General features: G+C 35.7%; 1 protein-coding gene across 1 annotated transcript; it reads right to left on the reverse strand.

The window, feature by feature from the left end:
* Nucleotides 1–10,774: 10,774 nt before the first annotated feature.
* Nucleotides 10,775–91,956, reverse strand: LOC140149592 (gamma-aminobutyric acid type B receptor subunit 1-like). The gene is made up of 18 exons (XM_072171669.1): nucleotides 91,732–91,956; nucleotides 73,686–73,826; nucleotides 48,587–48,757; nucleotides 36,632–36,733; nucleotides 29,567–29,681; nucleotides 26,269–26,417; nucleotides 25,327–25,492; nucleotides 23,502–23,599; nucleotides 22,644–22,707; nucleotides 21,278–21,370; nucleotides 20,699–20,849; nucleotides 19,475–19,610; nucleotides 18,688–18,795; nucleotides 18,042–18,164; nucleotides 16,393–16,576; nucleotides 13,957–14,105; nucleotides 13,290–13,424; nucleotides 10,775–12,324 (listed from the first exon to the last, which is right to left on the reverse strand). Exons 1-18 carry the CDS (start codon nucleotides 91,954–91,956, stop codon nucleotides 12,244–12,246), a joined length of 2,391 nt encoding a protein of 796 aa, XP_072027770.1. The 3' UTR covers nucleotides 10,775–12,243.
* Nucleotides 91,957–112,433: the final 20,477 nt, after the last annotated feature.

Consider the following 112,433-nt stretch of genomic DNA (forward strand, 5'->3'; position numbering starts at 1 on the left):
GATTAAGAATTATACAATGTGTCTCGAGAAAGACGCTTTAAAGGAGAATGATGTCGTATTTATGTTTCAAGTAAATTCAAGTCTTAAAAAAGATTTCAAAACAGGTGTTTTGTCAAAATGGTTTTAGGTACATTTTTCCTGAGTTCTTAAACCAATGACTTACTTTAATACAGGGTGTCCCAATAAAAACAGAACCCTCATTGTGCCCTCTTTTTCTCCTACTTCTGAAAAGTTATCAAAATTTATTTTGCTATGTAAAGAAACCTTTCTTTATTAGCTTTAATAAACCAAAATAAATATTTCAATCGGCTAATACCTTTGAAGATTATGCTCTTGTAAAGAAATGTACCCGTTTTTCGCTCTGTCCACGGAAGAGGTTTGGCTACTTCAAAGATTGGAAAGGAGTACACGTACCATGCATGAATATCAAGAATTCCTCAATGATAATTTTATAAAATAACGAACTTTGTTTTGGGAATGTGCTTTACCGGTGGTCCTATGGGCTATGGATTGTGTTAAGTGTCATTAACTTGTCGGCAAAATGAATGTGGGATGGGACTTCTCTTGCTATACTTGCAATTAAACATATTTTTTCTTGGTTATTTTTTTGGCCTTTTTATTTTATTATGTTTGTTACTTTCTTTGTTTTCTTGATTTCTTTTTATTTACAACATGTCATTTTCTCTTTTTGAGATAAAAGGTAGCCTGAAAGGGGCTGTTTGGTATGTCCTTGGTTCTTCTGAAGTGATTTTACTGTGCTGCTCTGCCCTCTTATGATCACCCTTGGGCAGGAAAAATTCTTAATATAGATTGTTGGATTGTTGCGAAACTCGGTGGATGGGATTTCCATTGATCCCTTTGTTACAAGTATGAATTAAATGTAGCCTTATTTAGCACGTAATTTTTTCAATTTAGCTTTTGACATGAAAAATCTTGAGAATTACCTAGTATGTGATTAGTGTGCATGTGCCACGCACCAAAAATTACTAGTATTCCAATTCAATGTAAAATTATGAAACATGAATTTCTGTCTGTCAACAGACAAAAAGGAATGAAACAGATATAGACAATTAGGGTGGGAGACACCTAGTTACGTAAAGTAAAGAGAGTGGCAGAGAATTTAACATAGTCCTATATGCTTTTAGATATCACCAAGTGAAGCGTCTCTTGAGGGATTATATACAGTGGCAAGTCTCGTAAGCGGGGAGAGAATGAAGTATATCTTGCTTTATATTTATCTCAAATGAATTCCAGCTCAGAGCATATCTCACAACAACGCTAAGAAAGCAAATATAATGTACTATTGCTACATTACAGATCATAGTTACTTTATATTATTGGAAATTAAGTCCAGTTCAGAGAACATTTTGTCCGACGCAATGTAATTAACTTATGGTATTTTTACACTACAGATAAAAGCTTTTCGAATTTTGACTCCTTCGATAATGAAAAGCAAGTAATTTGGCCTTATATTGTCTGAAATAATTAAGTCCAGTTTAGAGCAAATCTTTACCCAGCAAACACAAAATGTTTTCAAAATCATTCATGTCCGGTTTATAAAAGGTATACAACGTTATCATAACATTCAAAAACATTTTGTTTGATAACTTACTGCAAATATTCTAATATAATATCGACAAAATATTTAGCAAAAAAATGTTTACAGAAAATATTTTACAATAACATTTTGAAAACATTTAGAAGATTAGTGGTATACAATCAAAATGTTTTAAAACGTTTTCATGACCTTTATATAACCCGACATTCCAACCACAGTAATACTTGATATTTTTCCAGATTGATTTATACCTGGCTCTTAAAGCACTTATAGTGTAAAAATGGTGCACCAAGTGGTTTTAATTGGGCCTTCATTTTCAAATCTTTTACCAACATTTTTTTAATTATTTACACATTAGGTTACCCTTATGTAGTCCCCTATGACTGTATAGTTTTGCTAACAACATCGACAAATAGGTCCGGAAACTTTCTCTCCTTAAAATATCCCTTGATGGCCATCATGTTTGCTTTTGCAGTGTGGTCTTTGATGTCTTGAATGTCTTGACCATAGGTCTAGACCATATATTTGCCATGAAGCGTGTGTCCCGTACGGACCAATCCAGGTAAACAAACAAATAAATGAATATATGAATACAAAACCCACCCAAGTCCATACGTTGGTCAAATTGAGTTAAGCATGGGAAATTGTTGCTATACATAGGGCGGTCATATGTATGAAAGAACAACTCAAATTCATCATCTGTGTCTATTGAGCATGTGAGAAATAGCATGTATGAAAGAACCACCCAATTCCGTGATTTGAGTCTTGTATTACATTAATTGAAATCCAGTATGTATAAAAGTCCACTTGTAACACATTCATTGCTGTTTGAAAAAAAAATGGGTTTAATAAAGGAACGTGTGTGGTTTATATTACATGGCAGAATGCTTATCAACATTATACATACCTGTGTGCTTTATTTTGTATTATCTTACTAGTGGTAATCTCATTCCAACGTTGTTGTCTTTGTATATGATTCAAAAACCACCCAAGTCCAAAATTTAAAATGAACCCTACTAAGTCCCTGAAATGCTAATCGTCATACTTTATACAGTTTAATCCACTCATTTGCACGTAAAACTTACCATATTGACCAAGTAAATCTAACTTAAGGAATTAAAATAATACACAGGTTTTTCTCTCAAAATCACTTCCCATGGACTTGGGTGGGTTTTGTATTCATGTGTTCAAATAATACAATATAGAGGCACACATTGCATGAATGACGTTGAATAGTGTTTTTTAGTCACATCAACGTCACATTAGAAAAAGTTGGAGGCCATCTCCCATTCACCTGTGTGTGGTGAATTGACTACGTAATAATCACACACTCAAGGGCATAGGCCAACTGCACGTATCCACTCCTTTTGAAAGCCGTATCTTGTTAAACCAATGTATTTAGGCCAAAATATCACAATTAATATTGATTTGAAACGCAAAATGTTTTTTAAAAACTTGCAAAAATATCAAACTCACTCGATAGTATCGACCATAAGGTATATTCGAGCCAAATTTGGACACCATCCGGGTATTTTGCCTATATCAAGTACCATGCAATATTTATAAATATACCACTATATGCCCATATTTGGCAAACCACACAAATATTATATACAAGTGCGCTAGAAATTTGGTGTAATTTTTTACACGGGAAACAGCTAGCTTCTCTTTGATGTTTACTGAGGTATGGAGAGTGTTGCCTTCAACACGTAAAATTGGGAATGTTATTTAGCATAACTAAGGTTAGTTCCCGATACATTGTTGAGAAAGGAAAGTGGTTATTTGTATAGTAAATAAACTACTATGGTGTGAGAGGTTGCGGGTTGGAACCCTGGCGGTGCCTAGTATGCTCTCGTGGAAAATTTGCGAAAAGTTAGCTTGAAATTCCCCTGGACAAGGAACTTACTGCTAATTGACTCATTGTAAAAAGGAACTTACTGCTAATTGACTCATTGTATTAAACCCGTACGAAACTCGGGGAGCTGATTCTGCTTGCGATGGTTATTTGTAGAATGTCTAGGGTGTGCGCTCTTGCAGCAGCAAAGTCCCTGATTTGTTGTTTAATGGTTTATGGAATGATGTGGGCCGTAGTGGTCAGCGACAACCTGTAAAGTGTGCTGAGGCCTGTGGATCAACGTCTAGGCGTTGTGCCTGTGCGTAGCTTACTATAAATCACTGCGCTTTAAAAAAAAATTATTATTGGGTGATGATGTCTTAGCTCATTAGAGTTTGTCACTCGGTCTGTTGCAACTTGTTGTAATAATATTATGGCGCCGTAATGGATTTAGATGTTATTGAGATTTTCATATTTTCCAGACATTTGGGATATACTTTGAAACTGTATCTGTCACTTCTAGAGATATTATGCATTTCATGACTATATAAATTATTTGTATTTATTTACACATGTTGAGCTATTATGCACATTTGATATGATTTTTTTTTGCGTACAACAAACAACGTAGTAAATGTAGTATAAAAGTTGTAAGTGAACCCACAATGGTCTAAATAATTATAGTACGCACCAATTTGGGATGGGATGAATGGGATGTTTAACCCTGATCATCAAAATAAAACTCTTCTTTGTCGAGTGTGATCATTTGACATTAAATTTATGGAATATAAGGTTTTTAAATGATTGAATATCAGATGGAATAAAGTGACACATGAAGTGCTATTAACGTCATACCGTCCGTGATCCAAACACCCGCAATTCTAATTACATGCGTCAATCATATTACTACAAATTGGCTCAAACATGGATTGGACACCATGCACCATTGCATAATTATTTTACTACTCATACATAAATTCTAATCTAGACGGTTAATTACCATCAATAGTTTTGCCATCAGGTTCCGAACATTTTTCTTAAGCGTTCGACATTTTGACCATCACACTTTACAGGTTGTCGCTGTCCACTTCGTCCCCACATCATGCCGTAAACCATTTAACAACAAATCAGGGACTTTGCTGCTTCAAGACAATCCAGAAATACCCATCGCAACCAGGATCAGCTCCCCGAGTTTCGTACGGGTTACAACGAGAAAATCAGCAGTAAGTTCCTTGTCCAAGGGAATTTAAGCTAACTCAATTTTCCACGAGAGCATACTAGGTACCGCCAGGGTTCGAACCAGCAACCTCTCGCATCATAGTCGAACGCCTTAACGATTGAGCTAACTTAACGCGCGATATGTTAAGGCGACGTTCAGAGAGACGTTATTTCTTAACCAAATTTTTATTGTTGTTGTATGTTTTAGAATGTTTACAAATGTACTAACTGGTCCTTTGTAATTCATTCGAAAAGTTTGTTTTCGTATCAAGAGTGACAAAATCGGAAACTATACCTTGTAGTACATACTGTAGGATGTACGCCCTATGATAGACTGAAAAGAAAGAGTGGCTGACTTGACCTTATTTGTAAAACATCAAGAGTCGTTATCATCAAATCGATAAGTAGCTAGACTCTGATATGTGATTAACGGTACAGTGTCAATATTCTGCTCTCATGGAACAATGTAAATTCCCCTGTATAAGGAACTTACTGCTAATTGTTCCGGTCCAGGTTGGGGGAGCGAATTCCGGTTGCGATGGTTATTCAGGCTGATTAGGGTTCTGCGAATGTATAGTTAAGTGAACACACCAAACCAAAAGGTGTAGTAACGAGGATACTATTTTGAACATGAAAGCTAACGTTCAACTACGTGGTGAATAGCTGATAACTCCTTTTTAAACAAAGGGATCGCATAAACTGTTGGCGTCAGTTTCACGTCTCCAGGAGATGATTAGCACAAGCTCAAAAGTATGCGTGGACGTAAAGGGATTAGCGCTTCTTACCGCGACGTATTCTTTTAATGCTATGATTCCAGTGAGACTTCTCATCCTTAGGGTACACGAATCTCCAGGGGCTATTTTAACGTTCCTCCTGGCACGTTCGTGCAATGAGATTAAAAATCCGTGCAGTGTCAATCAAAAATCCGTGCTTAAAATGTGGAGTAAACAAGAGATGCTGGAGCCTTTCTTTATTGTAATCACTTTCAAGGAAAAAATTCAAAATGTTTGGACTCTTGACCACACTCAACACTTCAGCATACCTTTTCATGAAAACCTCATTTCATAGGACCCGATGCATATAGACACGCTACCGGAAAGCAGGCACGGACTCAAGGGGCGTCCCCTCCCCCAAAAAAGTAGAAAGTGAGAGAAGAAAGGAGAACATAGAGGAGATAAGAGAAGAGAAAGGGGACAAAATCATCATCGAGGTGTCAAAATCACATCCACCGAGGACGGTTTGATAAAAAAAACTTACATATCCATTTTTACGATTTTGACAACACCATAAGGCACGGACGGACGCGGACGCAGGGGGCACCCTCCCAATCAAAACTTCAGCATTTTTTTCTTGAAAATCTCATTTCATAAAGCCAGATGCCAATAGAAATAGTTTGAGAACCGCGTTTTTCGAGGTTTTGTCCACTCTGACGTGCCATAAATATCGCTCCCAATAAAAACAGCACTTCATCAACACTTCAGCTCCCTTTTCTTGAAAACCTTATTTTTATAGGGCCCGATTCATATAGAAATCGTTTATGAACCGCTATCTTAGAGCAGGCACAAACACAAGAGGTGTCGCCCCTCCCCACCCCTCAATAAAAGGAAAAAGGGGGAAAAGGAAAACATTAACGAAGAGGAGAAATTGGGAAAGAAGAGAAAAGATACGTGAAGAGACATTATTAATATTATCTGACTTGACGGCTGATTGAAGATTATTTCGAATGAACATCACGAAAGTGATCAAACCCTAAAGTATAAGCCTAATTTTATAGATACATTTATAAAGAACATGTATTCCTCAATACATGTTGAATGATTAAACAGTTTATTAGAATTATGAATGAAAGTGAACATAATCATGATCTTGAAATGTCGTGTCAACAGAGAAAATGGATCTATCTATTATCCATAATAAAAATTCTATACTCCTAGATATAGTCATGATTTATATAACGTGTTCATTTAAAAGACTTTGAGCTTAATGAAGAACCTTGCATACAAATTGCGTATTATAGCTAAAAGCTAAAACACGATATGAATGTGTCTTATTTCATATCATAACATAAATTACTTCATGATAATGTTCATGATTCATCTGTTTTTATACTTTGCTTGCTGCTACAATATAAGTAACATGACTAAAAACCATCTTCACGATAGATCTGTTATTTCACGTAATTTCTTCTAGATCTGTTATTAGCTCTCATCATATTTTCACGACTCTGATATTTGTATTAGTTGTATTTGCAAGATTGTTGTGTATTTTGCTTGCTAAGTGCCTAGCTCGTATAAATCGGTATTGTAATGTGTTATGTTATTACAATCTTTAGCTTTTGACAATATCTGAGATATATTTCACACAATCCTCGAAAAAAAGAGAATAACGTTTCCATCTGAAACTGTCACAAAAAACATGAATTAGTAACTACGTGGCAACTCTGTATTACAACAACTTGTATCTACTTAAAAGATAATTTATTACATAGCCTCCTGCATGGATTTTGATTTTGATATTTTGCCAATTCTTTTATTAAAGTATTATACAGCCTGTCTCAAAAAAAATTGTGCAAGTAAAAAGCGCCCTCTCTGGCAATTAGACAATACCGTTATGACATAATGCTTACATCAACGTCAAGGGCGTAGTCTTAGCTCTCAAATGCCGTTTGTTCTGTTCAATTTGCTTGTTTTAATCTCGAGATATGTTTAGTTAAAGACGAAAGGGTAAAATCACAATTGTGCCACTTTTACTAGGGAAGATGGCTTTACATGTAACAGTGTTAGCATCAAGTTTATCAAGAGTTCCTTCGTAAAATCAAAAGAATGCATCAATTACACAATACAAAATGTTTTTGACTGTTTTTACTGTTTTATCATGATGCAGGAATGATGATTCTCTTTTTTCATTTAAAAGAGATTAAAAGATAAATAGATATTTCACATTCTGCTGTAAAATTAAATACATGTGCATGCCAATGATTTTATCATGGTAAATACTGTTCTCTTAGTCACTTAAGACATGTTAAAAGACAAACAAATATTGTGCACTTATACATGTTATAGGTTAATGAACGCGTATTACTTGTTGGGAGAGATATTAGACAAACTAATGCACGCGTGCTGATGTTGATGCGTCTAATGCATGCGCCCCGAAAGGGAGAGTACATTAGACGCATCAACATCTGCTATCATTGATTCACATGTACAGCTCTCTTCCCTGGTAAAAGTGGCACAATTCTGATTTTACCCTTTTGTTGTTAAATAACATATCTCAAAATTGGAACAAGCAAATTGAACAGAACAAACGGCATTCGAGAGCCAAGACTGCGCCCGTGACGTTGATGTAAGCATTATGTCACAACGGTATTTTCTAATTGACAAAGAGGGCGCTTTTTACTTGCACAATTTTTTTTGAGACAGGCTGTATATGAAGTTGCGCAAAAAATGTATTTTTCAAACATTAAAAGTGTAGATTCATACTATTTATTGCATGCTCAAAGACTTGAAATCAGCATATTATAATTATTTGCATTTTTTAAAACCATGTTTCAAATCTATTAAAACACACCTCATTCAAGATTGCAAATTTAAGTTGTTGGTCCAAGGACTACTGGTCCAAGTAGTGGAACAGTGCCGAATTTGCATAAATCCAAAATGGCTGCTTATAGTAACGCGCGAAAAAGTATAGTTTGACCAGTCTCCGAGATACAGTTCTTGAGTTATAGGCAAAAAGGGCAAATTTTGGGGTCCATAGTCGTTTACAATGGAAATATGCTCCAATTTTAATCAAACTCGTCTCAAATTGTTCCTTTGGTAAATATAAATCAAAATGAGAAAAGTTGCAAACATGCAGCACACATTCATTTGGAAAAGGTTATGAAGGTATTTTTGCTGTGTCCTTTTCTGACGTGCACTAAAAAGTCAATGAAAGTAAGAAAAAAATAATTAGATGCACTGTTAATTTTTGATTATTAATATTTGTTTTTCAAACACAGTATAGATAATACTGGGATACCCCGTATTTTATGCAATTTTTACCATAAAATGCATCAATACTGATCGCATGATTGAAATTTCATTATGCTGTTTCCCATACCCCAACTTCTGACTGGTCTAGATTCACAACTGCCCTTCCCACCTCCCCCAACGGTTTGCTGACAAGCTTTTATAATGTTCATCCGGAAATTTCTAAGTTGGCGGCGTGCAGTGACTTTTCACCCATAAGATAGCAAATGCCGTCTCTCAACAGTAGATATACATGTTATTATTTGATTTAGATATTATTTTGCTTCTGGACCCTCTTTCTGATCCATAGAGCCTCTCGTATAATTCAACTCATTTATTTGTTTGAATCTGTCCTTTTCCAGTATCTTTGTCTCCTCCCAGTATATGACGTGACTCGCCTATGCCACGTGGTCTGATTTTTTTGGTGTCTTTCTTGTGTTCATTAATTCTTGTTTGAACCTTTCCTGCTATTCCGTCGATATACTTTTTTCTTGCAGGGATTATAGACAGTTGGGGTTCGGGAAGAGTCGATCCCAAGTTGTTTTGGATGAGTCCCCGATCTCTTCAAAGTCTTGAGTGGCTTCATTTCTGTATTGATTCCATATTAAAAAGACCGTTGCAAAATTGCAGATACCCCTTGCAAATAGGAAATGACAACCAGTCCTTTGCTCTGTACTGTCTTTATTGTTTTTGCTTGTCTTGCTTGTTTTGCATTTATTGCTTTAACTTGTCAGTCAATAGACCGTTTCGGGTAGCCACACTGCGCCAGTGCTAATTTTATTTTACATGGGGATGAAATCAAAACTCAATGGCGGTTGACCGCCGATTCCGTCTGGTTCTATTGTTCTAAACAATGGAAACTGGACGGAACCGGCGGTCAACCGTCGTCGCACTGCGTCATCATCCCTATATCTTCGTGTCAAAAATTGCCGTGATAGTACGGCGAATCCTCTCGTTTTTCAAAAGCCAAGCATGGCGATTTTGTTCGAGATAGGCCGAGCGACCCAGGCTAAGCATACCATTTACATGATATGAGATACCATAGCCCTGCCATAGAGCCTGCCGCCGAGTTTCTATTCTACGATTTGCGCATGATAAGTACCACAAATGGTGTTAATATTATAGAAAATTCGATTTGTTTTCAGGTAAAACGCAGGTTTTGTTTCCAGTACACAAACTAAAAAAGCAATACACTAATTAGCGGGGCCTTGCTGTTTGCTGTGGATATCTTTAACTGCATTTTATAAGTAAAGATTTTGAAATCCAAAGTAGAAATTGTGATATTTTCAACTGTTTGAGAAATGAGTTATACAAAGGAACCCGTGTAAAACCCAGGTGCTGTATCTATAATACAATGTACATTTATCGACTTTCTTTATCTGCGTCAATAATAGAATATCGATTCAATCGAATTGAATACATGTCTCCATTTTGAGTTTGTACTACACCTCTGAGCGACAAAGCGATCGATTCTAGCCAATTAGATACGGTAGGCCTCCTTTTCTTGCGTGCGGTGAAATACCAATCGCCCGTCGCTCACCAACGGAGTATTAAGTTTATATTTATAACACTGGCTGTTGGCACTGTGCGTCGGTCTAGGTTTGATTTCACCCCTCGTAGATCAACAGGTTCACAGATCCATAATGTTTCCTTATTTTTTCAGAAAGATGGATCATGTGACGTTAAATGATGACATATTGCCTAATGTCTCATAATCCACTGAGCCCCTAAGGATGAGAAATCCTACGGGAAAACCGGCAGATTATCGCATTACTGAGCAGGTGATGAAACTGTCTAACAGTGAGTGGATGTTTAAAGTCATGTAATACTAGGAATATAATTACGGGCTGAAAAATGTATTGTCAATGCATCCTTCACCTTGCGATTATTATACATATTTGTCTATTACACTCGTACCTATAATATTGATGTAGAATGGGCTTCTGCCACCAACAAAATTAGCAATGTATTTTTATTCATATACTTTATTTATTATTAATACCGAAGATAGGAAAAGACATATAGGAAGTACAACCATACCACCACACCAAAAATGACTATAATCCATGAATGAGGTAGCTGTTAACGAATACAACTTCAAATCTTCGAATCTGATGGAATCGCTTGATTTGAAACCCTTTGTATTTTATACCTTTCAGTTGTTAAATATTTAGGTTTTTTTTTATAATTTTGTTTCTAAGTATTACACATATTTGACGTTATTTTCTCCTTTTTTTTATTTTTCATGTTGAGCCTCCTGCTGTGCGACTGTTCCTACGGTGCTCTGTGTTCTATTGTTCGTGTTGAGGCTCTTCCCAGCAAACACAAAAACGTTTTAAAAATGTTTTAAATAAGTTATATTTTGGCTTTTGGTTTAGGTAAAAACGTTTTAATAACATTAAAATGTCGGGTTATATAAAGGTAATGATAACGTTTTAAAACGTTTTGTATGAAAACACACTACAACAATATTTTTAAATGTTTTCACAAAATGTTATTGTAAACTATTTTTACAAACATTTTTGCCAAATATTGTGTCAATACTTAAATAACATTATGTTAAAATGTTTGAACCCAGCAAACACAGAAATGTTCTTAAAATGTTTTTTCAAAACCTTTTAATAACATTTAAATGTCGGGTTATACAAAGGTCATGAAAACGTTTTTAAAACGTTATTGAAAATATTTTGGGCAAACGTTTTTCGCAAAATATTTTTTCAACCCCAAAATAACATTCTGTTTAGAATGTTCTGTATCAAGTTTTCAAGAATGTTTTTGGAATGTTATTAAAACGTGTTTATACCCTTTATATAACCCGACATTTAAACGTTTTCTGTAAAACATTTTTGTTTGCTGAGCAGTAGATTATCAAAAATGTTTTTTAAGGTTATGAAAACGTTTTATACTCTTAATATACCCTTTATATAACCCGACATTTAAACGTTTTCTGACAACCTTTTATAACCTTTTGCGAATGATGTCGAAAACGTTTTGTGTTTGCTGGGTTGCTGTACGACTGTTACTACAATGCTCTTTGTTCTATTCTTCGTGTTAAGGCCCCTGGTGTGCAACTGTTCCTACGGTACTCTATGTTCTATTGTTCGTGTTGAGGCTCCTGCTGTGCGACTGTTCCTACGGTACTCTATGTTCTATTGTTCGTGTTGAGGCTCTTGCTGTACGACTGTTACTACAATGCTCTTTGTTCTATTCTTCGTGTTAAGGCTCCTGGTGTGCAACTGTTCCTACGGTACTCTATGTTCTATTGTTCGTGTTGAGGCTCCTGCTGTGCGACTGTTCCTACGGTACGCTATGTTCTATTGTTCGTGTTGAGGCTCCTGCTGTGCGACTGTTCCTGCGGTACTATGTGTTCTATTGTTCGTGTTGAGATGTTCCTACGGTGCTCTGTTTTCTATTGTTCGTGTTGTGGATTCTGCTGTGCTACTGATCCTACAATGCTCTGTGTTCTATTGTTCACGTTGAGGCTCCTGCTGTGCGAATGTTCCTACGGTGCTCTGTTTTCTATTGTTCGTGTTGAGGATCCTGGTGTGCGAATGTTCCTACGGTGCTCTGTTTTCTATTGTTCGTGTTGTGGCTCCTGCTGTGCTACTAATCCTATAATGCTCTGTTTTCTATTGTTCATGTTGAGGCTCCTGCTGTGCGACTGTTCCTACGGTGCTCTGTGTTGATGGATCTCTTTTGCTTTCAACATTCTGAAAGATAACATACATAAAACATAATTAAGTACGGGCAAATTAAGCAATTGAAAAGAAACACTTCACCCAGCCGTTGTACATACCAACTTGAGAAGTTTTAATCGTATTCATAATATTTTATCGTAGAAAGAAATATGGTTAATTTACGCATACATTTTTGGTAAATCTCATAATTCACTGTGGTTAAACCTGAGATATTCAGATGTCGTCATTTGACGTTACATCGATGCGTATATCCTTTAGCGAACATCGTTACTGCGCATTGCAAATTGGCGTGATGTCAAATGACGACATCTGAGGTCTAACGGCAATGAATTATGGGAAAAAAAAAAAAAGTCAATAGGAGAGATGAAAATATTGTGTCTGTAAATGTCGGTCCTATAGATTCGCACAATCTTTAGGTATAAAACGATAATTATTGTGAGATCCGGTACTGAAACAGATCACTAAAATCAACTGAACACGCAAATGCATAGCAATAAACAATTTTCGACGCGGGTAAAAAATAAGAATAAAGCTCACATAAAAAATATGTTTTTCTCCATTGCGCAGACCATTGTGTAGTTTCCATTCATTTTAGAACATTTAAAGTTAACAGTATAAATCATGCAAGTGTAAATTAAAATTCACTTTCACTCCTGGAAATTGAAAAATTAACAACTTACGTATTTCAAAGTGAGAAAATCTTCGCAACAAAGTAATTGTCAAATTAAGTCCAAATGGAATTTTTCATGCATATTGTGAATGTGCAACAAAATTTAATAAGAAGGAACCGGAAACACATAATGAACAGGTATCGACATGACAGAAAGCTGAATCTTGGTCAGCGATCCAGTTACCCCGATAGGAATTGCTTTATTCCGTGTGGAAGTAACTTGTGTTTTGACCAAGATTCTGTATCGACATAAAATCGTTTTATCTCATCTGATTAGATCATGCAATGTTGTACCAATAATATTTACCACATTTAGTCTTTGTCGTAATTCTTTGACATTCTTTTCTAACTCTCTAATCTTCTTGTCTTTATCACCTTCATCTGAGGTTGTAGGCATGGTTATCATTGTTCCTGTAGGATGCACTTCGTTTCGTGACCGGACCTGAAAATATTTTGACGTTCACTAGTGGTTTTATTGTGAAATGTGACAAGTTGTTGACAAAGAGGAAACATGCAGGTACCAAGTTATACCTTTGCCTTTTTAAATAGAGACAAAATATACCTTTTATACATGTTAAAAACTCTTGAAAATAGATCACGGTCTATATTAAAACCAGCACATTAGTGTCAATTAAGATCAATAATACTGGTCATATATTGTTTGGATATGTCCACAATATCTTACCACTGCTTCTGGTAGATGACGTTTATGGAGACAATGGTAGCCAGATCAAGACATTTACTGCCAGAATTAGTTACCCTTATTGTCTTAAGGATACAACTGCTTTCATTTTTCTAGACTTTGACAACTTTTTATGAACGTTAGAGCTCGGTAGATTTCCTTGTCGGTTTGCTTGTGCAAGATAAAGGTTTATCTCCCTGGAGGACAATAAACTAATCACTGATGTACCTAATACTTAGGTCGGTAACGGATGTCAGAATACGTTACCCTTTGGGTATCAGTGGTAACATACCTTGGGTAAGAAAATGAGGCATAATGTCCCTGTAGCAGAGACAAAAATAAATACTCCTGTAATGACGTAATGTGCATCAACATCATCCAATATTATACTAACTGGTACGCCCACAAAAGACAATATGACTATGTTATAAATGCTAATACCTGAAAACAATATAGAACAAACAGTGTTAATGTTTGGGGAACATGTACTGCTGTGAGCAATGTATGTTGTTTTGCTGATTATGGCAAAAGGAGACAGAAGAATTAGGCAAACTGTATGTTGAACATTCATTCAATATCCTATCGGCTTTACATTACATACTATATGTAAGTTAGGGGTATTACCAACACTCGGTAGTAAGCAGGCATGTTGACAGCAGATTATTATGGTTACATGTTCAACTTTAATATCTTAGACATAAAAGATCATTATCAAGACGGAGTCCATGTTTCTAGGCAATGTGTTGATCCCATCATGCAAAGCACTTATCTCATAAAGTGATGGCGCTATTTCACATCACGTTACACTATATAGATGGGAATGTTCTTTGCATGATAAAGATTAGATTAATGCGCGTATTCCAGTGCTTACAATGGCATAAGTAATAGAAATGTGTTTAACCACAACAGAAACGAAGACACCTTAGTCCAAAAAATGTCCAAATACCTTAATTTAAAATGGTCTTCAATGAATTAATTATTTTCTGCAAGGTATCAGGATAATGGACAGGAATGTTGCAGAAAGTTTAACTTGTGCAATAATAAGGTTATAAAGGACACTCAAGACAATGTTTTTGGTGTAATTCAAGATGAGCCGGTACCCTATTGGGTAGTCACATGACCTTTTTTTCTTCTAAGTACTCAATACCTTGAAGGAACTTTCTCTTCTACGGCTGACAATTCATCCACCGACACTTGCATGAATCATTCCCCACCGCCATTTGCCTGCTAACAAGCAAACCATTTGGCGACCATTGTAAAGGCATCTGGAAATTTTGTGGGGTAAAGTTTCTTCGTCTTTGCATTCAAACGGATTCCAGACTTTCCACCATTGCAAGCACTGGAACACGCACGTGTGTTACACACGTGATACCACCACAGGTAATATCTTCCATCCCATTGATTAGGCTTATCTTACTTATTTCATGCAAAGAACATTGCCATCCAGTACGTAGTGGATAAATGACCAACTTACAATTTACCGAATTCTTCTTTATTTAGCAATGTTGTAATATCGTTAAATGAATTCGGCAGAGTGACGAATCGAGCATTTTGAGCAAAATGAGTTACTGTATGCTTGTGATTATGTATCAGGCGATCTTTCATTTCCACCAAAAATTAATGATAAATCTTACTTCCCGACGTACATATTGAAATTGTGATTTGGACGAATCGCGCCTAAGTGCGATTAATGAATTTGACCAAAAGACGAATCGTATACTTAGCTGTTCAAAACAGGCTGATAAATTGTATAGTATAGCTGGAAATTTATAGGTATCTTCTATCCAGTGATAGCAAAATAACTACAAACATTCCCCACATGATATCGCTACATGGCTTAAATATGTCAGAGCGCCGTCGCAAAATTGGGAAATCACAGAAAATTATACACAAAATATAGGCCAATATTGTTATATCTACTCTAAAATTCTTGATTTCAAGTGGAGTTTTCACTAAATATTACGGGGCTGACTAATTATAACTTATATACCAAGTTTAGGAGATATAGCCTTAGGACAACCAGCAATTTTAGCATAAAATCCCCAAATCAAGGATGAGTGCTATAGTTTACACATAGTTGAACGCGGATTCGTCCCCGTATACAACTCTTTGCGCAGCAGTTGACACTTTTGGATTTAGCATAAAGCCGAATAGCTGTAAATACCTGTTTTGAGGAAATATCGATTGTTTCAGAACTTGCGAATATTGCAAATAATTAGGGTACATTCACTTCTATAATATACATTTCAAATGAGTGCTCACGAATGTTCTCATATTTTAGAAGGCCCGATGGAATGGTACCAATATTTTCAAACGCCGTTTACTCAGAACAGCGATTTTACGGATTCGTCACTCTGCCGTATTCATAACGATATGTACGAAGGCGGGGTGAAATAGGTACGCATTTGAATGCTTTGCGCAATTGTGCCAACTGTTTTGATTTCGTTGTTGTAGGTATGAGTGGTGCTGAATTCTAGATTACCCTAATTTGGGTCGAAGTGCTTGCATTCAGCAATATTTGTGGTATAATGTGCCTGCATACGCAAGTAACGCCGGACGGCCAGAGGAAGAGGTGGATCACACCGATTTTGACTGCCATTATTTGTGATTGAATTTAGGTGCAAAACAGTACGTGATGAACAAAAAACAACTCATAAATTAATGTGAACAGCATTAATGTGAATTAATTCTAAGTAATGCTCATTGGTCCCACGAAGAGGATACTTACCAATATATTTAGAATCATTTAGAGCAGGTACTGTAACCTTTCTGGTCTCATACGACAAGAAAGCTCCAAAAATGAGTAAAAGACCTTTGATACCTAAGAGGGTGCCCTCAAAATAGATTTGGTTGACTGATTCGCAGCTTATATGTATAGGTATTATAACGACATCTTCCTTGTCTGGATGTTGCTGAAGAAATAAATCGGTAACATAATTTTTATTTTGTGAATAACATCATTTTTGTGCTAGTAAAAGTTACTTACCGTCTTAGTGTTTTAAATATAATATAAAGTTTTGGACTATTAGTTATAAGGTGAACCGGAGGCATGGTACGGGTAACTATCGTGCCTGAAGTGTCATAATCTCATATTGAGCGAATAAAGTTTTTAAGGGTGGGTATGAACGTTTGGACAGTATTTATTGTGGGACATTAGAGCACATCAGACATATCGAATTGCATTCTGAATACGAAGAATGTCCTTCTGATATCAAATAATTTTCATTTTTGAAATTCTCAATGTAATACACATTTTATGGCAAATGATTAAAAATTGATATTTTTGATATCTAACAGTACTCGAAGTAAACTTTATAAATCTGATGATTTATACTTAAAGTGTATGTAGGTGGGATGAAAAGCCGACGATCAATTGAAAATTTTGACATTTCGTATTGAAGATATGGATTTTTTTTCCCAAAAAAACCAAAAAAAAATAGGTCTTTTTTGGAAAAAAATCCATATCTTCAATATGAAAGGTCAAAATTTTCAATTGATCGTCGGCTTTTCCTCCCAGCTACATACACTTCAAGAATATGTCATTAGATTTATAAAATTTACTTCGAGGACTGTTATGTATCAAAAATGTGAAAAAATATCAAATTTAAATAATTTGTCATAAAATTTGTATTATATCGTGAATTTCAAAAAATGAAAATTATTTGATATCAGAAAGACATTCTTCGTATTCAGAATGTAATTCGCTATGTCTGATGTGCTCTCATGTCCCACAAAAAATACTGTCGAAACGCTCAAAACGCTCATTCCAGATCCCTTAAGCATTTAAATTTTAATTGTTGCAAAAAAGAAATATATATATATATATTACAAAAATTGGATGACTGTTCCGTGTATTACGTCTTGCGTGCATTTTACGCGCCTGGTATACTTGAATCGCCTTTATACGCACTCACTGACTTGATACGAAAACATATCCGGTTAGTGGGGTTCTTTGACGTTTCCCTTAGTCTTGTGATAATTACCGGGGATAATTAATATTCATAGGGATGGTTTACAGGCATCTGGTATTCGCCACGATATGGGAATCAATATGACAATAAATGAGTGAATGTTAGAAATATCAAGGCGGTATTCTATTACAATGTATAAAGGTGGTTTCATCAGACTGGCAAATCATCACATCTGACTGTTTGCTTACAATAATATCTCAAGGCCTGATTGTACTTGACGCACTCATCACGCCCTCTTATGGCGGTTCCTGTTGCGTTTAAAACCAAGCAGTCAGATGTGATGTTGTTAGTCTGATAAAACCACTGGTGTAGGGGTGAACGTGTGAATCTAACACATTCATTTTCTTGGACAAAAAAAAAGAATCATATCCTTAACACCGTTGGCGGCGCATATTTACACACTTACCAATTCGTTTCCTCGTCGCTCTACTAACGTGACAGGATCTACTATTTCCCATAACGTCAACACGAAAACATCAATTAGTATCAAAATAGCCACAAGTCCTGCTAATTGGTAATCTTTAATGGACTAGAAAAAAAAAGAAAAAATCAGTTGCATTACTATAATAATTGTAATATATCAAATATTCGGAAAAAGACTGATATATTAAAATGCTGTGTTAATGGAGAAAAACAAAGTGGCCTGTCATTCGGTGATATCGTGATTATCGTCAGTCCATATTATTATGCTTACTCGATAAAGGCTACCATGAGAAAGCTATATGAATTACTTCAAACCATAGTGTAATTTATAACACACTTGAAAGTCGGTTATTTACTTCTACATTGAGAAGGTGTGTTGTGATTATTATGAAAGTGCATTATTAGTTGATGACCTTAGTTATTGGTTCAATTTCGACCCAAGAATCATCATAATGTTTAATTCATTTTATAAATTGGTTTTTGGAATATACATATTTTTCGCGGACTAGTGTCACCAGCTAGTCAGACTATCACAATTAATTAACATAATAATCAATTATCTTCTTATTGCGTAATAACCCAATTTCAAGTGTTGTATGGTTTGAAGTCATTCATACAGTAATACTTACCACCTTTTTCACGGTCTTTGAAGTAAAAATCTTGTGCACACGCCACGTTTTACTAAACATTGATCCAAATGCCAGCGAGAAACCCACACTTATAAACCATGTTGTTGTCTAAGAAACAAAAAACAAAAATATATATCAACATTATGTGACTATTATTCAGGTTTGAAGAAAAGTAGTGCTGACTACTGATTAGATGAACCTAGCGCAAGGTAGACTATGCCATAGTCGATTTTTGATAAATAAAAATACGTTATTAATCATGATGAACGCATTCAGTTGAACTCGAAATTATACTGATATTTATTAATTACATCAAAATACCAGTATAAAATGGTTATGAAAAAGTTTATATAATTATATTTGTGACAGTAAAAGTAAAGTATACGTAGGCTTATATTATTGAATGCAACATATCATAATGGCTTCAATACTGAACAATTCTAATTTTAGAATCTGCCAGTTTATTACGAGTTAAAAATCTGAAGCTAACATACAGAGGGAGTACGGTGACTGAAAAGATGATCAGTTGTGAAAATCTATCAATTGTGCACAAATTAATTAAATCGGAGTTTTAAGCTTAAATGCAATAAATGATCCATTTTTGTTCTTTTCCCATCTTTTGATAATGCGGGCCGATCGTTCTCGCCCACACACATTTTTACGACGGATTGGCGGTAATGACCTTGCGTGGTGGTCGATAAAGGAAAACGCAGATAGCGACTCATGATATTTTATATTCCGTCACATTGATATACTTTAATACTGTCAGTGTGTAAGAACGTCTTACCTTACACATCGCCAGTAAACCACTCAAGCTGTCAACGGTAGCCGTATCAAACCCAGCGAATATAATTGTCATATATGCCAATATGCCACCAAATATTAGGATATTATTCAGATTGGGACTCGACATCTTGATATTTCTGTGACAAATGAAAAGCCTTTATTATACTTTAAAATTGAAAAAAAAAAACCACAGTCATTAAAACAAAGTATTATTTGAAATCATACATCATAGTGACAAATAAAGGTACGTAGTCATATTTGTTGACATAGTGCATTCTACCTTATACATGGAGACCGACGTCAAAACAATCTGATTTTGAGATTTAAGTTTTGAATTACAATCTTGGGGTTTGGACAAAACAAATCTCAATGTTCGATAGAATACATGTGTCACATCCATGAGGGAAAGGCTACTACTGGATTGATAAGGCTGTCAATCAGGTCACACCCACTTTCTTGTGGAACCCTTTAGAGTTGTTTTTGAAATTAGCTCAACCTAGTATTTTCAACTAAAAATCGCAGGACTGAGGAATCCATAGGCGTAGATCGGGGGGTGTGGATGGGTGTGGGATAAATATTTTACCAGGGGGATGGTCCATACAATCATTCCCCAAGTCAAACTTATATTTGGCAATTTTAGCCCAAAGTCTTTGCGCGTTTCGCTCGCATCTATTCCACTTTTGCACCATATTTCAACAGTTTAGCTCCAATATGGTATAAATATTTGGCATGCTTCGCGCGCATTTGTACCATAAAATTCATTCTGTCGTCAAAAGATGCTGCATTCACTATACTTCCAGAAATTGTTTCCATCTCCACCCTTCACCCACACCCCAATGTCAAAAAAGAAATATACACCACTGGAGGAACCGAAAATCCATCGTTTTTCGTAACAGAGTTTAAAACTTTCTCTTTGTGTAAAATAATCGTTTGATTATTTAAAAAAAATTTTAACATTATTTGTGCCAATGTTTAGTAATGCATGTAATAAACATGATTAATGCAAGTTTTTGCAAGTAAATGAAACATCTTATAATAGCTTCGGATATTAAAGCTTTGGTAACAAACTAATCGGCATCCACGCGAAATTTCAACCACAAGCTAATTAAGATCACATCAGTTCAACTACAAATTGTGTTCTTATTCTCTGGTTAGGAATGACGACGTGAAAGATGCCTGACATTACTAAGTTTATACATGTAAGACAATCAAATGAATCCTTTACCGTTTATTCCTGTATGCGATATTAAACGCAAGAAACGCTGTAGCCAATATTATTCCTAGAACTGAGATCACTAACATTGCTGCAAAAACTGATGTAGATATAGTGATGTAATTTTCACGAACTTTGACAGAATCAGCTGGTGGGTTTCCTCCTAGAACACAATGGCATTAAGATAAACATCATGTTTAGCATGCACCTGGCTCTATATACATTCTAAATTTACTTGCAATCAAAATACTATCCATTAAACCCACTAAACCTTCCAACATATCTTGTAATAAATCAATGTGTTTTGATGCGAGTTTTAACCAAAATAAAATTGCATATGGAAAACACCGGTTCAAGCATTTTGATGTGCGTTTCTGGGCAATTGTAACAAACAAATAGTTTGCATGGGGAGAAAAGATACCCGTTCAAACATATGGCAAAATATCTCAAGATAATATTGATCACTTGATTTGCTTAACTTACGGATTGGGAGTGACTAGTTCCCTTTTATATTTAGTTTTTGAATTTGTTAACAAAAACTTTACCAAGTTCAGTTTATTAGGGCTAAAACAGAAAATATGTGTACAATACCTTCCCAATATACTGGTGGGTTATTGGTCCAGACCAATTCATGCCCTGCTTTATTTGAGGGGTTATAACGACCAACTTGGATTTCAGAACCATCTAAAAAAACCAAAGAGCCATACATTCAACAAAAGGTGACAGTTTTGAATCATCTAAAAAAATCAAGGTGACTATAATGACCGCAAGGTGTTCACCCAACGCAATGCATGCACTAATTGTATTCGCTGTCGAAGTGACGTAATAAGCGGATTAACTACCATAGCAATGGATGAATACATTATTTTTGACTATATCGCCTTTCACTACAACGTTCACGCGTGACCTATGCATTGAACGATATAATTCTGATCACTCGCACCTGTAAGATAAGTGTCTTTGAAAAGAGCGGTATTGTATTCATTCTATGATTGCAGACATACACAGGTGATGAGTGCAACCTGCTTGTAGTGCAGGGCGATATAGTCAAAATTGTATTCGTCCATTGCCATGGTAGTTAATCCGATTAATTACGTCACTTCGACAGCGAATAGAAAGCTATAGAAATCAATAGTATCGCTGTCCAAATACGACAAATCCCTTGGTCCAAGCATGAAGCCTTCATGGTAGGACCAAGCATCCTTCATGGTAGGACCAAGCATCCTTCATGGTAGGAGCAAGGAGTGCTTAGCCAATCACAGCCAAGATTTACTTCAGCCAAGCCCAAACAGCCAATCACACGCTTCAGCGTAATGCTTGACGCTACCATGAAGGATGTGCCTTCACACTTGGACCAAGCAGTCTTCTTTTAAATCTGTATTAAACTTCTATCGCTTGGTATTTCATAACTTCGCTGTTTTCTCCATCATTTGCCGTCATTGTCATCTCAAATTAAAGAGAACATCTTTAAGCACATTATGGTCACATTGATTTTGTGAAAATATACCCTCATTTTTGCTGGAAGGTATGATTCACAGACTGCTACCTTCTGGTGCTCACTGTGCATTGTAATTACAATTTATTGCAAGTAAACATTGTATCAATAAAAGGTTGGCAACAAAAGGGTGCATTGTTCCCATATTTTATGCAAAAAATATCGATTCATTGGTTCTGAGTTGCAGACAATGTGAGAACATTCCTGCATTTGAACTTGAAAAATCATAGCACGCACTAACATTCGATACGGTATTACACATCTTAATTCAATTGAACATAAATGAATTGATTTAGAGAAATAATAGATGACGTGGCTTTAATACATATCACTTGAGCAACTATCTTCTTAACAATTGAGCAACTATCTTCTAAATAAATAATACTGTCGGTCTTGCAAGGCACTTCCCAGGGACACTTCGTGCCGACACTCAGTTACGATTTGAGAGTGTAAATAACGTACTTTGATTTTGTTCAATCTCCATCAATCCGCGTCGATCACCCGATGATGTAAATTGCACTGGCCCCTGAAATGACAACAGAATGGATATGCATAAAAGAGTATATTTATCGGAACAATGTTAGCTGCTCTAAGTCAAAGTATTTATTCTCACAGCAAGGGTTTCTTGATATAGTGTACAGGGCAGCAATTGTCTTCTGTCTTTATGGATACGCCCTTCTTCTTCTTCTTCTTCTTCCTATATACGTACGTGCATACCTTGTTGGATTCAAGCGACGAATTTATATATAGACATTTCTAATTGACCAGATTTAATGTTGCGTGCACAAAGGCTCGAACACATTAACAATTAACCGGCAATTAAGCGTTGGTATACGTGTAGATACTTGCTTCAGTGCGTTATATCGATGGTTTCATCACGTCTTACAATTGACCGAATTTTTATCATCCTTGGATTTCATGATTTATTACAATATTCAAGATCATTGTATAAGTCTTTACAAATCAAATCAGGCATACATTCCGGTAATTACAAACATTAACGATTTTAAGTTGTACAATATATTAAAAAAATAACATGTTATTCATTTATTTCATTGTTTGCCCAAGCTTTGGAATGTTATTGTGATGTTCCACTGTGATGTTCTACTTAGAAAGATACATTGGCATACAGTCAGCAAGAAGGTCGTGCATACTGCTGCATTCCAATACACTTGCATTATCTCGACTATGTATCAAAGGTACGAAAGGCTGGCTAATGCATTGCTGTTTAATGCCAATAAGTAAATTGAAATTAATTTATGTCATTAAAATACCATCACATCCGTTGTACAAATTGGCATTCTGTTCTATTCTACTTACCGAAACTCCTTCAAATCGGATATTCTCTATAATACTGAAGAATAAATCCGTTATATTGCTTTGGTCGTAAGTAAAATTAGCAACAGTCAATGAAGGGTCTATAATGTAAGGAAATAAAGGACACGGATAATAAGGATTGAACAATTGTCCAAGTATATTCTTGCTCGTTGCTCGTTTAAATACTATTTATAAACATCATCTATGTATTTATAGTTGGACTGCCCTTTAGACATCCCTGTATTATTTACTGTTTTATATAGATTTTAGTTAGTTATTCATTCACCATATAGATAATGTAGCTAAGCCAGTTTCAATGAGAAAATAAAATTTTAATGCTCTTTGATTATGGTATTACAATGTTAAACCCATATAAATACAAATATATTGACAATGCTGTTCAGAAAGGTTTTATGGAGAAGATTATCAGGATGTGTGGAACCTGACTAGATTTGCAAAATGCATATGGCACTGTACCACACAATCTTATACAATTTGCATGGAATGGTACCATGTGCCAGAACACATTAGAAAGATCATCTTCTATTATTACGATGAGCTTTTCATCAGAGTGAAAACTGAAGATTGGACCACAGAATGGATTAAATGTTGTACTGGTGTTTTCCAAGGTACCCATGTCTTGCATCTTATTCCTAGCAGTCCTCAACCGGTGTCTGGATCTTCTTGACCAATCCAGCCACCTTGGATACCGCATGAGTAGCTCAGACCTTACATCGTTAGCCAAGGCATATGCAGATGATCTGACCCTTGTAGTAAAAAGCCCAGGAAGTTAACATTGTCAACAACTTCCTCAGCTGGACAACAACTATGAAAGCCAAACCATCCAAATGCAGATCTCATGCGATGAAGAAAGTAATTCCAAACGTAGAACAGAAGTTGAATGGCCACAAGACCCAATATGTAGCTTACAATCCTCAGCTACAAATACAGATGATCACCTATATTAACAACCAGCCCATCAGAAACTGTCAGTCATGCTGAAAACTTTTGATAAAAGTCAACTGAATGGAATCATGAAAATGTGGATATACAATCATATGATTATCCCAAAAATGACATGGGAGTTCACTATATACAATCTCCCAAAAACCTACATCGAGAACCTGGAGGCAACCTCTACGAAGAAAACCAATCCTAGACACTGCCTCCAAAACAGCTCTGAGAGCCAGCTACATCATCTGGATATGCAGAAATACAAAGGCATTCCGACAGATAAAGTTTATACCAACACCATCGATATGCACTGGGGGAATGGGGAAGGTTGAGCTCATAAACCGGTTAACCCGCCAAAGTCTGGTCCTAAGTCCAGAGACCCCAGTGCACATTATACTATGAAAATAGACTTCGATGGTGACAATGTTGATGTTTTACCAACGACTATTCCTCAACGACAATTTTCATAGCTATACACTAGTCCTGCCTGCTGCTTTGCACCCCGGGTGGACCGTTGCAACGGTGTGGCACTTGCTAGTATAACTTAAGCCCTGTTATTCATAGGCTTAAGTACAAGCTGATTTTACAAAGTGATTTTTCCAATTTTGTCATCTTCCAAGAGAGAACTACACCAGGAGTGCTCATCTTAAGAAGGGTGAAATTTAGACTCCGAAGATCACCGCGCTGGTGATCTACCAATAAACGACCCTTCAAGTTCTGTACTAATGATACGGTACAAGCTTCAAAATGTTCCAACAAGTGCGTCAAGAGATAAGAGAGAGCAGAAGTACACCAAGAAAGCGTACACATGATATAATGACACATTCCTAAATATATATTTTTAATATTATGCAAAGTATTAATGTGGGCTTACCAAGTTCTTGTAACATCTGGTTAGCCTTTTGAAGCGTTAATGCAATAGTCCAGGCACCATCATATCCTAGTGAAGACTGTCTCCATCCTGTGAGAGATTCTAAATCATCAACTCCGTAAGTGTCATTCACAAAGTCACCGAGCTGTTCTAAGAATTCGGCAGCAGTCTTGATAAAAAGTATAAAATTATAAATAAATATATAATGTAAACCACATACTTAGAACAATGTCTTACAACAATGTACAAGGAAATGATGATCTTAATATTTTTTAGTTCTCGTATCAAAAAGGGTTGAAATGCCCGACTTGAAACTCGATAGGTGGTGAGGTAAGGGGGAGGGGGGACAAGATCATTCGACAAAGTTCAAACAGTCTGTGATCAAATCGGGAATCGGAAGCGTTAATGAAATAGTCCGTAATAGCAGACATCTAACAGGATTAATTACCATATGTGTCACCTGTGTAATGATAGATTGACTAGGATACCGCTCTTTTCAAAGACACTAATCTTACACATAGGCTTAGGAACCGGGGGCTTGTGCGGGCTCTACCCTCTCAATTAATTTTGGTGTGGGGGATCAGCCACCCCCCCAATAATTCTTGATGAAGTAAAAAAATTGTGACCAGATATCGGGAAAATGGGTGTTTTTGACCTATTTTTCGCACAATTTCCTGACACCAAGGGGGCAAACCCACGATGGGGTACCATTTTTGGGGGTCAGCCCCCGCCCTCTCCATGTTGAAAAACTTCCTAAGCCAATGTTACAGGTGACATACTCATCATGATGTGAAAAACTATAGAATTACGATCTCAGTCTTGATAATCTATTCTAACTGCAATACATTAAAAAAGTAGTGTAAATCCATTGTTATGGTAATTAATCCTGTGGCTTCACTACTTCTCCAAAGAAGAATGCATGGATTTCTTTATTGTTCAACTTACTATTCCAGTGATCCCTGGTTCTTCACTGACGCTATATGATAGTGCATCGTTGGCCAAGTATCCCTCTACAGCTTGTTCCATTTCTTGAACCGTGCAACCCTCTGGATTGGATTCATCTATTTGCTTCCACCAATCAGCGCCATACCAACCTGAATGGAAGTAAAGAACGGATCGTTTCACAATTGAGTGTTTCATTAGTCATATAAAATGTATCAACCTCTAGCCAAAAGTGGGTTGCAATCCATTTTTGGCAAGCCGAGAAGGGGGGCGAGTGATTTTTGGTACACATTCATGGATCACCTTTTAAATAAAACGCTATAAAAAGGCATAGAAAAACAGTATGAAAACACTTTAATATGCGCTGGCAATACATACCTGCAAATTGGGATCCCAAAATTAATGATAGCCAGTGTGCAATTATGACACGCATAAGTCGCTTTGGTACATACGATTCTACTGGCTACACACCTGATGCTGCTAAATTTTTCCATCCAATACTTTTGACAAAGGTTTACAAAAACGTGTCTTTTGTTTTCAGACTTCCCTTCAGAATATTTACATTCTAATTTGATTAGTTCTTGCTTAAATGAAACTGGTATTATCAAATTTATTTAAAATCTCATAGGATTTCCCATTGATTTCTACTTTATGAAGTACCGGTTTAACAGGAATTCCATTTAAAAATATCAATTGAAAAACAAGCCTTGATCGCTTATAAGTTAAGGCCACTAAATATTATGATTTGCTGTTTTAAAACTTATGATTCAATTACAATTTTTAATCATTCATAACCACAGGGGAACTTGTCAGTATTCGTACACTTTACAAATACTATTTTGTCACACGCTTGTGTTCAATGAATTCAATGAAAAAACACTTGACTTGGCCAGTCACAAGGTCTTTCACTCCCATTGTCCCGCATTTCGATTTGGATTTGGAAGATACCTTCTCTTAAATAACAGTATTGCGAACCACCAGCATCCATAGTTCGATGTAGAGAGTCTTTCCTATTCAGAGGAAATATTGCAATTACACACCTTATTGCCTTTTAACAATAACCAATGACGTTAGCACATTTCAGAGAAAATGTAAGAAAAGGAGGGAGAACAGAATTATATCCTTGAGATAATCCCGTTGGTAATCCTGTCGCACCTATTCATAGTCCTTTATTCTCAAGTGGTGGGTTAACCCACAATTAACAATGAGAGGACATTCCTGAACCTCGTTCAGTTGGGGATGATTTGAAGTGACCGCCAATTATGACCATTAATACCAGCAATGTGAAAAAGGAAATAATGTGTTGCCAAAATAATGTACCCTTTTACGGAAGGAGCAAAGTTCAACAAGTTATAACTCCGCTTCTGCAGTAGGCCCCTACGAATGTCAGCGGCGAATGTCAGGTTATTATTTCCCAGTCTTTAAAACAAAATTGCAGGCAGAGGTGGGAATCGATCTTGGTACCTCCCGGTTAAACAGCACTGTGCAAGACCACTAAGCCAACTAAATATCTGTTGTGAGATGTGTGACATTAGTCTTTGATATTGCTTAAGGGGGCACTACACCCCTGGCCAATTTTGTGCTTATTTTTGCATTTTTTCAAAAATTATAGCGCATTGGTGACAAGTAAGATATGTATATTATAGGGGCAATGACTACAACTACTACACTGAAATTTTTATTTCAGCACAGACAACAGTTGTGGAGTTACAGTCAAAAATGAGAAAAAACCAATATTTGATCAATAAATCCATAATTACTTGTCTTGAGTCACTGAAATCCCAGTGTAGTAACTGGATTTCTTGCCCCTATAATATACATAACTTTTGTCACCAGTGTTATATTATTTTTTGAGAAAAATGCAAAAATAGTCACAAATTTATCAAGGGGTGTAGTACCACGTTAATGGAACAAATCGCGGAATTAAATCAAATAAAAGAAGTAGATTCTTATATAGCGGTCAAATTTGATAAAAGGGGAAATATTTGTTCCTGCTCTGAAGAAAATATAGGTTAGAAAATTATCAAATAAATTTAAATTAAAAATTGAGATTTTATATTTCTTTCTTTCACGAGGCGGCATTATCACATACAAACACTGTATAAGCTAAAAACTCGATCCTCATCACTAGATCCTGTCATAGCTCAATGGTAGAGCATCAGACTGCTGATATCAATATCGTTGGTTCGAGTCCTCCTGCCAGCAATGGTTATATTTATGATTTAATGCTACGCTAAAATTTGTTCAATTTTTTTCGTTTATTTATTTATTTATTTATTTATTTATTTATTTATTTATATATATATTTATTTATTTAATTATTTATTTGTTTTTGTTTATTTATGTAAATAATTTGATATATTTGAAAAAGGTATTTAAGCAATTTGAAATTTTGATTTTATAATCATATGGGGTCATTTTGAACCCCCACCCCTCCCAAATTGCCAAACGCACAACACCTTGTTTGCAGTAATGATCAGTACGTCCATGTCATCATCATAAAAAAAACATTCTATGTATACCTGACGCCGGCAACTAGACTATAAAAAAAATAGTATCACATCGTTCCTGCTCAATCAAAATAATACTTGCAAATAGATCAAAGTTTAATCATCTAATCCAATAATATAGACCTGTAATATCACCTGTAATATAGGTGATCATTGTTTACGGTAATGGTTGGGATTAGTGTCCGATCTCTGTAATGTAATGTAAATGAAGCATATTGATATGCAGGAAGAATCGATCAGGGCGCTTGCTTTATTGTCCTGGGATGTAGGGCCTAGTGCGAACTGCCCAAGCTGATTGTTCATTTAGTATCATAATCTATTAGGGAAAGATAAACACTATTCAAAATATCAATATATAAGAAGAAAGGGATTTAGAGATTTGTAATTGAGTCATGCATGATTTAACAGTTCTTTCCAAACAGTTCTTTCCAAAACCCAATCGTAATGCGGGAAAACTCACGTAGCTCACAGATATATGCGTCACTCGACATGCATTAGGGAATTACCTCCCATAAACCGTCCAAAGAAACCTTTTGAAATGTAATTTTATCAACTAAATAACTGAAATATATTCAAATGAAAAGAAATTAAATAAAATGAATTGAAATGCAACTGTTGAAATGAAATGAAATGAAATGAAATGAAATGAAATGAAATGAAATGAAATGAAATGAAATACAATGCAATGAAATGCAATGAAATGAAATGAAATGAAATGAAAGCAATACAATGCTGCGCAATGCAATGAAATGAAAATAGATATAATTGAGACAAAAATACGTCAAAATTACCATTGATAATCCACAGATATTTGGCACCAAACATCCTTTGCTTGTATGCAGCGCAGAAGACGAGCCTCGCCTTGTCTTCGTAAAAATTTCCAATGATAATTCTTGCTCCTTGTCTCTGTAGGGCATAAGCATTTTATAAAATAAAATTCCCAATAGAAATGGTAAACCTTGACAGGACAGGGGAACACTAAAGAAACAAAAGTATGAAAGGTGTGTTTCTGGTTCTTATTGTTGCTTATTTTATCATTAGTGAATAACCGATAGGAATTTTTTTTACTATCCTCTACCATGTGATAGACGACAGGCATGTCCAATATGTTGAGTAGGTTATTTCTAGTCAGTTAAATATTATCGTAAGAACTATAAACTCTTTTATTGCGCAAAAATGAAGTTACCGTCTTAAAAACTCCCCTGATATTCTAAGTGAACGAAACTTGTTTAAAACTTCACACACGGCTTCAATTGTGAGTACTGTACGCGCGTGTAAGTATTATGCACTATACAGTCTGTCTCAATAACAATATTGTGCACGTAAAAAGCGCCTCTTTGGCAACCAGAAAATACCGTTGTGACATAATGCTTACATAAACGTCAATGGCGTAGTCTTAGCTCTCAAATGCCGTATGTTTTTTCAATTTGCTTGTTTTAATCTCATATGCTTAGTTAACAACAAAGGGTAAAACATGTAAAAAGAGGGCTGTACATGTAAATCAATGATAGCATCAAGTTTATCAAGAGTTCCATCGTGAAATCAAAAGAATGCATCAATTACACGACAACAGAAATTGTTTTTACTGTTTTTACTGTTTTTACTGTTTTATCATGATACATGTCTCATATGATTCTCCTTTTCCACTTAAAACAGATTAAAAGATAAATAGACATTTCACATGCTGCTGTAAAATTAAATACATGTGCTTGTCAATGATTTTATCATGGTAGCTACAAATATTGCACACTAATATAGATTAATGAACGCGTATTACTTGTTGGGAGAGATATTAGTCAAAATAATGCACGCGCGCTGATGTTGATGCGTCTAATGCATGAGCCCCGAAGGGGAGTGCATTAGACGCATCAACATCAGCTATCATTGATTTACATGTACACTGTACATGTATATCAGTGATAGCTGATGTGAGGAAAAGTGGCACAATTGTGATTTTACCCTTTCGTTGTTAACTAAACATAGATTGAGATTGGCTCGAGATTAAAACAAGCAAATTGAGCAGAACAAAGGGCATTTGAGAGCTAAGACTGCGTCCTTGACGTTTATGTAAGCATTATGTCACAACGGTATTGTCTAATTGCCATAGAGGGCGATTTTTACTTGCACAATTTCTTTTTGAGGCAGGCCGTATACGCATATAACGCGCTACACCTCAGAGTATTTCGCGTTACCAATATTCGTGATGACGTGTAGACGTCTACGACCTGATAGACGACACTCAAAATCATGCGAGTGTCCAATCAGATTATGTGTCTATAAACTATACCACTCCCACTGAATAGGAATCTGCATTTAAAGCCGTATTATAACATTTCTGTAAAAATAGATTAGTATTTATTTTCCATAAAATGTTAGCTTTTACTGTCAGATATGTCCCTTTTAATTTTGAGCCGAACAAGGGAGGTAAAGCATAGAAAATTGGAATTTACTACTAGCGCCCATCCATGTTACTCCCGCAGTTGTAATACGGTACGATCAGAGTATATTTATTGACTAAAGTGCATTACAATCGTGTAAAACCAGGGTGTTCTCCTCAGCAAATGTTATAACATTATGGCTTTAATTATATTCACATAATGGTGATATGGGACCTGTTTCGCCTTCACCTTCTCTATCGCCCCTCTCTCACTCACTCTCATCTTTTTACTAGTGATCCGTGAATAAACAACGATAAGATCGAGTGCGTTTTATTTGCTTGATTGTTATTACTGATAAATTGATATTGAAGATTGTCAACTTAAAATGTTATTAATAGACCAAACAAAGATGATAAGAAGGGCAAATATGACAATTTTCGTTCACTAAATAAAAAAACGCTTGATAGTGCGATATTAATTTCTTTTAGCAGAAATTGCACGGGTGGATTGATTTGCCTAAGAAAGTAAATCATCATGTCATGTCAACAACAAAATATGGCTTGATTGGCACTAACTTCTGAGTACTGTCAACACTCCAGATGGTGTGGCTTTGAGTATTCACGCCGTCAGGCACGGCGAGGATAGCTTTGAACACAGATAACTACAAGAGATTAATATGAACGTATGGATCATTTTAGCTGCAGTATGACACTGCACTATAGTATGAAATGAAATCGGAAGGGGCGCGAAAAAAGATTGAATAACATTTTGGTTCGATTCGGAAAGATGGGACGAAAAAGACCGCGATCGATAGATCGATCAATGACACACGTTGACCACCGGTCACTTCCACACATCATCATTCCTATATCTTCGTGTCAGAAATTGCCATGATAGTAGGGTGAATTCACCAGCTCTTCAACAGATACCCGCTTCTTCCTGCTTACGAATGCAGCATTGCCATTTATCAGCTGAAAGTACACATTTTTACGATTTGCGCATCCTCATTATCCTCTTTAACGTTGCCAGCTCAATAAAATTCTATATTTCGTCAGATTTTGTTTTCAAGACGCACGTTGTTTGTTCAATACGCACATTAACGCTTATCACATTCTTTCAACACATATATTCAACTGCAAGTCTTACAAAAGTTTTGTACAAAAAGCAAAAATAGCGGTTTATATATTAAAGGGTTTGAGAATATAATCACATTAAAAGAATCTACAGCATATTATCACAACATGTAGTCTATTTTCATTAATCCATCCCAATATGCAACGGAGAAATGTGATCTTATTGTTCCCGAGTTTGCAATTCTATACAGACCTTTGAAAGACTCGACCTTCAACAATTCAACGACAATAGATTTAGCCTATTTATTTGATAGATAAAACTCATAGCTGAATCTAAATACATCATATCGCTGAGCATTAGCGATTGATTTTTACCCAATGATTAGTTTTAACTAATTGCTCATCGAGTACAATTATAAACTCATTTTGTAATAGAAGCTACTCTCAGCAGCCGGCAGGCAGTTTATAAAGACATGCGCTTTGATGACTATACAAAATAATTCTTTACCTAGCGTGGACGATGTGTTTCATTGAGAGGAACATGTTAGGCCTTGCAATTTGACATCACTTAATCTGTTTGACTTTGCAGATACAACTTGACTTTTGACAAATTATGTTTAATCGATCAATTTATCGATCATTCCTATCCATTTCGATTAATTCTCCACGCGTGCAGCATTTGTGGGGATCAACTTATTATTATCAAAGTAATATATTTCCCTGATGAAAGATTTTTCCCAATTTCTAAAGCATATCATACGGGGCTATATACAGGCCTCAAAATAAGAAGACAAATTCAAGGGTCCTCTGGTCCCTTGCCTTTGAAATTTCAAGGGTCCGCACGGGGGGGTAGTGCCCCCCTGACAAAAAAAATGAAAGAAAACGTGCCCCTCTGACAAAAAATGAAAGAGAAAATCAGGAGGGAAAAGGAAAAGAAAAAGAGCAAGGAGCAATATTCAGGGCCAAAATAGTGTAAAATACAAAAAATTTCGCGCTACGCGCGCACATTGTAGCAATAAAGCTTTTTTTAAGCCGGATAATGGGCAAAAATAGTGTAAAATACCATTTTTTCGCGCTACGCGCGCACATCATCCCAATAAGGCCCTTTTCGGCAAGCTCGCAGACATACAGTCTCTATGTATTGTATGATGCAACTGCAATTTTTTCCGTCTGTGCCCCAAAAATTTTATTATGCCCCCCCTGATCAAAAAAGCTGGCTACGCCCCTGATTTCATGCCTAATTTTAACACCGGAATTTAAAAAAAATAGGTATATCCAAGCACTATGGTTTTATCTGCAATTACTGAAAAAATATATCTGTTTCTCATTAGACCTAGAAAATTAATTTCAAAGCAAAAACAAAAAGTGTATCTCAGAATTGTGTTAATTTTAACATGTGTCGATCGACTTTCAGCTCGACTATGCATAAAAATGTAAGTGTGGTCATTAGTGTTCTGAGTGATTTGTCGTGATTTGTCGTTTTCCACCACGGTGTTCCTTTTTATCAAATATGTTCTACATGTATCAGGACAATTCTAACCTTGTGTTAGTAATAGTCAACGTGGTCAAATACAAAATCAATTATAACTTGTGTGTTTGTTCCAGTCACAAGAAGGTCAAATTATATTAGGGGGAGACGAATTAAATTTTATTTCGCAAATGAAAAACCTATACTGAAACACTGCTGAAAATAAGCCAATACACGCAGAACGCGAGTCAGTCGATAGCTATTGTCGATGGCTAATAAGGCGCTTAATTAAGGTCAGGTCTATTGCAAAAACAAGTTTATCTCTATTCGAAGAGAATAATTATTACATGTTGACACTCATTGCAATTTTTTATGCGTATTTCTCCTGAAAAAAGAGAAATTGTGTGGGTAAAGTTTGGGCTCGTACGTGTTCTTCCCCGGTTTGAAGCGAAATTAATTTTCAAGGCAGCGGGCTATGACGTAAGTAAATGAAGCGGACACTATATCATGCTCTCATTTACTTGTGTGACAAGTGTGACATTAGCAACAATGAGTTGTACTATTATTTACCGTAACAATGCTGCATAACAATATGCAGACTATTGTTCTCATTTCGGAAACAAAGCCTACACAGTATTGTTACCATGCGTTTGCTTTGTAATATTTCATCCAACTGAAACTATAATAACTATAGCATTGCAATATCGCACAGGGAAATCAGATACATGAGTTTGTGGACTTAACACGGTTTATATGCTGGTCTCAGATTGATCACGATGAAATTCTAAGCTCAAACTATTTATTTATTTTTAGTCCTAATATTTCTCATGATAATGATATACATATGAATTGTAATATCACAAATTTCTATGCATTGAGAATGTTTATAATCCCTTCTCGCAAAGCAGGCACAGTCATTCCATGACGTCGCCTTTATTTAGGCCAAATATGTCGCGTTCGAAGGAACTCATCGCTTAAGTTGGTTTTTCCGGAATATCAATTTTAAACGTCTTATTTTCTCAAAAAAGGAGTCATTTTCATTGTCCTCATAATATTAGCTTGCCAATGATATGATGTTGTTTTTGCAATAGACCTGCCCTTTAAAACGATCGAATTCGGTGTTGAAATTAGCAACAAAAAAAAATTCTCGGTCAAATGAAAAGCAATGATTTTCATTTCTTCGGTAAATGTCAGGAAGAACTTGCAGGCGCACACTAGCACATTTAAAATGATATTATAACGGGCAGATACAGAGAAAAATCGTAATTAAAACTAAGTATATTATACGCCGGGATTATACGCAACTCATCAATCCTGTCTTCCAGATGCACTGCTTTCACCCTGTGATATTTAAAACCAGCAGCCCACGTAGACATTCTGAAGAAAAGGTCCTGTACTCTTAAAGAGCAAGTTGACCAGATAGAGGACAGCGATAGCAATGTAATAACATATGAAGACCTGAGCGCAAGAAGACCGTAAGTCTATATTTGGCATTTTGAGATATGATCGTTTAAGGGGTACTACACCCTGTGGTAAATTTGTGACTATTTTGCATTTTTCTCAAAAATAATAACACACTGGTAACAAAAAGTTATGTATATTATTGGGGCAAGGAATCTAATTACTACACTGAAATTTCAGTGACTCAAGACAAGCGTTTCAGTATATGATAGGAAATCTAGCGGTACCTTATTACTTATCATAAATAACGAACTGCTTGTCTTGGGTTACTGAAATTCCAGTGTGGTAATTGGATTCCTTGCCCCTATAATATACATAACTTTTGTTACCACTGTGTTATTAGTTTTGAGAAAAATGCAAAAATATACTCTACACATTTATCGAGGGTGTAGTACCCCCTTAAACTTTTTAAAATAAGACAATTTAGAAACCAAATTATATTGATACTTCTCAGGTACACGGTTATAGGCAAGAAGAATCAAGTAAATATCTGTAATATTGATCGATATTGACCGATTTATCATTTTGGATTTACGGTCTTCATGCGCTCGGATTAAAACAAAAGCGTATAAGTCAAAACTGAATGCAGATGTTGGAAATATTCAACCATATTGGTAATCAATGTGCAAAGACGAGCAATTTGACACCTTGTTTGTTGAATTTGAAGGTTGTTTTAAAATTTGACCTCAGTTGACCTTTAACTGGAAGTATTTTCGTAATCGTTGTGATGAGACGAGTAATTTGACATGTCTCTTGACGACATTGGGCAATTTTTCATTTTTGACCCCTCTTGACCCCTCACGTGATCCCTATGGGGAGGGGGAGAAATGTCAAAAAATTGTTAAATTTTTTGTCTTCATCCAATAACTTCAAAACCAGCTGTAACTCAATTTCGCATATACGTCAAAAGTGGACTTAGAGTCTTCTTGGGCTCAGGTCTTCATATGAAATCCAGTAAACACAATAATGTTCTTAAAGGTTATATAAGGATCATGAAAACGATTATTATAAAATATTTTGGTCAAACAGTTTTGAAAAATATTTTGTCAACAGTTAAATAACATTTTGTTAAATTTTGCATCACGTTTTCCAAAATGTTTGATTAATGTTATTAAAATGTTTTTATAAACCCTTTAGGCTATATAACCCGACATTTAAAACCTTTCTGTAAAACGTTTTGTTCTTGTTGGGAAGCATCTTGATATTTAAAACCACCAGTGTCTTAAGATGGTATCACTTTATTATGTCTTTGCATTTATATATATTAAAAGTTGAAAGCTATCGAGCACTTTATTTGTATGGTAGTTGTTCTGATATGGATCATTTACATAATGTATGGAATAGCAAAAAGAACTGGGAATGGCAAGGGCTTTTAGACAAATATCATTATAAGATTTGATTTAGATAAGGGTTGTTGAAAGCGTATCGAGAAAGTGAGGGGTCGTTAAGCAAACAAAACAATATAAACATTATTACCTTGAGATTAGCAACTTGTATCGATGGATCGTCGGCAAAACTTTCTGACGTAATAACGTCTATTCCATTATCATCAGCTTGGTTGAGGAAATCGGATGTCGGCTAGAGTAGAAAAGACAACGATGACAGGCTAAGTGATTTTACCAAGTGTAGCGAGTGCGTGGGGTGTTTGTTTCTTTCCATGCATTTATGGTGGGTGTTGGTTGGGTGTGGGACGTATTTCTAAATGTATACCATGTATACTCTGAGCTAATGGAGTAGTGTGTGTAGGTGTTTGGTGTTATTCATGTATAGGCATCCCTTCAATTTAATGTTGGTCAATGTTATGTTTTGAGCGATAAACTACACTTTTGCCATTGTTGTTAGTACTTCGTGAATTTTGTGTGTGGGGGTACATACATACATACATACATATACAATTTATACCGCGCATATTATCTAATTAAAGGTCAAAGCGCCATTACAAACTACAGCCAAGGCTGGAATAGAAACAAACAAAAAATACATAAGGAAATAATTACAAATTACAATTACATAAAAAGATGTGTTTTTAAAAGTTTTTTGAAAACAATAAGTGAAACAGCTTCTCTGATGGAGAGAGGAAGCATGTTCCATAGCCGGGGTCCAATAACAGAAAAGGCTCTGTCACCTGTTGAACGATGGGTTTTGGGAATGTGGAGCCTAGTATGATCAACGGATGAACGGAGGTAATGATGTGAAATGCTTTGACTGTTGTATAAAGTAATATCGGAGGAGAGGTATGTTGGTAGTGAGCCATTCAAAGATTGATACATATACACAAGCAACTTAAAATTAACACGTTGGCGGACAGGTAGCCAATGAAGCCTCGCCAGGTAGGGAGATATGTGCTCACGTCTCTTAACACCGCAAATCAGGCGCACAGCTTTGTTTTGAATACGCTGAAGTTTGTCAAATTGCGCATTGGTGATGCCTGCAAGCAATGAATTTCCGTAGTCAAGGTGAGATAGAACAAGAGCCCTGATAATATGATGGCAAGTGTCCTCATCTAAATATTTCCTGATTCGGCCAATGTTTCTTAGCTGGTAGTTAAGAGTGCGGCACAATCCCCCCACCTGGCTGGTCATTGACCCATCCGAATCCATGATAACACCCAGATTGCGGACGGAATTTGTAGGTTTAATCTCAGCAGTACCAACATTAAGGGTGAGATCAGGATGAGATCTTAAATTGTGAGGGATGTCACTAGAGCATTGGCCATCAATAGAGACCCGACTGTATCTATTTAACATGTATGACCGGAACCAAGCAAGAGGTGGACCTGTAACTCCAAGAGCTGTTTCTAGTCTGTGAAAAAGAGTGTTGTGATCGATCGTATCAAATGCTGCTGTGAGATCCAGCATAACTAAAGAGCACCATTTTGTTGTCATCAAGCTCACGCAGGACATCACCATGAACTTTCAGCAGTGCTGTCTCGGTGCTATGCCCTTTGCGATAGGCAGACTGCATAGATTCATTCAGTCCATGGCAACTCAAATAGTCTTTAAACTTGGATGCCACAACACTCTCGATCACTTTGGCAATAAACGGTATATTGGAAACAGGCCTATAGTTCTTAAATATGTTTTGGTCCAGAGTAGGCTTCTTTAATATAGGAGTAACCATTGCACTTTTAAGTAAATCAGGGAAATTACCAGATTCAAGAGACATATTTACAATGCGGGTTATTGTAGGCACAACAACAGGCAGATTTTGTTTCAGTAGCCATGTTGGTAGCTGATCAAGAGCACAAGTTTTATTTGTGAGGCGTTTAATCACCGTTTCGATCTCATCCATAGAAATAGGCTCAAAAACGTGCAATCTATGAGTTGTTGTGTCTAAAAAGCTACTATCTAATTCAGTGGGAGCACCAACTTCCTCCAACTCATCCTGGATTTTGTCAATTTTTTCCTTGAAGAAAAATGCAAACTTGTTACACAATGCTTCAGTAGAATCATGAACAGGGAGGGGTTTGGTTGATCCATTGAGAAGATTGCTAATGGTACGAAAAAGATCTTTGGCATTCGCGTCCACCACCTTGGTCTTGAAGAAAGATGTTTTTGCTTGAGCAATCATGGTGTTAACAATATGCAGCTGGTTACGGTAGTTAGCACGATCTTCCTCGTGCATTGATTTTCTCCATTTTCTTTCAAGCTGTCTTCGCAGACGCCTTTCACTAAAAATGTCTTCATTAAACCAAGGTGGTGTACCACGAGTGGATCTACTTTTAGTTTTAAATGGAGCATGTTGATCAAGAGTCACTGCACACGATTTAGAGAAATAACAAACCAAGTCATTAAGGTTACACGAAGAAACGTATAAAAAACGTATAAAAGACGTATAAAGTTGTTCTCTAAAACCGCGTTTTCTCAGCAATCAAATATCGCAGTGAGTCAAATGTTGGTGCATGGATGTATCTTTACATTATTTTTGTGTATTTGTACAAATTTTTAGAATCCGTTTGAAAATCCTTCGTTTAAATCATTTTTACGCACTATGTTCACAAGATCAAAAACACGTTCCATGCAGTTTTTTTCAAATATTCGCTCCGTATAAAACCACGCCGAGTGATTGTTTTCTCCTTTTTTGTATTGTACTACAAATCGACCAAAGAAATAATGTTGCCATGGGGAAGAACCAAATACAGTACCGATTAAATTTTATTAGCCCGTTTTTGGGAACAATTTTCGAGAATCTTGTACCACAAAACACTGTTATGTTACATTATCGATATCTGGATTGTGGAACGTTAATTTTGATTTCTAACTGCCTACATTATTTCTCAAAAGTATGTCGATTCCTTTACCATTTGAATTTCACTCCAAATTTAAGCTACTTTTGCAAAAATCGAGGTTTTTCGCCATCGATACCTCCGACATTTACAGCGGTGATGAGATTGTTTATCATAAGAGCCTGGTATGCACTATTCCATATAAATAGTCAGTTTGAGATCAATCGATTTCACAGGTCACTCAGTAGCTCAATCGGTTAGCGCGCTGGAGTCACGTTCGACTATATAATACTATAGTTTTGAGCTGGAAAACTTTGGTACGTGTTCGCGTCCCTATGTGGTCCATTCTATCTATTTTGTTTTATTTTTCTCTCACTTTTTTCTTTTTTCTTGTTCGTTTCTTTCTTTCTGACTGCAGCGATTGATTGTTTTTGCCCTTTTTTTCATTATATAATTCAGGAATTTTTAGGCTATACTAGTCTAATAGGCGCGGCCTATGAATATATTTTTACAAATTAGATTAACAAAATATTGGTTGTTGGTTTTGTTACTGTTGTTGTAGTTATTGTTGTAGGCCTATATATTGCATATTAATCAAAAACGGCTGCCCACAATCACCCCCCCATCAGCCCATATGGTCCTATCATGGTCGCCCCTTCCCTATCCCTGCAACATATAGGATGACTCACGAGCCGCGGTTTGTCCGTGGCCCTAGTTCAGATTGATACACTATTGTACGCGTGAGTTCATTCTTTTCTGCATGGCTGTTTCCATTATTAACTTACGCCCCTCTGGAATCAAGCCTTGAAAATCAATTGTATTTAACCTTAACATGATCAACAGAATCAGGAATATCATTTAAAGCTTGGTCAAGATCTTGTCTAAAAGCCTGATCATCAAGTGTGCGGAAATCTCTTCGAGTACTGGTCACCTTTTTGGGAGATGGTTTTTTATATCTCAGGGTACATTTAACAAAATGATGTTTAGATAGAAGAGATTCTTATATAGTTTACAACAATATTATCATCAGCCCTTGATATTAGGAGATCAAGAGTATTACCTGACTCATGGGTAGGACAAGATATATGTTGCTGAAACCCAGCAGTAGACAGAGAATTTTGAAAATTTCGAACTTCAGACTTAGTAGGAATATTAACATGAATGTTAAAATCACCCAAAATCAACAACTTGTTTGGCATAGTGGTGACATCATTAATAAAGTTGTCAAATTCATTGATGAAATCAGATGTACGATATTTGTTTACAACTGAAGGAGGTGGTCTATAAATACATATAAACCGAAGTCCAGACTGTAAGTCTGTTACACAACAATGTTCAAATAATTTAGTATCCCACTCAGTTACTGTAATAGTAAGATTGAGAGTCGATTTATACAAAATGCCTATTCCTCCACCCCTTGTCTTACTTCCTCTTGAAAAGTTCAGAAATGAGTATCCCATTGGTTTAAGTTCTTGAATTATAGCGTATTCTTCACTGAAAAGCCAGGTTTCTACCAGAAAGAGAATGTCAACATCCCCTTCCAGGGCATAGTCACAAATATAGTTAGTCTTGTTTCCTACGGAGGTTGCATTCCATACTCGAACATCAAGAAAGCTACCAGATGGTTGCACATCCCGTAGATTTGATTTTTCAACAGATCTAGGTTTGGAAGTTTTTTCTCGTCTAGCAGACAGCAAAACTGGAATTTGTTGCTCATGTCTATATTTGGAGCATTATCCAAGGATTCATCATTGTTCAGGGGCACCATGAATGGTCTGGATACTGGGCGTGTATGTTTGCGCACCCTCCCCGAACACCCCTATGAGTAGAAGAGGGTCGGCTGTTAATACCTAAATTAACAATATGGGACCAGGCATTTGGAGCCAATGCGGTAGTTTTGTAAGAGTTTCCAATTTCAAAAAGTTGATCACGTGTGTAAGTACGATTTATGTGGTCTTTAGGTGAGACTATTTGATGATCATGGTTAACTGGCCCTGGGTTTGTGTCTACATCACCAGCTCTCAGTATTTGGTCATGAAACGTAGCAGATGAGTTTGAGTAGTAGCTGATTCTAGTTTTGAGATAGGCACATTGTTTTACCATACGTATGACAGGCAGTTTAATGCAGTAGGCCTTGTCTATGGTACAACATGCAGGCAAGTTATCATGCTGGTTGATCACATATAGGCCCAAAAGGATTATAACAAGTAATGCTTGCTTGAGAACCATTATGAGGAGTTCAGTGATTAGGCTGCAATACAGTAAAAGTCTGAAATCCACTCAAGAAGATCAGATCAATATGAAATCTATTATAAAGTGAGTTTGCTGAAAGATCACTTTACAAGTAGCTACAAGTGATTTAAACTGATCAATGTAATTGCTCTCCTTGACCACTCATGCAAGGGCCTAGGATACTGAACAAATGGTTGTTTAGTCTGCAGAATTTGGCTACATTAAGAGTCATTTCCAGGTATCAGAAATCGGCGTCAAATTGCAGAAAATATATCAAACGAACCAAAATAACAATCCAACTAGGTTGTTACTTAGCTTTCAGATGTACTTCAGTCACAATATGAGTTCAGTTCACAGAGTAGGTGAGCATAAAATCAAGGTGTGTGTAAGAGTGCAAGTTGGAGAATGTTCGGGTATCATATCTATCCGGGGCACAGTGACATCGCCCTAGTCCATACAGGACCAACGCAATATTTAGTACTATAATCAACGCCGTCAGGCGTTGGTCCTTATAGATCCGACATATCCTCCCTTGGAAAGTCAAGGGAAATGTCAAACTGACTAACCACGCCTACTGACAGCTACTGACGATATTTAGCCAATCAGATTAGACTTGCCTTCCACCTGCCAATTACTAGCTTCCAGCTTTGGATCTAACACCACTATTGCGTAACGATATCGATAATCATGTCCATTCATTCATTCATTCAATTTATCTATAGCCTTGTTCACACAGTCGGACTTAAACCACTTAATACCGGACTTAAATTACGTCGGTAATAGTATCGGGTATAAGTGGCAGTGTGAATGAGCGTCGGATATAACTATATCCGACGTAATGTGGTTTAAATCCAACAATTTAAATCCGAAGATGACCAGGGTTAAGAGCTGTTAAGACCGATCGAAACGTTACGATCGGTAATAGTAATTACGTGTGAACACTGAACCGCGCTTTTGGGCTGTCGGATATAACTGTGACCTTTCACCTTTCTGCGTGATTCAGCGTGAAGAACACTTCCGGGTTAAATTAAATCACCCGCGCAACTGATTTGAAGCAGAGTATAAATAGTGTGACCAATGAGAGATAAAACAAAATCATCATGGATGCAGGTGCGAATATCAAACGCAATAGAGGAATGAACTGGCAAGAGAAGGAGACATTAGCTCTGCTGACCATTTCCGGTTAGTTATGACCGGTAATAGCTCGGATATAAACACGTCGGACATAGAGCTATTGCCGACTCGTCGTGTTCACACAGTCGGACTATTACCGGACTTAAATTACGTCGGTAATAGTATCGGATATAAGTGGCAGTGTGAATGAGCGTCGGATATAAAAAAAATTACTATATCCGACGTAATGTGCTTTAAATCCGACAATTTAAGGCTGAAGATGACCAGAGTTAAGTGCTGTTAAGACCGATCGAAACGTTACGTCCGGTAATAGTAATTACGTGTGGACACGCAGCACTATTGGGCTGTCGGATATAATTGTGAGTAGGCCTATATCACTCGCGGAAAATTTTAAGCAGAGTAATTTATGGCTGCAGCTGCAAATATTAATATAAACTAACGGGATGCAGGCCTTGCCGTTTAGATTTTAAAGGCGAGTGGTTAATCACTCGCTAGCATGATTGTAGGCGAGTGGTCGAATTTTCACAAATATCACTTATTTCATGATTTAGGAAATAATCAAGTAGAGTTTCTGTCTTGACACGGTATTTATGTACATTTATGTTGAAATGCGCTAACATTTTCACTTTCTACGCTTGGAGGGAGTACAGCATCGATTAAATACTGAAATGGCTGATTCAGTGGCTGATTTTGGGAGATTCGCAGCGAGTGATATTTAGTGTCTATGGCGAGTGGAAAATCGCTCACTAAAAATCGAGTTTGGGCGAGCGGCGGCGAGCGAGAGCGATCGCTCGCCTCAAACGGCAAGACCTGGGGATGCGATTATTTTTTTCGGACATCACCGTTAGATGAGTAAATGGGAGCGTTCACTATAACAGGAAGAATTACTGAACAGGTAGAATCATTGAAAATGAACATTAAAATCTGTTCTTTCTTACATTTCCATTTTAGCTTCTTTTTTTATTTGCTCATTGTGATTTCCCGTTTCCATAGAGGGGTCAATTGGAATGACAAGGAAACATTGGCTATACTCAAAATTTGGAGAGACACGGAAAGTATTTCTGGGATAAAAAAAGCTTTGGGAGGAGATAGCCACGCTATTACATGACAAGGGGGGGGTCCCGATACGGTCGGGGAGCAGATACCTGTAGTGATAAAGGCACTGAAAACTCTCCATCGCACCCTCCATGATCGGGTGAAAAATTCAGGCGCAGGAGCAATTGACCATCCTTATTGGGATAACCTACACGAGTTTCGGGGGGGTAGCAAAAGTTAACCCCAGAGGGTTCAGTGGGGGGGGGCAGTATGGCCCTGGATGTAGATGGAGATGAAATTTATTAAGCCATAAGCATGATAACAGAAAGGCATGCAATTGCATTTTATAAGATGATTAGGGGGTCCCAAATATATACGGATAGAAAAACAGGGGGTGTCATAAAATATTTTTGATGACCAAAATGTAGGGAGTCACAACACAGCATGACTACAGATAGTGTGTTTATTTTATTCAAAAGACTGATGCCTGGTTTTTTTTGGGGGGTGTAAACGGTGGGGGGGTCATAAAATATTTGCTGCCGAAATAGGGAGATCGCAATTTTATTAAAGCCGACTTTTTGTAAATTTGGGACCCCCCCAAGAAAAAAAAAAATAGCATGATGATGGGAGTCAGTGTAATTTTTTTTATTTTGTCATTTTTCAAAGATGTCCACCATAGTAGGGCCTACATGTATAAAATGCGATATAGAGCTAAGTCTACTGTAAAATGGGACTACTTTGTCAAACTAAAATAATAATAATAATAATAATAATAATAATAGAACCTACATAAATACAAAATTGTTCTTAATTTTGGAACTTTTGAATTTGCATTTTTCTTACATGACATACCTACCGCATTGTCTGTAATTTGTTCTAAAGAGGGGCGTTTATTGCAAGTGAATTTTCAGTGAAAACATTTAAAATCGGGTTAAATTTTCTGATGACGCTCATGTAGAAAGAAGGGATTTATGACCGGTAATAGGCTTTAACGGACATAACACGTCGGGCATACGCTGGCGAAGTTACGTCATTTATCGGATTAATTACCATAGCAATAGGTGAAAACAATTTTGAACATTTCGCGCTGTACTACAAGCAGGTTGCACTCATCACCTGTATGTCTGCAATCATAGATTGAATACAATACCGGTCTTTTCAAAGATACTAATCTTACAGGTGCAACTAATCAGCATGATTCACCTATTGCTATGGTAGTTAATCCGATTATTACGTAACTTCGCCAGCGTATAGCGCTATTGCCGACAAATGTGGACGCACTAAGGGATTAGCGGAAATATTTAATTCGATCGGACATAAGCCTAGATAAAATATTACCGGTAATAAGTGCATGTAGTCGTGTTCACACAGTCGGATATAAGTGAGTTATTACCGGTAATAAGCGACTTACAACCGGTATTAGTGACTTATTACCGGTATTAAGCGACTTAAATCCGACTGTGTGAACAAGACTTTTGTGAACACAGCTTATGTCCTCTTCAATCGCGATCAATGTTCATCATCCACGTGAATGAACATTGATCTGATTTTACTTCTTCACAGGGTTACTAAACCCGCGAGGTGGTAGGCAATTGGGCAACTGTTGAAGATTTTCCCCGGGACTTTTGATAATAGAGGTTATCCACTTCACTCATGGGTGACTTCTAACAAAAGGCACTGGTTCCCGTAGTATTCCCCATTCAAACTAATTCAATGCACGACCTCGGAGTTACCTGATGACGTTGGAGGGCTATTTTGAAACAGTCATGGTTGCACATGCAGGTACTTCTTTAGAATGTCATAAACAAGGTATAGCAGTCGTTGATAGGACATGCAGCTTATAGAACATGGATAACCTCTATTCTTGTCCCATATAAATCAATAGTTAAGAAGATACTTGGCGATTATTTGACCCGTGATTCGGGCTGAAATGTTCTTTTTCAAGTTCTTCACTTTGTAGGTTGCGCACATTATACAGGTTTTTTTTTGGGGGGGGTGGCCATCGTTTCATTTTCTCATTAGGCCTCAGTTATTATTATTTGTTTTACAATAATTTAAAAATGGATGACGCCGCTATTTTGCATGCTTCGAATAAACTAGGAATTCAAGAAGTTACCTGCCAACAGACGAAGGGAGTTACAAGTTTTTTTACATGGACATGGTTTTCCGACAGGATATGGGAAGAGCTTTATTTTCCAGTCAGCGCCAATTTTAAAATGTCGACATCGCCATAAAATGTAGTAATTTACTTGATTTGTAGTTTAGTCCAATTCCTATTAAAGTGAAGTAGGCCAATTCACTTTGTTTACTAACACAATATTTCAAGAGTTTGTTTCCAAAAGGCATTAGTTCAATAGCTGCCTTGTGTAACATTTTGCTGGAATATTTTTACATTCTAAAGTTTAAGTGACATTTGCACATCTGGCTTATTCTCTTTCAATAATAGATTTGTCCCATAAAATTGTCAAATCCAAGGTTTTAAAATGGCTGCACTTGATGCCTTTTTCTTCTTCGCACGTGGGAAGTTACAGGGATTTGCAATTATTTGCCAAAATTGTTATAACTATTATATTCTACTACGCCAATGTTATTAGAGTGGCAAGGTTACTGCTACTCAATATTTTCAAATAAAAAATCCCACAAAACAGTCTGTCACAAAAGAACAAATTTTTATATGGGAAATTTTTTGAAAATTGACATATACATCTTGAAAAGTGTATCAGTTTACTAAGATGGATGTTTGGATCAAAAACGCCAATCATAACATTTTTCTGCGACCTATGGTTTTTGACCTATGACCCCTTGGAATTCATAAGTAGGCCTAAAACGGGTGTTTTTAGTGATTTTGGTGTGGGGGTACAAAATATTTTGGTGTATACACAAAAAGGATCCAAAAAGTTTTGAATCTATAAAAAAGAAAAAGTGGTTCTAAAAGTTTAACATATGTAGGGGGGTCAAAAAAGTTTTGACATACCGAAATCAAAATTTTCCAGCCCCCGAGTATTTATGAACGTTCCCTTAGCTCTGTAAGTACTGTATCTCTACCAAATGGCAAATTAGGCCTATATAAACATTTAGATTTTGTAGTGTTCATACAAACTCTGTTATTTCCAGTTAGGTGATAAAGGCTTAATGTACGATTTCTTCAAATTTTAAATTTGTCATTAAATATTCAAAATGCTGAAATAATACAGCAATAGGCCCTAATTATCGGGAATGGCTTCTGTCCATTTTGAACTGAAATAACGAGGTAAACACTGCTTGTTATTTTGGCCACTTAACACGCAGTTCTACAGGAGGACATAAAGTCATAATTCTTGAATTATGACCTTATATCGAACTTTACTCTGTTTACCTACAAACACAACAAATTTGGCTGATTCCATTTAGATGCAAGTTGTGACATGTGTATACATTACAAATATGCCATAAAATCAGGTTTGAAAAAAATTAACCAAATTCATATTATAAGATCGTATATTATGACTTTAATAAATAAAAGTTCAGCTCCAAATAAACGGTGTGTAGAATTGATGTTCTTTTAGCTTTTTTAATGGTATCACGGTTAGGCCTATCGACAAATGTGACAATATTAAATAAAAAAAGAAAACAAACCTAGAATCATACAAATGACTTTTTGTTAACACTGATTAGGCCTACATTATCTCTGCACTGATATAGCAACAAAAAACTTTCATTTAATTCATAACAGCCCGATTTACACTGGTCATAGAAATAGTAGATATCTACTATTGCATGCACTGGTAAGCGACCTCAAAAGTTTGTATTGCTTTGATTGCATTATCAAAATCAATCGATTGGGATACCAAGTACTTGAGATGACTTGAGAGTCCCAGTTATGTAATAGATGCGGTTGAATGATGGCCCGAATGATGGGCGGGGCTATTTTCCATATTTGGATTCATGACGTAACTTATCGACTGGTTTGGTTTTGGTCACTGTTTATTATAATGAGGGTGCACTGCTGAGGGTAGCGAACGGATTTGTAAGGACCAACGCCTGACGGCGTTGATTATGGTGCTAAATATTGCGTTGGTCGTGTATGGACTACATCGCCCCGATATCTTCATGGTATAAATCGCCATGGTAGGTTGAATCCACAGCCAACCATGGCCATTTTATTCGGACCTTATGAGATGTATAATTAGCGAAGTGACCTGACTAAGGCTATATAATAGACGGTGTAATTGATTTCTCGCTGTGTGAGTAAGCTTGTATACGACATCATTGCGGTCAATGGTTACTACTCTCCACTTGAGTGAGTGCCGCTATAGCCTGCTGCGCGCTGTAGTCCATATGCATGATACAGGACCAACGCAATATAAAATTAGAGTTTTGGTCAAATTTTGAGTTCAAAGCGCACGGCCAATTTTCAAAGCGCACGCTAACGACTATCATATCTGTTCAACACGTATTTTCAAGTGTATGAGACCACATCTGGTTTCTTGAGAAAATTCATTTACGGGAGATATTCATCATTTTATAACCCAGTATCCGAAGAATTTCGTCTGATATCAAAATCGTGCATAGCAATTCACGTGTATCGATCCCGTGTATTCATTTTAATGTCACTGCTGCACCAAATAATTATTAGCCAGGCGATGTCGGTGTGCGGGGGTAGGCTATCTGGTGTGTATAGTGTAGGGTGTGCATGGGGTGTGCTTATCAAAGGTGTGCGTACGGTTGTGTATTTGAACTTAAATAAAACTGAACTGAACTGAACTTATATTATGCATATGTAACTATCAAGAGATAATGTGCTTTAATAATAATAAATTACTTGCCAGTGAGAATAAGTCGAGTGTCTGGTGCAGCGTCGCAACTTTAGTCCAGCCGTAGTATTTAAGTATAGCAAAGATGACGTCATTAAACACGGTTAGAGGTGGATACATTCTGAAGAAACGAGGAAACAGATTGCGATCCGAAAGCTTTGGTGATGAGGAGGAGTGGGAAAGCTGTAAAAATAGAAACATAAAGTGAAGGTTATATTTTATATTTTATATTGTCTATTGTTATACCGTATTCACTCGATAGTTAGCACATGTGCTTACTATCGAGGGCTTTTGAAAACGTGCAAAAACGAAAAAAAAATGAACAGCGCCATCCACAAAAGTGACAAAAGTGTAAAAGGTTTTGAGCAAATCATCGATACACATAGCTATATACGAACAATTAAACCTACGAATTTGTGTGTTAACTACATTAGCTCAGTTGGTAAAGCGACGGACTTTGAATCATCTCAAGAAGAGCGAACTGAGCAGGAGTTCGAGGCTCGTTATAAACTTTTCTGTTGCTTTATTTTTATTTTGGGGTTTGAGCTTATCTTGATAAATTCAATCTTTGTTTTTCATTTTGTTTCTTTATTGTTTTTTATTTGCTTTTTTTTTTTTCTTCTTTTCTTTTTCTCCTTTCTTTCTTTTTTTTCTATTCATACTGGGGTCATGGGTTATTTATTCAAAACATACCTTTATACGAACAATTCAACCTGCAAATGTATGTCTGAACCCCATTAGCTCAGTTTGGAAAACGTCGGACTTCGAGACTCGATGAAGTTCAAATCTGTTCAGTATTTCACTATTTAGATTTTTTTTCTCTGCCATGTTTGTTTTACAGGTCTTTTTTTTAAACTACGAATATAGGCCTACATTTGACCATTCTTGAAGGTTTTTTTGTGGGCTTTTTATTTATTTATTTATTTATTTTTACCAAAGGAACAATTAGAGATCAGTTGGATTAAAAGTGGAGTGGTTACATAACTCCTTGGTAACTGGATCACGCACCTTTTTGAAGGCAAATAAATACGCTCATTTCGTTCTAATAGACAAAGTGATAATCGGATTACACGTAACACTTCGCTGGCGAATAATTGGATCAACTTTAAAATTTCACCCCTACATCCAATTTCATGCGTTTCTACACCCATGCATGCTACACCTTAATGGCAGACATAGCTGCTGGGACACAATAGAACAATAAATGGCGTTGAATGCCATAGACTTTGTGTTGCGATCATATCGATCGTGGTGCAGAACTCAAAAGCGTGATCCAGCTGACAGTGATAATCGGATTACACGTAACATTTCCCTTGCGAATTGTTACGCATAGTCGTGCTAAAAGTCGGTCGATACATATTGAACTCAGCACAATTCAGAAATACGCGTTTTTGCTTTGAAAATTCTCGGTCAAATAAAAAATTAAAAAAATGTCAGTAATGTTGAATAAAAACAGTTCTTGGATATACATTTGAAAAAAATCCCGGTGTTAAAATTAGGCACGAAATTGTTTCCTGTTTGATTTTGATAGGACTCAGCTTCACCTAGACTGCGGAACTTAGTCCTCAATGATAGTCAGTCATTTATCTTTTGGTTGTTATGACTATCATGATACATCTCCGAGGAGCAATTTCAGACAATTGCTTGGGATTACTGGGGCAGAGGTTAATTGAATCCTTTCATGACCACTGATGCATAGTCAAGTCTGACAAGGACACTCGGCACGAATTGAAAGACCATGTCACTCTCGACAAAAGAATGCATGCATGTCAAAGGTCATACGACACCAATTGGTGTTTGTTATGCTCATCGAAATATGTACAGTAGGTCTGGTTCCCTTCATTGTAATGTCCTTCCATACTTCTCCAACCCACTTGGTGAACAGAATTCGTCTTTGGCTTGCTGTTATGTCATTGTTGGCGTATTTTTGGCCATTTAATCAGGGACTGGAAACAGATTATTGTCAAGCTATTGTTATCAGATTATCTTTTCGACCTTCGATTGTATGCGAGTTGCACCGAGTGCGCTATGTTTGAATTTTATTATTTACTCATGTTGCCCTACTAAATATAAAAAAACCATCAAAATATTCCAATATCTTTTTTAAGTTATGTAAAATTGTGTAAAATGTCTATCCTTTGTGGAACACAATTTCTGTGTAGCATGGAAAATCATTTACATAGGATGTGATAATTTTGTGGAGATACAGAATGCTAGAACAAACAAAATGATATTTTTTTTTGAATGTGTACACCGTACGCTTGGTATTCCTACTGATTTCGATACTGAAATAATTCTTAAGATGATGTTCTTTGAAGATTTATGTTGGCATTTCTAGAGTCTGTCATTATAGGCAAACATGTAGGTTCATTTCGCAATGTACAAGACAAGCCACGCGCTGTGTTGTAACTGTGCTTGGATTCGTACCAGGGTCTATTGATCAACGTATTATTCATGCTTGCTCAACTGAGGCTAATTTGTAAACCAGCAACTCGCATGGTACAATGGGTGGAAGCCGTTTACAGTCCCTCCATATAGAGGCCTTGCATGTGACGTATCATCCCGTAAATATGGCGGACTACTCAAATGCATTCAATAAAAGCATGATTGCAATCTACCGTGACAGTTCGTCTCACACACATAACCCTGCACTACGATCAAATAGGTTGATGACAACATTTGATTGAATGGACTGCACTCCGCTATAACTACGGTGAAGGACACCGGTTCAAATCCTTTGTCTGGAGCCAATCGATAATTTCATGCAGGGCCTCTATACAAGGTCCCTGATTCAATAAAGCACACAATGTAACAGGCACAATTGAATCGGAGCGGATTTTACATATTACACAATGAGCGTGTTTATAGTGAGACAATCTTTCCGTTATTTAGCTAAACTACCGCGCAGTCTAGATTTGCAATGGTTAGTAAAACATAAACAAATATAGACTGCGTGGCAGTCCAACTAAAATACCTCAGGTCTAAGGTATTTTTCCTGCTATAATCCTTGGCACACTGCAATGATTTTGCATAAAGAGGAAAGAAGTAGTGATGTAAAAGGATTAAACACAATAGCAGGGCACACAGTGACATCGCCCCGATATCTTCAAAGTAGAAATCGCCATGGTAGGTTGAATCCACAGCCACCCATGGTCATTTTATTCGAACCTTATGAGATGCATATTATTAGCGAAGTGACCTGACTAAGGCTACTGACAATAGACGGGGTAATTGATTTCTCGCTGTGTGAGCAAGCTTGTATACGACATTGGGGTCAATGGTTATACTGTCTCCACTTGAGTGAGTGCCGCTATAGCCTGCTGCGCGCTGTAGTCCATACAGGACCAACGCAATATAAAATTGAGAGTTTTGGTCAAATTTTGAGTTCAAAGCGCACGGCCAATTTTCAAAGCGCACGCTAACGACTATAATATCTGTTCAACACGTATTTTCAAGTGTATGAGACCACATCTGGTTTCTTGAGAAAATTCATTTACGGGAGATATTCATCATTTTCTAACCCAGTATCCGAAGATTTTCGTCTGATATCAAAATCGTGCATAGCAATTCACGTGTATCGATCCCGTGTATTCATTTTAATGTCTCTGCTGCACCAAATAATTATTAGCCAGGCGATGTCGGTGTGGGGCACATTAAAAAATAGTGTAAACCCATTGCTATGGTAACTAATCCTGTTACATCACTACTTCTACGGCGAATATAGAGCGACGTAATAAGTTGTTAGTTAGCCCTTAAAATATTATTTACATGTACGGTCTCAAACGGTCACGTTCACAATAAGATAATAGAGAGTTTGCGGAAAGAAGTTACTTTAACTGGAACGGCAACTTCAGAAATATCGATTGGATTTCTTGCTCAAATTTACTCCAACGCGAACGTATGGTTGGTTACTGCAACAACAGCGTCTTGTCGCTTAAACTCGGGACATATGTATCAATGTGCGTTCAAAAGAAGGGCATGTGTAAGAGCTTGTAACCGAATACATCCAAATGTCTCTCTTTTGTTTAGTCAAGTGGTTATTAGTCCCACTTCAAGACAAAAGACTCTACATTAAGAGCTTCGTTTGAGTAAACATGAATGAACTCGCGATACCACTCAACATGGATTATGTCGGGACCCAGCGTTAATCTCCTTATCATATTATTTTGAAACTAGCTAGGCCCTATACGTTTCAATTAATATTCTTACGATAGTTATAGGCCTATATATATATAATATTATTTAATAAAGGCTCGTCAGCTTTGTCAATTTCATATTCCAATTTACTTCGCAAAGCCTAATGAAATACATATTCTTTATTTCTTTCCCCTCCTTCTGAATCTCTCTCCCTTCCCTCCTGCTTCCCCTTCCCTACATTCTCCTTATTTTCCCTCCTTCTCCCCTCTATCTGTACTCGCTCTCTCAAACTTGACCCCCTATAATTACCCACTCGCACTCCTGTTTCCCCCTCCACAGTGATTTTGTCAGGGTTTTTCTGTTAGGAGGGCGTGGGCCGATTCTCAAAGGGAAACGCTTTTACAAAAATGGGCTTAAAATGGCAGAAAAGGACCTAAAAGCGTAAAATATCACGGCGGTCAGCATCCAAAAGGGAAGGGTCAAGAAGGAAGACAAGATGTCCCACGGGGGAGCCCCCCCCCCCTTGGCTACCAGCAAAGCACTTCCCTGTCCACTTCCAATGCCCTCACTCTCCTCCTCCCTACCCCCTCTTTACCAGGCACAACCTATGACATGTTATATATAAAATGTTATGCACCTGCTTTACTCTTCCAGAAGTATCGTATACTGCTGGCTCAAGTAAAACCAGACCATTTTACGGGAACTTAATCCCTTGGCGTTGAAGTCAAGCTAAAAACTTGGTTCCGCAAGCTGATTTGGTGTACGCCATGAGCACACACAAAATTATATATCAAGTGTGAAGTTTGGAACAAAAATTATTTTGATCTAATTCAATCAATAATTTTCAGCAACATGTCGCATGTTTTTTACCCAACCAAATTAGATTTCCAATAATTGGTCTATTAACTGGATAATACATAAGTGGTAATTATGTAGTCTATGGGGAAATAGACAAACTATTGTTCTAAATTATGACGTATTTCATCATAATTTACGGCACACTATTGATTCTCGCGTTAACTTTAACTTCAAGCGGCTTTAATGGCAGAGTGGTTTTGAATACATAATCCTCTATAATCCTCTAGACGTTAAAGTTAAAGTTAAAGTAACTTCATTCCGCAAGCTCTCTAATACGCCTAACCATAGACGTCCAAGATTAAATCTTATATGTCTAGTAGATCTAAATCGACGAATCAGAGAGACAGAAATTACAAACAGTGTTACGAGTCGCACTGTCTCAAGGCCAAAATCACCTCTTACCCAAATTCACACGAATGCACAACACAAATACACTGTTTGATTAAGCTAACAAAATCTGAGTCTTTAAGGGATCTAAAACGAGCGTTTATTGCGTTTCGACAGTATTTTTTGTGGGACATGAGAGCACACTCAGACCTATCGAATTGCATTCTGAATACGAAGCATGTCTTTCTGATATCAAATAATTTTCATTTTTGAAAATCACAATATAATACAAATTTTATGACAAATGATAAAATTTGATATTTTTCAAATTTTTGATATATAACAGTCCTCGAAGTAAAATATATAAATCTAATGATATATTCTTAAAGTGTATGTAGCAGGAGGAAAAGCCGACGTAATTGAAAATTTTGACCTTTCATATTGAAGATATGGATTTTTTCCCAAAAAGACCAAATTTTTTTTGGTGTTTTGGGGAAAAAAATCCATATCTTCAATACGAAAGGTCAAAATTTTCAATTGATCGTCGGCTTTTCATCCCACCTACATACACTTTAAGTATAAATCATCAGATTTACAAAGTTTACTTCAAGTACTGTTAAATATCAAAAATATCAATTTTTAATGATTTGCCATAAAATGTGTATTAAATTGCGAATTTCAAAAAATCAAAATTATTTGATATCAGAATGACATTCTTCGTATTTAGAATGCAATTCGATATGTCTGATGTGCTCTAATGTCCCAAAATAAATACTGTCCAAACGTTCATACCCCAGCCCTTAACTGAAAGCAAAATATGATTGGTACAATATATGACAACAAATGCTTATACAAAAATAATCACACAATCACAATAATTAATTTAACTACTCAGTACTTAACCAACAGTCTTCTTGTAGGCGATCATAGAGTTCTAGCAATGTTCTGGACGGCTGATGTATATAAATGTCCTTATTCATTTGTCCTGTGAGAATCAGCGAAGTCCATTGTACACCTGCATTTATATATCCTTGCGTATAAAATCCTTACACGGAAATGATGCGGCTTTCTCCAAACATCTATCTCTTTGCGCAGTTCTCCAACACTTAACTCCTTGCGCCGTTTTCCAAACGCTTAACCCCTTGCGCCGTTATCCTAACACTTAACTCTTTGTGCAGATCTCCAAACACTTAACTCCTTGCGCCGTCATCCCAACAAACTCCTTGCGCAGATCTCAAAATACTTTTAAACTCCTCAAAATACTTTTAAACTCCTCCAGGAAACAAGCTTCTTTAACACTGCTTCACTTGACAGATGTGTTGTTTAATATAAACCAGACTCCAGCAAGTCTTTCAAACTCTCCTTCGTTGCTGTCAAACTCTCCTTCATAGCTCTTTATTGGCTATGCAAACCTCTTTTTGAAGCACACTTTACTTACAACACGTAGAGAGTTTATAATCTCTCATGACATTCTGCAATCAGCAAACTCAAGCTCTCACATTTTTATACTCCCAATCTATTAATAGACCATTCTGTCACATTTACTTCCTGGGGGAATTTCCAAAATGATCTCAATTTCACAATCCAAGGGATTTTCCCAAGATTATTAATAAAGAGAATCTTCTAGAGATGAAGAGAGGTTTCCCCCCAGCAATCTAAAATTAGATATGATTCAATTTGTTTTGATCACTTGATGAATGAAAAGGAATTCCCCTAAATCATGCCATTAACACACAAACTCTTGCATGCTTACTTCCACGGGTTTTCCCCTTATCTTACATTTCTCATGACATACTTTCAGCCTGCAAACAAAGTTAAATAATTAAATTAAATTACTCAGGGCACATCACAACAGCCAATTATCTTTAGCGTCCTCAATTACTGGACGCATAAGATTTTATACAACTAAGATTTCTTGGACGTCTAAGGTTGACCATTAACCGTGACCTATAGTGGTGGACGCTATTGTGAATCGCCCAAAATGTACAACGGACGCTTATAAACTTGCTGTATTATTTGGAGGTACACCACCAAATAACATCGCATTGAAGTACATGTAGTAAAATGACAAGAAAATAAGTTTTGACTGGAATTCCTTAAAGTATAAGGGAACAACCCAAAAGTTCGATGAAGCCCTATAAACGAAAGTCCTTTCGTTAGTGGGGGAGGGGGTCAGAAAGTCTGATTACGTTTGTAAAAAAGTAGTTAAAACATCGGTCTCAAAGTTGATCTTTTTTTAAGGATTTAATATATCATTTTCAAATTTTAGTATTTTCCATAGTACGATATTGGCATTTGACACTTGAGTGGTTTCTTCAAAATGATTTTTAAAACGATTTAAACATGTTGTATTTTGGGGTTTTGGTAAATACGTTTCAATAACATTAAAATGTTGGGTTATATCAGGAAACTTCGATATCTGGGAATTGCGACTGAAAAAGGTCACGATTCACACACGTGGTATATCATCTTTACGAACTGAATTGACATAGGTCAGTTTATTTCCCGGCATTTGGTCACAATTTAATCAATATGATAAAATATTTTAAATATATTTTATGGTAAGAACATTCTATAGTAAATCAGTTATACCAAGTAACTGATCCTTTAGTTAGTCCTAATTGGCAATGAAAGTGAAATTTTAACATTTGGTAAATTTTTGGAAATAAGGTCCAAAAACGTGCATTTTAAGGCGTTTTTCGACCTTCTTCGTATTCTGTGACAATCAAGCCCAAAGACTTGAACAAAGACTAATTTCAAGTTATGATTCTAATTTTTGGAAAACACATTTTCCAATCTTTTTCATAACCAATTAGCAAAAATAACATAATATTAAAAGTATGCGCTAACTCTTACCCTATACTCAAGATTTTGAATGCTTAGACTTTTGCCAAGTCTTACAATTTTGTGACTACAATAATGTAAAAAGTTTTTGGACCATTTTCCCTCGGAATTGCAAAAATATTAAAATTTTACTTTTATTGCCAGTTAGGACTAACTAAAGGATTAGGATTTAGTTATGTTTTTATTTGACAAAACAGGATAATATTTTTTTAATCCAAAAAAATTTTGTGCTGTATTTTTCTGGAGTGGGGAGTAGGTCCCGACATTTAACCTGACTCGAGCAGTCTCATCCCCTGGTTATATAGGCCTAAAGGTCATGAAAACGTTTTAAAACGTTATGTATGAAAACACACTGCAAAACTATATTTCTAAAATGTTTTCAAAATGTTTTTGTAAAAGTTGTTAGAATATTTGCAGGAAATTATCAAAAAAAATGTTTTTAAATGTTTAATATGAAAACGTTTTTTACTCTTTATATACCCTTTATATAACCCGACATTTAAACGTTTTCTGGCAACCTTTTCTAACCTTTGGTGAATTATGTCGAAAACGTTTTGTGTTTGATACCACATTATTTTTTATTTGAAAATCCAGCAAGTCCTTTTTTCCGTGCCAAAAAAGAAATGAAGGAAAATATTTTAAAATAGAATGCAATATTCGTTTCTTCTATAAACGTGATGAATATCCTAGCATTGTCACTTCCCCTCCACAACCCCATGCACCATAGCCACGGCCTCTGTATCCTATATGAATACGGGTTGGAATTTTCGATATTTGTCACTTACACCAACAGTGTAAGCTTTAAAATGGTATATCATTTGACTTAAAACGATATCCAGAAGCGGGGTTATGGTTTGTTGAACTCTGTTCCTTCAACAAAATTGTACCTTTTTTCGGTTCTACATGTTTCTCTTTTTCCACATTTCTGGTAATGAATATCAAACAGTCATAATGGCGGTCATTTCAAATCATCCCCAAATTAACGAGGTTCAGGAATGTCCTGTCATTGTTAATTGTTGGTTATACATACCTAGACAAAATACAATGCTTTGTTATCCACCACTTGAACAGGATTTAGCCAAAGCAATCAAAGACAAGCACTATTTAAGGATTCTATAGAAATGGGTAGAGGCTTATTACCTTCTTCAGCAATAGGATTATTGATGGGTTTAAACAGTGTTTGATGAGATACTTGTCGCACCAAATAGAGGTACCTATGAACACGACCTTTTACACTGTAACTCAGAATACAATTTGCCGACTTTACGGCTCATTCGTAGTGTCCAGTCACATATTTGCGTAAATGTATTTGTTTAATTATGACACCCCATTGAATCCAATGTGACTTCCAGAAGCAACGCTACAAGCATTTGATTAGACGAAGGTCCCGTTTTAAAAGTGACTAACTGGCCTATTCAGAATCCACGGACTAGACATCAGGTTTGAGAGTGGCGAATGGCTATATTTAAGCGTGCAATTTTAAAACAAAAGGAACACAAGAAAACTGAAACAAAAGAAGTGACAAATAAAATGAAACTTAAAAGTTAACCTATTAGGACATTTCAAAAATTGCGAAATTCAATTTCTGATCCGCTTCACCGCTCCTGTCACTGATTAACTCATTTTCCAATAATGTGATAGGAACATTAATGTGATCTATATCAGAATGTTTACAAGGCTTAACATCAAGCAGAGAAAATGAGCAGCACGATCTAATAGATTCGTTAAAAGCTTTTAGTGTCCCCGGGGTGCGTCTGTATGTAATTTTACAATTAATGCATGACTTGGGTTTAGAAAATGACTTCACTCGGGAATACACTACTTTTGAATGATATTAATTAAATTCGATTTTCATTATCTGAATCAATATTTTATTGAAAAATAACACTTTGGTGTTTTGCAAAAGTTCATTCTACAAATCATATATTTTGAAATTGATTTATTGTTGTTAATGAGCCGGTTCAAAGTGTATATTCGAAGGCGAATATTCGGCTTCGAATACTTTTTGGTCGTCAAAATATATGCGGCTTCGAATATAAAACTATGAACCGGAGAAAGATATATTTCTACAATTCACAGCGTTGCCCGACTGTTAGCAAGTATTGCCCGTTGACCTAGGTAAGCAAAATTTAGAGAATTTCTTTAACGTAGTCAATACAATAATAGGTAAACTCAATATTGAACTACTGTCATGATTTAATGTCTGTAAAATAAAAAATGAATAAATAAATTAATAAGTTAATAAAGAAATAAATAAGTCAATAAATAAGTCAATAAGTGGCCATGCGTTTTAAGTGGAAATGTAACATTTTGGGGTTCATAATAATAGGCCTACCCGGGGAGGCCTACAGCCTATGTAGTTAAATTCGGTGTCAAACTAAAGCTTGTGATGAGACCAATACAGTAAGCATAATAAATGTTGTAAAAAATTATTAACATTTGAATAATTGGTATATAATTAGCATAATTTGCGGGGTGGAGGATGATCAGGAGGAGCAAATTGAATATAAGTGACCCCCAGTGGTCATATAATGCAAGAGGTCATTTTGTTTACAATTCACTTTAAACTGCATACTTTAACACCATACAATCATATTCCAGGTAATTTAATTTGCTTTGAGAAGCAATTTTGCATATTTTATTTTCTGTAATTATCAAACACATGGCTAATTGTTATCTAATCAAGTATAACATTATAATTATAATTATAGGCCTATTAATACGCGTTGAGTTTTAAAAAAGTATGATCCGCCTTTTTTTCTTTCTTTTTGAAATTACATACTCGTTACAAAAACAAATCAGCATGGGAAACATTTTTTTTCGTAAGAGGCAGATATTTGGTCTATTCAGTGTCATAAAGCTACAAATAGACGATCTTTTAAATTCATTTTTAAATGGCTTTTTCTTTTTCAACCTTATTGTTTGTATTTGTAATGTTCACACAATCTGACAATGTCCCAACTTATATGCCCGTTGACCTAGGTAAGCAAAATTTAGAGAATTTCTTTAACGTAGTCAATACAATAATAGGTAAACTCAATATTGAACTACTGTCATGATTTAATGTCTGTAAAATAAAAAATGAATAAATAAATTAATAAGTTAATAAAGAAATTAATAAGTTAATAAAGAAATAAATAAGTCAATAAATAAGTCAATAAGTGGCCATGCGTTTTAAGTGGAAATGTAACATTTTGGGGTTCATAATAATAGGCCTACCCGGGGAGGCCTACAGCCTATGTAGTTAAATTTGGTGTCAAACTAAAGCTTGTGATGAGACCAATACAGTAAGCATAATAAATGTTGTAAAAAATTATTAACATTTGAATAATTGGTATATAATTAGCATAATTTGCGGGGTGGAGGATGATCAGGAGGAGCACATTGAATATAAGTGACCCCCAGTGGTCATATAATGCAAGAGGTCCATTTCTTTTTTAACATTTTGTTTACAATTCACTTTAAACTGCATACTTTAACACCATACAATCATATTCCAGGTAATTTAATTTGCTTTGAGAAGCAATTTTGCATATTTTATTTTCTGTAATTATCAAACGCATGGCTAATTGTTATCTAATCAAGTATAACATTATAATTATAATTATAGGCCTATTAATACGCGTTGAGTTTTTAAAAAGTATGATCCGCCTGTTTTTCTTTCTTTTTGAAATGACATACTCGTTACAAAAACAAATCAGCATGGAAAACATTTTTTTTCGTAAGAGGCAGATATTTGGTCTATTCAGTGTCATAAAGCTACAAATAGACGATCTTTTAAATCCCATTTTTAAATGGCTTTTTCTTTTTCAACCTTATTGTTTGTATTTGTAATGTTCACACAATCTGACAATGTCCCAACTTATACCTAATGTGAATCGAGCCATTTAACATGTGCTTGTAGGACAACGATTTTGAATGTGATATTTTAATTCCTCTAGAACACCACAGTTAAGCGTCAAGTCCAAAATTGTAAGTGGGTTTTCTTTTATGTTACCTCATTATTTCGTTAAAGTTTCTCGAAAACCCTCCTAAGAGTTGTTACTGATATACATTTCATAATTTTAGGCAAAGAATAGCCAAATAGTTGACCGAAATCGTATATTTGCACCAATATTTGACTGAAATCGTATATTAGCATTACCGCCCCTTCGTGGCTTTATTGCAAGCCAAAGTGCTGCTAAATGTGAAATACTTGAAATATATATTTCAGAGTTGAACAAGTTTCAACTCTACGAATATATTTCTGAAATATGTCTATCTGATTGGTTGATGGTCAAGAGGATAACGGCATCCTCAAAGTCTCTTGCTGTAATTCTCTAATCGATATCTATTATAGGACCGATCTTTTGAAACCGTGTCAAATGAAATAGTCTCGGATCATAATTTGTGCACGATACAACGTTGATACTTCAGATTTCAGAATTTTATTTAAAATAGGCATAAATCACCTTGAACAGGTTGAATGCTGGCAAAAGTAGATAAAATAACTATGGGTCGAATTTACATTAATCAGTGTCCTGGGCCAGGATAACATGTAGGACTCCTTCGCATTCTAAAACAATACATCACCAAATGTCCTTGCTTTCATTTTTTCATTTAATTTATTTTTATTTTTATTAATTTCTTTATTCACTGCCTATGTGGTAAATCCGGTATTGCCAAATATTTCTCGTCCATTACCTGTGTTAATCTAATTATTTATTAAAATGCACCATCTATTAAATTCCTGTAATACAATGTATAGTCCTAGTGTATTTGATAACAAAGTTGTTTTTATTTTTGATTGGTATTTGGGGTTCCATAGATTTACAAGGGGTCAGTTTAAAAAATATATATATATATATAAAAAAGCATGGCGGAATTAGTATATTATTAAAAATAGACATGCTCTTAGGCCCCCTTTGTTAATGTTTGTACATTATTAATATTAATGTACAAAATGCAAATGAATGTATATATATATATTATTGTTTTGTAAACATTAATTTTGATGTTTACTCATAATTATGTCTGGAAAGTCAGGGAAAAAAACTAAGGAGTATCGATATTTCCTGGGAAAGTGGATCAGATGAGCAGTGAGTAAAAACATTCGCTCTAAATGTATATTTGATTTTTATAATTTTTAATGAATTTATTAGGCCTACTGGTAAAGTGCAGAAAAAAACTACAAACGCACTCTAGGATTTTTCATCAGCAGCAGTAGAAATTTCTCTTGCATAGATATTCGGGTGATCTCGCTTGGATTTAGCAAACAATGAACCGTTCACTTGTACATTTGTAGGTTATGTTTGTAAGCCTAAATATCATATTATTTGCATAAAACATAACTTACCATCAATACAGCATTGGAATGCTATTGCCTGCCAGGCCGTTTCCTTTTTCTGGACGTCTTTATATAGTCCCTTACTTTTATGTCATATAAAATGGGTACGCTTGTACCGCACTAATAACATTTTCTTTCGGTTCGTTATCAGCCATTTTGGAACTATCCAGGCGTATTTTGTACAACTGTGCAGGTTAATTTTCATTGGGGATTTTTGAAATCATCGTTCGTCGAACGATATTCGAACGATATTCGAACGATATTCGAACGACCTCGAGCCTTTCATATAAATCAATAGTATCTCGCTATCAGTTGCGCGATATTTAATCCGATTCAACTCGGCGTGTCATCATATTTTATTCGTTGCCGTATATATTTTGACGTCACAAAAAGGATTCGACAACGAATATTCGCCTTCGAATATTCACTATGAACCGACCCTTATGTACGTTTTACAAAAGTGTTGTTGTTTTAGCCCTCTTTACAACATAACTCAAGAACCACAGGACCTACAAAAGTATAGCTGTGATAATTGAATTCTTCTACAAGCTCGCTATGAGCAATGCCATTTTGCTAAAGCTCACTACACTACATTTTTGTGTTGCTGCTTCGACCAACCATACATCGTATACCATTAATTTAACCAGTTAAGGGGGCACACAGGATCACAAAAGTCGGAAATTTTAAACATTATTTTGTATTGTATCTTTAAAAGTAATGATGATAAGTACATAAAAGTGTACATTTTCAGAAAGGAAATGACACAAGGAATCCAACACCAAGCACTACAAAAATGAGCAGTTTTTGAGAAAAGCGTTGTTATGGCGGACCGAAAAAAATTGGCATGGAAAATCAATGTTGGCGCTTTTCTCAAAAAGTGCATAAATCTACCATGCTAGTTGGATTCCTTGTATTATTTCCTTTCTGAAAATGTACACTTTTATGTACTTATCATCATTACTTTTAAAGATGCAATACAAAACAATGTCTACAATTTCCCAATTTGAGTGATCCTGCGTGCCACCCTAAATGAGGTTAATCGTTATTCGTTTGGTGTATTAAATAAAAGCAATAATACAACAATTCAAGAGATTCAACTATGCTAATTGTTTATACATTTCTTATACGAGTGCTCAAGAGAGAAATTATTATAGCCTATGCTTCAGGAATTCAGTAATCAGAATAGTTACAAGTAATTAATTAATTAATTAATTAATTAATTAAAGGTTAGCAGCTATTTTAAACTGTTGCGATTTGGTAGTTCACAGCATCTTGCGAATGGTAGTGGCAAATATTTCATTCATCATTTTAAAGAATTCAAATATCACAGATATACTTTTGTAGGTCTTGTGACGCTATAGTTAAGTTGTAAAGAGGGCTGGAACAACAACACTTTAGTAAAATGTATATAACTTATTGACAACAATATCAAGCACGTTTTCAAAGTATATGATTTGTAGCATGAACTTTTGCAAAAGTATTATTTTTCAATAATATATTGGTTTGAATAATGAAAATCGAATTTTAGCTGCTTCGACCAACAATACCTCATCTACCCTTACAATGAATTACGTTTACTGTTCATACATCTAAAACTTGGGCATGCCGCTCTGTCTCGATATTAATAATGTTCATAACAAATACTTCAAAGTGATCTACAAATCTGGGTTAACGAACAATACAGATCACATAATCACACGTACGGTACAATGTGCACGGTCTTATTATTGCAAATAGTCTAGACTCCGGTGCAACATAATATATCCTGTTTTGTAGGTAAAATACATCGAATGCCCTAATTTTCAATTTAAAATCGTAGCCATTTGTTCATAAAAAGACAGGCAGATAGTGGGTCAAGGTGAAGACAATTATTATCCAATATGCATGCTATAACTTCTGACCAAGAATATGCCACAAGGGCAGTGATAAAGTGCTACAATTATATCGTAACAAGCACTATCATTGATCTTAAAATAAAATAAAATATGAAATTCATTTATTTTGGTTAAGAGTAGATGACCGTTGTGCTCACGTACTCTTCAAGTGCAGTGATAAGACTAAAAGAGACCCAATAAGTGTCAATTATTTGAAATATGACTCAATGTTGGAGGGGTTGGCCGTACGGAGACTTACAGCTACACGCAGTTGAATGGAACTTCGCATTGTCTGCTTCTTTTTCCTTTTTATCATTTTTATATGAAAAATCCTAATCAGAATGTTATAGATTTACACAATGTGTGTCCTTTTAACAACAATTCTTACAAATCAAGCTTTCACGAGGACTATTGAAATTGTGTTCCAGAACAAAACACTTGAAAACCAAAATGATTCTGGTTATATTTTACGAGATTATCCTTACCTAAGTGTTCTTTTAGACTTTTACATTCACACTTCTTCCCATATTTATATTTGGTCGACTGTAATTCGAAAAAAAATTCAATTTGAAGATTTTTTTCAGATTGGCTTCCTTGACTAATTTCCTAATATCAATCGGTTGTTTCAAGTATTGAGTTTCGGTATTGGATTTGGCTTTGGTCACGTGGTTTCCTATTATCCTGCCTAAGCTCTTGACTGACTCAATTATCGATATATTTGTTTGTACCCTTTGTTAGAAACTTGTAGCAAGCAGTTTGGTTTTCATTTCAGTTTATTCCATAAGCGTGTGAACGCATAATCGCTTGATTTGAAGTTTCCTGATCTAAGTATACAAAGGAAATGTTTAAATTTCGCAGTGCAATATTCACACCCTTTGGAATCTGATTTTGTACTATCCATACAACAATATTCTACAAAACCAAAACACTTTAACTGGCAAAACCAGCCTACTTCGTCTGCCACCGGACTATGGCGAGATTATGAATCAACTGACATTTGGTCTCAATGGTACATTCTGTTTCAAAAAGTTACAAACCAACCATCAGGAAAATTCCTCGGCGACTCCAGTGTGATATCACTTCTACCACCGCGGTGCACCGTCACGTCACAGGTCTTTATACAGAGCCAATTCACTAGGCCTGATGATGCTTCATGGATATGACGTGATACTGTAGCCAGCAAAATCAGTAAGTCCAGTTGGACAGATTTATAATTTAGTCCAACTATTTTTATCTACTTGGATGATTGAGAATATTCATAAATACTTTATACCCTTTCATAACCAGACATTTAATGTTTTCTGTAAACCGTTTTGTATTTTTACTGAGCAGGATAAATTTGCTACAAGTCAGTCGGACTGCTGGAAGAAAATTTAGTTCCGCCCCGACCAACCGTAATTTCTAAAATTGCAGAATATTTGCAATTCAAATCCTATAATAGAATTGTATAATTCCTTGTAATTGTCAGAATTGGCCGGCTTCAAAGCGGTTGTTAGCATTCTATTAATTACTAGTCAAACGTGAATGTGATTGAGTTCTATATTTTTGAATTAAAAATCAGTTTTATTTACCCAGCAAACATAAAACGTTTTCGACATCATTCGGAAAAGGATATAAAATGTTGACAGAAAACGTTTAAATGTCGGGTTATATAAAGGGTATATTAAGGGTATAAAACGTTTTCATAACATTGAAAAACATTTTTTGATAATCTGCTGCCCAATAAACACAAAATGTCGGGTTATATAAAGGGTATAAAAACGTTTTAATAACATTCCAAAAACATTTTTGAAAACATGTTACAAAATATTCTAAACAGAATGTTATTTTGGGGTTGAAAAAATATTTTGCGAAAAATGTTTTTTTAAAAAGGTTTTTATGACCTTTATATAACCCGACATTTAAATGTTATTAAAAGGTTTTGAAGAAAACATTTTAAGAACATTTCTGTGTTTGCTGGGGGCAAATATTTTAACATAATATTATTTACGTGTTGGCAAAATATTTGGCAAAAATGTTTGCAAAAATAGTTTACAATAACATTTTTGAAAACATTTTAGAAATATTGCTGTAATGTGTTTTCATACAAAACGTTTTAAAACGTTTTCATGACCTTTATATAACCCGACATTTTAATGTTATTAAAAGGATTTTACCTAAACCAAAAGCCAAAATATAACTTATTTAAAACGTTTTAAAAACGTTTTTGTGTTTGCTGGGTATATGGACAAAAATATTGCGAATTTATAATGATATATGCAATACATTTATCTACTTGTCCTCATTAGGTCAGTAGTATACCATTATAATTATGGCACCATCATACATACAGGTACATGACGATAACAATAATTATTCTGTGACTGCCAATATCTCCCGAAATATCTAGCATGCAGCAAGTACACGAATCACGATATATAGTTTTAGTCATTCTTTTAGTTTCTTGCTTTCGACAATATTTGACGAGATCGTGTAGCATGATAGCATCCCTACCTACAAATTGTTGCTTTAGACTTTTACTTTCACGTAAGTTTCTTCAACACCTTCCTATATATGGTCGTCTTTTGGAATTATTTTGTATACTTTTTCGCCCTGATGTGGCAGTGACACGCATTTATTCGGCATCTTAAAGCGAGTGTGTGTATACGCCAGCGATTTGAGCGAACGTTTCTGATTTGAAGTTGGGCCCGATGAAATGGGCACTGACGTCACTGCCAAATGAAAAAAGGTAAAGCTTATCTATGTTTTAATCAATTTCTTTGAACAACGGCATCTGCCTACTCGCATTAATAAATTCTAACTATTATTTAAAAAACCACACATACAGGGTGTAGCAAAATGATCGGCACCGTGATATGTCGCATTTTCAAAAATATATAAAAAATATAAAATTGCTAAGTAATATAGTTTTTGTACTATAAATAGAAATGGACATATGTTAACTTATTGATCTAATAATCTGAAGATAATAGGTTGTTGCATCTGGGAGCAATTGTCATTTAAACGAAGATCGACGTAAGCATGGTTTTACTTACACAACACAAGATGAATAGGTTAACTGCTTGAACTATTCGGCCCTGATTTGGTAAAATGATCTAACTTGAAATTAAAATCGCTGTTTCGAGAAAAAGAGCTTTTAAGTTTGAACACTTGACGTTTTTCTTTTTGAATAAAATAAATTATTAAACAGATCTAATGTCTTAGAAAATATAAAAATCTCATTATTTGGTGGCATGGTGGTGATTTGAGGATGTCACCAATGGAAAGAGCGCCCTCACATTACCCAAGATATGGATTTATCTTAAAATGTCCAAATTTCAAGTTAGATCGTTTTACCAAATCAGGGCCGTATTTATTGCATACATGCTCTTAATCAATATCTCATTTCAGTCTACATAACATAAAATTGCTTTACACATACTTTTTTATGTAATTCCTGAAGTCTCTGCCTTACTACTCTGACAGTGTGAGGTGAAGCCCTATCTTGAAAGAACTTAACACATGGGATGGGTCCATTCTGTAACTGCCCATATCAAATTTTGAAACATTGTTAGTTATAGCATGTTTGCATGGGACATACTGCAGTTACTGTCCGTTTTCCTATACACAATACACAGTGCTCTTTCCCATTGACGCGTGACCTCTACAAATAGCCCTACGTTAAAAGTATGGGGATATGACTAGTTAACGTCGCTGTGTGAAAAATAACCGGCCAATATTAAAAGTACTCTTCTAAAGTTCTAGAAAATATATTTTTTAACATGTCCTAAATTTTTAGCTAATTTAGATGTTTGGAAATATTCGTACTTTGGTGTTTTAGTTAATGTTATAGGTAATAGTACATTGCCTAGTTAACGTCGCTGTGTGAAAAATAACCGGCCAATATTAAAAGTACTCTTCTAAAATTCTAGACAATATAGTTTTGTAACATGTCCTAAATTTTTAGCTAATTTAGGTGTTTGGAGAGGGTCGTACTTTTGTGTTTTAGGAAGGACATGTAAACGACAGATAACACCAAAAATATGAAGAAATTATTTCCAAACCGTGTTAAGTCAACAATCATTATCTTGCTCATTTTCAAGAATGCTGGTTTACAAAAAGCACGCCATTGTCTCATTTCGTGAACAAAGGTACACATACCATTGTTTCCTTTCGTTTCCTTTATAATCGGTTACCCAACTGAAGCTATGAATACCAGCTTTATTGCGATATCGCACATGAAAACAGACACTTGTGCACAACCAGAGAAGATCCGATTTAATCAGTTGAGCTGTTTCAATGAGTGTTATCTTGGTTTAATAGCTTTTAATGGGGTTAAGTCCTGCAAAGGTCGAGATGAATTCTACTGTAGACATGACTGCATCATGATCGTCCTTGCTCTTGGAAACTGTCTTCTAAATCTTCACTGCACTTTGCCAAGGCTTCGTGAATGCACGCTGAAGTGTCGAATACTGTGGAGCCATTCCAATAACTCTTACCAGGTTTAACCTAACAGACACTGTCTACAGTCTATAACCATTCTACCACACCATCTACTTACCCAGCAAACACAAAAACGTTTTAAAAACGTTTTAAATAAGTTATATTTTGGCTTTTGGTTTAGGTAAAACGGTTTAATAACATTAAAATGTCGGGTTATATAAAGGTCATGATAACGTTTTAAAACGTTTTGTATGAAAACACACTACAACAATATTTTGAAATGTTTTCAAAAAATGTTATTGTAAACTATTATTGCAAACATTTTTGCCAAATATTGTGTCAATACTTAAATAACATTATGTTGAAATATTTGAACCCAGCAAACACAGAAATGTTCTTAAAATGTTTTTTTCAAAACCTGTTAATAACATTTAAATGTCGGGTTATATAAAGGTCATGAAAACGTTTATAAAACATTATTGAAAATATTTTGGGCAAATATTTTTCGCAATATATTTTTTCAACCCCAAAATAACATTCTGTTTAGAATGTTTTGTATCAAGTTTTCAAGAATGTTTTTGGAATGTTATTAAAACGTTTTTAAAATTACCTGCTATTGTTTATGTCAAATAGTCCCCAGATTTCCAGATCCTGAGGGATAAACTTATTTTAAAGGAGTATTTCCTGATCCTAGCATCCTCTTTTTATGACATTTTTCGGTAGATATCCACGAAAAAAGCTTATTCCCAAAATTTCAGTGGATTCTGATTTTGCGTTTGCGAGTTATGCATGATTATGTGTATTCACTGCTCCATAGACAATGTGTTGTAATTTCGTTCTGATAGCCAGAGGTATCCAGTGGTGTAAAAATCTCAACTTTTTTTGGGAAAAGTGGGGGGATGAGGCTGTGGATCACGAAATGCCCCTTTAAGTGTTCATTTAATTTTCAAAATGGCAGAATATTTGCAATGATATAATGTATCTGGTAAATGCCATAATTGTTCTGCTGCAAAATGGTTGTTTGAGAATACTGCCAATTACCGGTCAAACGTGAATTTCAATAAGCCTCATTTTATTATTTGATTTACTTGATGGCCAGCAAAAATGAATTTCTCAAGAATGTAAAAAATCAGAGGTGTTTCTTTTCACTATAGCGACCCATGCACTGAATAGCAAATCAGCCATCATCATCATCATCATCATCATCATCATCATCATCATCATCATCATCATCATCATCATCATCATCATCATCATCATCATCATCATTATCTTTGTAGTAAATTTCGTAAGCTTGTAAATGCATACAACTAGGACTATGCTAAAGCTTTGACCAATCACTACAGATCTGGCTAAATTCACTACAAATCCTGTAGTATTTTGATAAATCCCAGGAAACTTCTAAACAATATACTAAAATCTGCTAAATCTCGTGACAGCAAATTTGTATTGAGAAATATAGTGAGTCCATTCATGCTTATTCAAACGAAGCGTCTAGACTAGTGTCTTTTATCTTGAAGTGTGGCTAATAACCCACTTGACCAAACAAAAGGGAGACATTTTGATATAGCCGCTTACAAGCTCTTACGCGTGTCATTCTTTTGATCCCCATTGATAGTGATACACATGTCCCGAGTTTAAGCAACAAGACGCTGTTGGTGCAGTAACTGATCAGACGTTCGCGTTGAAGTAAATTTGAGCATGAAATCCAATCGATATTTCTGAAGTTGCCGTTGCAGTTGAAGTAAATTTTCAAACTTCATTTCGCAAACTCTCAAATGTCTTTGGATTGATACCGATACACATAATACATGTAATATAGCCTCATGCCTACGACGCTTTCTGGGTTTAATGCATTTGTTTATAGTGTATTTATGTGCCATTGGTGTAAGGAGGTTCTATTTAGCGGACTGACGCATGCACAAATTACTTCCAAATGTATGCATTGTGAGATATTTGTGGTCAATTATGGAATGTGGCTAATTGCTCTCATGTTGACAAGTTTAGCTCTATTATGTACGACATGTAATCGTTATGCGAAATGTGGTTAGTGTAAATCAAATATAACCAATTTTCAATTATATAATTTAGTTCACGTTTACCCGGAAATAATTGACAGAATGCTCTAACAACCACTTCGAAGCAGAACAATTCTAGCATTTGCAAGGTCACATAATTCTATTTTAGGATTTGAATTGCAAATATTCTGCCAGTTTGGAAAATTCAATCGACACTTCTGAACAAATCTATCGCTTAAAGGTCCGTAACCCGATCGACAGCATCATCCCCCGATTTTTTTCATTGTTGATGAGGTTTTGGTATCACATAATAGATACTATTTTTCTCATTACTATCCTGAAATTTGACGCTCCAAGTCGATGTATTTCCGTAGAAATCATGAAACACAGCGGCTTTTACAGGCTACCGGTTTGTAAACAATGGTAAATACTTTGGATTTCTGGGCCGGGAATTATGAACGAAATAGCTCGAAATATCAGTCTCCTCAACAGCTACTTTGGTTTCGCGTCATACACATTCTGTGAAAAAAGCGAACCACACTAACTGCTGAGGAGACGCGTCTAGACGGTGTGCCGTATTTAATTATAAAATTTCCACGGTGGAGGCATCGGGCCGATTAGCTCAGTCGGTTAGCGCGCGCTTCATGTTTCTACCCGAGAGGTACCCGGTTCAAAATACGGTACAGAATGGTCTTTTTTCCTCTCCATTTTAACCCAAACTTTTTTATATTCATTTGAAATGTACATATTGCAAGGGGAAATATATTTTGTTTCCTTTTTTTCTGAAACGGTACGAAAAAAACAAATATTTTTTTTTCAATACGGGCCGGGCATTGATTGTACAGCATGTCAGCATTAAATTCGTCATACGAACGGAAATGGTTGTTGTTGCTTGCCTACCCAGAATGCAATTCACGTATACCAAGGTATTGGATTGCAAATTTGGCTATTTATTCACATTTACGCTGAAAATGCTCTCGTTTTTTCACAAAGCAGCATAAAGGGGCGATATTTGATATTATTATGTAATTTTAAAGACAATCCATATCCAAAACCAATAGGGTTACCCCCTTTAACATCTGAACATCTGTGGAATATGTGACATAAACAATAGTAACTTTCAGGTGGTGAACGCCGTGCATTCTCTAAATTCAGTAAATTTCCTTTGTCCATGTTGTCAGCCGTGTAATTGAATGGGATTATTTTGAAATTTAAAAACGCTTGAAATATCACAGGTAGGCCTATGTTAATAAATAATATTAATACAAGCTAAAACCGTTGGGGTTCGATAATGAACAGTAAAATTTGATTATTACTGGGTGAGAGTCACTGTGACGGTTTTAAATTCGCCGTGTTGGTTAGGCTCCGATCACTCAATGTGCAAATTGAATGGCGCGTACCAGTGATCACGGCAGCTGCGAAATTCAGTCCCAATTTACTTCCGTGTTTCGATTGTGAGGGAAGTGCCATACGGCTGAGCAGTTTTGCCGTCTCTCTCTATCATGTCACCTTGTCCTTCACCTTGTGATGTCAAGTTCTTGGTCATCTTAAATCTATTAAAATCTATTTTTTGATGGTCAATGTAGTTGTGTTTTTTAAAGTTTCTTCGTGCAAAACATTCTGATAACTATGTTATTTAAGAGTTGCCAACAATATTTTACCATAACATTTTGATAACATTTTAAAACTTTAAAATGTTGTTTTCATATAAAACTTTTTCAAATTGTTTTCATGACCTTTATATTCTTCTTATCATTTTATTCATACACTCCCAGATAGTGAGAACCACTCTGAGCAATTGGTTAGTAAAGTCAATGCCGTGCATAAATTAGAGAATAAAGGTATTAGTTTTAGCCCCTGGAGTGCATCTATCATCTCATATAACACGGGCGACATCATGATTTTAAGTAAAACAACGAGGCGAAGCCGAGTTGTTTTACGCCAAAAATAATGATGTCGCCCGTGTTATATAAGACGATAGATGCACGACAGCGGCTAAAAACAATACCTTTATTCTTATTCTTAAACACTTCAATTCAAATAGAAATATCATAAGTATATTACACATTTTAATCAAATCAAATCCTACATTTTATAAGGAACTACCTAATGGGCTTAAAATCGATCAATCCCGTTGTTGCTATGCGCCTCCAGATTGGTTCAAATAGCGAGCACGCGTATCGCATTGATGCACACGCGCTGACCCGTATGATATCGTGTCATATCACACGGGTAAGAACCAATGAGATTGCAGGAACGTTCTCAAGTGTTTAAGAATATTGTATAACTGAAAGGGCGCATACTCCGCGTAGTACTCGCAGTGCTTTCGGACGCGTTCACTTTTCTTGCGAGTTGACGCATTTATATTTGTTTGCATTTTCCAACATTTTAGTGACAATTTTGATTTTTTTTTCTCGTGTATAAAATAGGTTAATGCGTATCACTTGTTGCTGGAGAAATTGTACATAAAATAATGCACTTGCACTTGTACTGCGTCTAATGCACTCCCCCTGCGGGGCTTGTACATCAACGCATCTATTATTGTTTACAATAATTTCTCTCGCAACAAGTGATACGCATTTAGTGACCTATAATTAAAAGTTTTAAATAAAACCAAAATATGTTTATAACACGTTTATAAAAACCAAAATATGTTTATAACACGTTTATAACGTTCAAAGAACATTTTGGCGTTCGCTGGGTAATGCTGTCTGAATAACGCCGTTGTCAAAGAATATTATGTAAACAGAAAGATAAACTAGAAATATTTTTTAAAGACAAAGTAAGGAAGAAACTGATGTTAATGTAAACAAAACTTTGCAGATATAATCTAGAAAAAGAAATTTCAGATATGTTGTTCTTAATATCAATTTTGTTGGTAAATCTATCCGATTCACCTTGTAGCATTTATATAATCTTGTACACCTCAGTATTTAAAAATTTGATATTGGATGATTGTCTTGACCTACTGCTCGTCTTGTTTTGTATAAAATACATGACTACACTGTTGATTTATAAAATTATGGCAAACGATGCGTTTTAAGTTTTCAGTTGGTGATTAAATAAATACATACAAAAAGAACCACAATTACCCCCCAAGACTCCTATACAAGAAACATCTTGTTTTGCCCAGATGTATAAATAGGTCGACCTGAAGAATTTTGATGCCAAACTATTTCAAATATGACTATAATATTAATTTGTGCATTTTATATTTGATTTTTATATGCTTTTATTTTGTGATCGGGACTTATGACCGGGAATATGTATAATGATAAATTAAAGACGCACTATTATTGACTTACCTGTATCAAGTTCCATAATGGTGTCATCTGTGCGGTAGGCTCCGTTACTGTTGAACAACCAGCACCAAATACCATTATCTTCACCTTGGAAGTATCATATAATTCCTCGTACATTGCATCGGTTCCTTTGCCTGTGTGACACTGCAAAACAAACACTTTGTTAATGGGTTGATCTATCAATAGAGTGAGTGCAAATAGGGATTTCTGGACTTGAAAAACATACAGTACCACTGCGTTTGCTTTGAATTTGAATGTGATCTGACCACACTCTCCCTCTTACCTTCTCTCTTCCCTCCCGTATCTCCCTCTCCCTCCGTAACCTCTTTTTGTATGTACTTCTTCCTTCTTCTCCATTAAATTCTCTCTCATTACATCTTTCTTTCCCCCTTCCTCTCTCTCCTTCTCGCTATCTTACTTCATCTTTCTCCGGTCCATGGTTTTCCATGGATTAGCATGTGTTCCTCACGGACCAACCTGGGTAAACAAACAAACAAACAAACATATCGCCAATCTCTCTTTCTGTTCTTTTCCTATGCAGATACTGGTCAAATGTAACATTATGTAGTAGATTTCCAGCTTCCTTCCGGAACAGAAGTATTGTAAGATGTGAAAATGTTTGAATTATACCATAATTACATACCACGAATGCGCAAGCATTATATGAGTAACGCGAGAGCAATCTGATTGAACAAAATTTGATATCTAACATATTGTAGCGGGGGTTCGAAATTGTCACAAATGTCATAAAAAAGGGAGAAGACAAATCCTGTCTGACACCCGTCTAAAGTCACCACGATGGCGCACTTTACAGTAATCGCATATGTTGACGATTGCGCAGTTGGCTAATAATCGAGATTTGTTATGGTGTGGAATTTTGAAGGGTTGCGAAACAATATTTTTGCGTGTATTTACAGACAGAAATCGAGGTAGAAACGGGAGGTTTCCAGGTAATAGTAAATTTTGATTGTGAATCTTAAAAATATAATATGTATGGAATCCAGTGGGACCTGAGGCGAGTGTTTTGGATAGCGTTTTGGCGGTGTAAAATAGGATTTTATGCGAGCAATTTTGGTATTCAGATTTACATGTAAAAAGGCGATAGTCATTCTTTGTTGTGAAATTTAACAGGCGGAGCCAGAAATCTTCCCAAAATTTCCCTTTTTGTGTCACGTAGGGGTGCTGCTTATGGATAAGGGATGTCAGTAATATGTATTGAGTTGGTAATGACCTTGTTTGGATGAAACACGAGCGTATTGACCGTGCATTGGTCATTTTCTAATCAGGTTTCAATGTGAGATTTAACATTTTATAAATTGTGCATGTACAAGTATAGTTGCCGTATAAAGCATAAGGCCATTGTAAATAATGTCTAAAAATAGACCAAGATGTTGTTGACCTGGATTATTTGGATGTTTATAATTAATTAGTTAATTACTTTTCTGTATGTTGTTATGTCAATTCAAGTGACCAAAATTGCCAAAAGAAGTGTATGTCTTACCAATATTAATTTCGGATTAAAAGAAATTAATCAGTTTCATGTCAATGATGTTTACATTTCAATCATGTGAAGTTCTAGTAAATAGGTGGTAGCGCTGTGTTTCATATTATGCATTTATCATGTTACATGAACTTATGTGCAGGCGTATAAATGTCAGTTATGCGAAATGGTATCATGTTTGAGCAGAAATGCCATTATTTATTATAGCTCATGATGCGATGCAAGCGAACTGTAGTCATAATCCAGATTTAAATGTGTGCATCAAGGGATGAGTATTATTGTTTCATTAGGTTGTAGGTTGGTGTGAATGAGACAGTATTTAAATCATAACATTTTGGATTACCGTATTCCATTTGCAATTGTTTGAATATGAACATGGTGGTGGACGTGGTGAAGGAACAACATTTGTCTATTTTTGTAGTGTAAAGACGAGCGAGTTAAGGATGAATGTGAACCAAAGAGTTGCAAAGGAAATATTGGTGCTTTTTCTGAAAGTAAGGCCTAGTTGACATGTACGTATAGGCCTATAGTCATGTGGTGCTACAGTGATGTGCTAGAAATTAAGGTGGTACCTTACTCGAGTGTCATATATTTATATGGTGCTGATTATGCAAATTTGATTGTGTATCATAATTATGTGTGTCTGGTTACATAAAGTTACCAGCTTTTTCTATATATAATCATGTGTACAACAACTGATCACATAAAGTGAGTCAGATATAAAATATGTGTTCTTAATAATGTGTGCTACCAATCTGTGTACCTAATTCAGGACCAAATACATAGGTACATTTTTATATTGGGATTTCTTGTTTTATCAAAGATATCATTCCAAAATGTGAGTTTGTGAAGTCGAGGTATAAGTCGAGTTCAGACGAGTTATCATTTATTCCCCTTTATTTTCAACCAAATATGTAGGTCCTCTATTTGGAAGTTATCAAAGTGTTATTTATTTTGTGAGCCCAGTAGGCCTTCACTAGTTAGTATCAATATTTTCCAAAAGAAGGTAACTCGTCCATAATGTTTTGATATATTATACATGTAGCACAAAATACTTTTGCATGCTTTGTTAAAATTGTATGTTATAAGAATGAATCCCTGCTATGAATATTATGTGCACTTTTCTGTCAATTGCTGCAAATTGCCGCATCTAAAGTTCGCACATGCCAAGAGAGTTATGTGTTGGCGAGTTTTGATTTTCTTTGAGGAGTTATGGGGCGAGTTGGTCATAAACTGTCATGTTGTGGGGAAATACACACATGAACCCAAAATTTGCTCATTTGTATTATTTTTATGTGATGTGATAAATGATAGCCTAGAATTAGATATCATTATCATTTTCACTCAGTGCACCAGCAGCAAGTATTCGTAATAATTGATTATCTCATGTCTTTTAATATATTATGTGTGATCTTGCAACAAATAATGTATAATGCTCGATAATGACCATGAGTGTGCTTATGCCGAATGGTTTTGTCAGTTGGGAGTTATTATTGGCGAGTATACGGATTAAGGAGTTCCTCGATATACTTTGTCAGTTGGCGTCGTGATGATCTTATTACCAATTTGACCTTTATGAGTTCTTTCATGGGGAGTTGGCGAGATGTTTTATAAAAAAGGGTCACCTGTCAGATTATTCAGTGAGTCACTCCGGTCATGTATATTGCAATGTCATGTTATATTTTATGTGCAGAAACTAAGCAAACATTTATTTATTTTTGTCTTTATACAGTTTCTTTCAATGCAAGTTTCGCAATTCACCTGTGTACAGTTTCAATTCTCTCAAGAGCTCACAAGTTTCAGAGTTTCGATCTTGTGGTTTCAAGGTTCAAATTCAATTCAAGTTAGCTTCGAAATTCACCTTTATACAGTTTCAAATGCAACTTCAAATTCAAGTTTCGAATATAGCTCAAGTTGGACTATATTGTGAGCATGAGCATTCCTTGGTTGACTGAGTTGTAGTCAAACTTCAAGTCCAGTTCATCCAGATTCCATTATGGGCTAGTGTAGTGTAGCCGTGTATTCCAAAATGAAGTAAATTGGGATTAACTGTGATGTGGTGATTGTTGTAAGATTATGTAAGGAGCAAGACAAAGTAAGGAGTACAGATTATCACTAAGTGTGATCTATGTTAACTGAGTAAAGTATGGTGGAGAAATAAAGCAGTAATCATAAAAGGAACCTCTGAGAGTTGTCACCGTGTCCCCTTTCCAATTGGTCCATCACAACGCCTCAGTGCGCCGCCAGATTCCGGCTCTGGCCGACCCACCCCTAAAACCAGTTGATAACCACGTATAACATCAGCACCAGCCGCTCGGTCCCGTTACAATATTTAATAAGTTTATTATGGATAAATTGTTATATTTATGAGTGATTCGGTGGAGTATTTAGACCAACGTTTTGTGTATATGATCTCTTATTTTATGTCTTGTAACATTTTATAAATCTTTATAATGTAAAAGAGTAAAAAAATGACAAAAGAGTGACCACTCACCAATTCTATCTTGGAAAGTGATATTTTAGTATAAGTTATCATTTTGTAAATCATGTTGAGTAAAATTTGCAATATTTTCATCCTCTGTTAGAGGTGAAATTTCACACTAATCACTCAAAAAAGGTAGATTTTTCGAATAGAATGCTGATACCAAAAGCTCTTTCCGACATGCATTAATTCTGCTTGATCGGCTATAAACACGTAAATCAGGGGACTCACTCATGCAGTTTTAGATTAAATTGATGTTTACGTGACCAGAAAGCTAAATATTGATTGTTGCAAGTTATGTAAACTCTGTGTACAAATTAACTTGTTTGGTTTTGATTAATTTGAAAATTTTTCTTGGATTTTTTAAGTTACGAAACTATGTCTACAGCAACTCTTTTGTCAAAACGCTGTTTTATTTTATTCAAAATTACTGTATAACTTATTCTTTGTTTACGATAATAAAATGACGTACAGAATCAACAAAGTAAACAAAAATAAACGATCGAATGTTAATTCCACAATCCATTTGCAATACATCCGTTACGGCCATTTCCCTCTTTCATGACCGTAAAGCTTATAATTGATCGAAAGTCCATTTCATTATTATAATTCCGATATTAACGATTAAGAATTTTTAAAGGAATTTAAATTTACGCGTAAAATTAGAATTAAATAAAAAAGACTTAAAGCAATTTTCACATTTAATTTTAGATTTAAATTCAAAATCAAATTAAAAGTTACATTCAAAATAAATTCGGAATTCCAACTTTATACGGCAATCGATTATTTAGGTCCTATTCTTTTTATTGAAATGTTACAGATCTTCTCATCTTGCGAATGGTAGTGGGCTTTGGCAAATATTGCATTTATCATTTCATAGCGAGTGTGTAGAAGAATTCAAATATCACAGATGTACTTTTGTAGGTCCTGTGGTTCTAGAGTTATGTTATAAAGAGGACTGGAACGACAACACTTTTGTAAAATCTGCATAACTCATTAACAAAAATAAATCAAGCAAGTTTTCAAAGTGTATGGTTTGTAGAATGAACTTTTGCAAAACACCAAAGTGTTATTTTTCAATATATTGATTTAGATGTTGAAAATTGATATTTTGGCTGCTTCGACCAACGCATCTACCCTTAATTTTAGATATCCTGATGTGGGCCCAGTCAAGGCATTGGGAATGATTACGTCTATTGCCATGATTACCGGCAACAAATCAATAAGTCACAAGAATTGTCGCAATATAAATCAATATCGGAAACCTGTAGGAAAACATGCTTAAAGGTCAGTTCGGACACTTCACCAGTGACAAGTCTTCAAAATTAAATTGTGAATCATAGCTACCAAGATGCGAATCATAGGTTAGGGAGGTAGCACCACTACTGGCTTTGCACACCCTGCCTAATGTAACCCAAACCCAACTTTTTAGTCTCCTTTATGATACATTCAAGATGTTCCCAGAGTATAAAGTTGCCCTATGAGCGTAGGGGTTAATCAGAAATTTTTTAATTTGCTTTCCCAGATCTTGGTTCTCATCTACGCTTAGTTGTTTAGTTAATATATTTTAGAATGGAATATTAAGCTATTACTATTCGCGAAGGACACACTAATGACTTAATATGATATATACTGCCTTAACAAGAACAAGAACATACAACTTAATTATAGACAACAACATGAAATAAAAAGCACTGCGGGATTTAATCTGATGTATTAAAATGTAATAACATATATTAGACTGCTCCTATTTTGGAAAAATCGCGTTCCTAGCGGCAAGTTTGTGTAAAACAAAGTATTCTAGCCACTAGAATACTTTGTGTAAAAGTTGGCAGCCAGCTTATTTTTGTTTATTTGGGAATGCTGGATTTGAATCTGCTGTCTGCCAGCAATATTTTGAGATCATGACCCTCACAAATATCCCCAAATTACGCCATAGGATCGTATTGAAGGCACAAATTAATTTTATTCCAATAACACTGTCAAACATGTCAAAGAAATGCATCTGGCCTCACGGATCCTAGACATGTAATGTCTGTGCATGTACGACCTATCATTAAGAGGTTATGAGGCGCAAAAGGTCACAGGTCGATTTGCTTTTTGTGTATGGGTCAAAAGTCAAAGTTTCTCCAATTTTCGTAAAAGTTGAGGCAAATTGTTCGCCTAACTTAGAGGTTTCAGGTTAGCATGCTACTCTGCATAGAGTCAAAAGATATGAAGGATCGCATAGGATTCAATGGAATTTGTAATAATTTGTCATCTATCTTGACATCGCAGACTTTTCCTGAGTCCCTTGAAGTTGAGGAACAGTTTGCATCCATTTTACGAAAATCGGAGCAACTTTAATTTTTCATCCCTGTATAATATACAAATTGACCTTGGACCTGTTGGCCCTCTTAACTTGGTAACTATACTGCGCCAATAAAGTATCCTTACACTTGGAAAAATTATCACAATTTCAAAACTGAACCATATTGGAATAAATTTGTTTTTTAATAGATGCACTATCTAGTGCGATTTAATCCAGTTTGTCACTCTTAAAACTGGACCTTCGTCTATTCAATTGCTTGTAACTTTACTACTTGAGGTCACATTGGATTCAATGTGGTGTGTGATGTGCCCTGAGTAATTTAATTTGATGATTTATCTTTGTTTACAAAGTTACATGAGTGATGACATTTTGGGGGAATTCCCCTCTCAAATTGAGCAAAACAAGTTGAATCATATCTAATTTGGAATATTTGGAAACCCCCTGAGGTTGTAAAGTGAAGATGACATCACGGGATTCCCCTCAGGAAATGATGTCATGTGAAAGGTTAATGTTATAATTAAGGCTTGGGAATTTCCAAGATCACATTTGGCTATTAATATTTGGGATTTCCCACTGCTTGATATATAAGAAAATGTAAACACAATTATTCAGTTTGTAGTGTTGATCTGGGCTAGCTAGCTAATATGCTTACAGTCCAATTCCTTCAAAGAAAGGAAATTGCGAACCAGAATTAATTTAAGTAGTCAATGCACTACTACCTGCCAGTGTTGTCGGAGAAGATCTAGAATACGTCAAAGAACGTACTTCATCCAAGAAAGGAATATAAATTCTTCTGTCGACTCGCTGAAGTCTGGTTCATGCATAGATTATCCAAATATGATGATCTATGGTTTTTGATACAACACAGCTGTCAAAATAAGTTTTTTTTTACTAAAATCAAGTGTACATTGGACTTCGCTGATTTTCGCAGGACAAGTGAATAAGGATATATTACATCAGTCGTCCAGAACATTGCAAGAACTTTATGATCACCAAGAAGAAGATTGCTGGCTAAGTACTAAATAGTTAAAGAGTGATTATATTTGATTATTGTATATGTGCATTTGTTGTCATATATTGTACCAAACAAAACTTGCTTTCAATTAAAGACTTAGATTTTGTTAGCTTAATCAAACAGTGTATTTGTGTACGACTCGTAAAAGGTGTCATAATGTACAGGATTAGATAGTGCATCTATTAAAAACAAACAAATTTATTCCAATATGGTTCGGTTTTGCAATTGTGGTTATTTTTCCAAGTGTAAGGATACTATTTTGGCGCAGTATATATGTCCGTTGTCCAATGCGAAATATGTTAAATTTTTGTGATCCTTAGAACCAGACAAGTAAATTTGTTAATGAATTTGTAGCATGTATAATTTTTGCCCCCTGTATGAGCATGTAGGGATTAAACATACTCGAATTAACCAAAATAATTTGGTTGCCAACTTTTGCCCAGAAGTGGGCGCCAAACACCATGAACTGTCAGGTCAGTAAATAACTTTTGGTTTTGACAAGATGAAATGTATTATTAGGAGTTTAATTAGTTGAAACTATTGTGAAATGAGCACATACACAGAAATGTATTGTATGTGTTTCGAGTTACAAGAATTTATTGTTTTAACATAAATCGGTGGTCCAAAGGTGGCTTGCACTTTTAACACATATTATTTCTGTCTTAACAACATATTAACTTTGACAATGAAATGAATAATGATTATGTTGCCGGCATGTCTGTTATGTGTGATGAATTCTCGCTATTCGCAATAAGGGCGCCGCCAGCGGTTTGCGATGTAATCGTGATGTATCATGATGTATCATGGGAAAAGGTCGACATCAAGTCCGCGCAATACGAATATTACCATGCTATTACATAGGAACACGTGACAATATTTTTTAGTTTGTCAAAATAAAGGTGTTACACGCGAATCGATACTCAATAATACTTAATAATGTGATTTGAAATGTGCACAATTAATTTTTTCTTTATCGATTTGCGTGTAATACCGTTATATTGACAAACTAAAAAACATTGTCACGTGTTCCTATGTAATAGCATGGTAATATTCGTATTGCGCGGACTTGGATGTCGACCTTTTCCCATGATACATCATGATACATCACGATTACATCGCAAACCGCTGGCGGCGCCCTTATTGCGAATAGCGAGAATTAGTACAGTATATTAGTCATGTTAAAGTTAAGTAAGCACACTGGTTTAAAAAAATGTTTGGCATTCGACGTTCTGTAAGTAAAATTATGCTAAAATATAAATCACGTTAATTAAAAAGCGACTTGCTACTGCATGGCCAGCCATTTATTCGATAAAAATTGAAGTATAGTTTGCTTCAATTAGCATGACCATTATGATGTAATTTCACTTTAATTGTACACTAATGTGATGACTATTAAATTCAGAATTCTGTCTACTTAAATTTTAAGTGGACAGGAAAATGATTGAGTTTCATTTCATTGCATTTTATCTGAAAAACAAAAAGCCTTGGGAAAAAGCGGATGCTAAAGCTTCCGATTGGACAACTTTGACTTTTAAGGTCATGACATTAATACTGCCTCGTGAGAGATATAACTCCTGAAGATTTGAGTCAATGTTCAAAAAGGAAGAGTGTTCTACAGGATATGATAGCGAACCTTATTTCAAATTAGTGATATCGAACCTTAGAATTAGCGAACCTTATTCTAAATTAGCGATATCGAACCTTAGAAGTAGCGGACCTTTTTTAGGTATAGGCACATTCTCCGATAAAGTGTCCAAAAAGCCAAATCTGTGTCGCCCATAGTGTCAAGTCGTATTCAGACTTGTTTCGTCAGAAATAAATGACTTTTATTAATATAACTAATACTTAGGAGTTGCTTTCTAAAATGTGTGGGGCTGGAGGTTGTAACATGCCTAGAAAGTATAAAACAATAAAGCTGATTATGCATGTCCATTGTTTTCCTCCATGTCGCCAGCCAAGGTACGTTCCGTATAATGTGTCCCTGTTCGTTAAACATGCGCGCATAATAATGGATTATAGGTACTTTTCATTAGTGGTATCATGCCCTAATTATAAAGTATAAAACATCACAACGCAAGTTATTAAATTTTTCCAACAGGTCTTTGAGACTATGTCGCCAAATTGTTCACAGATACGTTACCATATTTCTAATGAATAACAATCTGTCAAAATAACTGGCTATATGAATGTTCCCATATGTTATGGATCAAGCAGGCTCTATAGTTATATTATATATGTGGTACATAACACAATGGTTTCAAAGTAAAAAATCAGGTCTATTAATGGCAAAAATCCTGACGTTACGTTCATGCGTTCACAGATACGTTACCTAAATTATACTCCCCTCGGAAAAAACGCTGTGATAAATGAAGCCAAATACCATACCAGACTTTAGTACATTGGGTGATGACTGATCAAGTATGGGTATTAAGTCGGTAAGTTTTTACACTTGCACGATTAAGACAAAAGTGGGAAAGGGCTTCACAGATACGTTACCACTGATACGTTACCCCCAATGCGTACAAGTAATATTGCTCAAAAATGAAGTATTGTTGAAAAATCACCCATGCATTGTTTTGTGTTCTGAATCTATTAAAGTTTACGATTCTGAATGATTTTCACGAATTCTTCGTGGTTGGCATTTTGCAATTCCTGAGCCCAAACTTGGACGCTTTATCTGAGAATGGGCCTATAGCGAACCCTTTTCTCTATTAGAGATAGCGGGATTCTGATCTCCATAGACTTTACACGTTAGTGATAGCGAACCTTAGAGATAGCGAACCTTAGAGATAGCGGTCCTTAGAGATAGCGGGATGTCACTGGTCCTGAATAGAATCCAAAAGGCATACAGGGTGTCCCTGAAAGAGCTGTATCGTCGGAAACAGAATTTTTGGGGTATTTTAACACATAAACCAAGCATAACAAAATAACTGATGTGGTTGAGGAATATAATTAAAGTCTTATTCAGATTTCATTTGACAGCTTAACCATCGCGTATACGCGGGCGACGTCAAGCGTGTGCATTGGACCTTGTGCAAATAATACGCGCTGGACGGCTAGCAGTACGCTTAATTTGTAAAAGGGAATCTCAATAAGACTTTATCAGCTATTTGAATTTTTGAATTTTGACAATTGACCGCTCCATTTTTTAAATTTGTTTGTTTGTTTGTTTATTTCTTCTTTATACTGGGTCCATATTCAGGGGAAATTTAAGTATTCCCCTGTTCTTCCATATGGCCCTATTCTTTTAAATAAAAGAATTGTACGGAACTACCTCATTTTCAGCCCGTTCCACGGAGTCAAATATCTATCACTGACAACAGACGGCTCAAGGGGGTATATGGAAAGATTTCTATACAAAAACGATTCTCTTATAAACCATCATGCTCACAGTTTCCACCTCGATACACCTGAGCACACATTTTCGTCCAAGAGCTCCCAAGCAAGCAGTGATTGTCTCCAACCAGTCGTTGATTACACTACACGGTTGAGTGCATAGCATCGAATTGCTGTTGAGCTTCTAGCTGATAAATGGGCATCTTTGATTGGTTTTTGTCGAAACCTCGAGTGTTCCCTTCATCCAATCAGAGGTTCAAAGGTCATTAAGGGGTCACTTCCGGTCTGAGACGAAAAACCTTCAAAATGCCCCTTCTGCCACAAGTAACATAGCAAAGTGGTGCCACTTGCAACCATGCATTGACATTAGCCAATGTCTATGGGCGTTTTCATATATTTTGCGTTCAAAGGTCATTAGGGGTCACAACACGGCTGTGTTCGTGGGTTAGACCACAGCTAAGTCTAGTTGTTATTGTTTTCTACTGTAGTAACATTTTAAGCGACACAGATATGTGTAGACCCCCAACCATTGTACATTTATTTAATGAAGAAATTGGTTAAATTACAAAATTGTTACTGTATTACTCTGAAATGTATGCCGATTAAATGCAGTAATTAAACAAGTCTTTAATATTACCGCCTTGGTTTTGTCAATATTGATGTTGGTTACGTTAGCAGCAATGAACATCGAATAATTATGCAACGTTGATGAGAAACAAAACCATGATTCGGAAAACGTTGTACAGCCAAACGTAAGTGAACCGCTAATAAAGCGACATTAATTGTTTGGCATTCATTCAATTAAGCTTCCATAATGAAGAGATGGAAGTGCTCAATTATATAAGTGACCCAGATTCATGTATTGCTTTGAAAATGAATGAAATATCAAATGGATACTGGGTTAAGAAATATGTACCTATATACAGTTTAGGAATTATGTCAATTTATTATTCTTGTCTAAAAAAAGTACAAGTGCTTGAACGTTTTTTTTTATAAATAAGATACAATTAAATGATTTTCATTTATAATTTGCCTGCATCAACTTTTTCTAGATTATCCTTTCATGGATATGTATTCTATTCTGGTTCAGATATGAACAAGGGTAGAGGGTCACGTCTTTTATGCCAATTGTTTTAGGCCGTTTCTGAGACGCACGCCGCCGAGTCTAGCGGTGAACTTTGTTTTTGTGACCAATCACAGTACCGCTACTATTGGCATCTTCATGAGGATTGTCATGAATGAGGCAAAGCTAGAAACACCATTTTAAGCAACCCCTCAATATAATTCTCTAATCAACTCTAATAACGTAATCAACATATTGTCCTCCTTGTACTGGCGTGTGACCATTAATAAGGATTTGGTGGCTACTTTTGTGAACCGAGTACAAAAGGCAGTTGCGCAATGTCAATTGGGGTTCAATGCCCGGTACTTGTTATAAGGAGGCCAAGGATTGGAGGCCCTAAATGTGTTTAGAAACTGTACAGGGTGTATCAAAATAAAGCATACAGTTTGAAAAATGCCGCTAGATTAAAAAGTAAGAGGTCTTTGGTCAAAATTTTCTAGTTGATAACTTAATCAACATCTTGTCCTCCCACAGCTGAAAAATCACTGGCGTGTGACCATTGATAAGGATGGTACTCTGGCGTGTACTGTGGAGTATCCATTTTAATGTTTCTATTCTCTTTTAAGTAAAACCTAGCATATGTAAGGAGATGGTTAACCAGATTTACCAAAAGTCACGTGTTATGTAAATCACACATGTACGGGATTGGACACCTAACAATGAGGACAAATGATCTGTACACCTGCATGTTTCTCTTGGTTGCACAACAATAGCAAGTACCGGGCATTGAAACCCAATTGACTTTGCGCAACTGCTTTTTGTACTCGGTTTACAAAAGTAGCCACAAAGTTATCAACTAGAGAATTGTGACCAAAGACCTCATACTTTTTAATCTAGTTGCATTTTTCAAACTGCATACTTTATTTTGATACACCCTGTATGATTCCTTTTTCCCTGACATTTTTATGGATTAAAAAAATCTCAGTTTGACCATAAATGTGTATATTGGATTCAAACCAACCAATTTTATATCAAAGATAGCTATACCTATATGCAGTGCATTAGTCAAGATAATCTGACTAGCTGTTTGTGGACTTGCAATAAAAATACACGGTTTGTTGCAATATGAGTAATTTGTTGTCTCCCATTTAACATGTTTAATATTGGAATACGAGGAATCATGCTGATGCTACACTGGTTCATTGAACAGGTACAAACATTTGAATATATGAATACAAAAGCCACCTAAGTCCATACTTTGGCCAAATTGAGTTAAGCATGGGAAATTGTTGCTATACATAAGCCTGTCATATGCATGAAAGAACAACTCAAATTCATTCTCTGTGTCTATTGGGCATGTGAAAAATAGCATGTATGAAAGAATCACCCAATTCCATGATTTGAGTCTTGTAACACATTGATTGAAATCCAGTATGTATAAAAGTCCACTTGTAACACATTCATTGCTAGAGAATGACTTTTGAACAAAAAATGGGTTTAATAAAGGAAAGTGTGTGGTTTATATTACATGGCAGAATGCTTATCAACATTATACATACCTGTGTGCTTTATTTTGTATTATCTTACTAGTGGTAATCTCATTCTAACATTGTTGTCTTTGTATATGATTCAAAAAACCACCTAAGTCCAAAATTTAAAATGATCCCCACGAAGTCCCTGAAATGCTAATCGTCATACCTAATACAGGTTAATCCACTCATTTGCACGTAAAACTTACCATATTGACCAGGTAAATCTAACTGAAGGAATTAAAATGATACACAGGTTTTTCTCTCAAAATAACTTCGCATGGACTTAGGTGGCTTTTGTATTCATGTATTCATTTGTTAAATAGACCACAATGAAGACATTTACTTAGCAATATGATGAAGGATTGGAGATTAAATAATTAAAACATTTTGCCTGACAAATCGTATGTAGCGAGTATTCACGACTTCAGCTTTTGCCGTAATTCAAGCCATTTTAAAATACGTTATATATCAGTCAATACTGGTTTATTTTAAAAACACCAATTTCTTATAAATGTTTCTTTCAAAATGAGTTGAAAGCAATACATAAATATTGCTCGCATTGATTGTGATTTGATTGTGTGCTGAATGCCGAATAATTAATATTTGCACCGAGATAAATATATAAAATATAATCAATCAATCAATCAATCTTTATTTCATTCAAAATACAACAATACAATAACAGCAAAACAACACATTTGAATGAGGAGATGCTCAGAAGGCCAAAAAGGCCTGAACAAGCACCCCCTTAACCTTAGCCTAAGTTTCTTAATTTGTCTAATAAAATACAATTACATACATACAAACACCCCCACCCTCTTTCATACATTCATGTAGAACGAACTAAGCAGGAAAAAAATGATGAATAAAGAACATGCAGAATATAAATTAGGATTTCATAACATTTGCTCACGTACGTATATCGCACAAGAAAGCTGACATTTTGTGAATATAGTATAAATGCTAAGAGTTCAGTTAATTTTAATCGATTTTTTGTTTTAAATGGGAGAAAAATAAAAATAAGTAAATCCAAACTAAGAGGTATTAAGTGTACATTTCTATAAGGTTTGTTTTAATTTGGGATCTAAAGAGTTTTACTGATGTAGCCGTTTTGGCGCATCTGTCAATCGAATGCCATTTTCTTGGCCCGGCGGTTCTTATTGTTTTGTTAGCAAACTCTGTTTTTGTAAGACAGATCTTGTAATCTTCAGCGTTTCTTGTGTGATACCTGAGGTGATTCCTCTGCTCAACGAAATAACTATTGAAGGCCTTTGGTAAGTGATTGGTATTATACTTGTACATAAAAGTGCTTAGTTCGAGATCATAACTATCATAAACATTAAGCAAATTGTAATTCTTGAAAATAGGGGCTGAGTGACTTAAAAAGTGACTATTCGATATCATTCTAAGGGCTTTTTTTGAAGTTTGAAAATCTTTTCCAAATATTTTGACAAGTATTTCCCCATGCTAAGATACCATAGTTTATGTAAGGAAGTATTAAAGTACAATATAGTGAATACATTATTCGCTCGGGGACAAAATGTTTCAGTTGGTTTATTACACCAACACCTCTAGATATATTCTTTGAGATGTTGGTAATATGAAATTTCCAAGTTAAATTCTCATCAATTGTCACTCCAAGAAATTTGGTCTTATTCAACCTTTCCAGGATTACATTATCTAATATAATATTTTTAGTAACATTGTACAATACGTGTGATGTTTTGTGATGTGTACCAAGCACCATATAATTAGTCTTGCTTGCATTCACTGATAGCTTATTAGCCTTAAACCAATTATTTACTTTTTTTAATTCATTGTTGATAAGATCGTATTTGGACACAATGTCCTTATGTGAATAAGTTATAGTAGTATCATCGGCAAACAAGACAAATTTTAGAATGGTGGAAGTATTTATGATATCATTAACATACAAAATGAACAATAATGGGCCTAGGATGGAGCCTTGAGGTACTCCACATATTATATCTTTATGTTCAGATTTACAAGAATTGTAATACACATACTGTTTTCTATTATGTAAGTAATCTTTAAACCATTTTAAAACGTTTCCTCTAAAACCATAATGTTCCAGTTTATGTAATAAAATACTATGGTCGATAGTGTCAAAGGCTTTTGACAAATCTAAGAAAATCCCAACAGTTGTCTCATTGTTTTCGACAGCATTACTAATTTTGTCAATAAATTCCAAGATAGCCATATAGGTAGAATGTTTAGATCTAAAGCCAAATTGCTTATCATTTAGAATTTCATATTTATCAATGTAATGTATGCATCTGTTGAACACAAGCCTTTCAAGTATTTTTGAAAAGCATGGCAGAACAGAAACTGGACGATAGTTTGAGAAAACTTCTGGATTTTCTTTCTTATAAATGGGAATTACCTTTGCGATCTTTAACTCATTTGGTACTACACCAGCAGTAATAGACAGGTTGAATATAATAGTTAATGGAATCGATATTTCCTTTGCAATCCTTTTTACCACGTAATTACCAATAGTATCGTGACCAGCACTCTTGTTTTGATTAAATTTATGTATTATTTTTATAACGTCTTCATCAACAATTGGTTTCATGTACATGCTACTGCTTAATGGGCTCTTTAAATAATCATAGTACTTCTTGCCATTTGTTGTAATCTTGGAAGCTAATTTAGGTCCGATGTTAACAAAATATTTATTAAATTCATTTGAAATTTTCTGGGGATCTGACACCGTTTCGCCTTCATCATTTTTGAATTTAGCTTGCATATTTCTTTTGTTGTTACGTCCAATAATACTATTTATTGTTTTCCATGTTTTTTGTAGATTGTGTTTAACAGATTCAAATTTCTTTTTATAATACTCTCTTTTTGATTTTCGTATTAACGTGTTTAACTTATTTCTATATGTTTTGAATGACTCAAGCGTTTCATCACATGGCTTTTGTATATACCTCTTATACATCTTATTTTTAGTTTTTATACTTTTGAGAAGACCTCTACTTATCCAAGGAAATTTTGGTTCTTTTTTATTATTACTCTTGTGTTTTGTCAAAGGCACACATTCATTATATACATTATTGAAAATACGTATAAACTTATTGTAACTATCATTTACATCTTCATTATCCAGTTCAGCATGCCAATTCACATTGGAAAGTTTTTGCTTCAAATTATTTATATTACAAGTATTATGATTCCTCTTATAAAAATAATTTCTTGCATCAGGCGATGTTTTTCTTACTGCCCGATTTTTGAGTACTATAGTTAATAAATGATCACTGACATCAGTAACTATTATTTCTGAGTTTACATCGTTGTGATTATTTGTAAGTATATTATCAATAATGGTTGCACTATGTTCAGTTATTCTAGTTGGTTTGTAAATTGTTGGCATGAACGAATATGAATAAACAAGATTAAGATACTCATGAGTTTGTTTGTGACAGTCATCCTTTAACAAGTCTATATTAAAATCCCCCATTAGATAGCATTCCTTATTTTCTTTAGTTATTTGATCAAAAATAGGACCAATATCTTTGATGAAATGCTCAATTTTCGTATGTGCACGATAAATAGCACCTACTAACATATTTCGTGTATTTTCTCTTTCTATTTCTACAAAACAAGATTCAAAATTAGAGTTTGAAATACAAAGATCAGATCTCAGTTTATATTTGATTGAAGTGGAAATATATAAACAAACACCCCTTTTTCTCTTTCTGTTCTGTTTGTATATTCCATATTATAACCATTTAAGTTGAAGTATTCGGATGGCGATTCTTTTAAGTGGGTTTCAGATAGGCCAATGATGTTAAATTCGTGATTTAAGGTCTCAATGTTTTCTTTCAATTTTTCAAAATTTTTCTTGATACTTCTAATGTTAACATTCAGTATGGAGAGTTCACTATTGGTATCAATATATTTTTGGCTGAATTCTTCCGGTGTTAAATAATTGCATTCTGGTATTTTGTTCATTTCAATAAATTCGTAATTTTTGTTATTATTTTGAAATCTAATTGGATTAAACATCAAAGTAATCGTATTGTGTTCAGAAAATGATTGGCATTCCGTCTAAGTAACTTATGCAAAATCCTCATAACTGTAATAAAATTTTGTCTGCAAAACAACAAAGCTTTGGGGGAAAAGTGATTGCTGAAACTTTTACAGCAGGCCCACTTTTGATGAAAACTGAAACTGATAAGACCACTTTTAATGAAGATCATAAATGCAAACTGTTCAAAAGGTAAAGATTGGAGTAAAGGTCTCATCACACAAGTTTTCAAGAAGGGAAATTGTTCTGCAGGATGACCTAGCCATATGCGCGATATACACAACATAAGTTACAGGGGTTTGGATCCGATTATGAATAAACCTTACGTATTATAAAAAATGTACGACGTTAGCTTTTGCCGTAATTCAAGTTATTTTAGAAGTCATTTATAATATTTCAATCAATACTGGTTTATCAAACACCAGTTTCTTCTGTATGTTTCTTTTAGAAATGAATTGAAAGCCATACATAAATATTGCTAGCGTGGATTGTGTTTTGATTGTGTGTTGAATGTCAAATAATAATTAATATCTACACAGAGATAAATATTTACACAATCGTTTGTAAAAGCAAACTCTCTAATAACCATGTAAAACATTTACACAACATTTTGCGCAAATGCACAAATGGTGTCAAATGTACTTGTACATTTTATAAAGAATTTACCTAACATTATGAATTTCTAATTTTTACGGATGCTGTGTAACTTTTTAATTGTTATTTTTCGCTGTATATTTCAAATATGGACAACTTACCCCAGTATCTCTGGAAATCAGGATTAACTCAAAATCGCCAAGTAAACTCTGGTTTGCATTGATATGTTCCAACGCTAATTGGGTAGCTGGTAGAAATGATGTACCACCATCCCATGCTCCTGTCATGGGATACAATCCCAAGATATACAGGGGAGTTTTGGCCAATGTTAGCGATAGCAAACTGATTGCCCACACCACTGCAAAGTATACTCCTTGTCGTACCATCTTGATGGTATGAAATGTGATCTGCTTTGCGTGTGTATCCACTGTAATACTACAACGCTTGTGTGCTGAAATGAAAATCGCCACGCCTGTGACGTCACTCTGTATTTGGTTAGATTGAAACCAAAACGACATGCGATATTATAACCTTTACATAAAAGAAATGAACCAATGGGAATATGAAATTAAATCTATTACAGAAAGAATCAATTAATTTCAAATTATATATTGATAGAGTGTAACTGTTGCCTTATGACAATGGGTTGTTGCGTTAGCAATCCTAATGCTCGCATGTTAAATGAACTATATTTGTTATCAGTGATTTTTCCTCTTTTAGTCTTGTACTGACAGACACCACTTGCTATATTACGATGAGAATAGAAATTGCTTCATCAAAACTATAGTTATATGATCTGGAGCGCAAACGCAAATATCATTATGTTCATCGAACCAATGCAATCATAAAACGATGTATCATTGCGTGAAGTGATTTGGTCTTTCATCACCATTTATGTGCTTTAATAATTTGTCTCTTCCGCAATACGATCAAAGTTCAATTTATGTCTACATTTGTATGAAATATAATTTGTATGAAATATAATTTCATTCAGAATCCACACTATAATAAATTCATGTATATTGATCTCGAGGTGAAATGTAGTGTTAAATTGCTCATTTATAATGCCTGTTTTATTGATACCGTCATTTAGAACGATTACAAGTTAGGATTAATTTGCGCATGAGTATCACGGGTAACAACCATCTGCAGTTACCGAGTCGATTAGGTGCTCAGCAAAATGTGCTTAACAAACACACATTTATTGCCTCTATTACAGGTACCTTAAACTAAATTATATTTCTCCCAGGGTACATAATTGAATTGTGCGTTGTCACTTCAGCGATGTCAACTTCAATTATTTGGACACACACTTCTATTTTCTCGAAATCAAATCAATCTATTTGAGTGTAATGGAATAGAAAGTATCGCATCATCCTTCAGGGATGATAATGTACCCTCGGTCGTCAAGAACAAATCTTCACCTTGTAATATTGCCAATGCTCTTTCACCTACATTGGCTTCATAATCACACATACTTTTCATACAAAATGCAATAAGAACACCATAACATCAGAAGCATGTTTTCACAATTGCGTTTTTTACACTACAGAAACAAATGACGTACACACATGGCATATTCCAATACTACGGTGTTAGGAGAATTGCTCTCGAACAGTAAACATTTTACCTGTTTTAATTCATTAAAATAAATGTTTAGATGGTGTAAACAAAAATGTGGTGAATTGTGGTAACTACACCGAAAGTGTAGGCATATGTACTATCCTATGGGGCATTTTTATACACATTGTTTAAAACTCAAAATTTAACGGAAGGCCTCAATATAAGTTGGAAATCAGAACGTGAATGGTGTATTTTTACTTCAATGTATTTTGTAATGAATGCGGAAATGAACAATACTTCTTTTTAGCCTGCATAAACAGAACAGATGCTTTTGTGACCACGGTGACCTGTATTATATTTATTTATGAAACAACAATTTGTATGATCAATAACAAATGGGTTAAAGCCACATTTCATGGCAAAGAGAGAGAAGTCAGTAATTTACAGACTAAATCAGCGCATAGTGGATAATCGATATCATACTATTTGACGTTTCAGCCAATGCAGATGAATGAATAAAAAATGTCATCTGGATCAAAATAATGTGCTTAACAGGCTTCCTTATGCTCGTAGCATGATCCGGTGCTGCACATTATTCCAAATGCGCCGAATAAATTTCGTTGTCAAGTTCGTTCTTACGAAGGCTGTTTTTCAAAGGATCGATATTCCGATAGTAAAATAAAGTCCATGTGTCAGAAATGGTTATATAATGCAAATTGAGCAGACTGTTCGATGGTTCGGAGTTTATTTTGCATTGAAAATATACTTCCCCCCAACACCTAAAAATTTGCATTAGTTTTTATGGGTATTTTTAAGTTTTTAAATGAATGGTACTTCAATTATATATCACGGTGTCTTAAAGAAGTACCCAAATTAGTAAAAATTTAGAGACTGTGAATCTGTGCTTCAATAAAAAAATTACCAATGAATGTTACCCAAATATAAAGCTTATCAGACAATCTCCACCTTGTGCTCAAAATACTGCCATTGCCTCATTTCAAATGTTTAGTTTTAGGTTTGGTTTTGGTTTTGGTCACGTGGTTTCCTATTGTCCTGCCTAACCACTTGAATCACAAGATATCGAACTCATTGTTTCCATCTTTTGTTAAAAACTGAACATTTGTGTCAGTCAGTTTCGGTTTTGGTTTCAGTTTCTTATAAGTGGTGTGAATCGTAAAATTATTTGATTTGAAGTTACCTACTCTAAGTATACAAAAGAAATGTTTAAATTTCGCAGTGCAATATTCACGAGCAGAGAAGTCGAACAAAGCAGTCTACATTTGAAAGCATTGATTTAGTTTGAAAGCATTGACTTGAGACTACGAAATAGCCTTAGCTTATTTCACTGTGAAAATATATAGACCATCGAAATATTTCCACAGACATGACAATAGACACTTGAAAGATTATACACTTGAGTGATATAATAAACACTATTATACACAACTCTATTTATGTGCATGTCGCATGACGGAAGATCAATATCATAGAAAGCTGGTTTAAATTGACTTTTATTTAATGTATTTATTGGAGAAGAGAGAGAGAGAGAGAGATCGTAAGGGAAAGAGGGTGTGTGTGTGGGGGGGGGGTAAGGGTAAGGGAGAAAGAGAAACAGAGGGGGGAGAGCATTGGAAGTGGGAAGGGAAGGAGGGGGAAAGGGGAGCTCAAGAGTGGAGTGGAATAATAGGGAAGAGTTGATATCGAGTGTGGGGAGGGGGAGGAGGAGGTTATATATAGGTGGCGGAGGAACATAGGTAAGAGATATGGGTTGTGCTTTCCGGGGAATAATCTAATTCATAATCAAATCATCTACATCATCATGCATCGTTTATATTTCAGACAAATAAACAAAACACCCCCCCCTCAATATATGCACATGATTTCTACATGTAGGCCTCGTATATAGAACTCGGGTGTAATTATAAGGTGTCATGAAAGTGTGCCACCTACGGAAGAGAGCAACTGTCGCCCGCGTTGATAGATATCCGATAATGAAAATGTTAACACAATAGGCTATTATATACGTATGGTTATAGGCCATTATACTTTTGGTTATATATACCCTCTTGTGTCCTCCCAGCACAATAGTGTTATGATTGCAGACCAGTTCATCTCCACTTTTTAATCCCTTGATTTTTGGTTTCTGAACAAAGAGAAACCAAAACTAATGATTTGAAATGAGTGATTGTCATATCATTCCACCTGATGATTGCTACATGCTTGTAGCATGAAACTCGGAGTAGTGGCCATGATGTGTTAATTAAACTTAATTAATTATTTTATAATTAGCTCTACTGACAGTACTGTTAGTATTGAGCACTCTTGTATAAGGCCTATGATAACTTTTTTTCATTGGTTTAATTTTTTACATGCATATTAAGCCATTTCGTGCCATATGGCACGAAATTGATGGGGGTAATAGAATAGGGTCATTTGTCGATACAGTCATGATATTAACCGTGAACAGATTGGTTTTTATCGGGCATTACTACTTCCCATTCATCATAAAAACGCATAATGCTGTCATTTTAGAGCTCTAATATCTAAATATTTAATAAACACGGATACACGGAGCGTGATGAGCTGGTTATTTAAGCTTGATGAGATAAACAAACTGCTCATCAGAGCCGTAATATGACAAAAGTTGACTGAATTGTTATGATGAATTCGAAACACAAAACATGTAACTAAAATTGTTCATAAAAAACAGCCTACCATGAACTACCATTACTTTGCTGGGAAGCGGACTGAGAAGAGTTAGAATAAATAGTGAGGTAAGTCAAGAACGACATCACACTCTGTCTGAGATATTAAAGAAGACACTTGGATACACAGATTCTCTAGAACCATATACAGGTAAGATGCTAATTCTCAATACTGTCACTGCATAATGTTTGGTATATACAACACGGATATACCGTACTCTAAAAAAAAATTGGTAGACATTTTGTAAAATAATTATAATACATGTAACACCTCGTATGCATGAAATGCTACAAAATTATAATGTTGACCAAAATAGAGGTGATCTTTTTGCTATTTTGTTTTTGTTAATTTGTGTTTGTTGTCGTTGTTGTTGTTGCTGCTGTTGTTGTTTTTCACATTATCCGTGATCTTTGCTTCGTTTTCTTTGTATTCTGGAAAAGAAATGTCATTTGATATTTTGAAATTATGATATTTCGCATTACAACTATGCAAGTTAAAGCATACTGAATAGCCAGAAACAAGAATCTATCACCCAAAGACCTATCATCACATTTCTTTAGTCCAAGTGAATCACATAATTGTTCCTGTAATCGTCAGCCTTTTAACGTAAAAGGCTAACGTAAGTGTAAAAGTGATTTACACCAGGCACAAAAAGAAACTCGTCAGTTATAGTCATCCTTGCTGTTCAACAACTTGATAATTTTGAATTATTCTGAAATATTTGTTTTGTTAATTGGACTTTGCTTTCTCGTTAGACACCCTGTTCGTGAAATTCGAGCAAGAATTGATCCAGATATGCACCTCCAAACCCTCAAACCCCAAAATGAAAACTTGGACTAGTATATGAAAAAATATACAGTGAAAAGTTGCAATTTTAACGAGTAAAGTGTGCCTGTTACATTATGTGCTTTTATTGAATGACCTGTTTATTTGATTGATTTTGGGGTTTGAGGCTTTGGAGGCGCATATTGTTCAATATTCTTGAACAGGGTGTTAAATGAGAAAGCAAAGTCCAATTAACAAAATGTATATCTCAGAATAATCCAAAATTATCAGGTTGTTGAACAGCAAAGCTGACTACAGGGTGCCCCCCCCCAAAAAAGAGGCCCCTCATTGCGCCCTCTTTTTCTCCTATTTCAGAAAAGATGATTAAGTATATGTTGGTATGTAAAGAAGTCTTTACCCGTTAGCTTTAATAAACCGAAACAATTATTTCAATCGGCTCATAACTTTTGAAGATATGCCCTTTTAAAGAAATGTATCCGTTTTTCACTCTGTCCACGGAGGAGGTTTGGTTACTTCAAAGATTGAAAAGTACATACAGGGTGTCCAAGAAAAAATTACCGAGTGAATATAATTGAACGTAAGTCGAGAACTAGACACCTGAATCAAAACATTTAAAATGCAGCGCATAGTCTATTTTATTGTGCATCACATATGAAATTTTTAGTTGATTTGGTTGAATGGTTGCGAAGAAATTAATAATTACATAATGCGTGCATCAATGCAGATCATTCCAACTTTGATCAACAGGCGTTCTTTTCATACTCGCTCACCGCTTCCTAAAGTTTTCACTAAATTTAGTCCACATTAGGGTCAGTCCATGCCAAAAGAGACTGAGTGTACACCCACCCTCTTGGATTTTGCTCTCCTTTGACTCAGAGGTACCTTTCATGGATCCCTAGGTGAGGTCATAAAAAAAAATTCCAAATTTCATTTCGTTTGCGAATGGCAGGCCGTCAACGTTTGGCGATTTTGACCAAAATTGGGAATTTAAGTGGTCTAAATGACAAAGTGCTCTCTTTGATGGGCATTTTCTTCTTAATTGAATCAGTTGTGACCCTCTTGTTGAATGTGGTCACTCACTGGCTGTGTCTGAAATGCCTAATGCCAGAAAAGATTGATTTTTGAATTTCGTTGGGATTTCAGGGGGTCAAAACGGCACTTCATGCTGTTCAATCAAATTATATTTGATTTTGAAGGACCCATGATAATGTCACAGTGCACTTATAGGTCCTAATTATGTTCAGAATGGATTAATCATGTGCCAATGTCTATGAGAAATTCAAAAAGAGAAATTTCTAGACCCCTACAGAGTTGTAGGGCCCCTAGAGTGGTTCAGCCACAAATGGTGCTTAAAATCGGCAAATTTTGACCCCTAATAACTTAAGGTGTACACCAGATATGAATTTCTAGTTTTTTGCATCTGAAAGAATACAGTCTAACGTTACTGGGAACATAAGATTTGTTTTGTATTTTTTGTGTTTTGATACTAAGTTGACGCTTTCAAAAATGCCAATTTTTTACTAACATACAGGTTACGGGGACAAAATGCCAATTTTAATATGCCATTTTTTCTATTTTTGATCACTAATTATATTCAGAATGGATTAACCATGTGCCAGTGTCTATGATCAGTACAAAAAAAGAGAAATTTCTAGACCCCCTACAGAATTTTAGGCCCCCCTAAAGTGGTTCAGCCACAAATGGTGCTTAAAATCGGCAAATTTTGACCACTAGTAACTTTAAGTGTACACCAGATATGAATTTCTAGTTTTTTGCATCTGAAAGAATGCAGTCTAACGTTACTGGGAACATAAGATTTGTTTTGTATTTTTTGTGTTTTCATACTAAGTTGACGCTTTCAAAAATGCCAATTTTTGACCAACGTACAGTTTACGGGTACAAAATGCCAATTTTAAATGCCTTTTTCCCCTATTTTTGATCATTCTATAGCAAATTGTTTTATTTGCAATGTTATTTCAAGTTACTCTTGAGTCAAATAATAAGAAAAAACTAATTTCTAATTCAGTCTCTATATGGATTTCAAGGGGGTTAAAATGGTGCTTCCTGGCAACGATGCACTTGCAAATTACAGGTAATGGTACACAGTACCCATTTCACTGTGCTATTGTTTCTAGGTTTTTAGTTTTATCATGTTTATTGCAGTGGGGGACCGGGGGCCGGTGCCCCCCCCCCCCTCGTCATGGCCGTCGGTTCATGTAAGGCCGTTGGTGAAAAAAAATTGGGTTAACAATAGACAATTTTTTACCCAGGAGACAGAAAAAAGGGGAGAATTGTAAGAAAATGATGAAAAATTGTGAATTGTACATAAAAATTGTTGTGTTTTTATGTTGGTCAGTTGGTACTGCCTATTATCCCCCCCCTTTTTTTTTTTTTTTTTTCTTCACTTTTTCAAACCATGCAAAAAAATTTGGGTCAATAAATCACAACTTCCGTCGGCAAAAAATATTTCCGTCGGTACATTTACAAGTTGTGCCCCTCCGGTTCCAAAATCCTGGCTACACCACTGCTGACTTTCCAAGTTACCCTTAAATTAATTAACAAGAGAAAAGAAGATTGCAACCCTGTGCATTGTTTTCCAAGGGGTCAAAATGGCCTGTATGATCCATGGTTTGCATGCAAAATCATTGTGGCTGGATGTGTCATTTTGACCCCCTTGAAAAGCCATACAGCGGTGCTAAAGCTTGATTTTTGTTATATTTTAACTTGACAGTAACATGGAATGTCTAATTAAATAGAAACACTTACCAAACACAGAAAAAAGGCATCCTGAGATGGGTATGAAGTGTCATTATATTTAGCAAAGTTAATGTACATCATCATGATCATTGAAAATCCATACACATGATTCAAAATTAGTTCAGTTTTTTCTCATTATTTGACTCAAGAGCAGCTTGAAATGTCAGAATAAATAAGAAAATTGCAATAAAACTGTAAAACAGAGAAAAAAGAGCAAACTGATATCATGGATATGGGTACTTCGTATCATAACCTGTACCTTGCATGTGCATCGTTTCCAGGAGGTGCCTTTTTGACCCCCTTAAAAATCCATACAGAGGATTAAAGTAGATATTTCTTATTATTTGACTCAAGAGCAACTTGAAATATCAGGATAAAGACAATTTGCTATATAATGATCAAAAATATTTTAAAAAGTCACAGTAAAATTGGAATTTTGTACCCGTATCCTGTACGTTAGGCAAAAATGACTATTTTTAAAAGCATTAAACTTAATGTCAAAACACAAAAAATACAAAACAAATCTTATGTTCCTAGTAACGTTAGACTGCATTCTTTGAGATGCAAAAGACTAGAAATTCATATCTGGTGTACACCTAAAGTTATTAGGGGTCAAAATTTGCCGATTTTAAGCGCCATTTGTGGCTGAACCACTTTAGGGGCCTAAAATTCTGTAGGGGGTCTAGAAATTTCACTTCTTTTGTATTGCTCATAGACATTGGCACATGGTTAATCCATTCTGAATATAATTAGTGATCAAAAATAGAAAAAGGGCATATTAAAATTGGCATTTTGTCCCCGTAACCTGTACGTTAGTCAAAAATTGGCATTTTTGAAAGCATCAACTTAGTATCAAAACTCAAAAAATACAAAACAAATCGTATGTTCCTAGTAACATTAGACTGCATTCTTTCAGATGCAAAAGACTAGAAATTCATATCTGGTGTACACCTAAAGTTATTAGGGGTCAAAACTTGCTGATTTTAAGCTTTATTTGTGGCTGAACCACTTTAGGGGGGCCTAAAATTTTGTAGGGGGTCAAGAAATTTATCTTCTTTTGTATTGCTCATAGACATTGGCATATGGTTAATCCATTCTGAACATAATTAGTACCTATAAGTGCACTGTGACATTATCATGGGTCCTTCAAAATCAAAAATAATTTGATTGAACAGTACAAAGTGCTGATTTTGACCCCCCCCTGAAATCCTAACGAAATTCAGAAATCTATCTTTTTTGGCATTAGGCATTTCAGACACAACCAGTGAGTGACAACGTTCACCTAGAGGGTCACAACTGATTCAATTAAGAAGAAAATGTCCCTCAAAGAGAGCACTTTGTCATTTGTACCCCTGAAATTCCCAATTTTGGTCAAGGTCGCCAAACTTTGACAGCCTGTCATTCGCAAACGAAATGGAATTTTAATTTTTTCTTGTGACCTCACCTAGGGATCCATGAAAGGTACCTTTGAGCTAAATGAGAGCAAAATCCAAGAGGGTGGGTGTACACTCAGTCTGTTTTGGTATGGACTGACTCATTATCTTATAATCCGACGGTGTTATGTTATTTATGCTTTCACTGAATAACAGTTTGTCCGCGAAAATTCTTTAGGTTGTGCAAATATGTTATTATATTTTAACTTTCCAAAGAACATTTGAGCCAAGAATGACAATGAACAAGTGCTTACAGCTTTACGTGTGATTTTTGATACCATGCAACATTAATGTTGAAGTTTTAAAAGATTTAAACTTTGCATTACAATTTCTTGGAAATTATCCAAAAACATTAATGAGTGTGAGATTTTTTTAAAGCCCGATGGAATTCTTTATGCAACATTTATATATCAACATTAACGAAAAACGATATTTACAAGTACCGAGCACCATCTTACATGCAAGCTTTCATTTTCAATATCGTGCAGGTTCTCAAATTTGAACAAAACCTAATTATATGTTTGACAAGAAACAGATTATTTGAAAAGAACGAAAAAGGATTTCACGGTACAAAATATGAAGCCCATTGACAGTTAACCATCATAGTGCGCATTTTGTTGAATGATCTTTCTTTTTTCAAACTTGGAATGAAGTGAATTGACGCATGCGTTATGTAATCGCTCACTTCTTCGCAATCAGTCAAACGATTCCAGTAAAATTAGCGTATAAGATGCAGAATAAGATGGGCTACACGCTGATGTTTAGATTTTTGGATTCTGATGTCTATTTCTCGACTTGCGTCAACATTTATTCGCCCGGTAATTTTTTCTGGGACACCCTGTATACCATGCATGAATATAAAACATTCCTCGATGATAACTTTATAAAATAACAACTTGATTTTAGGGAATGGGCTTTACCGGTGGGCTTATGGGTTATGGATTTTGTTAAGTGTCATTAATTTGGGCGAAATTGATGTGGGATGGGACTTCTTTTGCTATACTTGCAATTACTTATGTTTTTCTCGGTTATTTCATGCCTTTTTGTTTTATTATGTTTCTTACTTTCTTACTTTATTGTTTCTTGCTTTCTTTTTATTGACAACATAAGTCATTTCTCTTTTGGAATAAAAGGTAGCCCTGAAAAGGGCTGTTTAGTTTGTCTTTGGTTCTTTTAAAGTGAGTTTACTGTGCTGCTCTGCCCTCTACCTGGTTGCCTTCTTGAGGAATACAGGTTTCAGCCCTAGTCCTCATTGCATCAATTGCGTCGCGTACCATCCTTGTGCGCCGGATACTTGCGAATGCAGCAGTAATATGGGGTTGCAAAGATGTTTGAAGCCAGCTGGTGATCCTCGCTAATAGTGAATGCTTTCCTAAGCCTATTATCTATCCATGTCATTAACCGTGTTTTTCGTTTAAATCTTTGATGTAGCCAAACCTCATCCGTGGACAGAGTGAAAAACGGGTACATTTCTTAAAGAGGTCATATGAGGTTTCTTTACATACCAAAATACATTTGATCAACTTTTCAGAAATAGGAGAAAAAGAGGGCGCAATGAGGGGCCTCTTATTTTTTGGACACCCTGTATAACTGACGAGTTTCTTTTGTGCCTGGTGTATACCTACCTAGCAAACACAAAAACGTTTTTAAAACTTTTTAAGCAGGTTATATTGCAGATTTTGGTTTAGATAAAAACGTTTTAATAACATTAAATGTCGGGTTATAGAAAGGTGAAGAAAACATTGTAAAATATTTTTTGCAAACATTTGTTACCAAATATTTTATCAGCACTTGATGTTAGAATATATTATGTTAGAATATTTGCAGTAGGTTATCAACAAATGTTTTTGAATGTTGTGAAAACATTTATGCCCTTTATATAACCCGACATTTAAACGTTTTCTGGCAACCTTTTCTAACCTTTTGCGAATGATGTCCAAACGTTAAGTGTTTGCTGGCTAGGTACTTCAATCATTTTGATACAGAATATTATTTGTACAGAATAGCATAAGCCGGATAATTCGCTGTCGTAGTGCACGTTAGCAGGAACGTCTATCATTATCGGGAATTGCCTGTTACACATGATCGCACACAAGGTCGTAGGCAATTGGTCGGACCTCATCTGCCCAGAACATATTGACCCAGGTCAGCATACCGCCATATCCTTCCCGACATGCTTAGTAGCCAAGTCCGTAGAAGAGTGGATCCACACACTATGTACACAAATATACATTTGGCCACATTTTATTATACGATTAATACGAATTTATTAAACATGGTAACAAATATTCTCTAGCAAATCGGTTTTAGATGGAACTGGTAGGCATATTATAAATTCGGGGTATTAAATGTCTTCCTGACCAGCCAGATCTGCGCATGGTCAAAGACGAGTATCAGACCGACGCAAACTGGCTTAGTCTCCACATCAGCCAGTTTGGTTCCGCCCTCCACAGGGAGCGTAACCTGTGTAGGAGACTCGGTCGGACCTGGTCGGACCTCATCTCTCCCCATCAATTGTGTCCTATAATCCCCGACATTGCCCTTATGAAGTCACATCGCCCTGACGTTAGAATATGACCGTTGCTAGGTCAACTGGCTCACGCTTTCTTTGTTACAAACCACTGATCGAAATGATCACAACACAAAGCCTATGGTATATCAAAATTCGGAACAGGTGTATGAGCCCAGGCTTGAACCAGCAACCAATGGTTACTAACATGCACTACGACAGCGAATAGACATGATAAAGTAAATCAAGTTTCTTCTACCCCATCTTCTCCACTTTTTCGACACCGTTGGAGGGTGGGCGGGGTGTGTGGAGGTGGCTGTAGGTGTGTGTATATGCGTGGTGGTTTTGATATGTATTATTACTCTCTGGGAAATGTTGAAACAGATTGAAAAACACACAGTGATATAGTCAGATAGCCAGATCGGGAGGTGAAGGCTCAAAGTTGTGAATGTCTACCGACAAAGATTTCCCAGTGTTTTGATACAGACTCTATAGTAGACTGCTTTGCATTCCTTTTCTTAAACATTTATTCATACCATTCCATGCATAAAACACATATCTTAACACATAGACTCAACCTCTTTCATCTCCAATCTGAGATGAATGTTAATGAAGTAAAAATCAATGCGGGTGGTAATCTTAACCAATAACAGATAGGCAAGCATACATGTTTATGCGTGTCCCTATTAACCCAACCCACTACCTACGTGGTCCAGGTGGGAAGCTCTATATCTGGGTCAGGTAACATAAACCACAGGATCTGTGCATAAACAACCAAGGTTGCATTTTTAACGAGATAGCGTCATACCCAGCTAGGGGGGGACAGTATTTTACAAACTTACACATTTTATTTTTTTACCCTCCTCAAAATATGTACCAACCCTAATAGATAATTAATCAAGAAAAAAGAAAAAAATTAAACTGCTAACCCCCCTGTACATACCCTCTGAAAGTTTCAAATTAAGGTTGCCGAATTCGGCAGACTTGCATTGCTTTTAACACAGGGAATTTCTGATTTAAAGACATGTATTGCTATAACATAGGTTATCACTGATAAAATTTTAGTGTCCACAATAATGTCAGTTCACATTTTAAGCAGTTTAGGTAATACAATATGTAGTGGGTGGGGGTGGCAATGTTTGGGGGGGGGGGGGGCATAATAGGTCTACGTGTATTCAAGTTCCCCGGGAAATACGTAAATGCAACAATATATTGTTTTTCATGCAATCCAACCTATTTGTCGAGTAAGATATCTGCTGCTACATTGAAATCATCAATGCTTACATGATGTAATGTTGTTCAAATAATGTTTCATGAAAAATATCACTTGTTTTTAGCATAATGCGGTATTAATGCAGTAGCATACCTTGGGTGTCATCTTCAATTTCAATGTTTTTAGGTACACTTGTACAGGGTCCACCTATAGTTTTGAGTGCCAATTGTAAATCCCTGATCCTCCTAATATCAACAGCAATGTTTGAGATCTCTTCGGCTTCCATGCCATCCTTTTAAAGTCCTCGATCCTGTTTCATGTTCCAACTCCATTTTGTGGAATATCATGTTGTGCAATTATGCTAATTATATTAAGTCTGCTGACATTTTGTACATTTTAAACATGAGCATGAAGCAGATTTGAGTTGATTAGCCCCTCTACACCCTAGTTCATAGTTTTAAATGATCCCAGCCCCTTTGCTGCTATATTTTATGGACTGGTGCACTAGGCCTATTCACACTTGGAGCGCATGATGATCACTGTCTTCTCCTCCCCCGAATCCAACTATTTTCCTTTTTACTTGGTAAGCAAGTAGCATTGGGATCTCCGATTTGTAGACCCCACACATGACCATCTGAACAAAAACTAAATATTCTCATCAAATCAAGTATATAAGTACATGGGGTACAAATGTGCTGAATCAGCAGACCCAAAGAGAACAGCGAATTGCATAATGTAATAGGCCTATAAGATTTGGAACATGAAACAGCTAGGAGGACAAGGCATTTAGGAGAATTAAGGACTTGCAATCACTCAAAACTATGAATATACCCTTTACAAGTGTATGTGGTGTAGACAAGTATCAAGAGAATAGAGAACAGTTAAATTGAAGATACTGAAAACAAGTGATATTTTTCCCTGGACTGATGCAGCATTAAAAAAAAACTGTCAGCAATCACTAATTCACCTTGAAACTTTATTTGAACAATGTCACATCAAAGGCTGATGATGAAACATGATGATTTCAATGCTGCTGTACATGTAGATCCTACTCGCCAAATAGGTTACACTGTAAAAAATAACAGTGAAATTTACAGTAAAATACTGTAAAAAAGGCTAATTATTTACAGTATTTGGCTGTAATTGATAAAAACAGGCAAATACTGTATTTTTTAGTTTAAATTATCTAGGCCTATCAAAGCTGAAATTAAAATTGGAGTTATAATTCAACGTTTAAGCAATATCAATATCATCACTACACTGTAAGAATGGTCACTTATACTATTAAGTACTAAATATCACGTGACTAAATTTTACAGTAAAAGTGTGTGCAGCCAATCTGCCAACCAAAACCTGTAAAATTTACAGTATCCTGTAAAAAGATGAATTTTACAGGTTTCAACTGTATTTACTTGACAGGAAACTGTAAATTTTACAGTTAGGCGATGTAAAAAACTGTTCTATGGGAAGGGTGGACTTTTGAAGTCAGTCAGCATTTTTTATCCTAAACACATTCTCAAGCTCTAAAATAACTCGCCAAATAAACCTATTTTACAACATTTTGAGTGTGTTCATTTTTACAGGATACTGTAAATTTTACAGGGTTTTGTTGGCAGATTGGCTGCACACACTTTTACTGTAAAATTTACAAGATTTTTTTTACAGTGTAGTTTAGGCCCACATTTGAAACAAATTATTTTGCTGACAAAAATGTTTCAAGCCCCACTGCCCCCCCCCCAAGATTGACACCTCCCTATGCCACTGCTAAGTACATATTTTATTACCCATGAACTGCTCAAATATGTGAACTAACAATTGTGGACACTAAAATTATCATTTCTTCAGAGATAACCTATGTTATAGCAATACAAGTCTGTAGGTCATAAGTTTCCTGTGTTAAAAGCAGTGCAAGTCTGCCGAATTCGGCAACCTTAATTTCAAACTTTCAGAGGGTATGTACAGGGGGGTTAGAACTTTAAAAAAAAATTTTGATTGTTGTTTTCATGTTTAGATAGGTCATCTACATATTTTAAGATGGGTAATAAAAAAAGTTGGTGCTAATGTCCCCCCCCTCCTAGTATTAGAGTGCATAGTTCATTGTATATTTTAAATACAGTAGACCATTTTTCTCATGAATAGATAGCTGTTGGGTCAGAACCCCGGGTCAGAACAGGATTGGTGAATTGTACACCACATTTCGCCATAATATATTCTAGAAACGCTTGCTGTTAGAATAAGAAAAATTTTAATTGTAATTATTGCACAGGTCACGGCGACCCTGTGACCTTTCCGGAAAAAAGCCGAGTGGCAGGTTTTTCAAATAAATATTTTCTGTGTAAAAACTGTACCATCAGATAGGTAATGGAATATATGAATATTAACTGTACATCTATCACAACAATTTTGATAACAACTTGCGTCACAATTGATCTAGTATAGAAGGTAGATAATTTATTTCAATCTTATATACGCCATTTTTTTTTTGGAATTAAGTGAAAATTAATTCTGTAAAAACTGTATTTTTTAATGTAATTTTCACATTAGACCCGACAAAAGATTACCGTTTTGTTGTTATGATAATCTAATCTTTTGATTTTGTAAATAAAATTAGGGGTCTAATGTGGATTTAGGATGCAAACTGGAACAATCCAATGCCTTGTCAAAATCATTTGCTTCAAAATGGAGTTCGGATGCACTTCGTAATACAACTTCCGCCACTGCGGGAAACCACATGCACAGCAGAGCACATGGCCGATATCAAAATCGATTTTATGTATTGTGTATGTAGGCCTATTCATAGGACCCTCGTATTAATTGTCTCTATGCGCTTGAGAATTCAACAATATAAATAATGGTAGCTTTATTATAACACACATTAATGTTTTAAGCAGATAAAATTCCAAAATATGATGCAGTAATGAAGTTGCGATTTATTAATATTATATGTATAAATTTTCACGATGACACTATCAAGTTCTTCGTGGTCGAGCGGTCTAAGGCGCTGGACGTATGGTATACGTGATACTAGCCAAAGCGGTGAGCCGTGAGTTCGAACCCCGCCTCTGCCAAACTTTAAAAGAATTAAAATTAAAATTTTACTTTTTAAAAATTTCATATTGGGGAAATGTGACTGGGAGAATTTATGTATGGCGTGGAGTGGTGTGGGTGAATTGTCCATGGTGGGATTAGAGGGATGATAAATTTAAATGGTCTACTACAGTAGACTAACTCTATAGCCGCTATTGAAGTATAAAGATGGAAATATCCTGGTTTAATCATGTTATTTGACGTAAATTTAGTTTGAGAGCATCTAAATTTGGCATTCACTTTTGTTCGTTTTCGTTTGACTTCTTATTTCTAAAATGGTTTCATTCAGATACTATACCAGGAAAATGGCGTCTAAGCTTCTCTTCACACTCATTGTGGTTTGCCTTTTCGTTGCCGTTATTGTGGCTATGCCGCCGTGGCATGGTGGTGGTGATGATGGTGATGAAGAATTCAACGTGGTAGAATTTATGGCAAACCAACTTGAAGCAGACAATGCGTACGAACAAATATTGGAAAAAAGGCGAAAACCGCGACCGTACCCCCTAGAAAGGGGGTAAACTGATAATGCTGGTAAGCGTACTTTCCAAATGAGAGCAGTAATAATCTTCCTGTTAGTATTTCTAATATTTTTGATAACATGAGCACATTACAACTTATATTAAGGATGTCACTTTTGTTAACCATGCCTTGTAATAATCCTTATAATCATAATTATGTTATGTATTTTTTATGTTGAGCATATATAGGCATTAAAATTCAGAACATTCGTGAGGTCTCATTTGAAATGTATATTATAGAGGTGAATGTGCACAAATTATTTGCAATACTTCGGTCTGAAACAATCGATATATCCCTCATTTACAGCTACCCGGCTTGCGATATTTTTTTACCGATAAACATTTGCATAGGAACCGCATAGTTGGAGGCAAGGTTCATTATTGATCGGAGATTATACGTATTTATAAGTAATAGACAAGTAATATTATGTCGTGTGTATGCGCTTTATTCCGTAATCAATAAGTATGATGAACAGGCCCGTACGCAGGGGGGGGTTGGGTGCGGGGGTGCGACCGCACCTCCCAAATTTGCAAAAGTATACAAAAGTCCCAAAATTAAAGAATTTGCGAGCGTAGCGAGCAAAAAATCAGGTTTTTTACGTTTTTTTGGTCAAAAAAGGTCCAAATTTTGGGGAAAGTCCACTTTCCACAAAATCGCCCCCCTTTGGAAAAAAGTCCACTTTTTCAAAATCAGCACCCCCCAAAAAAAAATCCTGCGTACGGGCCTGGCCATAACACTAACCGTAATTCTAATCCTAACCCTAATCCTAACCCTAATCCCAACCCTAATCCCAACCTTAACCCTAACATACCCTTAACAGGCAAACCCTAATCCTATATCAATTCCTAACCTTAGTCCAAATCCTAATCACATAGCCTTGGAAGGGGTGCTCCTTTTGAATGGATAATAAATTGGACATTCAAAAATCATACTTGATACACAAAGTGAATTTAATTTCAAGTTTAAAATAAATCTGGACTTAGTAAAGTCCAAAATGAAAATCTTCTCTGTTAATATGTAATCTGGCAAGCAAAATGGATAGTAATTATCCATGCTGGTCAGCACTGGGATGGATAAGAGCTTTCCATTATTTTCCCATTTCACTTGTATGCATGGATAACTGCTATCCAAACCTTGAGCCATACACCTTGCAACAGAGAAGATTTTCATTTTGGACTTTACTAAGTCCAGATTTATTTTAAACTTGAAATTAAATTCACTTTGTGTATCAAGTATGATTTTGAATGTCCAATTTATTATCCAAATAAATAAATTGTTTTAGGAGAGACTTGTTGCAGTCTAAAAAGTTTTTTTTTATTGAATTATCAGTATCGTAACATGGTAGACTTGGAACAAATCTTAATTAATTTTTATTCTAAGAAAAAAACATAGATAATAAAAGTAAGCATTAAAATGAGCAGAAATTTGCATAAATTTGGATTGGTAATGATTAGTAATATTAAATCCTACAAGTGTATCACAGATGGCAGATATCAAAAATTGTTTAAATGATTTTAAACAGCATTTTCATAGAGAAAACTGGCATCACTTTTCAGTGATGTGCGCCCTTATGTTAATTTGCTTTTTTATGCGATATGCACGATGGTGGAATTCAGCACCTTTGTCAAGAACTAGCGTTTGAACTTGAAAATCAGTGTACTATGAAAGCCGAATAGATTTCATGATGGAATTTGAATGTCTGTGATACTAGTGATGTGAGTAATTATGATTGTGCGTATGGGGGGGGTACATAGACCTGTATGTTCAGTAAGCTTATAGATTTCATGCACGTGAAAATGCAATGCTGTTGATAATGCACTTGTCAATAGAAACCCTGACCCTGTGATACTAGTGATGTGAGTAATTATGATTGTGTGTATGGGGGGGGGGTACATAGACCTGTATGTTCAGTAAGCTTATAGATTTCATGCACGTGAAAATGCAATGCTGTTGATAATGCACTTGTCAATAGAAACCCTGACCCTGTGATACTAGTGAGGTGAGTAATTATGATTGTAGGGGGGGGGGTGTGCATAGGCCCGTATATTCAGTAGTTAAGCTTATAGATTTCATGCACGTGAAAATGAAGACTGTTGATAATGCACTTGTCAATTGAAACCCTGAGTCCCTGACCCACTCCAACCCCTGCCTGCAGTGCAGAGTACCCGGAAAAAATAGCCGGGCAGTTTATAACAGACGGGCATTGACACAAAATTTGTCCCTGTAGGGCCGGCCATGTGTTGTTTCCCGTCGGTCCGGGACTTGGCCGGGAGTTTTAACATTTTTGAAATTTAGCCCTGGTATAAGTCCCAGCCACCCCTCCCCCTGGTACCCTGGCTATAAGGGGGGGGGGGCTGGAAATTCACAGCTGCATATAGCCATATCTTTGATAACATGGACAAGTATAGTGATGATGTACATTATACAAATGATGAGATATCCTCTATTAAAATAGGCACAATTTCACGGCTTTACCAGACGCGTAATGTTGCGAGTAAATTAAACGCCATTTTGTGCGTAGGACGTTGCAATTTAAAAAACTGCGATAATTTAAAATGCCATAATTGATGAACAAACGCATTTCTGGCAGAATGACTCGTAGCGTAGTTGTATAGGCTCTCGACTGTTAATCCAATGCAGTGGCTTAAGGGTTGGTAGCGCCCGGGGCAAGAAACAAGTTGGTGCCCCTACACCCCCCCCGAGAATATCTTAGACACGGGCAATTCTAGAAACAAAATTTTGGACTTTCATTGCTTGGAGGGGCGCAGAATTGATGCTGAATTGGTCAATTTGGCGCCCCCCTAAGTGTTGCGCCCGGGCACGTTTCCCCTCTGCCCCCCCCGTAGTTACGCCACTGATCCAATGGTTGTGGGTTCGAACCCTATTAGAAATTTAATGGTAAGCCTAGGCCTAGGCAGGGGCGTAGCCAGCTTTCTTGGTCAGGGGGAGCAAAATAAAATTCCAGGGGCACAGCTGAAAAAAATTGCAGTTGCAACATGCAAATTGTATCTTTTGAAAGAGACTGTACATGTCTTCGAGCTTCCAAAAAAGGCTTTAATGTGACGATGTGCGCGTGTAGCGCGCAAATATTTTGAATTTTATACTATTTTTGCCCATGTTCGAGATAAAAATTGCTTTATTGTGACATTGTGCGCGCACAGCGTGAAAAAAAAATAGTATTTTACACTATTTTGGCCCACGATCGGGGTGAATTTTGACGGAAAAGGGACTCCTTGCCCTTTTTCTTTTCCTTTGCCCTTTGGTCAGAGAGGCACTTTTTTCTTTCATTTTTTGTCGGGGCAGTCTGCCCCCCCCGATACGATCTGAATTGACATAGGTCAGTTTATTTCGTACATAGACCCTGGAAGATCCCTCTCCATGCGGGTGTTGACTGCAGATGACAAGTTTAAATTGTTTCAAAAATTAAAAAAGGCAGAATTATACATATTCATGGCCATGATATAAATACATGTGCACATGTACCAAAGCGTTTTACATTTATTCCGCTGTTGTTAGAATATGTCAGTTGCCATACAATGCCCAAGGCATACTTATACATTTGGCGAAAAATAATTTGGGTCAACATTATAGACAACAATGTGTGAACTCCATGTGAAGGTGCATGTGCACGTGAAGAAACAAAGTAGGCCTACATGTTGCCCCAGTCTAATTTGCCTGTTTACATTACGTTGCTACATAAAGTATAAACGTGCCCCGGGAAACGTGCGTTTAAAAAAACATTCTCGTATTTGCTGCAGAATCACCAGTAATTTGTTGTTTTTTTAATTAATTTTTATTGCCCTTTCATTTCATTGCAGATTTCCTGATTGACTTACTGCGCCTTTTGCTGTTGTCCGATGCTACATTTCAACCCTCTGACGCATCTAATTATCTACTCAAGACTGGTTTCGAATGGCCTTCAATATATAAACTGTTTCATGTAAAATTACCCATATTTTGTTTTCATCTTTGCCGGTACCTGGTAATAGACCTTCTTCCCTCTTTCCCATCATGCACTATTCCAGGGGGTATGAGTGTCGCCAAATACATCATCTCCCCGGCGTCCGTTTCACTTTTTTTAGGAGATGGAAATAAAACGTAAACAAAATCTCTTACACAGATGTTCTGCATCGCTCCGTAACTGCATCACTCGTGTATTCAATAATTGCATAATTAGTAACATCGATGGCCTTTACGATAATCCGCATTAATGGAATCAGTATGCCCATATTAAGACAAAATAATTGCAAAGGCCTGGCAAAGACCATCGGATGCACACGATCTATGAGG

The sequence above is a fragment of the Amphiura filiformis genome, chromosome 4 (assembly GCF_039555335.1).
Source record: "Amphiura filiformis chromosome 4, Afil_fr2py, whole genome shotgun sequence".
NCBI lineage: Eukaryota > Metazoa > Echinodermata > Ophiuroidea > Amphilepidida > Amphiuridae > Amphiura > Amphiura filiformis.

Coding starts and splice junctions, on each gene's coding strand:
- LOC140149592 (XM_072171669.1), bottom strand. CDS start 91,956: ATGGTACGACAAGGAGTATACTTTGCAGTGGTGTGGGCAATCAGTTTG. Junction 22,708..23,501: donor TCCGATTTGAAGGAGTTTCG/GTAAGTAGAATA, acceptor TTGTCATTTCAG/GGGCCAGTGCAATTTACATC. Junction 19,611..20,698: donor ATCGCATACAGGAATAAACG/GTAAAGGATTCA, acceptor CATTTGTCACAG/AAATATCAAGATGTCGAGTC.